The sequence below is a fragment of the Podarcis melisellensis genome (assembly GCF_964234715.1).
Source record: "Podarcis melisellensis genome assembly, chromosome: 8".
Classification (NCBI taxonomy): Eukaryota; Metazoa; Chordata; class Lepidosauria; order Squamata; family Lacertidae; genus Podarcis; species Podarcis melisellensis.
Window position 1 is genome coordinate 59,330,736 of NC_138540.1, and position 144,179 is coordinate 59,474,914.

The window sequence follows — 144,179 nt, forward strand, 5'->3', positions numbered from 1 at the left end:
CGTTAAGACCAACTGAATTCAATGGGGCTTACTCCCAACTAAATGTGCATAGGGATTGCAGCCTTGATGGCTGTTTCTGCCATCCCCGTTATCACTCCCCTGCAACATAACTTTGTTCCAACTCTCTGACTCCAGATTTTATTATATACTTACCTGTGACCTTTACTTACTCTTAGCCATCCAGGGGTCTCCTGCTCTAATAAATTACTCCACTCATTCCTCCTTATTGCTCCTACATATGGCCTAAAATACTCTCCCAGTTTTTCTCAATGCAGTGCAAATCAGGTCACCCCGGGAGTCATTTCACCTTCACACTCTCCGTCTGGGCAATTTCTTGCTGAATAAAGGCACAATCTATCCCTTTGCCCTTCCTGCAGGGCCTGTCCTACTGTTAGGCAGAATGAGGTGGCAACATGTTTTGGTCTGCCCCTGACTGCCAGACAGCTTGCCTGCCTGGCTCAATAGGGGAAGGGCCACACCTCTAACATCTCTGTAGAGGACTGAGAGAGACCCTTGTCTCAAATCCTGGAGGGTAGCTCCAATATTGAGCTTGATGAACCAATGGTCCGATTCTGTATAAGGCAGCTTCCTAGATTCCTGCTCCTTTGCTCCACATATGAGCTGCTTTCCCAGAAACTGGAAAACTGGAGCGTGCCTGTACTTGGACCTGGACACTTACTGGAATGCTTCACAGAAAACCATCCACACACACCCCAACCCTGCCTAGGAAAAGACACTTCAAGAAACAATTGATGCTGCTTTTTATTTATTGAAACAATTGGTGCCTAATTTTATTTATTGAGACAATTGAGGCTTAATTTTATTTATTGAAACAATTGGTGCTTAATTTTATTTATTGATGTAAGATTGCATATAACCCTCTCCCTTTCTATTTGCAAAAGTCCCAGGGTGACTGTCAAATGGAAGATAAAACAATTACAAATACCATAGAAATCCATACGGATAAACCAAAGAAACAGTAAAAATAGATCTGTAGGAGAAGCAGCGTAATCAATACAACCACCAGCTAGATGATGTACCGGGAAGCCTGGACAGATAAGATACATTCACTGGGCATCAGAAAGGCATTAGGTTCAGTGCCAGGTGAGCCACCCTGGGGAGGGCACTCCATTGCATGTGGTGTGTGTGCCACAAATTAGAAGCCCCTTCCCTTGGCACCACTTGCCTAACTTCAGGAAGCTTGAAAAAGGCTCTCTAAAGGCAAGTGTAACATACAGACTGGATTCAGCAGCCTAGTCTTGAGGTTACCACTGTAAGCATGACCAAGACCATGGGCTTGAGCAGCATTTCCCAAGCTGCTGCCCTCCAGGTGTTTTGGACTACAGCTCCCATCAGCTGTGACAACCAGGGTGATGGGAATTGTAGTCCAAAACATCGGGAGGGTTTCAGCTTGGGGAAGGCTGCATATGAGGTCTCTGAAGTTGTCCCTCCACACTGCAGTCTGGAATGTGTGAGTTGACCTGTTAGGTTTGGTGGAGATGGTCTTAGCTTTGTGGGTGAGCAAACTGAGATAGATGGGCTTTTGGTCTTTATGAGTTCTTAGCAGTGGCAGCTGGTACCCGCTGGACTGAGCAGGGCTGCCAGGAAGTCACTGGGGCCTGGGCAGTTGTTTGGTTTTCTCTCTATCCCCTTCCCTTCCAAAGACACCATGGACACTTAATTACAGTAACGGGACCCCTGACCATTAGGTCCAGTCATGACCGACTCTGGGGTTGTGACGCTCATCTCGGTTTATTGGCCGGGGGAGCCGGCGTACAGCTTCCGGGTCATGTGGCCAGCATGACTAAGCCGCTTCTGGCGAACCAGAGCAGCGCACGGAAACACCGTTTACCTTCCTGCTGGAGCAGTACCTATTTATCTACTTGCGCTTTGACGTGCTTTCAAACTGCTAGGTTGGCAGGAGCAGGGACCAAGCAACTGGAGCTCACCCCGTTGCGGGGATTCGAACCGCTGACCTTCTGATCGGCAAGTCCTAGGCACTGTGGTTTAACCCACAGTGCCACCTGTGTGCTGTTGTACAAATACTTAGCACCTTAAAAACTCAACAAATTATTATGACATAAGCTTTCTTGGGCTACAGGTCGTTTCTCAGATGCACCATTCTCGCTAATCCATGAAATCTGACATAATTATACATTTGGTAATAATCATTTTGCTTCTGCTGTAAGCCATAGTTAGTTGGCTACCCCTTTGAGTGAAAGTGTACCACAGTAATATACCTCATACCATACAAGGAGACTGTGGCAGAGGGGAGGAATTTTAAATTGGGCCTCTAGATCTTCCAGTGGGCTGGCTTTTTTAAAAAAATGTTAAAAGTAAAGACTTTTCTAATTGGCTTACCGAGAAGGAAAATGTGTAGACATGATTAGGAATTATGAACCTTGGAAATAAATTAGCCTTCTACCTGTAGATCTTCTGGTGGGCTCCATTTTTTTTAAGGTCTAAAAGCAACCAATCTCACCTTTCTCCTCCATCCTATTGGCTTTTCCTTTTGTTCCTCCAGGCCTACTAAACTGGGTCAGCATATTTTCCTCATGAACCACATCCCATGTGTATTCTTACCTGCTTGCCTTTCCTGTCAATCTCCCTCTCTTCCCTCTGGAGACTAGTTTTCCACCAGTTGAGCCTTGGACCTGTCACACGTGCAGAACACCACCTTGGGGTACCCTTCATTGCACTGGCCAGCCCTTCAAGACTCCAGCTCCCAAAGGGAGGCCCTTTCCTCTGCCCAGGATAACATATTCTGCTTTTGACATCTGCTGCAACCCTCCGGGAAGCCTGACACAAGAGGGAACCGTGGTTGTTGTTTTAACCTGCCTGGAGAGAATCTTAAACAGGCACCCTTTGGATGTGGACCATGCACAAAAAAGTTTGGAGGCTTAGAGAAGCTGAGCCCCTGCTGCTGATACTTCCTTGCATGCCCCGGCACAGGGAGGGGGCCACCGAGCTGCTACCCTGAGGATTTTGGAAGGAGCTTCTCACCTTCGTTTTCCTAGAGCGAGGGCTTTAGAAGATACTCCGGATTTTTCACAGCCTGCTTAGTGGTTTCAGATGATGCTCAGTGCTGGAGCTTATAAGGCGATTAAACTCCTTGATTTATTTAATTCCACTTTGGAGTTTTAGTCAGGGAGATGAGCAACCAATTGCATGTGTCGACATAGGTGCAAATGTGCAAGAGCTGAAGCAAATGGGATACATTCCCAGCGGAGGCAGCGGCTGTTGTATTAGCATTTAGTGTTTTAGAGAACCAGGGAGTGTTGTTCAGAGACTCACAAGGACAGCCTCTGGCTTACTTGCATAACACTCAGGGCAGCGGTGATAGCTCCTGGGCTGCTGCTACCTCCTTAAAAGCTTATGCTTTTGGTCAGTCTGGTGAATAAGCAGTCTCCAGATCTGCCTTCATCTATCAGGTGCCCTCCAGATGTTTTAGCCAACAACCCCTATCAGTCTCAAAAAGCAGAGCTGTGCTCCCATTACCCCCAGCATCATATGGCCACACTGCCTAGAGTTGTAGTCCAAAATTTCCAGAAGGCACCAGGCTGGCAATGGGTGCTCTAGACAATCAGGTGGGGGAAGCATGAAAAAAGCATGTTCTTTTAGTAAAGGGACCCCGACCATTAGGTCCAGTCATTTCTGACTCTGGGGTTGCAGCGCTCATCTCGCTTTATTGGCTGAGGGAGCCGGCGTACAGCTTCCGGGTCATGTGGCTAGCATGACTAAGCCGCTTCTGGCGAACCAGAGCAGCGCACAGAAATGTCATTTACCTTCCTGCCAGAGCGGTACCTATTTATCTACTTGCACTTTGACGTGCTTTTGAACTGCTAGGTTGGCAGGAGCTGAGCAACAGGAGCTCACCCCGTTGAGGGGATTCGAACCGCCAACCTTCTGATCGGCAAGTCCTAGGCTCTGTGATTTAACCCACAGCGCCATCCGTGTCCCAAGTTCTTTGTAGGTGTCTTTAAAACCAGAAATGACTAACAGGTATACAGCAGTTCTGCAGGGCAGTAACTTATTCAGAGGCAGGCAGATTTCAGGTTTGCCAGATCAGCCAAAATGAGTGGGGTGCAGAAGACATATGGCAGAGTGCCTCTGAGCCTGTTCTGAGCCTAGGAAATCCACAAGGATCAGAAGGAAGGAGCAATGGTCAGTGGGGTTAATAAGACTTGGCAGCTTCTCTATCACATCTTCAACATATCTGTCAACTATCCTGGGGAAACCAGGACATCCCATTTTTGTGTGTGCAAGAGCACAACAGCCATTTCGGGCAGCATCATCTTGCCCCAAGACCTTGCACCCCAAACTCTTTTTCCTGGGGCTGCAACCTCACACAGTGTCCCAAAACATGCACTTTCAGGTGCTGTTCTCTCGTGTCAGAGCATGCCCCTGAAAAAGCACTTTTATTCAGGGCTGCAATCTCACGAGGGTCATGTGACTCACCTGGGAGCATGGTCCAGAAGACATGCATCCCAGTTTTTGGCCTGGACATGTTGGAGAGCGTGCTTTCAGAAAGAAATGCTAATACCAAAATCAGAGGCGACTCCTCCATGCATTCTGAGACTTAAGATCTGGCATTGCAAATAGGGGCCTTGCCGTGAACTTCAGCAGATAGATGGATAGGTCTGTGAAAGAACCTGGTGAAGGCAATCATATAGCTCTGCTCCTCAGTCCTCATGCAAAGAACCACCTGCCTTTTCCTTGATCAGGCCCTTGCAGTTAATTTCCTTAATTTGCCCCCTCCCCCCCCCAAAAAGCTGGCAAGTGCCCACAAGGCTAAATAACTGTTTCCACACAGAGGAGAAAGACAGGCAGGAAGGAAAGGCTTCCAAATTAGTGAAAATGGAGAGGGAGAGGATGCCTGGAGCTGATGGACTCACTTTTACTAATAAGGCCACTTGATAGAATTGAGCAAAATTCTCCCTTTTGACTTTGACCTTTAACTCTCACTGGCTAATTAGTCTCCAAGATGACAAAACCTGATGAGGCGCGTTGCCTCCGTGGTCTTGCTCTGAGACAGCTCTTTGACAAATGTTGAAGCTAGACGGCACTGAAGGAAACAGGCAGAATGCCCCCTTGAGGTCTTGCCTGCCCCTCGCTCTTCTCTTGATAGAAACAGAAATGCATTTCATTCACCCAGATTACTTTGGCTAATGCCGAGGTGGCCATTTTGTTCTCCCTCCTCCTTTGTGACTACTTTGGTTCCTTATTGCACGATCCCAAATTGTACTACTTCAGATATAAGCTAGCAGGCAAACGTTTTTTTTTGTGGGGTGCTGGTGGCATCCTTTGTTCTCCTCACCAGTCCTCTGCTCATTGCTCCAGCTTCTATCACCTCAGATGGGTCTTACTGTCCACATTGAACATGGTCGGGTTTCTGAGCCTTTGAAAACCAGGACAGAAAGCTTATCCAAGCACAAAGTCATTTAAAATAAAAATTAGATGCACTTTGTTTTTCTGAAGAAATAGCTTTTTCATCTGTAGATTTATCTTATTTCCTGATGGGTGGCAAAATAGTGACTCCAGACCACATCTTGATTGAGATACCTTGTGAGTCCTGAAGTGAACACATTTGTTCCTTGACTTTGGTGTGCTTTCCTCCTTCTGAACCCCTGGAAAATGCCAAAATCTGCATGAAATTGCTCTCCAAACAAGCCAGGGAAGGAAATCTGTAGCTATCAGGCTTCTTGGATGGAAAGCACAGCATCCGTCAGCAGAGGAATGAAGGGAAGCAAAAGCAATCATGGCCTTTGTCAGCTCCAGCTTGCTAAAATGATGTTGCTTTGCGGCGTGTGATGGCTTGTTGGGATTGCTAGTGGAACTGTATGAGATTGCGTCGGAGTGAGTTTGCACAGAGCAGTAATGGAGCTGCGGAGGAGAGAGGAGAAGAACAAAAAGTACAGCAGGCGCAAGTTCCGAGAACACAGACCTTCTCCTGGGTTGCCTCTGATGTTAGGGCTGCAAAAGGAAAGCCACTGTGTGGCGCAATATAAGGGTAACCCGAGTTCAAGTCTCACCTCAGCCCTTAGATTCTGAAGCAAGTGTCGTGTTATGGTGAGCATACTTTGAAAGCAGCATGCTTGGAACATTCACTTCCAGTTTGAAGAAAGAGAAGTTGTTTCGGGTGAGAAGAGTTGAACGACGAGTACATGGCAACCTTGCCTTCTTTCCTCTGCTCTGCAGCAGAGGCTGGAAAAAGGGTGGGGAGAGGGATCCCCTGACCGGAAGTTCTCTGGGCAGCACCTCCCACAGACCAGGCAGTGCATTGATCTAGGGTTAGGCTTAGGGCTTCCTGAATTGGCAAGTTGGTTCCCACATCAAAAAAGATCCTGAAGGGATTTACAAGGTACAGTAATAAAAATATTCAAAACATAGAATAAAAACAACCAATCACTGGTTGCCCAAATGCCCAGGCAAATAGAAGCATCTATGCCTGGCATCAGAATGATGACAAAGTTGGCTCCCTGAGGACAGCACCCCACAGACAGGCAGCATCCCTACAACAGAGAAGGCTTGCTCTCTCATCACCACCCTAGAAGAACCTCAGATGCAGATTTCAAGAGTCCAGGCAGGTTCATATAGGAGAGCTGCATCGGCTTTTAATTGGGCCCAGAAATGCATTTGCAGACACAATCATTCATGTTTTGCACTAGCTGTAGTTTCCAAATCAACTTCAAGGGCAGTCCCAGGTACAAAGCATTTCAGTAGTCTAACCTGGAGGCGTAGACAGTGCAGCGGCGTAGCGTGGGTTGTCAGCACCCGGGGCAAGGCAAGTAATTTGCACCCCCTAACCCGGGGCAAGGCAAGTAATTTGCGCCCCCTAACCTGGGGCAAGGCAAGTAATTTGTGCCCCCTAACCCGGGGCAAGGCAAGTAATTTGCGCCCCCTAACCTGGGGCAAGGCAAGTAATTTGCGCCCCCTAACCCGGGGCAAGGCAAGTAATTTGCGCCCCCTAACCTGGGGCAAGGCAAGTAATTTGTGCCCCCTAACCCGGGGCAAGGCAAGTAATTTGTGCCCCCTAACCCGGGGCAAGGCAAGTAATTTGCGCCCCCTAACCTGGGGCAAGGCAAGTAATTTGCGCCCCCTAACCCCTAACCTGCCACCGCTGCCAGCTTCTTCTTGCTGCTGCCTGGGCTGGGGTATTTACAGTAAGGTAGCCATGGCGGCGGCGGTGGGTCCGTGTCAGGTGATCTGAGGCGAGCTGCCGCTGGCGCTGCCGCCCAAACGACGCCGCTTGCCTGGAGGAGGAGGAGGGCAGAGAGGCGAGGAAAATGCAACATGGCCCAGCAGCTGCAGCGGCGGGGCTGTGAGGAGGGGCTGCCTGGCACGCCCTCCATGGCCCTGATGCGCGGGGACCACGGCGAGCGCTGAGAGCCGCTGCCTGCCGGACGCCTTCAGCCTGGACGCGTGCACAGCTCGCTACAGCCTGCGCCCGAGGCTATTCGGCGACTCTGGAGGCGTCGAGCACCCCCCCCAGATGTTGCGCCCAGTGTGGCCGGCCCCCCCTGCACCCCCACGCTACGCCACTGAGACAGTGCAAGCCAGGTGGAGATTCAGCCCAGTGAGCCAAATCTTCTCTGCTGTGGCATGGAAGCGAGAGAGCTTCTTCCAGTCTTTCTTGTGCTGCCTGGGCAAGTGATGTTTGCCACTGTTCTTGGAGGGTCTCCTACCGTCTCCTACCTCTGAACCGCCCACAGAAACAGAGTAGGTGACCAGGCAGAGGGGGCTGCTCATAATTTCTCTCCATGCAGCACCAGGGTCCCAATCCTTCCTTCTGCAGTGCCTAGAAAGGGTGAGCAAGAGAGAGGAGGAAGATGCAGTGGCTGCATTCACTTGTTGCCACCTTTTCCCTCCTCTCCCCGCAGCAGAACTCAGAGGCAAAGGCTCCATTGGTCTTAACAAAACGTATTTGGCCTTCAGACTGGATAAGATAACCCTGAGCAAATTTCTCTGAGGGCACCTCTAGCTGGCCCGTTTATTGAGCATTCATCCTGATTTGTTTGTGGGGGGTTATGCCATTCTTCCCCATGCTTGTCCCTATCACTTTCCTTATCACAAAATGTCCAGTCTTTTGAAGAAGCAAGTTTCTGTCACAAGACCTCCCAATCAGCCATAATTGCACAGCCTGAATCTGCTGCTATGTGACTGAATCCTTCTTGAAAATAGCTGCGATCTAGGAGTGCCCTCAGTCCAATTTTTTGGTTGGTAAAATGAGAAGGATTGTGATTTGCATATTACCAAAACATCAATATAGGTGCCCTACTGTGATATTGAAGCTGATTATCCAAATATGCAATTTCCCCATTTCATTTTCAAGATGTTGCCATTGGCTGATTAGATGGGCAAACTATATATAATTCAAAAGGAAAAGGCTATATTTAACATTTTCATCCTTGTTACAGCGAGGGCTACTCTAGGCGGTTGCAGCTGCATGACTTGAAAAGTTTAAAGGACATGTGGAATTGCCACATCCATGTCCAAGTTGGGTTTGAGGAATTCCCTTTTAAAAGTGGAATTTAAAAACAACAAAATTTCTCTCTTGTCCAGTTTTTGTTCTGATTATAAAAGCTCTTGGAAAGAGGGGCAGAAGGAGGGTATGACTATGCCACTGGGGGTGGGGGAGGGAGAGAGGGAGGAGGATTTAGCTCCCCTTCCCATTACTCAGACCCAAACCTCTTCCCTCCAGTGTGCTTGGAGCAGCTTCTGTGTTAAGCTACCAAGCCTAATCAGACCTCAATGCACCAGAAGCAAACACGCCTCTGAAAATAAATACCTCCCCGTTAATATTGGCTTTGTGGTTTAACCAGCTAATGCACAATCTGCCCATTAAAGCTATTGGCCCTATGACTGGTATCCAGGAGTTCTTTGAAGACAAAAGACAGCCAAGGGGATCAAGCTGTACCTTTAAATGGGACCTGCTGCAGAGCATAATTATGTATTGCATTTTTTTTTAATGTATACAGTGGTACCTCAGGTTACAAACACCTCAGGTTACAAACACTTTGGGTTACAGACTCCACTAACCCAGAAGTAGTACCTCAGGTTAAGAACTTTACCTCAGGATGAGAACAGAAATTGCGTGTGGCGGCATGGTGGCAGCGGGAGGCCCCATTAGCTAAAGTGGTACCTCAGGTTAAGAACGGTTTCAGGTTAAGAACGGACCTCTGGAACAAATTAAGTTGGTAACCCGAGGTACCACTGTACAGGGAGATAAAGCAGGGTTATTCACTTTTGAAGGTCCAGAACAGGAGGCTTCTTATTTATGAGAAGGCCAACACACAACTACTTAGGAAAATGAAAGTACAGTAATCTTAAGAACAAGCTAGAAGGTGGTGTCTTAGCTCCAACCTATAATAAATGGACACATTGCTACAGTTGCTATGCCTGCCTTTGTACCAGCCACAAACACCAATGGCATTTAGTTCCCACCCCTGAAGGTTCCAAGAAAGGAATGCAGACTTGGGAGGGAAAAGTTCCCTGCCCTTGGTTTCAACAGTTATTGTCTGAAAGCGAAAAAGCAGAATGGAATTTTAACTGCTCTGGTAATAGGGGAGGTGCAATGTCTCAAGCACCAGCCAGTCAGGGCTGTGCACAGCCAGCCAGGCAGCTGCTGCAGCAAACTAGCAAAATGGGTTTCCCTAAACTCAACCATCAGGGAGATGAGGTACGCATGAGAATAAAGTGGGAATTACATTTCTGCTCAATTCCTGTGTTTCTGTACACACCAGATAATATTTTGCATGTTAAAAATGCCATACATAGGAATAATACTGCTTTATCTTTAAGAATAAAAGATGCGTGCTAATAATCTTACAGCATTCACTGCTAGAATAGGACACAGCCTCTGCGTTGCTTAGCAACCCTCATTATGAGCGGGGGGGGGGGGGAGAGCGCCACAGTCTGTCTACACCCGCCATTAAAAATGGACAAGTGCTGCACACTCTTGTAATATTCCCATGATTCAGTGGGCCTAAATTTTGCCATTCGTTTTGCCTCCAATTCCATTCACTGAGGCCTCACTGGAGCAAGGTTGCCAAATGACCGGGTAAAATTGATCTGGCTTGCTCTTGAGCTATAGAAATAGCTAGATTTGTGGGAAGCAGAAGGCAAAGTTTGTTTTGTTGCCTGGAGATAAACACTTTGTCCTGCTAATGTTGCAGCTCACTCTGTCATTAACAGCAGAGGAGCAAGGAGCCAGCATAAAAGTTGGCAACCCTAAAGTGGAAGTACATAAGCGTAAAATTATTCCGGTGAAATTTCCTTTGCCCTTTTAGGAGTGCTTGCTCTCATAGAATCATAGAATTGTAGAGTTGGAAGGGACCCCCAAGGCTCATCTAGTCCAGCCCCCTGCAATGCAGGTATCACAGCTAATGCAGGAATCACAGATGCCCATCCACCCTCTCCTTTAAAGTTTCCAATGAAGGACAGCCCACCACCTTCTGAGGGAGTCCATTCCACTGGCAAACTGCTCTTGCCACCGGAAAGTTCTTCCTGATGTTTAGTCGGAATCTCCTTTCTTGCAACTTGAAGCCATTGCTTCAGATCCTGCCCTCCAGAGCAGGAGAAAACAAGCTTACTCCTTCTTCTTCTTTTTTTTTAAAATATATTTTTATTAAACAATTTCAACAAAACAAATTATCAATCCACAATGTCAATTACATTATTCTCCCCTTTTTATCCCCCTCCCCTCCCTCCCCTCCCTCCCCCTCCCTCCCAAGACTTCCCTCAGCTCCCTTCTCTGATTTCTTTGTGCTTATTTTTCTCTGCATGTTAAAAATTGTACATGTCATTACCTTATCTGTCATATATTCTACTAACAAATTTGTGGGTGTTTATTCAAAACCTGCCAAGGAGTCCAAGTCGATTTGTTGTTTTTTAAAATAATTTGTAAAAAGTTCCCAATCTTCTTTGAAGTCATGATTGTCCTTCTCATGTAGTTTATGTGTCAATTTGGCCAATTCCGCATAGCACATCAGTTTTCTTGCCACTGTTCTTTCATTGGGGTTTCCTTGTTCTTCCATCCTTGTGCTAACAAGACTCTTGCTGCTGTTGTTGCATACATAAATAAGTTCTTTATTTTTCTTGGCAGGTCTTGTCCCACAATCCCTAACAAAAATGCTTCCTCTTTTTTTTTACAAATGTCATTTTAAACATTTCCCCCCCAATTCATTATATATCATTTCCCAATTTTTAAAAACATCTCTACATTCCCACCACATATGATAAAAAGTACCTTTTTTCCTTTACATTTCCAGCATATATTTGACCTGGTCTTTTATATTTTTGCTATTTGTACTGGTGTAAGCTTACTCCATCTTCCATGTGACAGCCCTTGAGATATTTGGAGATGGCTATCATATCTTGTCTCATTCTCCTCTTATCCAGGCGAAGCATAGTCACCTCCCTCAACCATTCCTCTTAAGGCTTGGTTTCCAGACCATTGATCATCTTGGTTGCCCTCCTCTTCATCCCTTGCAACTTGTTGATATCCTTGCTAAATAGTGGTGTCAGGAACAGGACAGGTGATCTGTAAAAGCATCCTTTTCTTGTTGCTGTAAGCTCTGTTCCACCTGAGGCTGCCCACCCACCCTGTAAGTGATCACATCTGTAAGTGGAAGCTATCAACTGGTTCCCCAATAAACTTTTGATGAGCACAGGAAAGAACATCATTCAGAGTTCTTTGCCACATGTTGGGAGATGCCAGCACTCTTGCTCCTAAATCTGTGGTGCTGATAACATGGTGAATCTCTCACCTCTTCCTTTCTTCCTGCCTCCCTTCCCTCTCCCTCTCCCTCCCCAATCTCCCCACTTTCTCCCAGTTCCTATAGTGTTCAAACAGGGACTTTGATCTCTCCTAGAAAGTCCCTAGCTCACTAGGGCTTGGTGATTTACTTGGGTGCTGACTTATTAAAATAGATGAAGGTTGTGCTTTGATCTTCCTCCATCTTCCCTAGACTCCCCCCCCCCCCCGCAGCCAGCCACACTCCCACTGTGAGACTACTGGCAAAGGAAGCCTCCCTTCTCTGGGAGGCAAGGGCAAATATTTTTGCTGTGACACTTAGGGCGAACAGACCCTGTTATTGGCAGATGCTTTCAATGCAAGTGATTGAGGCAGGGTGAGGTGGGCAGTAGTGGTTCAGTGGTGTGTGGAAAGAACTCTGCATGTGCTCAGAGGAACACTCATTTTATCTTCTAGGACTGACGTTCTTTACAACTAGGGGCTGGGTTCAGCTAAGCCAGCATGCTAGCAGAAGCCAACTCAAGGGCGACAGGGCTTCTTCCATCTTCTCCCACTGTGTCCTCCTCCGCCTCCCCCAGATCTGCTCTGGAGGGTGGAGAGAAGCCCTGGACCAGTAGGGGGTAGGAAAGAGAGGGGAGATTGTTCTGTCTCACAAGCAGAAATGCTTCTGCTGATGCAATGATCATCGGAAGAGTGTGACATTGCATCCCTCCCTAGAATGGGATGAAGGTGCAGAATTCAGAGGTGTGAGAGTCTCGGCTTTCTTTGTTTCAAAGCAAGTTTCTAGTCCTCATGGCTATGAAGTGAAATCTTTAAAATGGGGGTTAGGGAAGTGGGCAGAGTCAATTTTCATTTGCTCAGGGGCAGAGCTCCAGTGGCAGGCATGATTCTTGCTTCCTCCCCTTGACTTAGCCTAGCCTCTACCAACTGGAGGCTGTCCAGATGTTTGGATCACAGCCAGCCCCAGCCAGCACAGCCATGCCCACTGGTGCTGACAGAAGCTGTGGTCTGAAACATCTGGAGGGGACCATGTGGGTGGAGGCTGATTTCGCAGAATACATTATATAAACTATGCAAATATCTGCACACACACATATGTAGGTTTAATTGCAACCCTTAGATAGTCTGTGGATTTTCTTGGTGTAGAATTTGGGATTAATTAGGCACAGAATTTTCAGGTTTTTTTATTTTATAATATACCCTGTCCTGTCCACTGCAGTGAAAGGAAGAGGATGTTTTTCTTTAAAAGCAGAAGGTGAAAATTAAATTAAAAGAAAAGCAGAAACAGGTTTGAAATGTGTGTGTGTGTGTGTGTGTGTGTGTAAAGGAAGGACCTGTGGTGAGGAACATCGCTTTGAGGACTGGAACAACTTGTTAGAACTTTAAATACGACACACGTCTGGATTTGCTAAAATATGAATAATTAACCGGAACCCCTGTGGGCTGCGCACTTCATGTATTAGCGGCCAAGTGTGATCCTGCCGGGAGTGACCCCCTGCCTGGCTCGTCTGATTAATCTCTGCTGCTGCCGCCGCCTTTGTACAGACTGTGCCATGAAAGAGGCTGGCGCTCTCCGCCAACGCTGGCGGGGCCCAAATCTGCCGTAAACGCCAGACAAAAGTGGCGGCAGAAGCTGCCTTCAAAGGGGGCCAAGGGCTCTTTCTTTGCTTTAGCTTTGAGCAACAATAAAATAAAATAAAATCGTTAATCAGCCACTGAGTGCAGCGGGGAGCCTGGATGGGTTTTGAGGCAGAACAAGAGGCTCCGCTGCAGTGGGAAGTCTAGACTGCTGCTCTGAGGCTTTGGCTGAGTGGGGGTGACAGTTTCCCAAAGGCTTGGATGAAGGGAGCATGGCAGGATCATTGTGGCCTGAGGGACACCCAGGGGTCTCCCCCCAGTCCTGCTGCAGTGTGTGGCTCTCAAAGAGATGTTGCAATGTTTTAAAGCATCAGCAGCAGCAATAAGAACAACAACAAAAACTCCTACAAAATCTGTTTGACCAAAGAGCAAGACCCTGCTAGACCTGTTTGACCAGAGATCAAGATCCTGCTAGACCTGTTTGACCAGAGAAGACTAGGACAGAGAAGTCTGCCTGTGAGTGCTGCAGGTAACCATGGTTCTCTCATACCACTTTCATTTGCATTATCCCTACCCAAGAAAAGCATCTTCCTTGTGCCCTGCCAGCCATACTGGAGCTGAGCCAAGGCAGGATGGGAACTGATCAGGTGAACAAGGAGACCAAAAAACTGCTGGCTGGTGGAGACAAACTGTGAGATCTCTTGAGTGTGAAGTTTCTCCACCCTCCTGTGCTGGAGAAGAAAAGTAGGGCGGGAGAAGGCCTGAGGGAATGTTGCCATGAGCAGACACCACGTTCTGATGTCCACTGAAATGAATTGCCTTGATAGCCAGGAGAAGGCAAATTGTCCAAGTTACAGATGATTAACAGCTGGAAGGTCGTAATTTCCGTTTCCTGTAGAAAAGGCTGTGAGGTGCTTTGCAGAGTGTGACTTGGCAAGCCGGCTGCTCATTATCCCTGTGTGACAGTGTGTTGCGGCGGTTTCTGTTTCTGGGCTACACACGGCTGTCGTTGCCTTGACCGTGCTGCCCTCAACCTGCCTCTGAGCTGTGCAGGGAGCAGCAAGGAACACAGAGGGTGTGTGATGGCATGTGCAGAAGAAAAATTGAAGTGAAGTGTCATCAATATGTATCTCTGTCTCTCTGTTCCACCTGAATCAGGAGAGGCAGCTGAGGTGTTAGACCACAGTGGCTTGGAGGCAGTGATGGGCTGGGTGTGGGCCAGTAAATGGAAGCTGAATCCTGAAAAGAGAAAGGTGTCACATGTTCTGAGTTCTCATGTCAGGGAAGTGGGCAGACAGCCTGTTATGGAAGGGATCATACCCTCCTGGGGTGCTCCTGGATTCAATGCTGTCGCAGAAGCTCAGGTGGTCTTGGTAGCCTATCTCTGGTTCCAGCTGCCTTGCCAGCTATTGCTCCGTTCGGACAGAATTGTCTTGGCCACTGTGCCCATACTTTGGCAACTTCCAGACTGTGGATGTCATGCAATTGTTTTTTTGTAGTAAGGAAAGTGATGGGAAAATGCACTGGGAAGTGTTGAGTAATCATTTGAGGGAATGTGTAACAAATCAGGATGAACATTCAGTATACAGGTTGGAAGTGACCTCTGTGTCTTGCAAACTGCTGTTTTCATACCACACAAACCCCCCCCCCATCTCCTTGAGCTTTTGATGGGTATCTCAAGCAAACACACCTCTCAGGAAACCATCTCCTAACAGCCATTGACAAGACAATCAGCTGATTATCTGGACTATTAACCAGCAATCTGCCTAACAAAGGAATGGTTGGCCATAGCAATATACGGTACTTAATCCAGAGGGATTGCCACATGGCTTTCCCCACAAATAGCCAGTATAGATGTATCCCCCATCCAGCTATTCTGCTACAAGTGGAGGTTATTTATGCCTCCTCACACACTGCCCAAGTTCTACTTCAGGGCCACTTCAGGGCTCTGTGAGAATGTACTCCAATGTGTAAACTCTGAATATGGGATCCATACTGCGGAAAAATTCGGCACACTCATGAGCATACATGCACACATGCACACGAATGGCAATCCTGCCTGAAGATCAACTTCAGAGGCTCTGCCTTTTGCCCCCCCCCATTAAGAGAGAGGTGATTGGACCCAGCACTTCCATTTTGGTTTAGATGATTATATTAAGGAAGCTGCTGGTTTGCAGATTATAGACTTTTAGACTGTTAGATTTGGGAGTCTTGTGTAAGCTGGTTGATTAGCCATTACAGTTTTTATCCACTGTAGTTATTGCTCTTGGTCTCCAATATCTGAAGTTGGTGTTTTAGATTGTGTTTTACTGAAGTTGTGGTTTTATTATATTTATGCAATGCAAGCTGACTTGAGAGGATGTGAATTTTGTCTTTTAAGAAGAGAATAACCCTCCACCTTAATATAAATAAAGATTCAAACGGCAGGTGAGAGGTGTCTGTCTTGCATGAACCAAGGCCCATCTATCTTAAGGATGCCTCTGATGTGCAGAGAAAAGGACCTGTCCAGGGGGAGAGTTCCACCTTGGTCTTCTCTGTGACATGCTAGATTTCTCAAAGCAAGGATTCTACTTCTGCCCTCCCCATCATCTGTAGACTGAAAATGACCTGTCCAGGAACAGTTTTACCACCTTTGTGTAGTTTATGTGACTTGTTGTTGAAAATATTCTAGGGTTGAGGGCTGCCTCTATTTAAGCTCTCAGTTGAGACCCCCCACCCTGCACCAGGCAAATCCTTCAGTTAGACTAGATCAGGCATAGGCAAACTCAGCCCTCCAGAAGTTTTGGGACTACAATTCCCATCATCCCTGACCATTGGTCCTGTTAACTAGGGATGATGAGTGTCCGAGTTTGCCTATGCCTGGACTAGATGACCCTCATGGTCCCTTCCAACTCTGCAATACTATAATTCCCCACACCTCTTTTTCTTCAACACCCTGAAGATCCTGATATTATTTACAGCACTATGGAGCTGGCAATGCCTCCTTGTGCTGATAGACGGCTTTTCTGCAGACATCTAAGGAGCAGTGTGCCCTGCTGTGTGCAGGTGGGGGCCCTGAGAACTCTGCTTTCCTTTAACCATGGAGAAGCCTGCCCTGGGATACTCAAAGGTCAGGGCCCTGCAGTTGGAAGCATCTCTACATTAAGGAGACTGCCTGTTGCCTGTTTGACAGTTGCCTTTGTTCCACGGAAAAAAGGGAGAGCACACAAATAACAGACAACAGGGTGGCTCATGCCTGCCATGTGTTGCCCCTCCTTCCTCTCTCCTTTGATGGACCCTGTTGCAGGAGGCCTTCTTGACCCCAAAATGGAGATGATAGAGGGAGAGGCAGAACACGGTGTTAACTCAACAGAGCAAGGGAAGTTTGGAAAGAATCGCTTCTGCTTATTAGCTCAATTACCCTACTGGGCTTTTATTGTCTGCTCTGCTTGGTGGCTGCTGTGTTTTGGAGGAGGTTTGGCTGGAGAGGCTCTGGATCTGCTGCCTACAAAGCCTTTCAGGAGTCTGTTTTGGATGGATACATTGGCTGACTATATATGCGGGTGAGCTGCTCACCCAAACAGTTCAGCAGCGCTGTGAGCCTCGCAAGCAGTGGGGATGGCCGCTCTCAACTCTGTCAGCCGGCAGCATTGTGCCAGGCTGACCCTCCATCGTGGAAGCCCAATGGGCAGGTTTCTCTCCATGCTACATCTCCAAGGAGGAAGTGGGTGTATTTTCTAGCACATTTCTTTCCCTTGTCTGTGCCACAGTTCTGAAAGATGTGCAAACTCTGTGGGGTCCAACACCAACTGATTTGTGTGGGGTTGCTGTTTGCTTTGCCACTGTGCTGTGGTTCCCTTCTCCCTTTCCTGGTGTTTTTTTGTCATGCATGATGCTAGAAGTTTATAAAATTATATATAGCATGGAGAAAGAGGGTAGAGAAAAGACGTCGCTCCTTCTCACTAGTGAACATCAAATAAAGCTGAATGTTGGAAGGCACAAAAACAAGTCCTCCTTCACATGGTCTTTACATGAATCTCTTTAAAAGAGGATTAGACAAATTCAAGGAGAACTATCAATGGCTACTAGCTTTGACAGCTATGCCCTGACACTATGGTTGGGGGAAGCAATGCTTCTGAACACCAGCTACTGGAAGCTGCCTGAGGGCAGAGTGCTCTTGTGCTCGGATCTGTTTGCAGGTTCGCACAGGCATCTGGATGACCACTGTGAGAACAGTGAATTCATATGTTTTTATGCAAACGTAGGACCTGAATTACCATTAGAGGCTTTGCACAGAGTGTACCCCATCCACCCTGACATGAATCTATGAACACAGTTTTTAAAAACCCTGATGGTAGGTATCAATTGTTCAGTAAGATGCAACTGATGCCCTGTGGGGAAAAAAGTGGTCTGCTGTTGAATGCTGCAGAGAACTTGAATACCTTAAAACAGGAAACAGCTGGTTGTTTGTTTGTTTTAAAAAGGTGATTAAACCCATGGCCTCCCCTGCTGAAGGGTCTGTCTATCTTTGAGAACTTTCAGGCCAGATTCACAACCCATGTGGGACAATGAGGAAGCTGATCTAAGGTGATGTAATGTGGCAAGAAGTTGTCTGAAATTGCGTGAGTCAGGCTTGAATCCCTCTAGCAGGCAAAGCTCTCTGGGTACCAGGGAAAGGCTACAGGTAAGCGGATGGCAAAGGGCATTCTTTTCCTACCTGGACAGATGGTTTCTTCCAACTTCTCCCTCCCTCACGTGTGTCTCTCTGTGTGCCACCCACAAACATTTGGACTCCTGTCATTTTGTTCCGTTAACATTCCTGCTTTTTCTGAACATTTTTTTGCTGATTTATGTGCATTCACAGGCAAATGCCTCACTGGATTATTATCCTCACAGCAAATGCAAGTGAGCTGGTGCCTGCATGCAGAAAGTGCTCTGGCACTACTGAGGCCAAGCTTATTAAACCCACTAGTAAATTTTGCTACCATATATTATGCCTAAATAGGTGTATTTTCTATGAATGAGCACAGGCCCCCTGTATCTGTGCATTAAAACACACACACAAACACCCTAATCTGTTTCTGCATCCCTCTGTGCTGTCTCTGCTTTCCTCTGTAATTCTGGTTCTGAGCTGCTCAGTATAAGACAAAGTTCTGGTTTCCCCACTCACTATACCAAGGAATCTAAAAATGGTTATCACTCCCCCCCCTTTGACCAAAGTGGATGAAATATACAGGCAAGTTTGCTCCTTCAGAGTGGATTAATCTTGCCAAACTGCGGACAAATAGGTACAGGGGCTTTCTGAGGGGGAAGTGAAAGGGATTAGCTTTCCTCCACAATCTTGTCATGACTCTGGTCCAGCAGCAATCAAGATTGCAGAGGCTGCAGAGGCTCCATCTGAGGAGCCAGACAAGGCACCAGGCCAAGTCAAGGGCTCTGAGCATGCTGGTGGAGTTTGTGCCTTGAGTACCTCAAAATGATTATGAGGTGCTACGTATTTTTGCTTGTGCATTTTAAAACTTTGCAGCTGCACACTAACTTCCCTTTGCAGTGCTTGTCTCTTCCGATGTGCCTTAAGCATGAGAAGCAACACGCTCCCTTCCTGACCAATTTTGGAAATGGATAAAGTTGCACCGTATCGAGGAAAAACATCTCAGGTTTTCCTTCTCCCTTTAATGTTCTTATTTAATGAGTTAATTTTTCAGCAGTGGCTATTTTGCACACATTTTTGTAGCGATGCTTTGATCTCCAAGCTCTGTAGTGCTCTTCCAACTTTGGGTAATCAAAAGACGTGCTTCTGTCAAAGGCTTCTTGACAGGAGCCAAGACCCCCATGAGGGATCTTTGATCCATTTCCCCCACTGGTGAAGCAACCTGTCAGGGCTGGTAGAAGGTCACCATCTTTGATCTTCTCCATCCGCTAAGTCAGCTGCTGCTACCTCCACCGACTCCCCTTTCCTGAGGACAGGAAAGTTCTTTTCCTTGCCACAATGATGCCACATTACCCTAAATTCTCTCTCCCTTCTCCAGTCATTGAAAACTGTTCGCATCACTTCACAAGCTATTGACAAAAGCATCTTCAACCCATCCACTCTTCTTCCCCACAATGAATAAAGCGAAAAGCTGAAATGCTTTCCTTCCCAGAGGATGATAGAAAGATAGTCTAAATGGTAAATGATGGTTGTAGGTTCTAAAAAAAGAAAGAAAAAGCAATGGTACATTCTGCAGTGCTTTCTAAATTAATTTTCCTGGGAATAATAGGAAACTTTTAGGGGGGTATGGGACGCGGGTGGCACTGTGGGTTAAACCACAGAGCCTAGGACTTGTCAATCAGAAGGTTGGCAGTTTGAATCCCCACGATGTGGTAAGCTCCCATTGCTCGGTCCCTGCTCCTGCCAACCTAGCAGTTTGAAAGCACGTCAAAGTGCAAGTAGATAAATAGGTACCACTCTGGCGGGAAGGTAAATGGCATTTCCGTGCGCTGCTCTGGTTCGCCAGAAGCGGCTTAGTCATGCTGGCCGCATGATCCGGAAGCTGTACGGCGGCTCCCTCGGCCAATAAAGCGAGATGAGCGCCGCAACCCCAGAGTCGTCCGCGGCTGGACCTAATGGTCAGGGGTCCCTTTACCTTTACCTTAGGCGGGGTATAAAGTTTTTCCCCAATCAAAATTCAGCATAAGGAAAGCTGTATTCAGAATCTCATATTCCATCCATGGAGGGTGTCTTCAGTCTTTTGCAAAGAGGGTGCCATAAATCCCCCTCATTTTTGTCACTGCCTTGTTCTCTCTTAATTTCATTAAATTTTGAAGCTCCGAGAGCTATCCCCAAATCCACTTCCACACTTGGAGCCATTTTCATTCTGCAATTTATGGCAGTCCAGAAACCTTTAATAGCACTAAAAACCTGAAGCTGAGGAACACACAGGTGGGTAGGGGCTGTTGCTGGAAGTGAGTGATTTATGATAGTTCACAGAGAATATTGCAGGTCAGGCTCTAACTGGTTTATAACAACCCTCCAGTGCTGCCCAGAAGTGTTAGAGCCCCTGTTGCAGGCTGGGGCTTAGGCTGAAGCTGAAAGAGTAAGCTAAAACAACCCTGAGGTGTTATCCACTGCTTTTATTGCAGCTTGGGTTGAGAGAACAGCATACTACAGTTCTGCAGGATAGTTTGCTATTATACTCCTATGCAGACCAGGCAGCTATACGGAGAGAACGTGTTGTACAGCAGCTCTGCAAGGTAGTCTACTGTTAATATTATAAGTCAGAAGTGAGGTTAAGTCTGGCCAAAAAAAAATTAAAATTAACCCCCCCCCCATACTTAAAATGCCCTCTTGGGCTCCTAGGCAAAATTATGCATACAGAAGACTCATGGTTTCAGGCCGACTGGCTGCACATTTAAGTGTTCAAAAACTAACTAAAACAAAATTACCCACGAAGTAAGATTTCAGTTAGAAGAAGTTAGAACAGCCGCCATTGCTACCCCCCCCCCATTCACTCAACCACAGGCTCAGGTAAAGCACATGCAGCAGAGTTATGCTGCAAAAATTTATTGCAGCGCTCCAGTATTGTAGTCTAATTTTCCTTTGGTCATGGAGCTGGAGCCGAAACCACTCATGTGCAGAAGGGAAACATCCACGGACTTGGGCTCACCCTGAGGTGTGCAGAGCGCCACAAATCTACCCCTCCCCCCAACACTACAATAACTCAATGGCACAGAATGTTGAGGGGAGGGGGAGTTGATAACCAGGTGTGTGTGTGTGAAGAATAAAGTGAAGCAGCTGGAACAGGGACAAAGGGATAAAGGACAGAAAGGACCATCTCTTTGCCTGGATAGGGCACTTCCTAGTTCTCACCGGGAAGCTATTTTAAAATGAATAAGTGTGATCTCCAGTCCATGCAGATGCTCCTATGCACATACAGCATTATGGGGCCCTTTTGGTGCATGCAGCCAAATCTGATGACCGGATCACCCAGGGAAGCTCCTGCCGTAATAAATGTGTTAATCTCGGAGCGTCACAAGACTCTTTGTTGTGGGAATATGAGACTCAAAAAGCTGAATCACTGGCAGGGGTATTTTGCTCCTTTGCTTACCTGAATGGGGGTCTTTAGACAGAAGAGGGCACTTTAATCTCAAAGATTTAGCATCTTGAAGGGAAGACAGGAAATTAAGAATATGAACAAAGTAAAAATAGGAAGTGTTGAATATTCTGAAATATAGACATGATCTAACTTTAGCTAGGCAGAGTGTGGTACTACTGAATGGAAGGTTTAAGGTTCTGTCCTTGCGGGACGACAGCAAAGCTTGTTGGGTGGTGAAGATAAAGAGAAAAGGTGGACTAATATGAAGGCAGCAAAATCTGTATCTGCCGCTTTATCCTTAAGCCACCTCCCTCCCTCATCCATTCTTCACATCCCACCCCATTCCTCTGCAACAGCTTTGTTTATCTTATTCATTTATGTTTATTTGTTGCATTTATATCCCACCTTTTTCTCCAAGAAGCTCAAGGTGGGACACATGGTTCTTCCCCTTCCTCATTTAATCCCCACGACAACCCTGTGACGTAGATCAGACTGAGAGGCAGTGACTGGCACACAAGGTCACCTAGTGAGCTTACAAAAAGATGGAAGAGTTCTGGAGAGTTCAAAAACTCGCTCACTATTTCATGCATTTTGATTCATCCTAAAAAATATATTTATTTAAGCATGGATTTTTTGGATTCCTTCCCCCTTCAACAAACATGCCTTCCTTTAGCAGACATTTCCCCCCCCCTGTCCAGGAAGACTCCTTTCTGGAGTAACACAGGTAAAAAAACTGAAGATAGTGTTAGATGGGAAGGGGTGGATTGCAAAACAGTGAGGTTAACCCTGCTGTTCTGCAGGTTGAGGCAGCAGCTGTCTCAGTCAACTGGTTTTGCGTGACAACAAAATGTTCATTATTTAATTTATTCTGGTTTGAGTTTTGCTTCTGAAAAGAGGCACTGTGAGCTGAGTGATAAAGCCATTTGTTTGGCATGCAAAAGATTCCAGGTTCAATCCCCAGCAATCCCTGGTAGGTCAGGGGAAAAATAAGTTGGCAGAGCACTGGGGTGATATCCACCACAGCTCTGATGGCAATGCAAATTGACATCTTAAAACAACAACTAAAAACTGAATATATCACAATGAAGCCATGCTTGAGAAGCATTTCAGTCCCAGCATAGCTCCTCAGGGGATGTGAAAGCATATCAGGCCACCATCTGGCTTAAGCTAAGCTGGTCTGGGTCTGGCTGGTGCCTGGAAGCACATGCATGATGGCTTGGGTTCTGTGCTGGAAGAAAATAAACCAAATAAATAAAAGTCAGCCTTGTAAAATCCTAAGATACTGTATATGTGCTATCATCCACACCCAGGGCAAACTTTTTTCTTTTAATCTCGACTTGGCACACCTCTGAGGTAAAGTGTTGGTATAAACTGCTGCTGATATTATCAGTGTTTTCATAAAATATTTTCTTGTGGAACTTCTTGGGAGATTCAGCCCCTGTGAGGGGCTTACGGCACCTAGGAAATAAATGGGCCTCTCTAAATCTCTTTTGTCATCATGGTGGTCTTTGGCTGAAATGCTTCAAAGCTTTGTTCTCACCTTTACAAAAGGAAAATGAAGTTCTCTTTCCAACGGCTTTCAAGTTCTACCTAGTCCTGGGCCAAGGTTAAAGTAAAGGAAGAACAGCCCTGGGGTTTTCACATTGTACAAAGTGAGGAGGAGGAGCCTGCACAAACTTAACTAAATGGGTTTGAGGGAAGGGAAGATGTGAATAAAAGACAGACATTCAGGAAGGAAGGAACAGGAAAATCACAGAGAGAGAGAGATAAAGATGGACCTGCAGAACAGCTGAAGAACAAACTGGTTGTGCCAAACAGGCATAAATAATCCCCAAAGGATTCTGCTGGGGGTTGCAGTGCAGAGGAACCAAGAGACAATACAGTGGTACCTCAGGTTACATACGCTTCAGGTTACAAACTCCGCTAACCCAGAAATAGTACCTTGGGTTAAGAACTTTGCTTCAGGATGAGAACAGAAATCGTGCTCCAGCGGCGCGGCAGCAGCAGCAGCAGCAGCAGGCCCCATTAGCTAAAGTGGTGCTTCAGGTTAAGAACAGTTTCAGGTTAAGAACGGAACTCCGGAATGAATTAAGTACTTAACTCGAGGTACCACTGTAGAAGGGTCAACCAGGCATTTCAATTTTGAGGGAAAAAAGAGAGTGTAGATTTGCATAAATTTTACATATGCTAATTCATAAGGACAGACGCAAATCTATAACTTAAATAGAAGGCAATGCATCTCACCCTAGTGGGGAAGACCATGTCCCAGTGATGTGCTCGTCTGCCAGCTCAAGCTGCTGCTGTCCAGGTGCTGAATGCAGATAGGCAACTCCGAGGTAACCTCCCGCTCTCCCTTCTTAGGACTCCTTATGTTTAAACCAGACATGGACTGGGCAGATGATTAAATAGAGGATGCTTCCAAATGGAGAACTGCCTTTGATGAAGTAGGGCACATGGCCACTCTCTGACTGGGCTCATCATGTGGTGAGTCTGCTCATGCTGCCTGGCAGTGCCAGTCTTGGGGCAGAGAGAGAGTCTGGTGGGAATTTCAACCCATTGAGCAGAGTTGATGCCCTTGCCCGTCATTCTTTGCCAGTGTCACCCCATGGAACTCTTCTCCCCCACTATGCCAGACATCTTGCCAGCCCTCTGCCACGCCTTCTCTTTGCCAACCTGCTGGCAGGACGGCAAGTTAAGTGAGGCTTGTGTTGGGCCCTTAATAAGATGTGATTCACTCGTTGAGCTTAATTAGCAATTCAGCTAACGGTTTGTAATTCAGGCACGACCCTGATTGCATCCGAATGCTACTTTATTTCTTCGCTGCTGTTCGCATTCTGAGCACTAATTATGCTTCTCTGGCTGCTAATTGCTTTCCAGCCTTCCACTGCTGCCTCTTTCCAGTAACATTTATTTTTCATGCCTCTGTGTTTAAAGGTATGAGGGGGGAGGATGAGGGCATCCGGGTGGAGCTGAGCTCAAGCCAAGTTGAAAGGAAGACGGGGAGGACCTCCGACTGGTTCCCCGCTCTCCACTCCTCCCCTGCTCTGTTTCCAAACTTCAAATGCGTCAGAGGAGGGGTGTGTGTGTCAAACAATGCTCCTCTCTGCTTCCTTCAGGCCAGCTGTCAAGGAATTGTTGTCATTAATGCTGCTTGGAAAAATCCTGTTGTTCAAATAATAAAATACAGTGGTACCTCGGTTTAAGAACAGCCCTGCTTACGAACTATTCAGTTTACAAACTCCACAAAACTGGAAGTAGTTTCCCCGTTTGTGAACTTTACCTTGGTCCAAGAACGGAATCTGAACAGTGGAAGGGCACCGGTGGCAGGAGGCCTCATTAGGGAAAGCACGCCTTGGTTTAAGAACGGTTTCGGTTAAAGAACGGACTTCCGGAACAGATTATGTTCGTAAACTGAGGTACCACTGTATTACAATGTTACCTACCTGAAAAGTGACTGTTGGGTAATCAGAAATGTCGAAGGTGCCTTCACCTCCTGTTCGGATTAGATTTATTACATATTCTTGCCACTTTTCATTCAAATGAATCTCAAAGCAGCTTACAAACAAAATAACAACAACAAGGTAGAACTTAATAGACCATCACAAACACAGCATAACTCTTATAGAATAATTAACAAATCATCCGTGAAACAATTGCAACACTGTCAACAAAGCTGCAACTAAAAAAATAAGCTACCGTAAACATCACAATTAAGGCAATTATATGATTAATAAATCAATACAGCATTTATAATCTATAAAAGAAAATTAACAAAGAAAATAGCAACCAAAAATAAGACAAACTAAGCACTCTGCTGCCTCAACTGGGGGAAGTGAGGTCATAGTTTCTTTCCTGCACTACTGAACTACTACAAAAAACACCTCCGCTGATGCTCCCAATTGGGTAGGATGACCCTGTTAGGGCTGCAGTTCCTCAGCTGCTCCTTTGTCCCTGGTACACCCCGAAGCAACTTTAAAGCAAGAAACAACAACCAAGTACATCCCAGGTTTATAAACAAAAACCAAATGGCTGAAAGTCCTTCACTCCTTTGCTCTCCACTTTAGTACCATGGGGATAGCAACACCTCCGTCCTTGCAGGGATGTTGTAAGGATTGCAACAAGCAAATGCATGTGAATCATGTTGAGGGCCTGAAAGCACCACATCAAAGCAAGCATTAGTATTGATATTAGCAATACTGCAATACATTTTTCAGGGTTCTGGGGTGAAATAGGGCCAGGGGCTGTAAAAGGTAAAGGTAAAGGTACCCCTGCCCGTACGGGCCAGTCTTGACAGACTCTGGGGTTGTGCGCCCATCTCACTTAAGAGGCCAGGGGCCAGCGCTGTCCGGAGACACTTCCGGGTCACATGGCCAGTGTGACATCGCTGCTCTGGCGAGCCAGAGCTGCACACGGAAACGCCGTTTACCTTCCCGCTGGTAAGCGGTCCCTATTTATCTACTTGCACCGGGAGGTGCTTTCGAACTGCTAGGTTGGCAGGCGCTGGGACCGAGCAGCGGGAGCGCACCCCGCAGCAGGGATTCGAACCGCCGACCTTTCGATTGGCAAGTCCTAGGCGCTGAGGCTTTAACCCACAGCACCACCTGTGTCCCGCCAGGGGCTGAGCCCTGGCTAAAACAAAGTCTCATTTGGGGCAGTTAGAGTAGGATTCTTTGCTTTGAAACTGAAGCAGTCAAGTTTATCCCCCTTTCTACCCATTTCCTGTGAAGAAGTGGACATGGACAGATGGCAGAAAATGCTTTTCCATTGCATAGCAACAGATTGGAAAATATAATTACTGTGTGGCGTAAGGGCTGTAACAGCTGTGACCCCCCCTGCAAAAAAATCCAGTGTGTAGATTGCAGGAAGCAAGAGGACACAAAACATATAATTCAGCCTGAACTGAAGGGAGAATTGAAAACAGCCAGGGGGGCGGCTGTGTATTGATTCTCCTTGATCAGCCTGTAGGTTGTGCATAACAGGAGAAAACGAGGGCAGCTGGTTCCCTGACATAGATTATCATATTTGAAAAGACTGTGATTGACTGTGGGACTAGTCTTGCAATATTGCTATCAGGGATCATTCTTCTGAGAATGGTTGGATCCCAGACTAAACTAGCTGAACTGAGGCCTCACTTAAATCCATGAGACTTAAGCTGAGTCGTGACTAAATTGATCATTGATTTCAATGGGATTTAAGTTCAGCTAATTTAGGGCTCATCATTTAGTGCCGAGATCTGTAGTCACAGGTCTGTGATTTCCAGATGTGGGTCTGGGCAGTTTTCCTTTTGTCCCTTTGCTTTCCCTGGAAAAACTTGATGTTTACTGCTGAATCAGAACAAATGTTTATCGGGTTTCCCTCAGATAGATATTTGTTCTGATTCAGTGGGTAAACAGTGGGTTTTCCTGGGGAATGTGGCAGGACCCAAAAAATACAAACAAAAACCTGCTCAGAGTTGTGCCTGGAAATCATGGAGCTGTGCCTACAAATCACAGCATGGACAGAAGTATGGGTGCTCTTCTGTCCCAGGGCAACACTGAGCTGGAGTGAAGTGTTCTTTGTTTTATTATATTGCATTTTCTCCGCAGAGCACAAGGTGACATACATAGTTCTCTCCTTCCTCATCTAATCAGCACAAAGTTAGGTTGAGAGGCAGTGACTGCTCCGAGGTCACTCAGGGAGCTTCATCACTGAGTGAAGATTCGAACCCTGATCTCCCAGGTCCTAGTCTGAGTTTGGAGCCGTTACACCACCCTGACTCAATAGCAGCACATGTGCGAAGCAAGTTTCTTCCAGCTGTTCCTCCTCTGGCAGTTGGATTTTAATTTAACCATGAACCAATTAACAGCTTCAGGCCCAGTGAAGACACACCGTACGCTGTTGGAGGTGGGGGGACAGGGGAAGCTGCCTGATATTGTCAGATCATTAATAGTGTGATGTCATAGAAGTCATAGACTTGCATGAACATCCATCCAGACTTGAGGATCATCCAGTCCAACTCCCTGCAATGCAGGAATATGCAGCTAGCCTGCAACCTTGGTGTTCAGCACCAAACTCCAACCAACTGAGCTATCAAGGTCTACACAGGAGATGGAGAACCTGTGGTCCTCCAGATGTTGCTGGACTACAACGCCCATCATCCTTGAGCATTGACCATGTGGGCTGAGACTGGTGGAATTTAGGAGTCCAGCACCAGCTGGAGGGCCACAGGTTCCTTGTTTCTGGTCAACACTGACTGGCTCTTCAGGGTTTTAGAACCTGGGATGTTCTGCTTGCAGAGCATCCTGCTTGGCTGCTGCTGGCATTTCTTTCTGTATGCATGGAAGCTGGGAGGATAAAGATGTATGCTCCAGGTGGCTCCAAGATTCATCTGTGCCAAGCAGAGCATGAAATCACCAGTTTGCTCAAGACAATTAAGTCCTGATCTGATCAAAAGGTCCATCATCCAATAGCTCCCTCTGAAAATGGCCCAGTCTCCTCCTCTTCATTTTGATCCATTTAGCTTCCCATAGTTAGTGGGATATGCACTCGCGGGGCTGCTCTCCAAACACCTTCTTCCTAGTTGATCAGGAAGAAGATTCATATCGGAAAGAAGGAGAGAGAGAGAGAGAAAGAAAGAAGGGGGAAAAATTGAGCAGGAGAAGCAAGCCCACCCAAGCCAATTATAATGCTGTAAAAAGAGCCAACCAGCGAGAGAAGCCCCAGGAAGCCAGCAGTCCCTATTGATCCTTCAAATCTCCCATCTTCAAACAGGGAGAGAGGTGTAATGGTCGGAGCAGGGACCGCTGGTGCTTCAAAACCAAAATTAGCATTGTAAACTCTCTCTCGCTTTTCAGCTTCAAAGATCTGCAATTCAAAACGTGGGAAGTGGAAGCTTGTTAAATGGAGGCAAACTTCAAGAGAATCCCTGGTTGAAACACTTCTCTTTTTTTTTTTTAAAAAAAAATGTTCCCAGAATAATTATATCTGATTTTACTTTTGTGGTAGCTTTCTCTGTTGTTCCTCTTTGACATATCTGCGCCATTTAATGGGGCATAGTGTTTTACAAGCAGTATTACTTTCATGCTTGCGACGCTCCTCTGAGGTAGACCGCTCTTGAGGGCTCATCCACACTTACCTTTTGCTCAGCACTTTCTAGGCATAGGTTTGTGGTTTAAAGTGCTGTGTCTGTCTTCTTCTTCTTCTTCTTCTTCTTCTTCCTCCTCCTCCTCCTCTTCCTCTTCCTCTTCCTCTTCCTCTTCTTCCCTCAGTGCTTTCCTTTCAAACACCCACTCTTTAATATTAAATTGGAACAAACTGCAACTCAGGTTTTCCACATATTGCTGATTGCTCAAATTCAGCTAACTTTGTTTTATATTTGGTTTCATTTATCTGTGGAAGGTGTTGCACACAATTCCTTTCCCCACAATTTTTTTTTCTTTACAACAATCCTTTGAGGTAGGTGCGGTGGAGAGAGGTTGTAATTGGCTCAAGGTGACAGATGGAAATGCGAATATGACATCTATGTGTGCAGCAAGATCAAATGTGGGAGAGGCTTCCTGATGTAGAATAGGATGTCCCTTTTTCGTCATAGAAATGTTGGAGGGCATGGAATGGGCCTATGCTGTAGGGGTGCAGGAAGCCAGATTCAGCTCTGGGGCTGCCTGTTGGCTACTCTAGTTCCACACCCAGATGCATCAGCGGTGCTTTTGGTGACACAGAGAAGACAGAAAGAGCTGACTTTGTGTTGGAACCTAAGAAGACTCCTGCTGGTCAAAGGCCCATCTAGCCCAGCATTCTCCTTCCAACACTGGCCGACCATTCACCTATGGGAAGCATGCAAGCAGGACCTGAGCACACCAGCACACTTCCCACTTGTGAATCCCAGTAACTGTCATTCAGAGACATAATGCCCCCAACACTGGAAATGGTACACAACCATTGAAAGCCTCATTCCCCATGATTGTGTCTGAAACCATTCAAGCTGAAGGCCATCTGTGCCCAGGGACCCGCTCCTCATCAATTGCCTATAATTATTGCCATATATTATGTTGTTGTTCCCTAAGCTGGTGCCCTTGAGATGTTCTGGGTGGTGACTCCCATCAGCCCCAAGATCAAGCAGCAGTGCTGTCTGGGCCTGATGGAGTTTGTGGTCCATCTGAAGGGAACAGCCTGGGTAGGGCTGGTCTATTTCTTTAAAGAGGAGGATGCAGTTAAATGCAGGTGGCTACAGGAGGCATGTTGAGCCACAAGCCCAATGCTGATGCCCGCGAGAGATGTTGTTGCTTCCCTGCCCCTGCTACCCTCTTCAAAGGGAAGGACTGATTCATCAGCTGCCTCCCTCAGATGTCTCATCTGTGTCTCTGCAGGTGGAGGGAGCAGTAATGAAAGTGACAGGATTTTATTGGGCAGGTAATTGATTCAAGGTGGCCGCCGTGGTGCCAGGTCTACCTCACCTGTGCAAATCATGTAAAGAGGGGATCATCTGGGCCAAGAACACATGGTGTGTGTGTGTGTGTGTGTGTGTACAGTGCGCCAGGTGCTCTCCGCGCTGAAAACACAGCTTCTGAATGTGCAAATATTTTAGTTGGCAACTTGGTAGCGGCTCCCTCGGGAATGTCATGATGAAGGGTGTGATGTATGCAGTGGAGAGAATTGGATTCCACATGCCACCCGAATTATTACGGCTGGGAAAACCCTCCAGAAAACCCGTGATCACAATTAATTATGTCACATTTAGTCTGTTAGGGATTTACTGGCTGTGCATAATTTACTCCAACCTGCTTCAATACACAGGGTTGCCAACTTTTCAGCAGACCACTGCAGCTGTGCCTTTAGTAGCAGTTTGATCTACTCATCAAGCTGGTCAGTTGGCTGGGTCCTCTGGCAAAAGTAAATCCCCATAGACATTCTCTATGCTGCATCTCAAATTTCAGTGGTGCCCTGCATGACTCCAAAATCCAGAGCCCCCGCCTCTCACCCTCCAGTGGACTTCATCATTGCGGCACCTGCTGTGGTGCCCCAGAAGCTCCATGCCCTGTGTGACTGAACCAGTTGGGCTCCCCTAGGTCCACTTTTGACAGCCAACAGGCGAGTGCAGCAGCCACAGCGCCGCCACCACTTTGCTCTGTCTTTTGCTTCTCTGGCCCTTGTCTGGAACAAATCCCTCCCCCCCAACCCTGGTCCTCTTTCCCCCTTTACGATCTGAGCAATCAATAACCCGTCTTTCCAGTGCGCTCCCTCGCCAGCTTAAGAGGCCCATAATCGCTACTTTGTTCACACACGGTGGCATCTCCTGCTAAAGGGGGAGCCAATTCGTTATTGCCTTATCTTTTTGTCTAGCAGAGAAGCCAAAAGGGTCACACTCCCGAGCAGCTACAAAACAGCTGGAATAAATCATTAGGAAAGAAGAGAAAACAGACAAACATCTTAAGTGGATTGTGAATAAGGTTGCCAACTGACTAGGGGGAAAAAAACCAACTTGATCCAGACTGCTCTTGTGTCTTTATTTATTTATTTATTTATTTAGAGGCATGTGCTTTATTGCACTCCCCCATTTCATCATGCAATTCCATGGCAGAGCACAGTACAATTAAAATACAAAAGCAGTATGTTTTAACATCTACTGGGTGTGCAGAAATCTGCATGGGAAGCTACTAACAGTATGGAGATAAGCACCAGTGCTACACTAGAATGCCAGCACTAGAACTGGCAGACATCCAAGGTAGCTGAATGTTGGAGGATTTGGGACAGATGAAAGTATTTCTTATTCTAGCACATAGGTAAACTATGGAACTCGCTTCCACCAGAAGCAGTGATGGCTACCAGCCTGGATGGCTTTAAAAGCAATTGGCTCAATTCATGGAGGAGAAGGCTATCAATGGCTACTAGCCATGGCTGGAGGCACCAATGCTTCTGGATTCCAGTTTCTGGAAGCCACAGGAGGGGAGAAGGCTCTTGTGCTCGGATTCTGCTTGCTGGTTTCCCACAGGCATCTGGTTGGCCACTGTGAGAACAGGATGCTGGACTAGATGAGCCACTGGCCTGAACCAGCAGGCTCTGTGTGATTAATAGCAGGATGTGTCAGAGAACCAAAAACTTGGCAACCCTAGGTGCGCAGCTGCATCAGTCCAGAGAAGACTCAGGACTCAGTTGCCCATCCCAGTCAGGTTAGCTGATGGGATCATGGCCTTCTGTCTCCCCCTGCTCCTGCCCTCTCCCTATAAGAAGGCAGAAACTGAGCAGGCCCAGCTTTTTGCGCCGCTTTGGGCTTCGGTCACATACCAGCAAATTCAGGTTGTGCATTGAAAGGTGTCGCAGGGGCCTTGCACAACAAACCAGCTTCCCCAATACATCAGACATTTTTTTGCAATAAGGTAAGCAGCAAGGGAAAAGTCCTGGGAAGTTTGGGATACGACTTGCTTTGCTTTGCTGCAATTGCCATCTAACCTCCCCACAAATGAAACAGAATGAATGCTCATTAAACAACCAGCTTCATCTTCTTTCCCTGCAAACAAAGCAGGATTCTCAGGAAACAGATGGTCTGGAAGCATCCCTGATCTCCATATCAGGAATAGCTTTACCTCCTTGATTTGGGTCCACTGGGAAGGGCAAGGAGAACAAAAGCCCTTTGCCATGGTTCGGTTTGGCTTGCAAACCAAGCCCTCTGCCCTAGGAGAAGCCCTGTTCTCTTAATCTCAGGTCTGCAGTGTTTGGGTTTTTCTTTAATAAATAGAGATAGCGGGCCTCAGCCCTGCCTGGAGATGAATATAGGTGCTTCCACACCACAGCTTATTGTGGATTCAGTTCTGCTCTTGCATGGAAGTTTTGCATGCCACCACCATCAACATTCAATCCCATGTCCCCACTTTTAGACTGGATTTACTGTTTCCATGGAAAATCCATTAAGTAAAAAAGCCCAGAGAAACAGTAAATTCAGACTAAACGGTGGGGGGTAGGGGTGGGCATGGAACAGCATTTTGATGAGCATTGTGTGGATGCTGCTGAGTCCACAATCAATTGTGGCGTGGAAGCAGCGCTGAGCACTTAGCACCGAAAACAAAGCACCGAAAAGGAGGCATGAGGGAGAAAATTGATTCCGTTTGCATTTACAGGCGAATCGATCAAATCTGCGCTTTCTGAAACAATTTGAGCCAAAACGCAGCTATCCTTCAAAATTCCAAATTTTGTGATGTGTGTCTCCAACCAAAGAACATGCACAAAAATGCATATATTCGGGGAAAGTGTGTATGAAAATTAATATATTACTGAAAAGAACATACAGAATTACATTATATTAGGGGAAGCTGACTGCAAAAATGTGTACATTAGTCAAAGGTGCATATAGAAATGTGTGTAACGGGAGAAATTCACACTAGGATGCTGATGAATTTTCATGTGAATTAATTTGTGTGTGTGTGTAAATTGCTGCAAGATGTGAACTGGATTTAAGACTGGAAAAATGAGAAGCCGAGCGAACAGAAATGGACATATGCTTCCATCCCTACTAAAAACAGAGGCCTGTTAAGACACGTTTTTCTGGGGGGAGGAGATGCACTCTGTCCAGGCTGAAAGATTCAAGAGATATGCTCCCTGTGGGGGTTACTGAGTGTGCCAGGGGCATGCATGGGAGGAAGGGAGGGAGGCTGCCTGCCATTTGGATTTTCCATGGCAGGCAGTAATAATATTGCAAGGCAGGATCCGCGAGGCTTGCCAGAGTGTGATCCTTGGTGGGGAGCAGTTTGTAACTACAGTCAAGAGCAGGTACTTAACCTTCTTTGGGTCGGCTGATCTCATCAAGGGGTTCAGAGGCCTCTTACAGTGCTTCTAGCTCCACATTTTTTCATGTGTTTTCAGACAAGATGTCCTCTGATGGCCCCTTACCCTCTCTTTTTCCAAATAAGGCCAACAAGCGTGGGGTTTGAGGTGGCCAGACCCTGACACCAGCCTTCTTTCATGTACAAAGCAGGGCAAGAGGAGGTGTCCAGTTGTGTGTGGGTGAGGGGCCATGGCCTCTTTCTCCCCTTACCCCTTTATGGTCTGTTGCTCTAAACTGTTTTCTCCCAGAAGTGCAGGGAAGTAATGGCAGGAGGAGCAGGGAATGGCTCAGGTCGCTTCCCCTCTGCACTTCTTTGGATTTGCAACACCCACCCTCCTCTGTCCTGTCTCTTTCCAGCTAGCTTCTTCCCACAAGGCCCTAGGCCATGAGCTTACACAGCTTTGAAAGAGGTTTAGACAAATTCATGAGACCCATTGCTCAATTTCATTAAAAAAACAACAGCTGACATCTAGCCTACTTTCCAAGGAATTCAAGGCCACTAACAAATCAAAATGCCCAAAGAATTAGACTATTCTATGGTAGCTGTCTCCCCATCCTACCCAAAGGATTTTTCTTGTTCTCTTGTAGGATTCTGCTTCTTCAAAGTAACATTTCATGCTCTCCATTCTGGTGAGCAATGAGGAATTTCCATGAGTTGTCAGTTTCCTTGAAAAAGAGACAGCGCTGGAGACGATTGTGTTTCTCCAACAGCTGCTTATTTACTAGTGTGCAGGTACAGTGGGTGGGAAGCCTAACAGTCACGTGGGTTTGGACATTGGTCCTAAAGCAGCAGCAGCCTTCCCTGCACCCCCACCCTGGGAAGCACCCAAGGGTGCTGTCTCTTCCTCTGTGTCCACCCTACCGATGGACGAGGGGGAAAGATGTGGATTGGGAGAGACAGGCACAGTGAAAGGGAAAAGTTGCAGGGCTGAAAGAGGAGTGAGCTTCTGGGAGACCCAGTTCCACATCTGGCAGAACCTTGCAGTGATTTCCCCATGCAGGCCATTGAATTGCAGTGGTTAACACAGTTTTTCTTTAATGAACATGGGAAGCTCCCTGCTTGCCTGGGGGAGTTTGTAATGAGGAAGGGATCGCATTCAACCTGCAGGTGTATTGTTCCTCCAGACCAAATGACTCCTCTCAAATATTACTTTCCAAATATGTTTGTTTTTGCAGATAATTAAACTGCAATTACCTTACAAATAACGCTAACGAAGCAATTAGACAGAGTGAGGGGGAGAAGGAGAGCAGGCAGGCAGGAGACTTGCTCTTAGCTTTTGCAGTAAATGCCTTGTTTGGGCACATTCAGGTGTTCAGTTCTTCTAAAGCTTTGGAAACAACACAACCCTCAGGGTTTAAGCACTTTGGCGGTTCTGGCAAAATTGTTTACTGGGTTCTTCTTCATTCCTGAGCCCTAACAGGGGACCTACACTTCATTTCTGTAAACAGGGAATTCCATCCACGATAATTAAACATTTATGTAAGTATGGGGAAGGAGTTTCCCACTCCCATATCCCTGATTTTAAGCTTGTTACATGACTAATTATAAGGCTACGTCAGCTGAATCTCATTCTGACATTATAATGAAAAATTTGGCAGCGGGGAGCAGGTTCTATAATATATAGTTAGGAAATGGTTCAGTTAACTGATTTGAAATTTGGCAGTGGAAGAGAAGTAGGTTTGAGGACAGTCCATGCTATGATTGGGGTAGAAAGTGTTGGATGAGTTCAATGTTTGGTGAGAGACTCTGGCATGTGGACAAGTGCTGTGTGTGTTTTCTTCATAGATTCTGCTGGGGTGGTTTTTCCTGGAAAGAGGCATCTGTTTGTGCTGTCTGTTGTTTTTAGGTCAGTGGGAATATCTAGTAAGTTCTTCTACCATGAGTTCTTATTAAAAAGCTATTGTCCTGGTCATTGTAAGTCAATGGACTTGCTTATTCCTCTGTTACTAGACAAGAATTCCAGCCAATCTTAGCCACAGGAAATTTAGACAGCTAGAGTTCTTATTAAAAAGCCATTGTCCTGGTCATTGTAAGTCAATGGACTTGATTATTCCTCTGTTGCTAGACAAGACTTCCGGCCAATCTTAGCCACAGGAAATTTAGACAGCTAGACTGTTGCTAGGCAAGATTCTCACAGAGCAGGCATTAACCTTGAAGAGTTTACAGTTGAGGTAGAAGGTAGGTGTGGAAGAAAACAGGAGGAAGAAATCAGAAGAAATAAGTAAAACAGTGTATGAGTCATGGGCGGAGGGGGAATACATCTGAGTTGTATAGTGGCTGGATTTCAGACAGGCAGTTTTTGAAAAATGGGGGGGGGTAAAGTGGGAAGGAAGATTCATGGGGGCACCGTGTGGCTGTGTGCTTTATCTGCTGAGTGCCCTCTTTTCCACTGTAACCTTTGAAGGCTAGGCTTGCCAATTGACCTGATAAGCTCAGCTAGGCCTGTTTCTACAACTTTACCACCCATACAATGCACATGTCAAGAAAAAAAATAAGCCCCACTGAGTAGAGTAATAGAAATGTAGAGTTAGAAGGGACCCAAAAGGTCATCGAATTCAACCCCCTGCAATGCAGGAATCACTGCTAAAGTAAACATGCATATGCTTGCAGCTTAATTTAATATGGCACATGCTTTCAAGCATTACAGTTCATTTCATCAGACATGATCCTGAGCTGCATATATATATAGTTGGCAGGGATTTCAAATGGTTAGGTCAGCAGGAAATGAAATGCAAAAAAGTTCAGATGGTGATAATTACCTTATTAGCAGTGGGCATTGACAAAACCAGTTTCTGATGCTAAGAAGTACATCCTGGCATTGGTGAGCTAATTGATACATGTACTTTGATTTTCATTTGATTTAATATTTGCATTCAGTTTTTCCAACCACAATGCTGAGCTCAAAGTGACTCAGAATCATAACAATAGCATTAACATTTTACTAAAATTGAAATTGCTGCAATTGGGAACCCCCCCCCACAATAGCATATTAAAAGGCAAAAACATACAAATTGAACAATGAACTCCATTCAATACGAACTTGTAATGATTAAAAACATCAGAAAGAGCTGCTCAGCACCAGGGCTGTGGCCCACTTGACCTCCTCTTTTTGCGAAGGGGCTTCATCACCCAGTGTACCAGCATCAACAAATGCCCAGACAGCAAGTTCCCTCATAGCATTTAATGTTGACTTCCTTTTTCACCCTCAAAGAGAGAAACTGATCACTTCTATGTTGTTTTAGGAGGAGCAAGGCAACAGGTTCCATCAAAGACCCACATTGTCTATGGTCTTTCCCCCGTGTGTTATATTTAAGATCACTCTTTCCCACAGTCCCTTTGGAGGAGTGCCCTGTGCTCTCTCCCCATTGGGGGATCAAGTCCTTTACCCCTTCCCCTCCGTTCACGCCAATTCAATCCACACATGGCAGCACTGAAGCTCTCGTTGAATTGCAATTCAGTGGTTTCAGATTGCAGTCTACGTTTGAAGCTCTTTTGTTCCATTATGGCCACCTTAAGGTCAGTTACAGAATGTCCTGGAAAGGTGAAATATTCTCTCTCTGGGTTTTGGATATTGGTATTTTTCATCATGTCAGGTCTGTGTCCATTTATTCTGTCTTGAAAGGAGATGTAGTCATGCCACAAACAATACTAAAACTTGTTATCCTGTCTTTCATTTAGCCTCTGTTTAGTCTTGTGGCTAAAGTGGCTGCTGTGATGATCTTCTCCACATCCAAATTGACTGCAATTCCACTGCTCCAGTCTCCGTGCGTTCAGGCCTGTGACATTTGCAGCAGCCTGTATTTCAATTCTGGCCAAAGAGACACCTGCTGGAGGGACCCTGATGACTTGCGGAGCCCTGAATCCACGCGGACATCTTTACTGCTGAAACCAAAGCCTCATTTTTCACGAATAATTATCCTAGGGGACGTGACTCTAATCTCATTGCCCTTGTGTTTGCTCAAGGAATCTCCAATGAGCTCAGCCTTTGTCTTGTGACTAATGAACACACCAAATCAAATTAGAAGCAAGACTAATTGTCTGGAAATGCACTGGGGTTTGTAGGGCTCCTGGAATGAGTTGCAGAAAGGGTGAAGGACCTTCCAAAAGGATCCTTCCTGTTCCTTTTGTGAAAGAGGCACCAGCTGCCCTTGGCCGACTTGCAGTTGCCTTCATAATAAGTTGCAGGATGGATTGCTGTCAACAACTAAATTTGCTTCTGCAGAGTGCTGTGTCCCTGATTGATCCAGTCTTGGTACCTGGTCAGACAGCTATTCTGCTGACTTTGAAAGCACCTTGGCTTGGCAATCACGGTGTATCTGGAAATGCCAGGGATTGAATTTGGAACCTTCTGCATACGAACCATGGAGGTGTGGCTCAACTAGATTGGCTACAGCTTCAGTCAACGGTACCTAAAGAGCGAAAGAGGAACTGAAAAAGATGGCAGGCAAACACGAATGACAAATTACATTTGCTGAGGATCATATGACTGTTTTGTGGTACACCACCACCACCACCCCACTCCGCCAGCTGCATACAGAGGTAGAAACTCACTTTCAAGAAACCTCGTTTTCCTTTTGTGGCTTCTGCTTTAAGGTGATGCCTGTACTAAAGTTATGAATTAGAAGCCAGTTGGTCTCTGCTTTTTAACCATTAGCCCACGCCTGTGGCATAAATGATAGAGCAGTAGAGTTAGTTGAATGCCGCCAAGCTGTACTGAAAAGCATGAAGTGCAAAGCATCTAATCATCAGCAGGTGGAGCTCTTGCTTCACAGTAAAGACTATGTGTTTGGTGTGTGTTTTTCTTTCCTAGTCAGGACTCTGTAAAATTATGTATGGGAGGGAGGGGAAACCGCAACACTTGCCCACATATGCTATTTAGTTCACTCCCAACAAAGTATACTACTCAAATAGAGAGTGCGTTAGACAAAGGAGAACTTTGCACCAGGAGGGAGTTTGGAAAAACAGTGAGTGAGGAAAATGGGAGGATGGGAGACTTCTATTATTTTATTTTGTAATATTGCCCATTAACCATGTCATCTGAGCAGTTGACAAAAAAAATTAAAGTAATAAAATATGAAACAATCAAATAGCTTAGAACTATATCAATACAAAAATCCACATAAACCCAATATAAATAGCATAAAATAATTATTAAACAGCACTGGGACTTAGCCAATAATAATTTGACTAAAATACAATGAAGCATAGTTTTAAAATTCCTGGTGGAACAAAGGTCTCCTTGACTGAGAATGCCAAACCAAGAGTGTATCTGGCCACATGGCATGTTGGGTCCCTCTCACAGTTGCTGGGACAGCCATGAAATTGGGAGCTGCTCTAGGATTGATGGCTATGGAATATGTTGAAACACCCAAGAACAGCCAGATCAGAAATTCTCTCCACCACTCCTGAGATCATCTCCATCATGGAATCATAGAATTGTAGCGTTGGAAAGGAAACCGAGGGTCATCTAATCCAACCCCTTTGCAGTGCACGAATCGCAACTAAAGAATCCCTGATAAATGGCCACTCAGCAAAAAATAAGAAACCATTCCCTCCTCTTGGAGGTAATCAGGGTGGCCCTCACCCAGGAATCAATGAATCTTATCAACTTTGGTATCTCAGTTTCTGATCTTAAAGCCACATTTCTGCAGCCATTTGCATTGAAAAAACAAAAAATGCTCACAAAAATTCGGCAGCGATTTAGTGTGGATTTCTCTTTGCGAACACATTTTTATTTGCCATTTGGACTAATACACACATTTATGCAAGCATTTCCCCCTAATATTTTCCTGTATTGCTTTCTCTACAGTGTGAAGTTTCTCACACCTTCCCCCCCCCATAACGTATGCAATTCTGCATGCAATCCTGTTTGGAGAACTGCATTGCAAAATTCGGAGAAATGTGAAGTTCAAAGGATTCCTCTGTTTTGGTTCACATATTGGTTTGGGAAATGTGAATTAGGTAGTTTCTCATTAAAATTCAAATGAAGTTGAATTTCTCCCCCATCCCATCTCTCCCCCTTGTATTACTCCAAGGTGGCAAAGGAGGAAATGTGTATCTTTTAAATCACTGGTCTTCAACTGTTGGGTTATGTACTTACCAAACTGGATTATATCAGAAGCAGTAACGACTGTCCTTTGGTGGCTGACAGAGAGACAGTGTAGGAGAGGAAGAGGCACGGTGATGGATCTCATAGACAAACAGATATAGAAAATGCTGACAAACCGTCACTTGTGTAAAATAACTAACTAACTTGGGCTCCTTTGTTTCCTGGGCCTGGAAAGGTTGATTGCCAGCGTTATCCACGGCAAGTCTTTTAGATGGGTAGAAATAACATGAAATAATGCAGGGGAGCTGACTATCACAATGAAAGACGTTAAACAACCTGCTGCAGAACGACCACAGCAGGGGTTTCTGGAAATCAGAACCTTAAAATGCTTCACAGCACCAGGCTATGCAATAGATTTGAGCCTTTATTGCTCTACTCTTGTCTAAGTGTCTGACAACAAAGTAAGCAAGAGGCACTTAGATCACAACTTGACAACCAACAAGCTAAGGTCCTGCAATGCTCCTACATCACAGCTACATAGCAGCTCAGGTTTAGCAACATTCATCTTCATTTGCCTGCTGCAAATGTGTTGAAGCCTCAGAAAGAGCTGCTGCCACTTTGATCTGGCTGCTCTGATTCTGCCAGCTGAGCAGGACTAAGTCAGGATGGCAGAACAAGATAAGGGACGGCAACCTGAGAATCTGCCGTTTCCTGCACACAGTGGGAGAGTTGGCTGGTGGGAGACAGACATCCTTCTTGGCCAAGCCCCTTGAACAGATCAAATAGCATTACTGGCCTCAACAAGCTGTGTCTTGCAGCTTGACCTAGCAGGGGTGTTCTTCCACTGACACTTGTCCCTTGCTTGATTGTTCTCCCTGTGGAGAGAATACAGAAACTGTCAAAGGCAGGTGATGGGTGAATAGCTATTGTCAATGTTGGGGTGTGCATGTGGGCTGTCATTCCACCCTGGGGTTCCCTCAGGGGCCTAGTGAGGCTGAACTCAGTGGAAAGCTTCTCTCCATGGCTTGATAATTAGACTAGCTGAATTGGCTGTGCCATTTAGTCAAAACTCCCCCCCCCCATGAATGAGGAGAAAAGTTTTGAACTGGATTCTTGTAAGAACATTTTGAATCATCTCTGTTCCACTGTCCCATTTTGAGGAATAGATTTACAAATGACCCCCCTTTCAGCTTTTTCAGGCCACGAGTGTGTCAAGGGGAACAGAAAGCTCACAGCTCAGCGGGCCTTTCCACGTGCGGCTTCTTTGCTATGGCTTGTGCTGGCCTAAGTTCTGAGGTAATTTCATGTGTCAAGATTTTGACTGTGTAACAATGGCCCATTTTCAGACTTGTCCACTTATTTATTTACATTTACACCCCACCTTTTACCTCAAGGAGCTCAAGGCAACGCACAACGCTTCCCTTCTCCTTTTCCCCCATGCAACAACTCTGTGAGGTTAGCCTGAGGGGCAGTGACTGGCTCAAGGTCAACCAGTGAGCTTCATAGCTGAGTGGGGATTTGAACCCAGGTCTCCTAGAGTCTAGTCTGACACTCTAGCCACTCTAGGGACCGATGTGAATTACGTTCGTAGCTAAAGTTGTCTACCAGAGTGGTGTGGAAAATCCTTCTGTGCACCCCATGCCCCTCATTTTGAAGGAAATATGTCCAAAAATGTTCAGTGTCAAGACCTTTCTTGTAATCTATATTGTGCAGAAACACATTGGCAATTTCTGTTTCCCTGTGAGAGAACAAGTGAGGTCCAATTCTTTCTTGGCTTCAGTGCAGAGACTCAACTTCTCTCTCTCTCTCTCTCTCTCTCTCTACTCCACTCTCCCCACCCCTCCAGTATCTCTATAGCAACTACTGCCTTCACTTGAGCCTGCTCGTCTTCCACATGGTGCACACAGAACTCAATAGACAGAAGGATTCCTCTCCGCTCTGTACTTAACATCCCTTGGGGAATAAACTCCAATATGTGTGGTCTCTGGCTTATCCGGCATTAGAGATGATACAGCTGAATGAAAGCTACACAAAGGAGGGACAGGCCTGAACTATGGAGGCTGTTGATTTTCATAAGCAAACTAGGGAGCAGTGGTGGACTTGGGGGTCTCTAACTTCAGTGACGCCCTCTGTGCCCCCTGCCTCTTGTGCTCCATTCTAAATCATGGCTGCTGTGTCCTCCTGCAGCACGCCTGATACTCTGTGACCAGTGTGACCGAACCGGTCATGCTCCCCTAAACCCGTCTCTGTAGGGAGACACTTTCTCTATCACCATTGTCCTATGCAATTTGGATTCCTCTCTAGGAAAGTCCAAGGTGCTCTTTCCAGTTCTGGAATCTGGCCACACCTTCTCCCATAAAGATCTACTTTTAGAGTGCCTGAGAAGAACTTCCTCCTTCAGAGGAGACCACTCACTGTGCTTTGTATGCCACTGCTGTGTGTGTGTCTTCTCTGACAGATGGTGATTCTCCTGCAACTTGTGTGTCAGGGAGTGACTGCAGAATCCAAAATCACCCTGCCCCCAGTGAAGGTCATTGGGAACGAGGCAAGGTCAGAACAGTGACTCATACACAGAAGCAGTGGGCAGACTCCTTGGGGAGTGGCTAGTTCTGTAGCAGAGGTGGGGAAACCTTGGCCTTATTATATGCTCCAGCCCATTCTCTCCTGTTCCTTATTTCTCTCTTGCAGTGATTAACTGTTAACAAGTGGGGTAAGAGAGGCTGGCAGGTTGGCTTACATGTGAGGCCCAACCCCAGAGCACAACAATTGGAGTGCTGTGGCACCCATGATCTGGTCCATTCACACCCAACACTGATTATTTATCCCTAGTGAGCCTGATGGGAAAGGGTTGAGGCCAGGTCAGGGAATCATTCAGAGACACAGCAGGCCTCCTCCCTTGTGGGTCCTTGGCAGTTCTCTCTGTCAGCTTTCTGAGAGGGGTCAAAAACAAGCAAGCTGGAAGAATCCACTGGCTCTGTTTGGGCCAATTGTCACCTACACACACACACACACACACACACACACACACACACACACACAGAGATATGGCAAGCCCAGGCCTCCTAATCGTGTAACTCAGCAGTGTCCCTCCTCTGATTGTGTTTGTTTCTAACGCACACCTCCCAATCTTCAGTCCTTGGAGCTCTTTACTAAATTGAATCGATTTCCTTTGAGCAGCGAGCTGAGTTTTATTTAAGGGCAATTAGGCAGGAGGGGAGAGGCGGCTTCAGCTTGATGACACGATCCCTGCCGACTCCTGGGGGAAGGTGGAGGGTCAAAGCAGGTGTAAAGAGGGAGATCTGCATACACTGGCATTTTAAAGCAAAAACGAAGCCCCAGGGACACATTTTTGTGCGCGCTGATTTTTATTGGAGCAGAAATGCCCAGGTAGGGTGGGGTGGGGGGAGGGTTTTTAACCTGCTCCCTTTGCACCACTTTTCAGATCTAAATCATCCCCCAAGGATCCTATGAGCACCCACAGTGTCCACAAAATAGATTGCATGTTACAGAAACCTCTGTTTTTCCATTGGGTTGGGGGACTATTGGCACCATTGGGGGTACTTTAAATTGTGAAAATTTCATGGAGATGTGGGGGCAGTTTAGATAGGGGGAAAGAGTAGCTCCTCTTGTTCTCCCAGGGCCACTGCTCTGATCAGATCTGCAGTCCCCCACCCCACAGCTGTTTTGAAATAAACTTGAAAGCCTTGGGGGAACAACTCATGGATCTTCCACATCTCATCTGGTTTGGTCGAGAGAGAGGAGGCAGCTTATTTTAAACTAGGGCTGGGCAGACTTAAGGTTTTTGTTACTTAAAATAACAAAAAAAACTGGAAACTGGCAGCTAGTGCAAATCCCACAACATGGTGTCCTATGACGACCCCAAACTTTTGCAGCCCCAAAATAGAAACCAACCAACCAACCAACCAACCAACCAACCAATTAATCAATTACAGTAATTTGCATACCACCCTTCCTCCAAAGATCTCAAGGCAGTCCACAAAATAAAAACACAAAATACATAATAAAAACAAGAACAAACCAAACGAAAGAAATAACTCCACTCCCACTAAACACAGACACAGCATTAAAAGCAAGGCTCCATATGACTGCCTCAACAGCACCATGAACACAAATCTTCATGAATGCACAATTCAAAGAAAGCCTGTAGGGCCCCCAAGTTTCTACTGAGGCTCTTCAGTTTCCTTCCTGCCCTCCTCTCCACCAGGGCTGGTATTTATAAACCTTTTCTCCAGGGTGTCTCACCTCTCAGTTTTTTGAACTGGCTGTGAGTATCTCCAGTGCATGTACACACACACACACACACACACACACGTGTACGAGAAGCTTGGTCTTTCCAAAGCAAGATTTGTCCAGTGCCAGAAAGGCAAACCGAGAGAGAGGTCAGAGAGAGGCCCTCTGAAGTTCCACAAGGATGTTTGATGGACAGCTGACATTCCAATCTGCCCTCACTGGCCTCCTTGTCCAGCTTGTCTCCACACCAGAGCAGAAGGGTCGAGGTCAGTGCAGGAGGTGATGCTTGCCCAGAACCTTTGTGTCTGTGGGGGATGGCAGATACATGGAATGATGGGAGAACAGACTCGAGTTTGGTAAAGAGACGGTGGCACATTTGAACTGCATCTGCCCATGCAAAATTGAGGCATGCCACACGTTGCTGCTGACTTCATGTGGTTTTTAATACTCATTGCTTTTAAGGAACATTTTGGTAGGATTGAATTAAATCCTAGCATCTTTGGGGGAAATTTTCAGACTGAAAATTGGAAACTATTTGGCACAGCCCTTCGGACATCACTTGCCTGGAAACAAAGCCAGGAACAAGGTGATGGGACTGTGACTATTTCACTCTGTGAAATAGTGAAATGCAGTTACTGACTTACACTTGCATGCATTCAAGGGTTAACTTGAGCTCAGGTTGCCAGTGAGGGGTGGTGGGGGTGGTGGAACTTAACAGGTTTCCTGCAGCATTTTGTTTTCTCCCTCCCATTCTCCCTCTCCCTCTCTCTCTCTCTCTCTCTCTCTCTCTCTCTCTCTCTCTCTCTCTCTCTCTCTCTCTCTCTCTGCTTTCTATAACAAGGAAGGAGACACGTGGCTATGGCTCCCAACAGCAAGAAAAACCAAGTGAACTGAATCTCCCCCAAGGGGAGGTTTTAAAGCATGCATCTTTGCTAACCTAAAGACTGCATGATGCTTTTGGTAAGGAAACAAAGTTGTTTTTCTTTTTAAGTCATTTGGAAGCTTTTTTCATTTTCACTTTACAGTACTGCCAATGGATGGCAACTTGTTTGCTGTTACTTCTTGAAGCTCTTTAAGTAAAACATTCACTTATTTGCAAAGCTAAGTGTGTGATTTATTTTAGCTGAAGTATTTTCATGGGGAATGTTTGTTTAAAGTTGGATTAGGGCAGATGTAAATCTAGCAAAGTTTTAATGTGCCTGGGGTAATCACCATTGTGCTAACTCTGCTAAGAAGAATCTCTTTTCCAAACCTCTCTCTGCAACACACTCTGTGCTTTCCTGAACATTGTAGTTGAATTTCTATGGCATTTTGCCTGCATTTAGTTTAATCCAAGGTTTACCAGGGTTTGGCCCTAGAAGTACTTTTCAGTGCCAAGTTGCATTCCTGGGATGCAGGGTGAGAATGAGAAAATGAAATAAAACAGAAACCTCTTTCAGGGAGGAATAAAACTTTTGGGAAATTGAAGGACAGGGTTTGGCACATTACTAATCTGAATGGTGGAAGGAGAGACTGGTATAGGGGGAGCCCGACTAGCAGGCTGTGATCTCCTTGTGAGCTGCCCAGAACCATCTAGCTGACCCAGCAGGACTCTTCTTCTGAATGGTGTGTGTATGTGTGGAAAGGGGAAGCTGGTAAGGACTGGACCAATCCCTCCACAGCCCCTTTCCTACCTCTTTTCTGCTTGAGCTTTGCACATATTAGAAGACAGGTGGAGACATCTGTCTTTCTGCAAGATGCTGATGAGTTTGATCTCTTCCTTACAAGGTCTCCCCTGCCTGCCTGCCTTTGTGTGCGCACAAACAGCCTTTCTCAAGGATTCTGGGAGTGATGAAGAAGAATGCAGGCCTGGGAGGTGTGTGGGATGAGAGTGGGGACACATACAGCTGACAGTTCCTTTTATCGCCCCCGTTAAATGACTGTTTCACTAACTGATGTTTAATTATCTCGCAGAGGCTTGTTAATGGGATTTTGGTGGCCTTGAGTTGCTTGCAATTCAAAGGCTTCTAAATGTGTGATTATCACTCTTGTATGAGGCATAAAAAGCAGCTGCCTCTCTTTGCTGCTGTTGCCACAGTCACAAAAATGGTTGTTGTTTTGAGGGGCCTAGCTGTAACTTACAATTGCTAGAGATGAGCTGAGGATTCGGGGTGGTTTCTTTCCCCATTAGGGGTGAAGAATAACCTGCAAAGGAAACAAGCACAGTTGTGTGTCACCTAGAAATCAGTCCCATGGTTGCAAGCTTTGCCTAAATATACATACTTCCAACATTTTGCAGATGAACAGTCTTTTTAACACTCTTCCTTCTCTCCCCTCGCCCCCCACTTTCACTAAGGTAAGCTGCTGAAAGCTCATTTCTCTCTTTCTGTTCTACATGTAGGGTCGTCACCTTTTCATTGGCTCTTGCTGTTGTGTCTTGGTCATATGGTATGGCAACAGCAAAATGTCACATTGCTGGCTCCATACTGCAGATCAAGTCTCTATTAAGGCACAGCTACAAGGGCAAAGAGAAAAGTTGGCCACCTTGGCTGTAGGCATTCCTGCTGTCCTTTGCAAGAGCCTGTTGTGCTTTTGAATTGGGGGGTGTCAGTACACGGAAAGACTGGAGAAGCATCCTTATACAGTGGTACCTCAGGTTACAGACGCTTCAGGTTACGGACTCCGCTAACCCAGAAATAGTACCTTGGATTAAGAACTTTGCTTCAGGATGAGAACAGAAATCGTGCGGTGGTGGTGCGGTGACAGCAGGAGGCCCCATTAGCTAAAGTGGTGCTTCAGGTTAAGAACAGTTTCAGGTTAAGAACGGACCTCCAGAACGAATTAAGTTCTTAACCCAAGGTACCACTGTATTTTCCCTTTGCTAACCCCAAGGAAGGAAAACTAGGCCATTAAAAATAAAAAGCTCCCCTGAATGGCAAAATAGGGACAGGGACAGAGAATTGTGACTCCCCTGGGTCAATAGGGATGAGAACACGGGCAGTTGAAATTCTGTCCATCATTGGGTGACTGACTGCTCACCTTGGGGTGTAAGACCATAAGAAGAGCCTGCTGGATCAGGCCCATGGCCCATCTCGTCCAGCATCCTGTTCTCACAGTGGCCAACCAGGTGACTGTGGAAAACTGATAAGGAAGACTTAAGCACATCAGCATTCTTCCCTCCTGTGGTTTCCAGCAAGCAGTGCTCGGGAACATGATTGCCTCTGATCATGGAAGCAGAACATAGCCATTGTGGCTAGCAGAAACTGATAGCCTTATCCTTCATGAATTTGTCCAATCCTCTTTTAAAGTCATCCAAGCTGGTGGCTATCATTGCCTCCTGTGGGAGTGAGTTCCATAGTTAAAGTAGGAATGGATTTAGACACTAGGAGAGGATATATTGTTTAGTTATTATCTATCCTTGCTCACGTTAGTGAGATCAGCAGAGTAGTATCCTTTGCAGCTTAAACTTGGAAGCTAAGCCAAGGTTGATTTAACCTTCTAGAAACAATAATCCAGGATGCTTTAAGGCAGACTGAATTTTCCTGGTATTGCAATCACACACACATTGTTTTGGGAAGAAATAAAAGGAGTATTTAATTACATAATCTAGATCTTGAAGCAGCAATTACAGTAGCAAAATAAAGGCAGGTTTATAGGTAATATCTAAGTTACAAAAGTACAAAATCTAAGTTCAAAAATGGTGTCTGAGCTACAGAGCTCAGACATGCATGTATGGCCAGCTTCGAAGCATGATGAAGAAAGAAAAAGGGAGCAGGTGATGATGGGAAAGGTCAGCTTCCAGTCAGAGTAGACAAGCTTGGCTTTGATGGACCTATAAGTTGGCTCCCTTTGTTCTTTACTTAAGCAGACCAAAACACCCAGGTCTCTGCCAGTGAGCTAATCATCTAAATTTGGCCGTGGAAGGAACAGGAGAGAAAGGAAGGACCTGATCCATGCTGTGTCATGGCATGCATGGAAGCCTTGACTAGCTGGTATGTGGGGATACCCAGAGGCCTCTAACTGTAAGGTCTGTCTCAGTGGAGAGGCCTTCAGAATGTGGCAGAAGCCATGGAATTTTTGCTCTCCTGTCAAAATGTGACCCAGATTTTAAAAAGCAGGTGTAGGCGCAAAGAACAAGGTGCGCTCCAAGCAAGAGGCAGGCAGTGGTAGCAATGTTAGCCTTGCCCTCCAGGGGGCACCATGCTGGGGATTACCCCGGCTAAGAGTGTCAGGTTCCCACTAGGGGACACTGCCATGCAAACACAGAAGTGGTCTGTTTGATAATGCTGTTTTGAACACTGCAGAATATTAGGATGCAACAGTTGGCCTTTTCCTTACCCCCCCCCACTTCCTTTTGCCACTTATCCTCTGAAGTTTCCTTTCACAAACTGAAACACTGTCAAAACCACTGTCTTTGTGAGCTGGTTTCTCTCCCAGGGGATCCCCCTCCCTTTGAAGAGGCTTCTCTGCTGATTTAACAGTAATTCTTTGTTTGCATTTTTTCCTGAACTGCTCAACCGAGGCTCTCCAAACATTTTGCTGATGTTAATTAAGCCTCATGGCACCCCACTCTGTGAGGCCAGGTAAGGCTGACTGCCACAGGGGGCATGGATTCTCAAGGATACTTGGAGTGCTGGGCCGGGGACAAATCTTAGAAGGAGAGCCTTGTGGCATCTTGAGCTTCAGCGGCTTTGGCCCATGTCAAGAGTCCACCCTCACTTGGAGCAAGGAGAACAGCATCATTATCATAATCGTTGTTGTTAGTGTTGCATGATTTCCCCTTTTTGAAATGGTTGTGTGGTCTAAGACTTCAAGGCAGCCTTACAATATACCGTATTTTTTGCCCTATAGGACACACCGGCCCATAGGATGCACCTAATTTTTTTTGGGGGGGGGAATAAAGGGGAAAAAATTATTCCCCCCCCCAGGCACGGGGCTGGGGCGGGGGAAGCCCGAGCTTCCCCTGACCCCAGCCCCCAGAACAGACAGCTCTCCGCAAGCTGTGGGAGCCCAGAGCTGGGCTCCCACAGCTTGCGGAGAGCTGCGTGAAGCTAAGCCTGGGCGTGCTGCGCCTCCCCTCTGTCCCCCAGCTTGTGGGGCTGGCGGCGGGGAGAAGCACGCTTCTCCCCGCCGCCAGCCTCCAAACCAGGTCCAGGGACAGTGGGATGGCGCGCTGCATTCGCCCCATTGGAGGCACACACATTTCCCCTTCATTTTTGGAGGGGAAAAAGTGCGTCCTATTGGGCAAAAAACACGGTATTCTTATACCAACCCCATTCTCTAAGTGGCAAGAGAGCCAGAAAATCAAAAAATTGGAAGGGACCACGACCAGGAGTTTTTGCACAGGGTTCAGGTTTTTGGAATGAAGGACAATGGAGACTGTGGTGTCCTTAGAATATATGGTTTTATTTACACATAAATACAACCTGAGCATAGGATGAAGGGGTCCAAAGCATGAATGTTTCAACTGATCTTGCCCCTCTATTAGGTTTTCGGGGAAGCCCCTGGCCATAGCTTTTTGTGTTGATGCAGACAGATTTTGCTCAGTACAAATGACGAAACAATGCTTTTCCTGTATATGAAGAAAAAGAACACCTTTGTGGGGCATTAGAACAATTCTTGCAGGCATTGTCTCCTATCCTATCTATGTGAAACATATGTTTGTGGTTTTTTGTCAAGGTAAAAAGTAAAGGTAAAGGACCCCTGCGCTCCTCTTTGTGTGTGTGTGTTTGTGTTTGTGGTTACCCCTTGATGAGGGAAAGGTATTTTGCATACGCTCAAAATCACCCTTTTCTTCACAGTTCCTGAAGGGCTTCCTAGCTGAGACCTAGCATTGAAATTAGGTTCTGGGGCTAAGCCCTGGCGGTGCTGACCCCAATGAAGCTCTGCTCTGCCCCAGTGCCAGAGACAGTGCTATGAGGAGGCACCCTGGTTTTTTCATGCAGGGACTTTAATGCTGCAGTGGGGATGGAGGAAGTGAAGGGGACCAGAGGGAGGGAGGGAGGTGGCAATTGGCTTTGTGTTGCCTGTGGAATGTGCCCACCAGACTGTTCACTGTCAGGGCACAATTGTCTGAGAAACGCTTGAAATCTCCACTTAATAAGCCAGCAATCTGCCAAAGTAATTAGTATTTACATGTTAGCCTGGTGTATTCTATGAATAGTTAATGGGCCGGGTGCCCATCAAGAGACCCCCTCAGAGCCTCCACAATGCTGACACAAACATATGAATATTCATGCTGTGGGAACCCGAGTGCTTGAGCAGAGAAGGAGATTGACAGGTGTCAGTCTCTCTCCACTGGGGCATGGAGGTTGGCACAAGGGACTTTGCCCAGGGTTATTTTAGGTGTGTTTGGATTGACCCAGAGCACTATCCATAAAACCCTCAGCCTGACGTGCAAATGTTGATGTGGAGTGTCTGATGGATGGTGCCTCACCAGGGCTGGGCTTGGACCATTCTTCTGTACATCAGAAATAGGTGATATTTTCTGATGTCCAGATGGAGCTCCAGAGCAGGGTTTTCAAGAGGAGGCATGCAAACTAAGCTTCAAATCCCCATTGGGTCATGACGCTGACTGGGTGGCCTTGAGCTAGTCACCAAAGCTCAGCCTAACCTTCCCCACAGGGTTGTTGTATGGATAAAAATGGTGAAGAGCAATTTGGAGGAAAGGTAGGATAGAAAAGTAATAGGAAGGAAGGAAGGAGGGAAGGAAAAGCTCTTTCTGATGTCTCTGAGTATCCCAGGCAAAGTGGGAATGATGTTGGGACAGCTGGTTCACTTGCCAAGGGAATGGCAAAGCTCTCTGTTCTAGTCTCTCATTGAGTGTGGAGTAGTAATGTGAAGAAAAGGGTGCCTCTGAGTGGAAATGTTTGGGGTCTAAGCTCAGGTGCACCCTGACTCCAATTGGGCCTTGGAGCCCCCTGTTTCTAGCATCTCACACAGGCAGGAAAGAGCCCATTTCCCATCAGACCCCGGCCCTTCAGCTGTGGGGCTCCTGGTCTGAGAATTATAGGGAGGGTCTGACCATGAGGAAACAGGTGGGGCCCATGACCTCTGTGGGTGGATCTGGTGGCCCTCTTTCCCCACGCTTTCCTGCTCCTTTTCTTTCTGTCCTGGAGAGTATTTGAAGCCTGACATCCAGGAAATAAATGGGAAATTACAGGCCTATCGACTGCTTCTGAGATGGAGCAGACAGCTCCTTTATTAAAGCAAAGCCGGCTGATGGATTCCTTGGCTTTGCACTGGGGGCCTGCTGCTTGCTGCCCTTGTGGACCTGATGGGACGTGCGCAACACCTTGCACCCTCCCCTTTCCCCATTTGCAGATGGAATTATTGTCCATTGATTTCCTGGCTCTCGTTTTTAATGGGCATTGATGCTTCAGGCCACAGGATAGTGGGTTGTGTACTGGTGTGTGAGGGGCTGTTTCTGCTCCCAGCACCTCCAAGTTGCAGGAAGCTGAGAGGTTTCAGTTGCTCAGGTTTAGGAGGTGACACATGTCCCTGGGTACAGAAGCTGGGGCAGCCTTCTTCAGCCATGGATTGTTTCAACTGGGGAGGACAGCAGATCTAGAAGCTTTATACCAGACAGTGCCACTAGATTGGTTCACTTGTACCAGCTGATTCCTAGGACCAGGAGGATTCTGGGATGTCTTGCTAGTGTGGTAACTCAGAACCAAAAGGCTCCTGGGTAGACAGTCTCACTACACCTGCCACAGGGAGGCAGGCTGAGTAATAGGGAAGGGGGCTGATGCCCAGGTAGAAGGGAGTTAGAAGTCACAGTGGGTGATGCAGCATGGGGCAGAACCTCACCTAAGCCATGGGCTCACTAGGTGATAAGGGGCACTCTTCTCCCTGGTGATAATAATGCTATCCTGCTTTGGAGGGTATTTTTAAAATAACTGAGAAATTGTGAGCACTGGGCTTTGCAAACTTGAAATGCTCTCTATCAGTGGTTCCCAATTATCTAAGTACTGCGGGCCCCAGTTTTTCAAAGGCCAAGCCATGAACCCCCTACTTTTGAAATTGCTGATATCTCTATAGTAGTTTTTGTTATGTGAATGGTACCAAGGATTCCCTAGGTGGTTTACGTGAACCCCCTGGGGTCCACAGACCACCAGTTGGGGACCACTGCTCTATATCATGGGTGGGAAGCCTCCCATCGACCTCCATTTCCCATCGTTCCTGACCAAGGACCATTCTGCCTGGGGCTGATGGGAGTTGGAGTCCAACAACATCTAGAAGGCTGCAGGCTTCTCACATCTGCAAATTCTGATGGTAGATATTTTACAGCTGTTTTCTGGGTGTGCTCTTCTGTGAATACCAACTCTTTAGAACCGGCATTTGACATCCAACAACTTTTTGCACAGCGCTCGGTATTTGGCTTTGTTTGACAAGTGACATACAGTGATATCTGACATGCAGCAATGAAAATCTGATGGTATCTGACAGCAAGCTGAGATGCTTTGCATTATTTTCATATATTTGGCGAGCAAAACATTAAAAAAAGATAGCAAATCCCAACATCAGTCTATAAATTTTGAAATTCCCTATGTCTCAGAGGTTTTTGAAATTTTAATTTCATCTCTGATAGGAGCAGCTGAGCATCACCTTTTCAACCACTCCTTAGGCCAGTTTAAGGACTAGCAGCGTGCTCTGTTATGCAGCTCTTCCCCTTGTATTGTGTAGAAGACAGGTTTCAAGAGGCACCTTGTCTTGAGGCACATCTTGGATTCCCACTGCCCAGGTTGCACCTCTTCCTTGTGATTGTCTGCCCCTCCCAACTGTGGGTGAGTTATCTGAGCTGGATCAATGTTGTTGTGAGGAACAAGAGGTTCATTGATCCTCAAGAATAATCCCCCCCTTAGAATGCAGCCAATTAAGTCCGTCTAATTAAAACAAACGGCCTAGTATGTTTCAATCTGAACAGCTCCCCTGAGAAGGTCAATGACATCCGGAAAATGACTGTGGGTTATTTGGAAGGGTGGGGTGGAGTGGAGGCAGCACAGATATTTGTCTCTGCATGAGCCGAATTGGAAGGGCTGTGTGTTCACATGAAAAAGAGCTGAGCTGTCTGTTTATCTTGAGTCTAGGGGGTGAATCTGGGTGAAGATTCTCAAAAGATTCTCTGATAACCTGGTGTCCTCCAGACATTTTGGACTGTAAGTCCCAGCAGCCCCCACAAACTACAACAAAATTCAGTCCTGAAACCACTCAACCTTGCAGCGAGCCCTGAGGACTTGGACTGAGAGGGATTTGTGAGTAATTCCATGATGAATAATTTGGAGTGTGTGAGAACTCTTTGGTACAAAAGGATCCCTGGAAGATCTCAAATATTCCCCCTTCACATTTTTTTTGTGCCCATTCAGTTCTCTTTGCCGACCCCCTGTGTCAGTAGCTTCAGTGTCATTTTAAAAACTTTGTTGTTTACCATGGGTGTGTGTTAAACAAGATCCTAGACAATCAGGGATGACCAGCATGTTTTTGTCACATTGTCAATCTATTGTGCCTCTGTAATGATGTCACTGGGGGCTAATGGAACCCTTGTAAAATTGCCCCCTTTTTGAACTGGGTGGCGGGGGTGTGGAGAGACCTTCAGCCCATTTCCCTTCCAACCCAAAAACCATTTTGCTCAAGTCCAAGGAAAGATATCTGTATGCAAACCATGTGCTGTAGAGAGGAACCAATGTTGTGAACCTCAACACACATGGGAGTGAGAATAATGTTTATCTGTGCTACATTGTATTCAAAGGGGTGTGAATATGAATGCATCAGCCATAGGAACATAAGAAGAGCCCTGTTGGATCAGACCAGCATCCTGCCTTTACACTGGCCAACCAGAGGCCTATGGGAAACACACAAGTAGACTCTGAGCCCCAGAACACTCTCCCCTCCTTCAGTTTCCTGCAGCTGGTTTACAGAAGCATTATTCCCTCTGACCATGTAGGCAGGGCATAGCCATCATGGCTAGTAGCCATAGAATCATAGCCGTCATAAGACCATAGAATCATAGATTTTGAAGGTGCCCCATGAGTCATCTAGTCCAACCTTCTGCAGTGCAGGAATCTCAGCTGAAGCATCCATGGCAGATGGCCATCCAACGTCTGCTTAAAAACCTTCAATGAAGGAGAGTCCACAACTTCCTAAGGGAGTCTGTTCCTCTGTCACTGTCTCCATGAGTATCCCCAGAATGTGGGCAGGACACACTTTGCTGCCTCAGACTGAGGACAAGATGGCGGCCTCACCTGAATGCAACCAGAGTAGTTGTTGACTCATAATTCAACGCTGGCAAGGAGACAGCATCATCTACTGCACCTGAGGGCGCCATTCTAGTTTCGGGCAGCAGGGCAGGCTATAAGGTGTACACAGTCCTGTTCCCAACACCCCACTGCTCCTGCCTGCCTCCCAGCATCTCCCTCCTGAAGCCTCCTCCTCACTCTGTCTAATGGTAGAGCCAGCCCTGAATGGGGGAGAGCAGGCACAGATCAAAGTGCAGAGATCTCTTTAGTTCTTTTGTTGGGGTGGTGTTTTCATTGCCCACCCTTGCAGCCTACCCAGGAACTTAAGCTGAGATTTCCTGGCAATGGGTCAAGGCATAACCCTCCCACCTCAAATTTCTGAAGCATGTCCCTTCCTCCACAAACAGCCCAAAGGTAGGTGTTCCACTTCTCTGTCACAGAAAGCTTTGGTAAGCACTGATGTTCTCATGTTTATTTAAGATATTTGGCAAGTTTCAGCAGACATATTCAACAATGCACTGAATTCCTACTCGATACCCCTCCTTTCCACTCTAGCAACAGCTCACCAATTAAATATCCATCAACAGTGAGGAAAACAAACTTGCAGAGCTGTTAATGTGCCACATTAAAAAGTTAATAATACCATCCAGCACCTGCGGCAAGCCGCACGAATTAAGAGCAACGACAATGTAATCCAGCAAATAGAAGAGTCGTGTAATTAACACTCATAAAATGACCGAGCAACGGCTCTTTGGTGTGCCTGTGTATACAAACATGCAGGTACACAGGAACTTCAAAAAAACCAGACCAAGAAGCAGCTGTGTGGGGTTTAATAACATCTCAGCTGCACTGAGGGGGTGGACAATTCTTCTCATCTTCATATTGTGCTCTCTCCTGGAAATGGATTTCAGAATACCCTGAGAAGCAAATAAGGCAGGGACATATGTTAGATCTATTGTGTCTCTGATTAGGAAGGTGCGCGCCACATTTAGAGCAGAGTATTTGTGGAGGTGATGGTTCAAGAGGCCACCAACTAAGATTCTGACAACACCCCCAACCTGGTGCCTTCCAGATGTTTTCCCTTTGAAACCCCTTATTATTTGCCTACTAGTCAATGCCAGGCTAATCATCATCTCCAGTTGGAAAGATGCTTCATTTATCATTTGGGAAAGATGAGAAACTTACACACCACCTCAAAGTCCTCAGGGATGTTGCCAAGCCAGAAGACTTTGCTGCATATAGGGAGGGGCCGTAGATCAGTGGCAGAGCATCTGCCTTATATGTAGAAGGTCCCAAAATTTTTTATCACGTGTGGTGGACTTGCAGTAAGGTAAAAGCTTACTGGGAAATGATATATAATGAGATAAAGAAAATGTTTAAAAATACATTTGTGAAAAAACCAGAGGCATTTCTGTTAGGTATAGTAGGGAATGAGATCCCAAAGAGAGATATAAAACTGTTTATGTATGCGATAACAGCAGCAAGAACTCTTTTAGTCCAAAAATGGAAGCAACGGGAAATTCCATCGCTAGAAGAGTGGCAGACGAAGGTGATGGATTATGCAGAATTGGCAAGGCTGACTGGGAAAATCCAAAACCAGCGTGATCAAGCTTTCCAAAAAGACTGGAGTAAATTTGTACAATATCTGAAGGACAATTGTAAACAATTAACAACACTAGCAGGGTTGTTGTAAGGAAACTTGCAATGTTGAGGATTTGTACCTTTTTATATTTATTTAAAAATTTGTGATTAACAGAAAGAGTGAAACGTAAATGGGAAAATGTATAAATGCTATGAAGTAATAATGAATTATGGAAACCATGAGACGAGAGGGAGGGAAGTCGAAGCTCGATTGAGCAAATATGTAATGAATATAATAAGGATTTGTTTAAATGTGATAAAATGGAAACTTTATATATATATATATATATATATATATATATATATATATATATATATATATATATATATGTAAAAGTAAAGGGACCCCTGACCATTAGGTCCAGTCGTGGCCAACTCTGGGGTTGCGGCGCTCATCTCGCTTTATTGGCCGAGGGATCCGGTGTACAGGGATCCGGGTCATGTGGCCAGCATGACTAAGCCGCTTCTGACGAACCAGAGCATCACACGGAAACGCCGTTTACCTTCCTGCCAGAGCGGTACCTATTTATCTACTTCCACTTTGACGTGCTTTCGAACTGCTAGGTTGGCAGGAGCAGGGACCGAGCAACGGGAGCTCACCTCGTTGCGGGGATTCGAACTGCCGACCTTCTGATTGGCAAGTCCTAGGCTCTGTGGTTTAACCCACAGCGCCACCCGCGCCCCATATATATATATATATATATATATATATATATATATATATATATGCAGAAGGTCCCAAGTTCCGTCCTCAATGGCATCTCCTGGTAGGCTAGGAGAGAACCTTGCCTGAAGCCCTGGAGAACCACTGCAGTCAGTGGAGACAGTATTGTGCTTGGGGGACTGATGGTTTTGACTCCTTATGGGAAGCTTCTTTTGTTCCTTCCTGTACAACATCTCAGACCTTTAATTTTGCCTAAAAGTGAGTTTATTGGAGAGGCATGTAATTTCTTTTTGATGTCCTTGTCCACTTGGCTTCTCTCCTTGGCCTCAACAGACTTTCATCCTCCTGTTGTTTTCTGTATAATTTTCCTTTGTCCTTGTCATCTTGCCCTTGCCTCTGACCTGCTTTTCTTTTGTTCACTGCCTTGATCTTTTCTTTGATCTTCCTTTTCAAATGGCTCATTCAGCGACTTGATGTATGTCAACTGCTGTTCATGTTTTTGTACCTGTTTTTCACTTAATCTTTTTTTTTTAAAAAAAAGACAAATAAAAAAGAAGTCCTGAGTAGAGGTCGACTTCAGCATGCAAGTCACAGCAATCTGTGGCTCACAGAGGTGCAGTTGTCAATTGCCTCCACCCCTATTTTGCACCTGGCTGGCTGCCTCTTCCCTCAACCATAGTTTTGCAGAGTTTTGCATCAGGTCTGGTTAGCAGAGCATGGAGTTGTAGTAAAGACAACATAGTTTACTCATTTATTTTCAGCCAGGGAGGCTTACAGCCTTAAAAAAGAAGAAGAAAAAGGCACAAAGGGAAAAAGGTACAGGGAGGGAAGAGGAGAGCAAGCAAACTCAGACATCCATCCCTAATGCTATCTAGTTCTTTTAATAGGCTTTGGTGGGCCTGCAAGAAATAACCTGTGATCCAGCTAGTAGTTGTTGCCCAAGCATGTTGGGATGGGGGCACAGAGGGAGACCTTTAGAGGCCCAGGTGGCATCTGCTGGCTTCTTGTCAGGCCAGTGTGACAGTTAATGTCCACAGGGGACCAGCGAATGCCATAACCTCCAGAGCAGAGGGTTCTCCTCCTCCTTTCTAACAGAGGACTTGAAACTAAGGGCCTGGTGAGGGAGGACCCCACCCTCCAGCACTGTTGGAAACAGCAGGAGTGAGTGGTCCAGTCAGCATAGAGAGTGGTGAACGTTGATGTAAGTTGTAGTTCAACCATACCTGGATGGCCATGAGACCATCACAATCCTGCCTCAAAACCTCCTGTCATTCAGGAAAAGAGGGCAGGTCCCAGGGGCACCTCTAGATTAATGTCAATCCATCTAATATTTATTTGGCACCTTGTAGACCTAACAAATGTATTGCCACATTAGCTTTTATGGCTGATAGCTCACATTGTCAAATTCATGAAGTGTTCTTCTTGGATATAAAAATATACCCAGTGAATATAGGGGAAAAGGTTAAGGAAATTCAAGTTGCCCCATTTCAAAAGGTGGAAACGTTTTGCAGAGAAATGTCTCAGACATTCTTTCCAGCTCCTATTGTCGCTTTTGTGCTCCTGATCCCACTATTGTTTCTCTTTGCCTGTGTGTGGGTGTGCAGGCATGTGTGCACATATATATCTGCAAATCAAGGCCAATGTTTCACGCACCTGAAGAAGCTGCCTCCAGTGCATAAATGTTTCTGCCACAATAGGAACAAAGGAAGCTGCCTTATACAGAGGTAGACCAATCCTCCATCAAGCTCAGTATTATCCATTCTGACTGGCAGTGGCTCTCCAGGGTTTCAGGCAAGGTTCTCTCCCAGGCCCAAGAGGGATTGAACCCGGGACCTTCTGCATGCAAAGCAAATGCTCTACCACTGAACTATGGCCCTTCCCACAAATGTGTCCAGTCTGTAAGCCACAAAACCCTTTGTGGGTTTTGCTGCAACAGGCCCACGCCTCTAGGATTAGCCACATGCCAAAATTGCTGCCTCCAAGAAACTGAAAGTATTCCGAGGATTTTTTCTCCATCCTTCCTTTGGGCAAGAAGCCACTAAACTCACCAGCTGTCATTTCGGTCTCCCTGTCCCTCTTCCGTCCCTGTTCTGCCCCCTCTTTTCCCTACCTTGTATTGATTTGATGTATTAAGCCTTTCAATTATTTTGCTGTTTGAAGCCCAAGTCAATAAACTCTAAAGCTATCCAGCGGGATGACCTTTTCCAGGGGCCTTTGCCTTCAGTGGAAGAAAACTGCATTTCTATTGACCAGTGTGCAGCCTTCAAATATCATTCTGCGACCTGTCTCCCTGGCTTGTGAAATATTTGCCCTAAAGGGGGAGGGAAGCAAAGGGTTGCTACCCGCCAGCCCTTTCCTCCCCACTTGAGCCACAGAAATAAAATTGCCACCTTTTATTCCAACAGAGCACCTCTTCTTGAGGCCAGACAGTCTCTTGGCTGTGTGAGAATGGGAGAACAATATCAGTCTACCTTACTGGGTAAGACAGGATGGGGAACAAGAAGTCATGGGGGCCAAATATACCTCTAATCAGCTTTGTGGGGGCCCTCACTAGGCCACACCCTTCCTTGGGCCACACCCCTCACTGGCCCCTTCTTTGTTGCACAACGCCTCAAGCACTTCTGTTTGGCTGAGATGAGCCATTGATCTGTCTGTGATGAGGCCTTTTGTTGCCGGGATGGATGGAGGTCTGAATATGTGTGGAAAACTGAGTTTTGTGTGACTGAAATGTGACTCCCTACTGATTCTTCCACCACATTCAAAGTCTTGCCGAGCTTATGCAGGCACTTGTTTAACTGTGGGGTGGAGTGGGGGCATGGATAGGTGAGTATACCAGCTCCTGGGCTGGTATTCTCCACTGCCCCATTCCAGGTGCATGCCCAGAGAAGGAGGAGTTTGGGGATATGATGGTTCTAAAGCCTTCCCTGACCCACCCTCATATCACCTGGGGTGATGTCACCATATTTCAAGGCAATATGTGGAGAGCCAGTGTGGTGTAGTGGTTAAGAGCGGCAGTCTCTAATCTGGGGAACCGGGTTCGCGTCTCCGCTCCTCCACATGCAGCTGCTGGGTGACCTTGGGCCAGTCACACTTCTGTGAAGTCTCTCAGCCCCACTCACCTCACATAGTGTTTGTTGTGGGGGAGGAAGGGAAAGGAGAATGTTAGCCGCTTTGAGACTCCTTAAAGGGAGTGAAAGGCGGGATATCAAATCCAAACTCTTCTTCTTCAAATCTATCAAATCTGCATTTTCCGAAACAACTGAAATACAGCTGAAAATGGGAACTGAAATACAGACATTCTTCAAAATTCACACTTACCCAAATTTTGTGGTGCGCTTCTCCAGCCAACCAATGTTTCCAAAAGTGCATATATTACAGAAAAGTGTGCCTAAAAGTTAATATACACCAGGCACATTTAAAAATTGAGTATCACAAAAAGGGGCAGAAATATGCAGAACTGAATTTAAGTTTGGAAAAAATGAGAAAACAGAGAGAAGTGAAATGGACCGATCCTTCCATCCCCATGTGATGTTCTGATGTAGACAATATGCAAACAGTATTTTGCAAATATTAGAGTTATTATGACAAACTAGTGTGTGACAGTATGTATTGTGTTAGGTGTGTAGGTAATTCCATTATGTGAATTGGGGTAATTGGATGGGTGCAAGAGAGAGTGTGATTGGAAGCCTGGAAGTGAATGGTGATTGGATGAGAGTTTTGAAAGGGAGTTTGAACACTGATGGGGGTGGCAGGTGGATGTGGATGTGGGAGAGGGTGTTTGGAGGGTTGTGGCAGGGTTAGTGAGACTGAGTAGGGTCAGCTTTGTTCTTGGTTATGGTTTAGGGATAAATGGTGAGGGAGGAATTAGCTTAGGTCAGTGGTTTTCAACCAGTGTGCCATGGCACCCTGGGGTACCTTGAATTATGGTCAGGGGTGCTGTGGGCAACACTGGCCTCTGTCCCTTTTTCCTTCCCTCCTTCCTCTTATGCTGCCTGACGTCTCTGCCTCCCAAAGGCTTGTGCAGCTTTTTTTTTGCAGTGGACCTGGCCACAACCTTCCTCTAGGAGAATGGTTTGGATTTGATATCCCACTTTATCACTACCCTAAGGAGTCTCAAAGCGGCTAACATTCTCCTTTCCCTTCCTCCCCCACAACAAACACTCTGTGAGGTGAGAGACTTCAGAGAAGTGTGACTGGCCCAAGGTCACCCAGCAGCTGCATGTGGAGGAGCGGGGAACCGAACCCAGTTCACCAGATTATGAGACTACCGCTCTTAACCACTACACCACACTGGCTCTCATGGTGCCTCTGGGGCTGGCCAGGGGGTGCTGGTTGCCAGGAACTGAGGTGACCACGATGTAAGCAAGCAAGTGGATGAGGTAACCCAGCCAGCCAGTTCACCAGCCCTTGCTGTTGGCAATGGACAGACCAGTGGGAGCCTGGGCAGGCAGGCAGGCAGGTGCTGCACTGGCATTTATTTTGCTTGCTGTGTGCAAGGCCTGCCTGGGAGCTGGGTCTCCAGTGCTGAAGGGGAGCCTTTCCACCATGCAGGCCCAGTGGTGCCTGCTACCGCCACTGCTGCCTGCAAAGGTAAGGTGCTAGCCTAACGTTCACCTTTGGCCAGCCTCCATTGATCCACTAAGGCTGGGGGTATCCTCTCCCCAGGCCCTTGTGGGGCTGTGGGAGGAGGCACCTCTCTTTGGGGGGGGGTGCCATTCAGACCAGGGGCGGCAGCAGCGGCTGCCCAGAGGACTCCCAAGGAGAGGAGATAGGAGAGGAGGCTGAGGAAACCCTCCACAAAGGTGTTTGGAAAAGGGTGAGAAGCTGCCAGTACATAACTGAAAGTACATGCTTCTCTGCACTGAATTATCATAAAACCTTTCATTCCTTTTGTTACCAATGAAATCCCCAGCTCCTCACGGGACACTGTGGAACGACACTTTTGTTTGATCTAGTCTTGTTGTATGGCATTACTTTAAACCTTGATTCAAATGAATTGAATTATTCCCTGTACTTTGGAGAGGGGCTGGGTTGGAAATAACTGTTATTGTTGTTTTCTTAATTTTGTTATACTTGAAAATCAATAGTTTTTTAAGAATAAAATTTAAAAAATGTTGCCTTGTACACATGTGCCACTAGACTAGCTATGCTAGAGGTGGGAATCATTCAGCTACTTGGTATCTGCAGTGGCAGCAGACAGAGAGAGTTTAAAAGACCAAGTGGCAACCGAGATGAGGGCTGCACACCCTAGAGCAGCCTTTCTCAAGCTGTGGGTCCCCAGATGTTGTTGAACTACAACTCCCATCACCCCTAGCCAGCAAAGTCCAAAGCTCAGGGATGATGGGAGTTGTAGTCCAACAACATCTGGGGACCCACAGCTTGAGAACCACTGCCTTAGAGAAAGAGATAAGTTGTTACACAGAAGCTGAGATGGATCTGAGGGTGGTGCCAGAGAACCACATAGCTGAGGGGGACAGTGGGTGTGACACCCTATTTTTCAATCAGGGAAAGAGTGGGCCACACTGTCCTAATGGTATTATAGGAAGCATGATATTATTATCTATTAATTACATTTTTATCCCAACTTTCCTCCAAGAAGTTCAAGGTGGCATACAATCTTCTCCTTGCTCTCCATTTTATCCTAATCCCTGTGAGGTAGGTTAGTCTGAGACAGTGACTGGCCCCAAGGTTACTCATGGATGAATGGGGATTTGAATCCAGGCCTCCCACATGCTAGTCCAACACTCTTGCACTCTGACTAATAGCTTTTATTAATAGCTGCACAACAGGCAGAAATTCATCTGGCATGGCTTCTCTTGGCATTAGGATGTGCTGAGGGGAAATGCTTTAATCAGATGAACCCTCCAGATGATTGGCGACAATGCACCATTATGATTGCTGGATGTTGGGGGCAGACAATGGGGAATAGCAACTGCATCTTGTGACCTTCCCAGAAGCATCCTGGCTGGATCCTGCTGGACCAGATGGGTCCTTGGTCTGATGTAGCCCAGCAATTCTTCTAATTTATATTATATTATTTATTAAACTTATATCTCACACTTTCCTCCAAATACAATTAAAATGGCTAGAAAGCAGCTCGAAACAATCTTCTAAAAACAGTTAAAAACCCCTAAAAGCAACCTCTCAAACTAATAATTTCAGGAATGCCAGGGACAGAACTTTCAACCATCAAATGCCTGGGTAAATGGGAATAATATTAAATTTCTCCTAAAAGATAATAGTGAGGAGACAGTCATTTTTCTGCGACATTACTCACTGGTATGGAGCATTTTCACCTCTTCTCTTTTTCTGCTTCCTCTGGCAGCCATTTTGTACTGGTACCCATAGCCCCTTTACAGGAATCAAACAGCCATGTGGGGATGATGAAGCAATTAATTTTGTTCAAATTGTAATGCAAAACTACCTAATTCACACTTTCCAAATAGATAAGGGAACTGAAACACAACTGCCTTTTGAAATGCAAATTTCTCTGAATAGCGAATGCATATGCTAGTGAAAATGATGTACAAAACTGCATTGTGTTAGGGAAAGCTACTTGCAAAATGCACATGAATTTCCAGACTTAATAAAAGAGAAAAATCTGTCCATGTCTAATAGTTTCCCAAAAGTTTCATCTGCACATCAGATGATCTTGAAATGATATTCAGCAAAAATATGAACATTCACAGGCTATGTGGTGAATATTTGACAAGGGAATAATTTGCAAGATGTTGTTGCTGTTGTTGTTGTTGTTGTTGCTGCTGCTGCTGCTGCTGCTGTTGTTATTATTATTATTATTATTATTATTATTGATTTTCCCATAATATAGTAAAATTGCAACTACAGAAGATACAAATCAAATAAGTAAAATATGAAGTCCTCTCAGAAAAGTAATTTTTGGCCCTTGGCATCCACAGAGCACAATAGCTCCTCCCAGCTCTCACCTGGGATTCTTCCTTTCTCCTCCCAGCCTCTCATCCTGGGATACCAACATTTCCCTGTCTCTCACCCAGGGTCCTCAATCAACTCTCTATCTCCCCTATGAGTTTACAATCTCTGGACCCTAATAAAGGCCCAGACATAGGATTGCAAAGAAATAAGAGAAAGGAGAAAAACAAAAAATGGATCCACTTTGTCAATTTTTGACAAAAGCTGAAGTCCAGTTTCACAGTCCTCCTGTTTTGCAAACAGCTTCTGCTTTTTGCTTTTGGGTCACCAAGGACTGAGAAAGGAGAAGGGGGGGAAGGGAGGGACAGAGCTCATGCTGAAGTCACTGTCAGACTCCTGAAGATGCCCAGATGCTCCTGCATGTCACTATCGATCGCCCTGTCCCCGACAGTTTGCTCCAGTGGAATCTCAGTCCCACATCACTAATTAGGGGAGACAGGCCTGTTTTTTCATTGCCAGTTCAGTTTATTGGCGCCATCAATTGTGGAAGGCCGCAGATGGGGAACGGCAGGAGAAGAGGGCTCTGCATGGGTCCCATCAGCACAGTCAATTTGCATCCCAGCTCTGCCAATGGGATGCTAGAAAGCGACCACAGCAGTGGCCCCAAGAGACTCTGAGCCACCTTTGGCTGAGAGGACGGTCTGTTGATTGTGGTTTTTACCAAATGTGAATGACTTTGTTAAGAGGAGAGAGGTCACTTGGGCAGTTCACAAAGGGAACAGTAAGGACGGCCCTACCATTAGGCCGAGGGAGGAAACCACCTCAGGGGATTATTCCTCCTGAAACCCCCAGCCATTGCCTCTCCTGGTCCCTCTAATCTGTCCCAAGGCCTCACTCACATGTGGCAGAGGGTGCTGCCCTGAATCCAACTGCTAGTTTAGTTGGCTTCAGTATGTGCAGCGGGGAGGGACTGCCATTTTGCCTTTCATCTCTGGCAGCAAATTGTCTTGCGCCAGCCTTGAAGGTGAAGTTACTGGTGGATGCACCATGGTAACAGAGGAAGGAGAGATTGGCAGGATAAGACTATCAATGGCAGCTTGCCATTGTGCCTGTGTTCTACCTTCAGTATCAGAGGCAGTATGTCTCTGTACACCCGTTGCTGGGGAACAAAAGCGAGGAGAGGGCTGTTTTGATCATGTCATGCTTTCAGGTTTTCCAGAGGCACATCTGGCTGTCCATTATGAGAACCGGATGCTGGACCTGATGCAGGAGCCAGTCTCTTCTTATGTTCCTAGGAAAGGGCAAAATCCCTGCCTTTTGGCACTCAGAAGGGGCAGTGGAGGTGGGGTCGCCTTGTGCAAGTTCACAGCTGCTTGAACTGATGGATGGATGAATGGGTGCTAATGTCAGCAGCTGCTCCCATAGCAGAGCAATACTTTCAGCAAACATCTACTTGCACAGCACTGAAGCACCCCCAATTCCTTACTCCCATGCCACGAAGGCAGGGGTGCTCCTGCCCTCTCTTTTGGGCGCAGGTTTGGCATAGAGAATTGCCTCAGATGCCCCCACTGGCTAACACTCCCATCAGAGCTCTGGACATCAATTGGGCACTCCTGAGGGACACCCTCTTTTTTCCTCTCCAAATGCAATTTTGTGAGTGCTCAGGCACCCAGGGCCCCAGAGAGTTGGCACCCATGGTGGGTGCTATGTATAAAGCGGCAGACATTCTGGACTCACAGCTGTCCATGGAGGCGCAGGTCAATTCTGTGTCCAGGGTAGCTGTTTATCAGCTCCATCTGGTACGCAGGCTGAGACCCTACCTGCCCGCAGACTGTCTCGCCAGAGTGGTGCATGCTCTAGTTATCTCTCGTTTGGACTACTGCAATGCACTCTATGTGGGGCTACCTTTGAAGGTGACCCGGAAACTACAACTAATCCAGAATGCGGCAGCTAGACTGGTGACTGGGAGCGGCCTCCGAGACCATATAACACCGGTCTTGAAAGACCGACACTGGATCCCAGTACATTTCCGAGCACAATTCAAAGTGTTAGTGCTGACCTTTAAAGCCCTAAACAGCCTTGGTCCAGTATACCTGAAGGAGCGTCTCCACCTCCATTGTTCTGCCCGGGCACTGAGGTCCAGCGCCGAGGGCCTTCTGGCGGTTCCCTCGCTGCGAGAAGCCATGTTACAGGGAACTAGGTAGAGGGCCTTCTCGGAAGTGGCCCTGTGGAATGCCCTCCCACCAGATGTCAAAGAGAAAAATAACTACCAAACTTTTAGAAGACATCTGAAGGCAGCCCTGTTTAGGGAAGCTTTTAATGTTTATTAGGTTACTGTATTTTAGTGTTTTGTTGGAAGCCTCCCAGTGCAGCTGGGGAAACCCAGCCAGATGGGCAGGGTATAAATAATAAATTATTATTATTATTCTCTGCAAAATATTGACATTGTTTCTCCCTTTCTAACACACCCAAATAAACCCACCAAGCAAGGTCTTAGGCAAACAAGACCCGACGAGGCACTGTTTTGAATGTTAGGACTTGGTGGCTGTAATTTTCACTTGTGGGTGGGTGGCAGGAGTGCCAACTTGGCCCTGCAAGTGTGGGTGCCTGGGGGCATGGGTGCCATGCAGCGTGCACGGCCCTGGCACTGAAATCTGTGGGTGCCCGGCCCCTGCATGGGGAATTTTGAGAGTGCTCAGGCACCCAGGGCCCCAGGGAGTTGGCACCCATGGTGGGTGCTTTGTATAAAGTGGCAGACATGCACTCTGGGATTGCAGAGAAACAAAGAACACTCATTTCTGCTCTGATGCCAGGCGAACAGCTCTAGGAATCAATCAGTTAAAGCAAGAAACAAAAACACCAGATACTGATGCACCACAAAATGCAACTCCCTGCCCCATCTCATTACTTTGTTGTTTGTGATGGAGTGTCCTGTTTTGCAAGTGGCCCAGAGCTACAATCACACACACACACACACAGAGAGAGAGAGAGAGAGAGAGAGAGAGAGAGAGAGAGAGAGAGAGAGAGAGAGAAAATGGTGGAGGTGTGTATGTCTGGCTAGAAGCAGCCACTTGCTACTGCTTTCAGCTGGCCTCTCTGTGCTGTTGCTTACCTTTCCATTTGTGCCATTGCCAAGCCTACCATGTGACGGGTGCTTCAATTGGGTTGCCAGTAGCAGTTTGTTAGAAGCTTCATTCCCCCTGCCCATGGGTTATGCTCTTGCATTGATGGGAGAGTGAGATAAATACATTTTTGTCTTTCTGCATTAACTCAGCAAAAAAGAAAGCCGATGATTCAACCTTTAACCTCCAACCAGTTTTCTAGAGTGAAAAACTTACCCAGGGCACACTTTTCATTATGCAGGTTACACACAAGTAGACCTACAGGGTAGTCCTCCATTGTGAAGTTTACACACAAGTAGACCTACAAGGCAGCCCCAAATTGCCACCTGTATGACACCGCCAAATTTCAGCCTCAATGTTGTCATTCTGGAAATGAAAAACCACATGTGACATAAAATACCCCAGAATTGCGTTGGATTTTGCCAGTGGGGTGTTTATTACCCCAGCCCAAGTTAGTGGATTGGGATACTAATACTTCATCATTTTTCCATAGAAAAATGGTCAGGGAAAGGTCAAGAAACTGTGTGTGGTGTGTAAATAGACAGAACACAGATCTGATGGACTGCATTTGGGTTGCTGAGTGTGTGAGTGAACATAGTTGGAGAAAAAGTAAATTAAAATGAAGAGATTTTAGCCTGTAGGGTTTCAGTACAACTAGACTTTATTGAGTTATACTCACTATGCACACAGGAGGGGCACCAGGTTGGGGAAAGCTGACATTCTCTGACTCTGTCTTCATCATTACAAACTGGTGTAATCTGGCTATGAAACATGATGGACTGTATTGTGAGATGGTGAATGCACTCAGATTCCCTGTGGTTTCCTTTCCCTCCAGTTCCCAGAATTTATTCCCAGGAAACAGGGGACCAGTGGAAGAGATAAATTAGAATTATTTTTAATAAAATGGAGATCATTTTTAATCACGTTTAAGTTATTTTTCTTTAGCCAGCTTGCATGGTGTAGATGTCCCTGAAAAATGGGGGACTTACATCTCTTGCCGCACAGAAATTAATTCCGACCTGTCAGCCGTGGTGTTTAATGTAGATAATAACTATTAGTTCTATGCCAGACAGTCTACTCCATTCCATAGCTCTCCCCCCTCCCACTGCAGCCGCCACAGTCTGCTAACCCTCTACCAGGAACTAAAATTCTTCAGAGGTAGAAATGATTGGGTCTCTGTGTGTGGCAATGATGATGCATGGAAAGTACATTGTTATATATTATAAATGAAACAGATTTCCACTCCCTAATCTGTAACAAAAATTCTTGGAATCCTGGCCCTTTGACCTGGAAGTACTTGCCTTCTAATCCTCTCTCTCTCTCTCTCTCTCTCTCTCTCTCTCTCTCTCTCTCTCTCTCTCTCTCTCTCTCTCTCTCTCTCTCTCTCTCCTCTCTCTCCCTCTCTCTCTCTCCCCCCCTCTCTCTCTGTGTGTGTGTGTGTGTGTGAAAAAGGGAAGTGACTGGTTACTTCCAAAGCAGGGGTGTTTCACACTGGTGAGGAAGCTAAATTTTAAAGGCAGTTCTATTCTCCCGCCCTAAGTATTCCAGAATGGTGCTAAGGGCCTCTTGGCACTGAACCCAGTATTCTTTGATGGGACAATGCCCTTCTGCAGAGCATGAAGAGAGGCAATGGAGTTCAGATGCTGACAGATAAGGGCCCAGATGCAAGCAATCTCTCTCCCCTCCTGCAAAACTCCTTTCTGGCTTTCTGTGTTCCAACCTGTGGGAGCTGCTGTGAGCACATGGCTCAGCATTGTAATAGAGTCATTACAGAGCTGATAGAATTCCGAAGCATGGATGGCCTGAGGTGGAAGGAGCTGGAGCATGAAACAGCAGCTCCTCCAGCTGCCTTGCCTGTATTCTTTGGGGACCTAGCATTTGTGACAGCAAAAAAATGGGCAGCGGCAATAGCAGTGCAGGGGTGTGTGTGTGCTGCACCAACCCCACTATCCAGTGTGCAGACTGCAACTTTCAGAAACAAATGGATGGTATCCATCTGAAATGGGTTGGGAACACATTCCCATCCAAAAGCAATCTCTTTTCACTTTTTCTATCTATCCTGGTCCAGTCAGTTCAGGGAGTAGACTGAGTCAATAGAGCTGGGGATTACTAAGGAGTTGATGGTTCCATTGATGGAAGGACAAGTTGCTGGACCTGGAAGGTAGGAACCCCCCCCCCCCAAGGCCTAAGGGTGACACATGTGACTGCCTCCTCCCAGGCTTTGAAATTGGGCAAGTGTGCACTCCTGAACAAGAAATAGAGAAATGCATATATAATAGGAGAAAGTGCATACAAAAATGCATTATATGCCAGAAAATTTCTTGCAAGAAGTGTTGTGTGAGGAGCAAACTTGCATAAAAAAACATGTATGTGCAATAGGGGAAATGTGCACTGCCTTTGAAAAATATATATATTGTAAACTGTTATGGAAATGTGACAAACTGAATTTAAACTTGGAAAAATGAGAGACTAAAATTGACATATTTGCCCATCCCTTTTTGAGGCAGATGCACATAGAGCAAGTCAGAAAATGAGGAAAGCAATCAAACAGAGGCATGCTAGCAATTTAAATAGGAATACAATTTTGCAAGATCTTTTGCATTCCTGATGAAAAGCTAAAGGCTGCAGTTCAGCTGGCAGACAATTTTTTTTTGTTAAAGCTCAGTGTGTCTTACCAGTTGAACTTTTGCACCCAGAAGGAAGGACCACTTATTCCCAGGAAACAATGCATAACATTGCAGCCATTTTGATTCTAGTAAACTGGGTGTTGTGCCCTGTACTGCTGCTGTTTGGTATGGGTACCAACACATCTGCTTTTCTAGACTGTCCTTGTGGGCAGAGATATGGGACTTGTCATGATGAGTTCCAGCACTTCAGGATTTACCACTGTGCCCCTGAGATTCTGAAGGGAGCCATGTGGAACCAGCAGATCAAAAGGGTGCATATTTAGAGATTGGAATTGAGGAGCCAGGACCATGGACAGCTCCCGCATGGCAAAGTCTAGTTTTGATCAACATATTCTGCACCATTTCTTTCTAGGGTAAAGAGGGACTTATCGTATAAACAGGAGCTTTTTACAAGTTGAGCGTATGCAGTCAGAAATAGGAGCTTACTCTCAAGAAAGTATACATAAGTATTTCAATTATGGTAATCCTTGTAAATTAGGTATTATGCAGTGTATTGAGGCCCCCTTCATAACGGAGCCACATGGCTGGGCTGGCTGCATTTTTGGACTCATGACTCGGTGGGCCTGTAGTTATGAGCTTCTGTACTTCAAAATTTACTACTATATCACTGGTAGAACTGCTGCAGCTCAATGGGCCAATGAGCTTTTTACAGATTTTTATGCAGGAGTGACACAGCCAGCCAGAACATACTTCTTCCCCTCTCCTCCAAAACCAATATTTTTCCGAGTGCCACCACTGACAATTCAGAAAACACTTTCAGGCATTCAGACCTGAAACCAAATTTGGAGCTGCAATGACAGTTGAGACCTATTTGCGAGATCTGAAAGGCCTTTCCCGGCATACGCTGAGAGCTATGATAGTCCTTGGAGGTGCTTCAAGGCTGCCCTTTGCCAGAATGTCGTTTTTCACTTCCTAACAATGCACAATAAAACAGTTCCAGAGTTTACAGGTAAAAAAAATATAAAAATCTGTGGAGGGCTGTGTAAAATGCTTTGCCATTAATTTCCAGTTACACAGCAGCAAGCGTAATTCAAGCCAGCCCGACAGCTCAGGAGCACCAAAGTTGTACTAGTCAGAGAGGGATGAAGCTGGAAGTTTGGCTCCTGAGAGGAACAAGGCTTCCCAAAGGGGTTCAAGCTGTCTCCCAGCTTTGGTATATACTAAGCAACCAAGTGGGCTTTATGAAGTGAGAGATGACACTCAGGTAGAGTCATGTCAATAGCCTAAGCCATTGACATGTTCCACAAATCAGCCACAGCTGCAACAGTTGTTATCCAACTCCATATTCTGCCTCTGAAAATGGAGGTTCCATAGCCATAATGATAATCAGATATAGAGAGCATTGGGATGCTCAGGATTCAAGGGACTCCAAAATCAACAAACCTGGAGAGGCTCTGAGAGTTCAATTTTGTACAGCTTGCCTCTGAATACTGAATGGCTGTGCAAGGGGAGAGGAGAAGGGGGGAATTCATATTTGTTACAAAGGAGCAAGTGTAATGGATTACATGGCAGTTGATGAACTATAAGCATGCTTTTTTGTCATCTTTGAATCTGGAAAAATTGTTTCATACTTTGAAACAAATGATTGAATTATTAGGATCAATTTTAGTCAGGGTTTTGAAAAAGAAGAAAGCAAACCAAGCTATGGATTGCTGCAATGCTAAGTTTGATTTGAGGAGGCCCTTGGTTAAGATGAAAGGAACCTGGGAGCCTTTCTTTGAATTAAGGAGAGGATATTGTTGCAGGTTGGGGGAGGGGTCAATCTGCATGATGCTCTGAGTCCCTTCCATTTTTGGGTGTTTCTGTATCTGTGTGTGTGGGTAGGATATATGAGAGCAAGCTTGCCAATCCAGTCCCTTTGTATGGTGTCCAACAGTACCCAAATGTAGACCAAAACCTGTTACTCCATCTCATGCACTGTCATGTCAGATTGGCTAATGGTGTGGTCCGCCATCTTGATTCAAAATGGTATCCAATGAACATAGACCAGTGGTTCCCAAATGGTGGTTCATGGACTCCAGGGAAAGCAGGAATCATAGGTAAAGAATCCCTGTCAGATGGTCATTCAACCTCTCTTTCTTTTTTAATTTCTTACATGATATTCTAATTTGAATTCCATAGAATTCTATAGATTTCAAATTATACATATTCTGCACAGATATGCCTGAATGAAGCTTCTGTATCACTGGTGGTCTGTGGACCACAGTTTGGGAACCCCTTTACTAGAGCAAAATATGAATGTGCATAATAACCGACCATTGTGTACATTCACCAAGCTTCATGGAGAATGTGCATATAAACCTTCCACGAAGAGGGACTTGAGTATATTTCCAGGTCAATATAAATAATATACAAATTTGCTAGTATCTGCCTCCTCTTTCATGAAGGAAACCACTCCTGGAAAGATTAGCTTTGGTAATGACAAGACAAGACTGTTTTGGGAAAAAGCAAGTTGTCAAGACTGTTTTGGGAAAAAGCAAGTTGCTTTTCAGAGCAGGCTTCTACAACCTGGTGTACTCCAGATGTTTTAGACTACTGAAACTCAGTCTGGTGAGGGTTGTTGTTCATGACCACTGGAAGGTACCAGTGGCTGTTTTAGAGGAAAGTTGGAAAACATGAAGATGGCTAACGATTTTAGAAAAAGAAAAAGATAATGCATGGAGAGCCACTCTGTGGTAAGATGCTTACTCTCCTGTTTCACAGCTAGACCAAGAGAGGGTCATATTTATTAATGACCAGTGAGAGGAGATAATTTCCATCCCATTTACAGTGGCTCTAGCACTCCCGGGCATGGCCTGCTGAACATGCCAGACAGATGGTTTTTCACGCAGGTCTGTGAAGAAATGCCAGCTTGGCTCCAAGGCCTTTGGAGAGTTGCCGGGCAGCATTGGAGGGGAGAGAAACCCTTCATCAGCGGGTAATATGACAGACTGACAGGAGGCTGAGTCTGACCCGAATTGCCAAAGAGAGAAAAGGCCATAAATATGAAGTTAATGGGGCCTGAAAATCTCCACCGTTTCCTCGATGAATTTCCCTGACAAGAGACTTAAGAGCCAGATATTAGTTAAGTCAGCTCAGAAATGTCCCATTAGACGGAAGGGGCTCGATCCAATGCTGAGGAGGTGAGTGAAGGTATCCACTTCTGGAACGCAAAATCACAGATTTGCATAAAATTAGCATATGCTAATTTGCATGTATGCTAATTTAGAAATAATTACAAATATTTATTCCCCCAAAGTTTTATTATTTTTTTATTGACTCAAACGGTAAACCTAAAAACAAATGAACAAATTCTTTGCTATAGTAAATATGGCATACAAATGGGGTCAAAGGTAAGTAGAAGATGGCATTACAGATAGGGGAATTACTGTGCATAGACTGTCTAGAAATCTGTATGACCATCAGGAGGTTGGACCAGAGATGGATTTAGAGTAGTGCAACTGGTTCAGGTACACTGGACATGGAGCCTTGGGGGGAGCTGCAGGGAATGCCTCAACTATTATTTAGAACAGAGTGTGAGAAGCAAGGGGGCACTGAATTTTGGCATTGCGCAGGGCACTGCTGTAATTTGAGTCCCCAAGGTCCACCACTGGTCAGAACCTTTGATTGTCATATTAATAAAAGTCAAACAGTGGAACCAGATTGTCAAACACCTTAGGTTTGGCATGACCTTAAGCTAAGCACCTGTGGTGTGTAAACCTTCTATTAAAGCCAGGTGCCAAATGCCCCTATACTAGTTGTTAACAGAGAAGTCCGAAGGCATTTACCAGCCTCCTGCCACTGTATTTCTGGTTGCTACGAGGAGAAATATAGCAAGATTTTTGTGCAGCAATTTAGGGCCAGTGAAAAATAGAGGGGGCGGAGCGAAGGAGGTGGGTTTTGAAACTGTTTGGCTCGTAATTCGGGAAATATGAATGAAAATGGAGCTTGATATGGGCAATATCACCACATGTGGCGACAGGAGCCCCAATTGTTGCAGCCTCTCCAGTGGCTGGATGAGAATGGTAAGTTCACAAAGCTCAGTCTTACTGGGGTTAAGGACCACCAGTGAAGCATCCTCATCCTCATTATTATTTTATTTTGTTCATTTATACCCCACATTTTCTCCAGAACCACGACTGAAGGCAGCTCACAAAAATTTTAAAAGACATGGATAAAATACAGATAGCTAAAATATATATAATAGTAAGTAAACTGTAATAGAACTAAAATAATATGAAAAACAACCACAAATCTATTAAAATGCAAAGAGTAAATATACAGCACTATCAAAAACCCTTTCCTTAAAAGCGGAAGTAAGACTACCTGCTGGCGGAAGGACAGCGAGAAGGGAGCCAATCTAACTTTTCTAGGAAGTTTGGATTACTGTAACATACACTGTGTGGGGTTGCCTTTGGAAAGTGCTCAGAAATTCCAACTGGATCACAGAGCTGCAGCAGTATTTTTGGATGGGGCTGCTTATAGGAAGCACACAACTCCCTTGTTACAGCAGCTCTACCAGCTATGATCTGTTTCTGGGCTCAGTTCAAAGTGCTGGTTATGACATATAAAGCCCTATATGGCTTAAGCTATCTGAAAGTCCCCATTCCCACATAAAAACATTCCCTGGTGCTGGTCGGTGCTGTGATGCTTTTATTGTAATGATTGATATGTTTTAATAGATCACACACACACACACACACACACACACACACACACACACACACTGAGTCTATTAATGTTTATTTTTTAAATGATTGCTTCCTCCTGCCCACCCCCGGTGTTTTTAGCTATTTCTCTTTTAGCTGTAAGCCATGTTTAGTCTCTTGTCATGGAAAAAGGGGGGATATAAATAAATATAATAATAACTATGCAGTAAAAATAATACTAGTAATAGGGAGTTCCAAAGCTTGGAAGCAAGAAGGCCTATTCCTACATCCCCACCAAGTGTGCCTGTGAGTGTGATGGTACTCCTTGAAAGATTCCATCCATGTTGTGTCCGAAAAATTTTACACATCCCTTGGGAAGACAGGCAAACTAATGCCAGTGTACTGGAAGAAGCAAAGATCACCAGTGTCGAAGCAATGATCTTCAACATCAACTTCACTGGACTGGTCATGTTGTGTGGATGTCTGATTATCGTCTTCCAGAGCAACTACTCTATTCTGAACTTAAAAATGGAAAGCATAATGCTGGTGGTCAACAAAAGCGGCTTAAAGACTCTCTCAAGGCAAATCTTTAAAAATGTAGTATAAACACTGACAACTGGGAAACACTGGCCTGAGAGTGCTCCAATTGGAGAACAGCCTTTACTAAAGGTGTCATGGGCTTTGAAGATGCTCAAACTCAGGATGAAAGGGAGAAATGTGCTAAGAGGAAAGCACGTTTGGCAAACCCTCATCATGATCAACTTCCACCCAGAAACCTATGTCCCTACTGTGGAAGGATGTGTGGATCCAGAATTGGCCTCCACAGTCACTTATGGACTCACTGTTAAAACTGTGTTCATGGAAGACAATCTTACTTGGCTATGAGTGATCGCCAGAGAAGAAAGAGACTAAGAAAAGGGCCACACCAGATGATCTCAGAGCCCAGGCTAGTTCACTTTCGGGAAATGGCCTTTCAGATAGCCTGGGCTTAAGCTGAATAGGGAATTTATAGGTCATAACCACCACTTTGAACTTTTCCCTGAAACAGACTGGTAGCTGATGGGGCTGTTGTCCCAAGGGAGCCATATGCTTTCTAAAAGCTATATCACCTCCCTATATTTTTAAGGATGCCTCATGATCTGTGACTGAAATGGATTTAAAGAGTGCAGTTGTCCATAAGGAGAGCCAAGTGAAATCCGAGGAGTCTTCCAACTCGGTTTCTGAAACAGTCCATAAACTTGGAAATTGCCAAATTTATTGTCCAACAGTGTGTGGTGTATTTCTGAAACTAGCCCTTTCCTACATGTGCTGTACTGAAGGCATCCAGTTTCAAATGCAGACCGAGGCTTATGAAAGTTCTTCGTTCAGCTGATTTGGTGGGCAAAACTGTGGAACTGGAACATCAGAAGCCAGCACTTCTCCAGTTCTGGGAGAGAGAGTTGCTCTGGGGATAGAGACTTGTTGTGTTCAAGCAATCACCAGGTTGAGTCGTTCCCACCTCTTCCCATTTGCAGAAATTGATTATGGTGCTCTGGTTTAGAGAACCCTGGGTTATTTAAATAGGGGTGTAGAGGGGAGGGCGAAGGAGCCAGAGCCCTCTGCCATCTCCCCTATGTCTGTAGTGTGGTGGTGAGGAAAGGATTTCCCAGGTCATGGAACATCTGTGTGGAAAGAAGGCCAAAGCGAAGAGCTTGCAATCTGGGAGATTTAGGAGAGTATTTCATTGCAATCCAAAGCACATAAGAATAGTTTTTGATTACAGGCTGCAACTGGTGAAGTTGACCAGCTTCCCAGTATAACCTTAGATTAGGGATTCCTAGACTGCCTTCTCTTGATTTCTTGTAAATAATTTGCCTGCCTCCTCTCACACATTCCCTTCGATTGCAGAAGACCTCAATGTATCACTGTTAACATTGCGAGCGAAAAATTTGCATAAATTCCCTTATTTTGCATAACACACCCTACATTTTGCTTTGCATGGGAATAGGCAAGACATGGAACTGCCTTTCCCCCAGTCATTGGAAATCTGCCTGTGCACTTCCTTTTGTTTTTCACATGCAAGCTGAACTACTGTACTCAGGAAGCTGAGTTCCGTACTGCTGTACAATATCCTGCAGGTTTTCTGTGCTGCTGCAGAATTATTGGTTGCAGAATGCACTGATGTTATCCACAGAACATGGGGACCAGATGGCCATTCTAGATTTAAGTTCCACACCATATTAATCTGCCTGCCTGCCTGACTTCAGAACACATTCCCAGTTCCCCAAAGGCACAGGGATCAATTCGCAGCTTGGTCTCAAGGGAAGGGAACTTTGCTGGCTTTTCTGCATTTCTCCGCTGAGCCATGTGTATCCTGAATCCTTCGCTCCAATGATCCTGAAAATGGAAGGAGTTACAGTGGCAAGCATAGTTTCCATGCCAACAGGACCAGGCTGCATGACACAGGCTGTTTTGCTAGGGACGCTTCAGTCAGGTTTTACATTTCATATGTGTGTAAATTGAACGGGAAATTTAGGGCCGGCCCTACCATAAGATAGGAGACAGCTGCCTCCGGTGGTAGATATTACGTGCCATTCAAGGGCAGCAAATTGCCAGTTATTGGATTATTTTTATTTCCATGGTGTCACCTTTTCGATTTCCCCTCAGGCTGGTTCTAGAAGAAGTTAGACTGATTAAAATGTACGTTTGATTTCAAAACAGTTCCCTTAACACCACACTTTTTCTCCTCCAACAACAGTGCTTGAAAGTGATGTCTTCCAGATGAAAATACATTATTAGCACCATTTGTGAAAGCAACCACAATGGTTATGGAGGGGTGGCAGGATTTCTCTTCATCAGGGGCCAGCCCTTGAAGTTGATTTCATTGGACCCATTTCCAGATGTGCTAGGATCAGTTGATTGATGGCAGAGTCATGACAGGACAGTAAGAAACACTCCTTCACACACTGCGTAATTCCTTATGAAATTCTCCACCAAGTAAGATATGATCTTAGATGGCCTAAAAAAGGACACATCCATGGAGATGTTAACCCATGAGAGGTCAAATGGAACCTCCAAGTTCAGAGGCAGTATATCTATAATTGAGTGTTGGATACTAGAAACAAAGATCAGTGGGTGGACTTTATTCCCAGTATTTGTGCCTTTCTTGTTAGTGAGAACTTGAGGAAACAGCATGTGGGACTTAGAATGGGGGCACCTGCCTCATTTTCACAACTTAGGCTCCCCCACCTTTTGCCCTGCCAACATCTGATCTAAAGTAGAGAAGCATTCTGCAGCAGGTATGCTAGTAAAGAGTCATACAGCTGGAGAAGACTTCCAAGCCTAGTCACAAAAACACAACGGAGGGAAAGCACAAACAGGCTATGCCTTTAGATTGCCCACCAGCTGGGCCATGCTGGCTTGGTTTTGTTCTGCTGTAAACCAGTATCATGAAACCTTTGGCCCTTCAGATGTCATCATCCCTGAACTTGCTGGCTGGAGCTGGTGGGAGCTGGAGTCCCATCAGCTCCAGAACATCGTCCCTGCTGTAAATGGCTGTGGACATCAACCATGATATAGCAATAAACAAAGAAAATAGACTCATCTAGCCATAATATGGACAGTTCGAAGTCTTAAGGGGCAAAGTTCCTTTGGTGGGCCCCTTCCTATGTGGTGGACCTCTTTATGATTGTTTTGTGTAGAGGCTAATTTCTAGCATTGTAGAGTAGCTGTTTTTCTCTTCAACTGCATGGAGCTGCAGAGCTAATGAGAGGCAGACACCTGCTGGCTACCATTTTGTTTCCCCCATAATTTATTGGAGATTGCTGGACAGGGCCCCTAGCAGTTGCCCAAGGATTCCAACACCAGTCCTGCTAACACCAGTCCTGAACTGTGACTGACTACCTCTGCAAATTGGTCAACCTTCTCTGCATGCTACTTTTTCAGTCAAACACCGAAAAAACATCTTACATCTAAAGATGCAGTAGTGTATGAATTGAAGAAGCATCTATTGAAATGCATGTCTCATACCAGTATATCTGGCCTGGAATATGGGACTGACCACAGCTCCCTTTTGAGCAGGCATAGGCAAACTCGGCCCTCCAGATGTTTTGGGACTACAGCTCCCATCATCCCAAGCTAACAGCACCAGTGGTCAGGGATGATGGGAATTGTAGTCCCAAAACATCTGGAGGGCTGAGTTTGCCTATGCCTGCCTTTGAGAGTATGCTTAGTGAAAAATATGCACTTTGTCATGTGTGAAACAGCCCCAAGGATGTACCTTAAGATGGAAAGAGCCTTAGGAGGAATCAGCTCATTCATGCTTCAAGAACACATCTGGAGATGATCACTGGAGGTCAGGACCAAGATTGGCAGTGGGAAAGTGTGTGAAGGAATGTGGATGTCGCTGTTGTCATGCTTGCAAGCAATGCCTTTGTCTCCTGTTCATTTCCCCCCTCTTTTCATGCAGCAGCTACAACGGAACTGGCAGGAAGGACCACATTTTTCAATTATTGTGATTCCTTTTTATAAGGTGCCAAGAGGATGGTTGGCAAGTAGAGTTCCTCCTGACATGGAAGCTCGTATACACACTCAGCGGCATCAAACCAAGGAAATTAACAATAGAATACCGTTCCCTCCACTACTACAACTTGCAGAGAAACTGAACTGTGTCCACCCTGCAGGGCTGTCATGCTGTGCCAGGAGATAGAAGGTTTCTAACTTGGCAGATTTAACTGAGAGCTTCTCCTTAGAGGAATTTCAAAGGAAACTTAAATAATTTTGGCAGTTTCTCTGATGTGGTCCCAGACATCCCTTTTGTTTTGGGGGGAGTGTCACTGCATTTCGCCTAAAGCAAAAATGGAAACCACAAGTGGTGGAACCTTTTCACCAGACAGGACAATAGGAGTGGGGAAACTGTGGCTGTATACACACTGTCCCTTTAGAGCATATTCGAAGACCATCTGCCCCCTCAAAGAATTAAGGGCATTGTAGTTAGTTAAGGGTTGATGGGAATGGTAACTGTGAGGAGTTGTGCTGGTCCTGTGGGTTTCCGTGAGGCAAGGTCTGAGTCCAGTCCGAGGTCGAGGGAGCAGTATTGAGGCCGTCCATCAAAGCTGAAGCTAGGTCCAAAGCAGGGAGTTGGGAGAGGTCAGGAGATCTGCAGGGCAGGGTGCAGGCAGGAACTGGCTACCAACAACGTTACTCCCGCAACTTGGGACTGGGGCTGGCTGGCTTTTATCTGCCCCGAGGCATAGGGCGGCCTTGGTCCACAGGTGACTTGCCTCTCCTGGCCTGGAGGTGAGCCCTCCTCCTGCAGGAACTTAGTTCCCTCCGCCTCTCTGTCCTGAGCCTCTGCAGCTCAGGAGAGGCTGGAGGGTTACTGGACCCAGAGGCAACCTCAGCTTTCCCTGACGGGGCTGAGAGTGGAACACCTGCAGGCAATGGGTCCTCCATCACCTCAGGAGCCTGAGCAGACTCAGCTGGTGTCTGCACCTGAGGATCCAGCACAGGTGGGGACCCTTCAGGCTCATGCCCCAGCCCTGGCTCAGCTGGTTCTGGAGGTGGGGAATCCTGTGCAGGCTGGGATTCCTCAGGTTCAGCTTCCAAGTCCGAATCCCAGGCCATCACAGGAGTAAACTACAGTACCCACAATTCTTTGAGGGAAATAATGTTCTTTGAATGTGCTTTAAAGGCATGGTGTGTGAATTGTAGCCACCAGATGATGTTGGACTACAGCTCTGATTTATCCTGAACCCCTGGCTACACAGGCTGGGCAGTTGGAGTCCAATATACCTGGAGGGCAGCTTTATAGGGCAGATGGGACTTGGTGGGCTCTTTGTGACACCTGCTGGGCTGATAGGTGCAGTTCTGCACTTTGGCCATGTGCAGTGATGGCGTTATAGCACAGCAGAAATCAGGCTTGCAGTTTCTCCTGTGTGCAAGCTGCAGTGGGGATATGATGGAAGGATTAAGGGATGAGCTTTCGTGTGCATGCACACTTCTTCAGATACACCCTGAATATGTGAATATTCTTCAGATATGTGTGTATCTGAAGAAGTGTGCATGCACACGAAAGCTCATACCAAGAACTAACTTAGTTGGTCTTTAAGGTGCTACTGGAAGGATTTTTTTTTTCTTTTGACTATGGCAGACCAACACGGCTACCTATCTGTAACTGGGATTAAGGGATGGGGGAAGAGTCTGATTGCTGTTGCCCTACAGCTTGGTTTGAGGACCCCCCCACTTCAGAGGTACATTTTGATAAGTAGCGAAATTTCCTCTGTGTGCATGTTGCAGTTTCCAAGCATTATTAACTTCTTGTATCTGCCCCTCAGTTTGTATGAGAACAGTTGGTGCTTTCAACAACAACAAAAAAGAACCCTCCCCACCTGACAGAGACGGAGGCACTAATTTCCACATGTCTCCTCCTCAATCGAGATTATCTGCCCCCATCAATAGGAGCCCCTGGGGGAAAGAAATGGCTGTTTAAAAGCAATTCAAAGGAGCCCAAAGTAATTTATGGGAAATTAGGGTTTTGTCGCCGTCGGAGCATGGCAGGTTCCTCCCCTCGCTGTCTCGTTTTCCTGAGACTGGAGCCATAATAGGCAGCTCATGCCTCGCTCTGGAGGTGTCTCGCAAGGTGATATTTTAAACAAATCTCTCCTGGAGTCCGATAAGAAGAATCATTAATCCCTGATGAACAGGGCTGCGATTAAAGGCAGGAGAAAAGGAGAGGGACCAGGTTGGAGGGAGGGGTGGTGAAGGGGAGGAACTGACTCCTTTTGTTCAAGCTCAACGGAGCTAGAAAACAATTTTAATGAAAAATTTAAATAGACACCATCCATCCGCTGGTCGGCTGCCTGATTTGATTGTGGGTTTTATTGGGTTTGATTAGGGCTTCTGTGCTGGGAGGGGGGCAGCCTAACATGTCTGCACATCTTCCTAGCTACAACTAGAGCCCTCCCATTTACTCTGCTTTGTCAGGTTAAACAATAAACACATTAATATATCTTTAAAGCACATTCGAAGCACATTCTTTCCCTCAGAGCATTCTGGACCTTGTAGTTTGTTAATGGTTGTAACTCTGTGAGGGGTAAACTACAGTGCCCAGAATTCTTTGAGGGAAAGAATGTGCTTTGGATGTGCTTTAAAGGTTTAATGTGTACACAGAACTGTGGTGTTCCATTCACATCTAGAGTAAGGCAGGAATGCCTTTGGATAGCCTTGGACTCCCCCACCCTCTGCCTAACCTACCACATAGGATTGTTGTGAAAATAGAACAGGGAGTGGAAAACCAGGTATGCTACCTTGTGCTTCCTTGGAAGACAGGTGTGTGTGAAGGGGGATCTAAATATAATGGATAAATAAAACAAGCTCCTCAAATTTGGCGGAGACATCACCGATTAGCACACATCTTCATGAGGCTATCTTTGCACTCTCCCCCTTAGAATTTAAGAGGAATCTGCATTATTAAGAAAACCTGGTGCCACATGCTCACACATACTGACTACAAAACACTGTGGGCTATGAAAAAGGAGAACAAGCAGCCTTTTCTGGAGAGAGTTTAAGGATAGGGAACAGAGATGTAGACTCACTGAGCACAATCCAGTGGGAACTTCTCTTCTAGTCTCGGTGAAATGAACAGGAGCTGTGAAAAAAGAATTCTGTTTGTATCATGTTTGGGAAGCAGGAAGTCATCGTTTTGGCCCCTTATTAAAAGGAATCACAGTAATTGAGAAGTGTCGTCCCTTAAAGCTACTGCATGAAGCTGGAAACCCTCAGTTTCTCTTTAGGCTTATGAGTTATTTAACAGCATTGCCATTACATTTTTATCTCACCTTTCTTCCAACATGGAGCATAAGGAGGCATTTGTGTGGTTCCTAGGAGCTTCAGCAAGCTGGTGCTGACCTCCCATGGCTTCAGGTTAGGATCCAGCATGTGGTATTTTCCAAGAAGCTCCAGGATACCTTTGGGTTGTGGGTAACATCATGTGTACTTGGCTTCAAACACCAGCAATGGGCTTGTGCTGGAGCTGGAGTAGGTGGTAACATGTGTACAGCCTGAGCCAGACCATTGCTCCATCTACCGTATTTTTCGCTCCATAGGACGCACCGCCCCATAGGACGCACCTAGTTTTTTTGGGGGGGAAATAAAGAATCCCCCCCCCCAGGCACGGGGCTGGCGCGGGGGAAGCCCGAGCTGCTCCCGACCCCAGCCCCTAGAACAGCCTGCTATCCACAAGCCTAGGGAGCAGTGCTGGTCTCCCCAGGCTTGCGGAGAGCTGCGCAAAGCCCGGGCGCACTCTTCAGTGCGCCCCAGGCTTCAGAATGCACTGACCCCTCTCGCTCTCCAGGCTTCAGCGAAAGCCTGTATTTGCCCCATAGGACGCACACACATTTCCCCTTCATTTTTGGAGGGGGAAAAGTGCGTCCTATAGGGCGAAAAATACAGTAGTTCTCTATCTGGCCCTGTGAGCTCTCTCCAGGCCACACCCACCCTCCACAGGCCACACCCCTCACAGGCCCTGCTTTGCATTACAAGCATTTTTGCCTAGTGGGAGTATGTCCTTGAACTCTTCCTTGTCTGAATAGAGGACAGAGTAGCAACTGGCTGACTTTTCAAATGTGAAACTTACACTTGTTACTCCACCCACTTTTTGTTTCTGGCCCCACCCGCCACTTGCATTTGACTTGTGGAGAGTTGCCCAGAAGGGAGTTTGGTCCCCAGGCTGAAAAAGTCCCCCACCAAGAGCTGGCCTGCCCAAAAGGCAGATGAGATGGCTGCCTCAGGCGGCATGCCCAGGAAATAGCAAAGCCCCACTGCCTGGCGGGAGACCCCTCTCCTCTGTCCGGAGGTGGGGGAGAGATTCCACAAGGGTTTCTCCTTGAGTTTTCCCCCCACAGCCCATTGCTGAGGTGACAGCAGGACATTTCAGCTCAGGTCCCCAAACACCTTGGGTTGCCCCTATCCCCCATCCCCATGATCTACATGAGTTTTAAAGAGAGGGTCTTTCCCAGCCCTATCAGCCATTGCCAAAGATTGAACCTAAGGACCTTCTGCATGCAATGCATATGTTCTGCTACTGAGCTACCACCCTGACTTTAGAGTTTTGAAACAAATGGAGTCTTTTCTTTAATCAGTCAGCACTCTCTCAATGATTTTATGGTTTTCAACATACCAGATGCTAAATACCAGCAAGAACCTCTGGAATCTTGCTAGTGCTTTGCACAGAGTGAGGGTGATGCCCAACCTTTGTAACAAGGCAATAGCTCAATATTGTCTACACTGATTGGCAGCAGTTCTCCAGTATTTCAGCCGGGGTGTGTGTGTTCCCAGTCCTTCCTGGAGATGCTGGGGATTGAACCTTGGACGTCTTGTATGCAAAACAGATGTTTCACCACTGAGCTACAGCCCTTCCCCACTCCACCTGTTGTGCTAAGAATGCCCCCTTAACCTCTGGTTTTCTTCTCTTGCTCCTCCCCTGCTGAAACAGTCTGCTGCTCTTATCAACGTTCTTTTAATTCCCCTCAAAACACCTACAGATGTTTCGCGCACAAAGGGCCTTCTAAATTCACCTTGAATTTCACATTCAGGCAAGCAGAGATGTATGAAGATCTCCTGCCAAATTCCATGAAGGTTATCTTTTAAACTTCCTGCAGAGGACCTACAAAGAGGAGGCTGACTTTTACCAGTCTGGGGTAATTTTCTACTTAGCCTAGAATTGCCTCCTCCGGCTGTCTGTGGTTCTCCAGGGTCTCAGGGTGAGACAGGTCTTTCCTGACACCTGGCTACTATGTAAACTCTTTTTAACCAGAGGTGCCGGAGACTGAACCTAAGTGCATGAGCTCTGCAACTGAGCCATGCTCTCCCCCCGTGTTATGCCAGCACAGCACCCTCCCAGTTGGCTTCTGTAGGTCACATCCGGTGATTTCAGAGTTAAAAGGGGCTGCGATGGCAAATGGATTTGCCACCGAGCACTGTGGAGTCAACGGTTGTTTTCTCCTTCCTTCCTGGTCCTGAATGTCCCTGCTTTGCGCCAGGCCCTTTGGCACCCATTCCCCTCTATTCTGTCCCAGCAAACTGCTCGGCGTTTTAAGGTTGTGTGCGTGTGGATGTGTGTGCCGCTTTGATTTGTGCTTTGTGAATCACACGCGTGCAGCCCAGAGTTGTGACAGAGGCTGTGTTTAATCTCTCACTCTTCACAAAGGGAGCGGGGATAGGAGGCGATTAGTGGGATGAGAGCTTCTTTTTGAAAGTCAGAAGCGCTGGGTCTTGGCGAGAGAATTAATGAAGCCGTTGAATTATGGATGGACTTTGAGAAAGTAAACACATCCAGAGCAGGTTGGGACTGGCAATGTAGCGTAGCTTGGTGTTCCATCGTCTGGACCTCTCTTTCTCTCCGCTGCCTTCATCCTCTTTCATATTAAGCTTCTTGTAGCTTAGCAATGCAGCTTAGAGCACAGGGGAGGGCATGTTTTATTCCAGGAAGATGAGGAAAGGAAAATCCATATAGAAATGATTTGAGGTTACAATTGCATTCACTCTTTTTCAATTCAGCCTACATCTGGAAATCTGAGAGAGAGACTGTGTTGTTGTTGTTTTGTCTGCTTATTCCTAATCAGAACTTCACAAAATGTTCACCGATGCACTTTTAGGGGAGAAAACAGCGCCCCACCCAATTTATATATTGTAGAGAGATGGAGGTTGGTTCGTCCGGATCACATACCCTCCAAGTGTCTTGATTTTCCAGGGAAGGTCACAAAATTACATAAGCCGTTCTGGTTTCTGATCCCAGAATGGCTCGCTTTTCCTTTTTCCTACACTCCACATCTCGTAGAACAATTAGAAGCAGTGTGTGGGTGTAAAAACGGAGTCCCGTTTATCCTAAAAATAAGATACCCACACCAAATGGAGGAAATGTTGAAGCTGGCATACAAAGCCCTTCCTATAATTTCGAAGGGAAAGGTAACCAATCCACTTCAAATTCTTCAGTTGCAAGGCTTCTGCAGCCAGCCGTTTTTGGGGGAACAAGGGAGCAGAGTTGGTTCCTTTATCTGTAGAAGGTGTTGCACACTATCCCTTCCTTTGCACATTTTTTCTTTACAACAACCCTGTGAGGTAGGTGAGGTAGAGAGGTTGTCATTGGGTCAAGGTGACCGATGTAGATGAGTATATGATGTCTTATGTGTTTGGGAGATCAAACGCCAGAGAAGCTTCCTGATATAGAATAGAATGTTCCTATTTTCACTGGAGAAATGTTGGAGGGTATGTGATCAGGGATGTCCAACACACTAGCCAAGGGCTACATGCGGCCCTCAATGACTTTTTGGCAGCCCTCACACTGCCTTTCCAAAGCCAGGTAAGCAAGGCGCTTGGCTTTGGGAAGGAGGCATGAGGGCTCTGATATGGTCCCAGAGTCCTCCATCGTCTTCCTCAAAGCCTAGTTAGCACTTTTCCAGCTTTGGGAAGAAGTTGGGAGGATTCTAGGACCTTGTCAGACGCATGCAGAGCCTTGTCAGAGCCTTGTGTCTCTTTCCCAAAACCTGGCACCTCACTTATCTGGCTTGGGAAAGGCAGCATGAGGGCTGGGAGTGGGTGGAAACAACCCACTCCTTGCTCCTCTGCAACAAGGCAGCGTGTGGCCTGGTTGCTGGTTCCATGTTGTAGGACTCTTGTGGCTCACTTGGTATGAAAAGTTGGACAATCCCTCGAGGACTCCCCCCCCCCCCAATGACTCTGCTTGTAAAAAGAGGTCAAACCAACTGGAGAAGTTTAACCAGGCAGATTTCCTACTTTTATGGAAATTATCTGGGTGGTGGCTCTTCTCAGTGATGACCATGGACTGTTTTGGAAGGGTTATCTTTTTGCCAACCCTAAGAAATGTACCAATCTGGGTGATTGGAGGGTGTGTGGAGTTATGAATGAGAGGTAGGAGGAGGAGGCTGTAGTGGATCTAGATTCCAGGAACTGGACATTGAGACAGTGGGAACTGCTTTACTGCTAAGTATTGACTTGGGTAGGGAAATGGTCCAGACTAGGTTTTGAGTGCTCACTGGAAGGACAGATAGTGAAGCTGAGACTCCAATACTTTGGCCACCTCATGAGAAGAGAAGACTCCCTGGAAAAGACCCTGATGTTGGGAAAGATGGAGAGCACAAGGAGAAGGGGACGACAGAGGATGAGATGGTTGGACAGTGTTCTCGAAGCTACCAGCATAAGTTTGACCAAACTGCGGGAGGCAGTGGAAGACAGAATTGCCTGGTGTGCTCTGGTCCATGGGGTCATGAAGAGTCGGACAAGACTAAATGACTAAACAACAACAACAACAACAACAGGTTTTGAATGATGACTTTTGTTAAGTTATTTTAGTTTGCCCTTGCGCCTAACTCTTCAAATGCTTTTAGAAGTATCCCCTCTCCTCTACAATATAATCACAATAACTCTTCAGATGGCTGTTATATACAAACCTTATTATGGCATGGTGTGGAAAAGGCAGATAGAGAGAAGCTGTCTTCTTTGTCTCTTAATGCCAGAACTTGGGGGCATTCCACGAAGCCGAATGTTGGAAGATTCTGTGTAAACAAAGCGAGGCACTTGTAGTTGAAATGTGGAATTAGCTACCATGGGATGCAATCATGGCCACCAACTTGGACAGGGAGATTAGGCAAATGAGTAGAGACTATAGGCCATCAATGGCTACTCCCCAGGATGGCTATGTTCCCCCACCACTGTCAGAGGCAATATGCCTCTGAATCCCAGTTGCTGAGAACGACAAGTGGGGAGAGAGCTATAATAATAATAATAATAATAATTTATTATTTGTACCCCGCCCATCTGGCTGGGTCTCCCCAGCCACTCTGGGCGGCTTCCAACAAAGATGAAAGATACACTAAAATGTCACATATTAAAAACTTCCCTGAACAGGGCTGCCTTCAGATGTCTTCTAAATGTCAGGTAGATGTTTATCGCTTTGACATCTGATGGGAGGGCGTTCCACAGGGCGGGCGCCACTACCGAGAAGGCCCTCTGCCTGGTTCCCTGTAACTTGGCCTCTCGCAGTGAGGGAACCGCCAGAAGACCCTCGGAGCTGGACCTCAGTGTCCGGGCAGAACGATGGGGGAGGAGACGCTCCTTCAGGTATACTGGACCAAGGCCGTTTAGGGCTTTAAAGGTCAGCACCAACACTTTGAATTGTGCTCGGAAACGTACTGGGAGCCAATGTAGGTCTATGGTACTTTTGTCCCACTTGTGGACTTCTCAGAGGTGCATCTGGTTGGCCACTGTGACAAAAGGATGCCTGACTAGATAAGTCTCATCCAGCAGCAAGGCTCTTCTTATGCAACGTTTAGTAGAACCGAATTTTGTTTTGTTCTGACTCTGCCTAAACCCTTATTGTTCACCCTACACCTAATTGCAGTCCCCCACTATCCAGTACAGAGAAGTGGTTGGTCCAGCCAAGATTAAAGGTCTGCTGGGAGTGGAGACAGTCAGGGAATAAGGATGCTCACTTGATGGCTGTGGTGAGGATTGAGAGGGGGGGAGGTGGCTCAGCAGGCTTGCATGCCTCCCGTCCTCTCTTGGTGCAGGCTTCAGCCCCTGCTGTGGCTGCAGGCAGCTCATCCGAGCATCTCAGCTTTCAGGAATGTGAACTGAATGGGTGATGTGAACGCCATCACTTTCAATGACTACCTCACAGGCCTGTTTTGAAGATGTGTGACATAACCGTAAGCCATTTGTGCACTGAAAAGCGTGATAGAATTACTTAATGTCTGCCCTTCTGACCCCAATAAACCACTGCTGAGGTGCTGATTTAAAACGAATGGCACAATATATCTTAACTTAAATATATCCAGCTCCATTTTCAGTTTCTTGGGCCTTTCATCGCTATCCATTTTCATTGTTGTGTTTGGTGTACAAATGCAGGACGCTGCCTTACATTAAGTCAGACAATTGGTCCATGCACCTCAGCATTTTCCACACTGACTGGCAGCAGTACTCCTCCAGGGGTCTTTCTCAGTCCCATTTGGAAATGCCTGGGACCGTCTGCATACAAAGCAGATGCTCTACCACTGAACTAAGGCATTTTCCTGAAGTCATTGAGCCTTGTAGCCTGTTACTGGTGGCAGCTGATGATGCTGGAAGGAACTATCAGCGAGTCACGTCTCTGGCGCCTGGGGGATGGGCTGGATCTTGTGGGTAAGAGAGCTTGAAGGGAAATATCATGCCTTAGCTATTCATTAGCCTATGGAAACTCCATTCCAGGTGTGCAGGCCCCATTCTTGGTGAGCTCCTTGGGATATTCTGCCCAGGTGTCAACATGTAACTGAAGGTCTTGCTTAGAGTCCCCCAGGGGACCTTTTAGATTCAGGAATACAGATGGAGGTGAGCTGGAATGGATGGACTTTATTCAGGGGCAATTATTCTGAAGTTTCTTAATCTTTCAGAGTGCCCAAGCACTTCTTTCTCCACAAATATTTAGGTGAGTTCTGAGAGGAGAAAAGCAGGTCTTCTCCTGAGAGCTGAGGGATATGTGAGGAGTTGGTTTGTCCACTGAACCAGCTTTGCTACCTCAGAACTAGGAATGGAAGAAGGGAGTGATTTCCATCTTGACCTGTATTCATCACAATAAGTGCTGTTTCCATTCTGCTGCAGTTTGGTTTCTTCCAAGCACTATATTATTCATATTGCTGGTTGCAAATTAACATGTCATATATCTATTTATGTAACTTATGTTCATTTCAATATAAAGGAACCAATAATAATAATAATAATAATAATAATAATAATAATAATAGTAACAACAACAACAACAACAACATGTTGTTTGCAGATTTAAAAATGTGAGTGAATGACAGGAGTATTCTCTTGACTGATTTCCAATTCTAACTGTAGACAAACATGAGGACTACAACAATTTCCACTTCCTTTTGTGTTCTCATCATCATTGCCTGACATTCCTCTTCAGGACTAATGTTTTTCCCACCTGAGTTTTTCCCCATTTCTACAGTTCCCCTGTCTGCTGCTACCTCTGCCTCTTGTGCCTTGCCTTGGAGACAGCAAAGTGAGCATGAGGGTTCCCCCTACAGTGGTGTCAGGAAAGTCCAATTACATTTTAATTAAAGCCTCAAATTAAGACCACAGATTTTCAGAACGGAGCTGTCAGTTCCCAAATAAAACTATGCTTGGCTTAAAGAGAAATGGCTGTTTCTGGCTCTCTCAGAGCAGAGCCAGAACCACCAGAGATGTTAACTAAGGGAATATAACAGTGCAGGGATCCAATTAAAAGCAACAGATGACTCTACATGGGTGTTTGCAACTTTATGCCATCATAACTGGTTTCAATTTAACAGGGACTAATCTGCCTTCTCTTTCCCAAATGCCTATGAATACTGGATGTGAGAAATCAAGATCATTGGGAGAAACAATAAAAGATACCCATAAACAAAAGGTCTTTTTCTCACATGAAAGAAAAGGATTAAATGGAGCTGGTGGGAGGCTGATGAGATAGGGAGACCTGGTGGAACACATTCTACCTGTCTCATTTGGGGATGGTAGAGCGTGATAACTGGGTCTCCAAAAGGCCTTTGAGCAAGCACCTCTTAATCTGTACATTATTCCTTTTCTTCCACAGGACTAACAAAAAGTGACTATTTTATGGTGTCCTACCTCTTCTCCAAGGAGCTTTAGGTGTTATCAACATCCTCATTTTACCCACATAATGACACTGCAAGTACATTAGGCTGAAACAGAGTGAGCGGCCCAAGGTGAGGTTCATGCCTGAGTGGGGATTTGAACCCTGGTCTCTGAGGATAGGGCCTTTTTCTGCCAGAACATCCCAGAGCACAGTTCCAGCACCTTTTTTTGCACTGCTTTGTCCATGAAGTTTCTCAGCAAGCAAAGGTAGTCCCTCACTGGTGAGGTGCACAGGATGGTGGCTGAAGTGGCCTAAGTGGGTGGGGGGGGGGCAAGTGGTGAGCAGCGAGCTTACTGTGATTTTGGTTTCAAGAGGGTGGTCCCGTCGTCTGAGTTGGCAAATGAGGCAGTGAGTTCTAGCACCTTTTTCCCTAGAAAGAAAATGGCACTGTCTCCGGCCATTGCCTCTCCAAATTCTTACATGTCCAATTTTCACAATGGTCCAATTTTCCAGTGGTCACCAATTGTTTTGGGCTCATTTGCAAACCGGAGAAGCTGTTGTGGACACAACACACACACACACACACACACACACACACTGAAACCAAGCACATATCTCAGCCTACATAGCAGGTAGAGAGGATTGTGGGACAAAGTGCTGCTGCAGGTGCCGGAGAAGGCCTCTGTGGTCACTTGTGTGCCTGCAGGCACCCCACTGGCTAGCTGAATGTGTGTGGGGCTGGGCATCAGGGCCGCCGGTGGAATGGTGGTAGGTGGGAGTGTATTGTGTTACGTATTCAGTGGTCTGTGTTTGCCTGAGCTTGAGTTTGGACTAAGGATTCTTAGCCCCCGTGTTCTGATTTGATACATGATATCCAAATCACAGACCATTTCAGGATTTGGGCCTCTGCCATTGGCCCTTACGATTTGCAGCTTGGAAGTTTAGGCAGCCAATCATGTTGGGAGTGGGAGTGGCCCAGGCCTTCAGAAATGTTTATAAGCAGTTGCTTTGCCCCTGTTGTCCAGTTCTGTTAGTGCAATAAAGGTTCTTGCTGTTATCACTGTGTCTTGCCTTGTGGAAACCCACCTACACTTCATATTGCACGGGGGCAGAAGTGGTGAGGGGGGGGGGACCTGAGCTGATGGGGACAGTTTACAGATGCTGACAAATGGGACGGCTCAGCACCCACCTGTGAGAGGGCAAGGCCAGAGTATGTTGCTCTCTTTGTTAATGCGATTTTCGGTGTGTAATTTGCTTTTGTAGCTTCTTGTGGATCAAAGGTATTTATTTCACACACAACACATCAAACATTCATTGAAAACCCTGATCTCCATGTCGGCTTGGAACATGCGGAGCTGGTGGTGGAACTTGGAAATCCCCAGAGTGGATTTCACGGGTGCTTGTCGTACAGTAGTTGCTCTTCCCAGCCTCCTGCTCCAGGCTGTTTGCTCTGCATACGCAGCTCCATCTGAAGCAGCACCAGGATGTTCTGTTCCAGTTTCCTGGCCTCAATGCTCCCCCCTCTGCCAAAGGCTTTATGGTTCAGCACTTAAGAGATCCCAACAAACAAAACACAGAGGGATAGTATTTTTTATAGCTGTCAAGCAAGGGGTAGGCATATCCTCTAGGCTTTTCTCCAGTTAAAGAGATTACTGATGCTTACATGAGCATTGATGGCTGGTGGCTACTAGCTCTTGTTTCTCACCTGACTGAGTCAGTTTGGCAGGCTGGAATGTATCTAGCGATGGAGTTATTTTTTGGGCTGACTAGTCTCAGGGTGACATTATAAATCCTGACTTTCTTCGTTATCTAACACCTCAGTATTTAGAGTGATTAAAATCAGCATTTGTTTTCATGTAGGACAGAAAAAGTTACTCTTAGAAAAACCATATCTTCTCTGACTGGCTTTTTAAAACCTGTCCCTTGCTGTCTTTGTGGCTCAATTTCCTCACCAAAAAACCCCCTAAGAGTGGGACTGCACTCAAGAGATTCTGCTATTACAGGGTACATTTTTTGTTTCTTCTTTTTTATTATCTGTCAGCATTATCCTGAGAGCAAAGTAGGTTGGCTGCGTACCTCTATGCCCTAAGTTATGGTTATAAAATGGACATTTACATTTAGAACCTTGTAATTAACCCAAGTATGAATCTAGTCTGCCCATGGCATAGGGAGCCATTTTCCTTTCTTGTAAAATTCTGAGTTAATTTGACCTCCAGATTTGAATGTTCTACACTTCCCTATTCTTTAAAAAATACATTCTGATAAACAGATGCTTTCATTTTATAGGAGAAACTGAGGTACCTCCAAATGCCTAGAAGACAACAGTAAGGAAATTACAAAGACTCGTTCTGAGTAACTGCAAAGTAATTACTACCTTTTAAATATGCTGTTTTATTTGAAGAGGAAAACATCTGAAAGTACAAAGGTAGGAAGCTGGTGAAAAACAACAAACTTGGTTTCCCTGAGGTTCTCCATGAAATGGTTCTCTGCAAATGCTCAGAGGCACTCTATTTTAATTAAAACTTCATGTTTTGATGCACACATTAAGTCCTGCCATTAGAACTGAATGTAATCATGAGGAGCAAAATACCTGTAACTTTGCCAGCTGTGTTGCTGATCAATTTTCTCCTCAACATTAAAATACACAGTAAAAATGCTCACGGTATGATGTGCATGGGATTTATGGAGTGTTAATGGAGGGGTAGTACCTCTGGTAGGGGACATGCCATGTTCCTTCTGGCATAGTTGTAGAGGGAAGTGAGGGGCAGATGGGGCTCATCAACCTGGGAAGGTAGCCCATCTAGGAAAAGGAAAACTCTGAACCTAAACCTCTGCTGTGGCTATATTCATTCATGATAAAGGCTTTGGGAGTAAATCCCAAGGAAAAATCCATACCCACTGCCTTGTGGGACATCTTCAGGAGAAGAAAGGTCTAGGAAATAAACACTATACAAATCTGGAGTCCTTAAGACAGTTGCATGGCATCTTGCTTGCCTCCTTCTGGCATCTCCTGCGGCCAAGCTGGTGCCAAATGCTTTGGTCTGCTTTTCTGTGGACTACATCAGCGATGCTGAGAGGAGGTCTTGTCGTCTGGGCAGCCCAGGACCTCCATACACATTGCCCAGGCTTGAGCCCCAGAGAGGTCGCTTTGGTGCTGCTAACGCAGCAAAAACAACGCCGGAGGCAGTAGTTATGAGTTATCAGTCTCTGCAGTCACAGCAGGTGCTGTCATTCTCCAGTGGTTTGACTTCACCCCCTGAGGTGCACTCCATTGTCTCGAGACAGATGGATGCCAACAATGATATCAATGTGTGTGTATTTGTGTATTTGCATCTAGAATTCGCATATTGCACTTCTGTGCAGAGACACATTTTGTATCTCACCATGGGCTTCCCTGGGTGAGTGCCTGGAACCTCTGGAATCTCAGACCTCTGAGAGACTGGGGTGGCCTGCAACAATATCATGTTTCTTCTAGTACTATATGTCTTGGGAGAGATTGTTCTTGCATTTCAAAAATGCCACGGCAAGGCCAAAAATTTATTATGTCTGATTGTAGGAAGTTTTTTGGACACAGAGTTTCCTTCAACATTTCCGTTTCAAATTGCCTGCTTGTTTCTTTACATACCATTAGTATTATTATTGTTATGGGTGACGGTATTTTGAAAGACCTCCTGCATTATTTACATGTTTCCAAATGGGCTGCAAAGGCACTTTATATAATTACTGCTTCTCAGGCACTCTATCGTGTAGAGTACAAACAGCAACACCTTAATTAACTTCTTTTGGCGAGAAAACTCATTCATGTTCCCTGCCATCAGAGAACAACGTGTTTTGGAATTTGATCTTGAGAAGGAGATGACAGCTAGGGACACGGTAGTGTTTGTTGACATTCTCCAGGTTCTCTAAAGATGCACAAAAAGGGTAGCCATGACATGAACATGACCCGACATGGATGGCTCCATAGTTACATGGATCTCTGTACTTCTAGGGATTAAAACACCTTGCACAATGACTTCCGTACCTTGATGAGGTCCAAGACTGCTGAATGCCTCCTTTTCTAGCTGTGCTTTATTTTTCCAGAATGGAGATAGGCTTTTTTCCTCAAACAGAGTTGAAGGGAATTTGAAAGAAGGATCACAGCGCATCCCACTTTTGCTTCCAGTCAACAGTTTTAAAAAATGACAATAAAAAAACCTGCCAATTCTGTTTGCCTGCTGATGAGAGTTGTCACGACACTGCTGAAGTGTGGCAGAAACTTAACTTCCCTGGTTCAGCTCCTCTTCACCACAAGCCCATTACCAACTCCCCTGATGTTTGGGCTCAACTCATAATAGGCTCCACCTGTTGCGATTCTTGAGTGTCCTCCCCATTGCTGCCCTGCCCCCTCTTCCATCTCCCCGCCCATTTCCAATGCATGGCAGCAGGGATGTGGAAGAATCCTATGGGGAGTTTCAATTAGGCCTTAAAGCAGGCAGGCATGGGAATGACACGTAAGAAAGGTGTAAGAAATCCATCCATCCAAGACGGATGTGACCAAACAGCACTACGGTTTGAAAGACATATTCCAGCTGTGCAAAAGCAGGTGTGGAACTTGAGGGGAAACAGTGTAGCCTGAGAAAAGTTTCCAAGGTTGAAGTAGAGAGTCTTGGAGCAGCACTACATTCAGCCCCTGGGTCTGAGGTTCTCCACCCCTGCCTTAATGGCACAGGCACAGTACTCAAGGCTGCCAGAAACCACGTGGGTGGGGGGATGTAGCCCAAGCTTTCACTGAGATGGCCACCCTGTGTTTGAACTGCACGACTTTGCTCGCAAGGCTGAATGCTCCTCCAGAAAGAAATATTCTGTCCACATAAATACTAAACGTTGTGCAGGCAGGGTCCGCGGCCTCACCTAGTTTTCAATAGGTAAAAATATTTTCTTCTGGAGGTATTTACCTGTATTGATGTTGCTGAAATTCACAACCACCAGCTCAGATTTGAACTTGGCCAACTCAGAATATGTTCTTTTCAGGCTCACAGTGCTTGACCGCATTTCTGATTGAGTGGCATGTAACTCCCAGAGTTTTTGGCTCAGAATTTAAATTGAGCTGTCCCTCTCCTCCTTAGTGCCTTGAGTCTTGCAGTGACAGCACCCTCCACACTCGGGGGATTTAGTTCAAGCATCCTAAAAATTACACATTCCTGAAGTTTCCTATCCCTATCCTGGGTTCAGCAGTACATCAGGGACAAGACTCTGGGGTGGTGGTGCTGGTGCTGGTAAGGATTCAGGTGCCCTAGACCAGTGTTTCCCAACCGGTGTTCCGCGGCACACGAGTGTGCCGTGAGACGTTGCCTCGTGTGCCGCGAGATGCCTGGAGGGAGGCGGGCGAGTCGGGCGGCGAGAGGCGGGGCGGCGGCGGCGAGGAGAGGCCGCGCCTCCTGCTGCTGCCTGGTGCTCCTCCTCGCAGCCGGCAGCGCTGCCTGGGCGCCTCCGCGCGACTCTGCCTCGCTGGGTTTGGTCTCCCAGCAGAGACGGGTCACACGCGCCCCTCCCTCCCTCCCTCAGCCTGCGCGGAGGGAGAGCCAGAGAGAGGCATCGCTCCTGCGCGGCGGGAGAGGGAGCAGCCGGAGCGATGCCCCAAACGAACGCATGGGACCGGAGGGGAAATCCTCTCCGAGGCGGATTGAGCGCAGCTGAGAGAAGCCTTTCGAGGAGCTGCCGTGTCCCCTGGAAACCCCCTTCCCAGCTCTGCCTCAGCCGCCGCCGCCTCAGTTGCCGCCGTCCCTCAGTCCCTCGCTCTGCTGCCTCCTCCCACCCCCAAAGCTTGGAGGTTCCCCAGCAAGGGGGAGGGAAAAAACTTTCACTTTTGTGCGTCCCTCCCGGCGTGACGCTGCACGCTGACGTCACGGGGCGGGGCTTTAATGGTGGTGTGCCGCGAGATTTTTTTTCAGTAAACAGGTGTGCCGTTGCCCAAAAACGTTTGGGAAACACTGCCCTAGAAAACTACATTTTCCAGCAGGTCACTGTTATCCATCAGCTGTGGTCCTGCATTCTCTGGGAAGGTCAGCGGATCTCTGGATCGGTGGTCTCAACATCCCCAACATTGCCACAACTTCTCAGTGCTGCAGTGGGGAGTGCACCTCACTGTGCCCCATCCCTGTGAATGCAATGCTGCCACCACTGTGAGATCACTGCTGCTGCTCCAGCCCCCTTCATGAATCCCCACTATTATCATCCCTGATCCTGGGAGAGCCTTTTGCTTGAAATCCCAGGGAGCCACTTTCAGTCGGTGTAGATAATCTCATTGTGTGGTATATTGCTCATGGTTTCTAGCAGCCCAGGACACTGTCCTCTTAGGTCCAATGGAGGCCTAAACCAAAGCCTCTCTGCTTCCCGTGAGTCTTCCACGGTCTCCTTGCCATGTACATGTGGGTGCTGAAGAGAAGAGGTCACAAACAGAGGGTCTGTCTGGGATGCTGACAGACCTATTCTGCTCCATGAATTTCTCCAGTCCTTTTTTAAAGTCACCAGAACTAATGGCCACCACCAGCACCACATCTTGTGGCAGTGAACCCCATAAACCAATTACGCATTGTGTGATGTATTTCCTTGGTCCTGAATTAGCCCACTGCTAGTCAGTTTCATTGGGTGAGCCTGAGTTCCAGTACTGAGAGAGATATTTCTCCCTCTGTGGTGACTGACCATAGTATAATCTTCCTCCATTACTCTTCCCAAATGATGATGTCCAGTCTGATGATGTCCGGTGCTAGAACAGAGCTGATAGCTGGCCTCTGCTGGATTCATAATCTATCTTTCTACTGGATTATAAACTAGCTGCTAGCACAATGGAAAATGATTTCCTCTGTATAAAATGATCCTCCACCTCCACCTCCTCCTCTTGATTTGTCAGGGATAGATGCCTCTGCGTGTTGTTGTCTGTAGGATGTGAGGATACCTGCTTGTTTTCCTAGCCTGGCAGCCACATATATCCCTCACAAGACACAGGTGACACCTTGACACTGACAAGTCCATCTGTCACCCATTTGCCAACAGTCAGCCGCCACCACCACAGGACTCATCTGTCAAGCAGCTCCAGTACTGATATGATGCGTCTGCAAGGCCACAACTGCCTGTCAGTGGACTGACTTCTCTAGAACATCGCCGCCTTAACCCTGCCTCATTGTGACAGCTTGAAGCCTCAGGCTGGACTCTCAAGTGCAGTCAGAGGTGATGCTGCTTCAAGGCAGACGATCCTCAAGGTGAAAGGGGTCTCATTGTAACAGGAATATGGCCAGTGAAAACAATCCAGAGATAGTTTTGAAGACATGTGCATCCTTGTGTTTCAAGCAGCATTCACACTCCAGATCCCTGTTACTATTTCTAAGGGTAGCTTGATACTAGGACTTTTATGTTGTTGGAACTATGGTTTTTCTTCATATGTGCACCTCTTACTGTTTTTCATTTATTTTCTTTCTTTTTAAAAAATGCTCAGATAAACACTTTCATATCTTAATATGGTTCAGATATCCTAGTGTTGCACCAGCACTTTGGGGGGAGGGGAGAAGTTGAAAGTAAATGGAGAAAAGAATCACACACTTTATTAGATGTGATCCTAAACTGATTTCTCTTATACTGTTGGAATATTCTGTTAATATAAGCAAATATAAAAGGTGCGCACACAAAATGAAATATTATCCTATGTACTTTATTACTATTATATTATGATTATTACTATTCTCATTATTTTTTCTGTTTTGCATCTCCTCCTACTGTTTTTAATTTCGATTATTGACAGTGCAAATGTAAACGTCAATGCTTTTGGAAGGCAACAGTTGACTTTCAAGCATCTTAAGAAGGCCAGATTAAAAATAACCCATAAAACTAAGTTTTATATCATAAATCACTTTTAAAATGAAAGCCTTTAAAGAGTTTAGGGACACCACTCTGGAGCCTCTGATCATACTGAAATTAAGTTTGCTCTTTAATACTAACTCTCTCCGATAAACCATTTTAACGCATTAACATTTCAGTCATCCAAGTAACATTCATAATACAAGCACTCACTGAAATGCGAAAGTTCAGCTAGCAGACCCCCAAGATTGGCAGCATTTAGGCAATTATCATTCTGTTTTTCAATTCTGAAGATGAGATGTTCACATTTTTACCCAGTGGGGAATTTGAGCTGCACTTTACCACCTCCTAAAATGCAGTTCTTTTAAGCTAATATTATTCAAAAGGCAGTTGGCGGCCCTTAGCCTATTTGTTTGATTGTGCTGGAGCATGACACTGATTTTTGCCTAGAGCAAAAACATGAAACGAAATTTGGTGAGAATGTCCAAGGGATTTCAAGGGAAGCACCAAGAGTGTAGAGAAGACCAGGGCTGTTCGTAGTGGGATTTGAAATAAAAGCCCTGAAGCTGGATCAGGCCCAGCCCAGCATTATGTTTCCAAGGTGACCAGTCAGATGACTCTGGTAATTCCCCAAGCAAAAGAAGAGGGCAACAGCCACCTGCCAACATCCCAGAGTTGCTATCAAGTTTTGCCTGAAGGAAGCTGAGGCACATTTTGAAATAAAAAAGCCTATTTAAGAGATTGCATAAACAAACAATTTATTTCCATGTGCTTTTATTTTAATTCCTGCCTTTAATGTTGTTTACGCCTTTTTAACTGTTGTTATATCAGTCTTTTTTATCAGTCTGGAAAAGTCCATTTATTATTTTGAGTGTTGCTTTATAACAAAAGCTGTTTAGAAGTGTCGTAAGATTTATAGTATAAGTGAAATAAACAAATGCAGCTCATTCTCAACCTTTATGGAAAATTAACCTGAGCATGTTTAAAGCCTGAATTTGTGAAATTCAGCCTTTGCTAACCTGGTACCCTCCAGATGTTTTGGAGCATAACTCCCATCAGTCCTTGCCAGCCCAAAGCTGTATGCCAAAGTTGGCAAATGCTGGATTGTAACAGTATTTGCACATGTTCCTCCATGTGCCTCTTCCCTTCTTCACCGCCACTTTTAAAACTTAGCTTGGGAACGTCTTGGAGAACAACCTGCCTTATGTTGCTCTGTAATATTACTAGTTATATAAAGACTACCACTATTATTATTTTTTCAAATAGTGTACTATCAAATACCAGAACTGAATATCAAATGCCACACCAAAATTTCATATTTGGTTCATATTTTGACAAATATTTGAATATCTAGTGAACATTTCATAGCAACAGTCACTGAGGAGAAATTTCTGAGCTCAGATTCATTGACCATTGACATCATAGGCACTACAAATCACACATTCATGTTTTTGGGTCAAATCTGACCTTCTCCATATGACCGACAACCTTCTCCAGCAATTAGTTTGGCTAAAATGACAAGTTTAAGGGGTGGAGAGAAAGAAGATAATTAATATCTGAGGGAGGTCAAGAACCCTGAATGTGTGTGTGCCACCACTACAGCTAGCATCACATTTTATGTGTGTGACTCCTCATAAATTTTTATCCTGTCAGTAAAGTCTCCTGTTTTAAATGGTATTTAGATTTTATATCCCACATTTTACAATTAATAAAAAGCGCAATGGCTTTGGGGGCACCACAGATAATGAGGGGAGACTGGGAGAACTGCCAGAAATAGAAACTCCCTCTTCTTCTTCTCCTCAGCCCACTCCCCTAACTAGGCCTCAAATAACTGTGAGGTGAAGGAGAACTTTCATGGCTGTCAAAGATGGAGTGGAGGATGGAGTAATAGGGCACAGGGCATCCAAGAACTTGAGCAATGAAAAAAGTCCTTAGGAGAAATAGGAGCAACATGACTGTTTGGTGTTTCCCCCTTTCCATTCCTACAAGCTGCATATCTGAGGAGACCAAACAGATGTTGTTTTCTTCACACAGGCTCTAATTTACAGTAGTAACCAGGAAATAGGATGAAAAAATGGGGGAAGAAAAGTGTTTACACAAAGGATTTTGTGTCATTTGCTCAGCCAACTGTTGCAGCCAGTGCTTTCTCACCATGCAATTTTTGTTTTCCTTTTAGAATGAATTAAAACCTCACCCTGTGCATTCATCATTTTCACTGAATACTGGATGGGGAGGATAGCCACTTTCAGGGAAATCCCAACCTGAATTGGGCCAGAATCTAAATTTCTACTCAAAAACCAAAGACTCCAATGATCCCTCTAGTCCAGAAGTGTAGCCAGCCAGATGCCTCTGACATGCCTGCAAACAGGTTGTGAATGTACACCCCCCCAAACTAGCAAAATAAACCCACAAAAACACCACCAGTCTTTAGGGGTCCAGAGAAATTTGGGGAATTGTTTTCTAAAAGGAAAAGAAAAACATAGAATTAATTAGCTGAACTCTACTTATCAAGAAAGTTGCAGTGGAATACGAGAAGCCAACTGTCGCTGGATCAGGTCAAAGGCTCATCTAGTCCATCTGGTGGTGACCAACCAAATCCTAATAGAAAGCCCACAAGTAGGACTTGAAGGCAACAATACTGTCCCCATTTGGGATTTCCAGCAATTAATATTCAGAAGCACACTGCCTCCAACAGTGGAGGGAGAAGATAGCCTTCATGGTTAGTAACCATTTATTCCCCATGAATTTGTCTCATCCTCTTTTGAAGTCTTTCAAACACAGTGTTTCTAGTATTCCCCCCCCCCAAAAAAAAATTCTAACAGCAAAGCAGTTGATTGTAAGAAGCTGGTATATCTGAAAAAGGTCTAAGATATTATTTTGCATGCCTTGTGTTTTTGTTTGTGGCAAACACACCTGAAACCTATTCAAATATTTGCAGTAAATGGAAGCGTTTCGGTGATTGGGAGCATTTGAATAACATTTTTATAATTGTTGGTCATAGAAACACATCGGACTGAGATGCATAATTAAAATGGAATAGCTTAAAAATGGTGGACTTAGCGATGATTCTCTACAAAAAGCAATTCAGACACAAAGAGAAATGGCAACATATTTTGAAGGTTATGTTGGATATTAACCTGCTTTGTGCAAAAAATTAATTTTGTTCTTCAAGGCACTACAGCAACTGCGGTCTTAGCACAGGAATTTTTCTAAATCTCATTGAATTGATTAGCCATTATGATAATGAAGTCAACATCCATTAGTGAAGCCATAAAAAGAGGACTGTAAACTATTGATCACATAACATATATAAGGAATTCCTTGAATTATTGGAGGAAAACATTCGTATTGAGGTAATTTCTAGGATAAAAAAGGCAAAGTATTATTCCTTACCATTTGATTGCACTCCACATGTTTCTCACTGTAGGCAAATGTGCCAGATTATCAGGCAAGTCCATTCTGATACTGGAAATGTTTTGAGTGAGGAAAGTTTTGTAGAGTTCATTGAAACAAAACAGAAAACAAGAAGCACTTTAGCGGACGAAATCATGAACAAATTAAAACAAGATAGAACAAATATTAAAAATGCCTGAGGCCAAGGATACGGCAATGGGGCAAATACGTCTGCTGTGCACAAAGGTGCTAAAGCCCTTATAATAAAACAAAATGAATTTGGCAATGTCTATTATTTTACTACAATTGTTGATTTTTAACATGGCTTAGGGGCACATTTCATATCATTTGCCCAGTCATCAAGATATCCTTCTTGCAGTTCCTAAGTCCGTGGGCAGCAGATTTATTTGGCTGGGCACAGAGGGCACCTGGTTACATTCTTCACTGCTGTTTACATTATGACAATTATTTCTAAATTTGTTTCTAAACACGTACGCGGGCACACACACATTTTTAAAATGAAAATTAATGTTTCCTTTTGTCCTGTTTTTGGCAGTGTGTGAGTGGTCACTCTCCTTGGCTGTGAAGTCATAAATGTCATAGTGTGAAATGAGAATATGAAAATGATTCTTCTGTTCATGTACAGAATGCCTTTGCTGCAGAACCCTGCACTCAGCATCAAGTTCCAGGCATCTGGGATTAGGAGGGAAGGGTTTCTCAGTTTGAGGTTGCAACTTGCAGGCCAGCCTGAGCCCTAGTGCCTCTGTCTTTAGGAAGAAGGCCCTGCCTAACTTGTGACCTGCCAGGCTGACAGCAACCCATCAATCAAACATGTCATCCTTATCAAGAGTTTCACAAACCTCCTCCTGTTGCTGGTGCAAAATCATTGGAGAGGAAAGCAGGCTGCTAGGAACTCTGTGTTTGTAAGACTGGCTCATGAGTTTTTCTGCTTCCCTCTTCAATATGTTTTCTTTTCTTTTTATGTAATGCTTTTCAGATTGTAGGTTTGCAGGCAGAAATTTTCTTGTTTTTAATCTGTGAACAGCACTTAGTAAATTTCAAGCACTAACATAATATTTTTAGAAGCACCAGTAATGGCTGGTGGGATGCATTTTGCTTGGTAAACACTGCTAAGTAGAAGAACACCTCCCCCCCTCCCTCCCCCCCTCTCTCACACACAACAACTCTGTTTATCCAAATGTTCTGGCATGTACTTTGATGTCTCTGTGAACAACCCTTTATTTCTTTATCCAATTTCTGAGTGCGCCAATATTTTAGATCCCACTCCGTTACGCTCTGGCAATTTGGATAAAAAAGGTGGCACTATGTACGGTTGCCAACTTTCCACCCCCTGCCTTGCCTGGTTCATGTGCCTTTAAAACAGCTTGGCATGCAGATAGTTATCAGAAATTTAAAGTGGGAAACTCTTTGCTGTTTCATCCTCAGGCTGTTAGGAAAGGTACAGGAGCAGAACCAGTAAAACAGCAGGCAACTCTTCCACCACTGGGCCTTGAATGCTCTCTTAGGTATATTGAATGAAAATGTGGCAGAAGCTGTTGCTCTTGATTACAGGGTCATGTGTGCTTACATGGTTGCTATGAAGATGAGATTCCAAGCCATCCCAACTCATTGTGAAGGTTCTATTGATGCTCTTTGACTGCCTGGACTACGTTGGAAAGGCATTTTGCCTCCATTTCAGTGATCTTTGACAGTGACTTACCACTCCTACCATTCCGATTCATGGAATATTTATTTGATTCTTACTAATTTGTGACTCCATGCACATATTATATGTCTTCTGTTTATGAATTTTGAAGCAGTATAGTGTTATAAAAATATTGTCAGTATATTATTAGCCGCCATGTTGCTTGTTGTTGTTGTTCAGAGTGTTCTGTTTTGCAACACAGGATATTTTCTTTGGTGGTCTACATTACTGGCAGACAGAGCCGTCTTTCCCATAGGGCTTAGTGGTGCGTCGTGCCAGGGCGCCAGCCTCTCAGGGGCACCCCAGCGAGTGGGGGAGCTGTGCGGCTTTGCTGGTGGCCTCCCCTTTCCCTGCACGCCCGCCAGCTGTGCCCCGCCAACCATATGACTGGCAGGCATGCAGCATACCTCCCAAGCTTCCGCAGGAGGAGAGTGATCCCTGCAGAGGCTTAGGATGGAAGCTGCACCCCGCCAACCATATGGCTGGCAGGTGCACAGCTTCCCTCCCAAGCCTGTGCGAGGATCGCTCTCCCGCAGCAGCATGGGGGAGAGTTGCGCCCCCCAATGGCTGGCAGTCCGTAGCTCTCCCCCACTATTCATGGTAATTTTGGGGCACTGGGAGGATATTTGCACCCTGGCATCTGCTGAAGACGGCCCTGCTGGCAAAAGCACCTTTGGGCGATTATTGCTATTGCCAAGTTTCCTGCTGCTTGGCTGCCTGTGACTGTCCTGGTCCACTATTGCCACATCTGAGAAGGAGAAACAGTTTGAAATGAGTGCTGATCACCCGGCCCCAAAGACGTCTGGTGGAAATAGACCACTGGGAATTGAATCATGGAAGCCAGTTATGAGCATTTGAGAGCATGGTCCAGGTGGGCACAAGAAACTCATCCCGATCCAGAAATGAAAGGTCATGGAGAGCAAAGCAAGAAGGGGTTGAAAGGTTCTGGTCTTGCTCCAAACCTCAGCTTAAGCACCCACAGAGGTCAGCTGTGGGTGAGATGGAAAGGCAAGGCAGATGAAACAGAGGAAGGCATCAACTGCTATTGTTCTGCTTGCATCATTAAAGCTTTCAGAAGGGAACCACGCTGTGCTAACAGGACTGGAATTTCCCATTAGTCAAACTAGCAGCCGTGAACATTAATAAGGTGCATGTTTAACAAAATATCTCTCCCCCTCCTTCTCCCCCTTCGCCCCTCCTCATTCTAAGGAACAGGTTGCAATTAAACCCCTGCTCTTTAAATGCAAGCTCAGAGAGAGGAAAAATTGGTATAAAATATGAAAAGGCCCGGCTCCTCTCTAATATTCACCGTAATGAGATAAACTTAATTGAACATTTTACAATGTCATCCTCATTTCCCTTTTTAATTAGGTCCTTCTTCCAGAACAACATTAGACCATATGATTGCGAGCCGTTCGTTATGGAAAGCGCCACAAACGAAAATTAGCAAGGGGTTAAGAAGGCACCAAAGGGATGCTCCGCCAGAGCTTTTAGAAACCCATTAGAAGCGGAGTGCTGGGAAAGGGGAAGAGGCGAGGCTAAAGCTCAGCCAGGTGCTTTGGCTATGCCTTCCCCCAGCCAGGCCTTTCCTCTGATCCAGACCTGCGGGTCTCTATCAGGTCAGCACTGCAATCACAGGGCTAGGGAGGGCTGGGTGGATTTCAAAGGGGTTTGAAATGATGATGCCAGGAGGGACTGGCAATGAGGGGGGCATGATGAATATCTGCAGATTATTACCTCCTAAAGTGAACCCCACCTATTTGCTGCTGTAAGCTTGTGTCCTAAAATTAAGTTTTGTGCCTGTTTTAGCCAGAGCTGCATGTATGTATTTGTGTGTGTGTGGTGGGAAAACAGTGGCTCAATCGTGCAAGCTGTCACACAATGAAGCCAAGTGCATATGTTCTGCACAGTGGGGGTTCACATCTTTGCACACAATTCCGCTAATGGCGCAGATGCTGTCAAGGCTGCTGGGTGACAAACATCCCTGTGCCTTTGAGGGCCAGGCTGCACATCACATGCTAATGTGCATGACGGCAACCGAAAAGTCCCCCTTTCCAATATTTAAGTAGGAAAAACGTCAACAGGAAGGGGAGTTTGGGATCATGGATGTAGCAAAAGATGGGGGAAACTCAACCCTTTTGACACCTATTTCTCCAAACATTCCCCAAGCAGCTTTTCTGTCTCCCCTTCATGTAGGGTTGCCAGTGTGTCTCCCCCTCCAGAAAAGGAAAAGACTTTGGGGAGGGGGCTGTTAGGAATGGAGAAATGCCAGGCATGGAAATGGTGAAGCACCCCTCCCCTTCACTGCTCCTGTGATCCCAACTGTCACCGAAATAATAATAATAATAATAATAATAATAATAATAATAATAATAATAATAATAATAAGTTGGCCTCAAGCTGTATTTTTATTTTATATCTTTTTATTTTCAAAGATCTTTATACAGTGGTACCTCGGGTTAAGTACTTAATTCATTCTGGAGGTCCGTTCTTAACCTGAAACTATTCTTAACCTGAAGCACCACTTTAGCTAATGGGGCCTCCTGCTGCTGCCGCGCCACCGGAGCACGATTTCTGTTCTCATCCTGAAGCAAAGTTCTTAACCTGAGGTACTATTTCTGGGTTAGTGGAGTCTGTAACCTGAAGTGTATGTAACCTGAGGTACCACTGTACAGAAAAAAAATCATGGCATTAACATTATAAAATCAACAATAAAATTGCACCCATAAAACAAAAACAGAAGGAGAAGAAGAAGAGTTTGGATTTGATATCACGCTTTATCACTACCCTAAGGAGTCTCAAAGCAGCTAACAATCTCCTTTTCCCTTTCTCCCCCACAACAAACACTCTGTGAGGTGAGTGAGGCTGAGAGACTTCAGAGAAGTGTGTCTAGCTCAAGGTCACCCAGCAGCTGCATGTGGAGGAGCAGGGACACGAACCTGGTTCACCAGATTACGAGTCCACCGCTCTTAACCACTACACCACACTGGTTCCCTGAAGACATCACAAATCAGTAGAGATCAGATGAATACATTCACATAGCTGGATCAGCCCTCAGGGAAAGCCTGAGTGATGTGTAGTGGCTTATTGTGTGTTGTCTACTTCCTCTGCTAAGATCCACAGGTTCAGTTTCTTTTGAAAAAGAGCACTGGAGGCCAATCAGTGACTCCATTTAAACAAATATGCAGAGCAGAAAGAGAACAGGCATTACTACAAGGCAGCAGATTTGCCACCCCACATCAGACCACCCAAGAGATGCCCATGTCCTCAAGGGGCCTCCAGCCTACTCATGTCCAGTGTACCTGAACAATGAGAGATTCAGGACATGCAGAAAGGAAGCAATTATTCACACAGCACAGCATACTGTTTAACTGTGGAATTCACTCCCAGCACAAGAGGTGGTGATAGCCACCAATTATAGACAGCTTTATAAGGTGATTCGACACCATCACAGTGGAGAAGACTATCGCTGGCTACTAGTCATAGTGATGATGGCTATTGCTTTCTCAAGGATTGGGATTGCATGTCTCTGAATGCCAGTTGCTAGGGGAGAACAGTGTGTAAATGCTATTGCCTTCAGGTCCTGAGCTAACAGGCAGCCAACAGGTAGTTAAGAAACCAGCTGTAAAGCCTGGGTTGGGAGAAAACAGATCTGCTTCTCGGAAGGAAAATGTCTGGCTGGTTTGTTTTTGAGTTGACATTAGTTTGGAGAGCAACAGCAAACCACAAAGTGATTAGTCCAACATTTCATTTCCTACAGTGGTCGACCATATCCATGTGGGAAGCCCACAAGGAGGACAGGAGGGCAAAGGCCTTCCTTGTTGTTATTCCCTATCCAAGTTGGTAGCCCTCACTGCCTCCTGTGGGAGCAAGTACCAAAGTTCAGCTACGTGCTTCATGAAGAAGTCCTTTCTTTTATCTTCCAAAATTCAGCTTTATTGGATGGCCACAAGTTCTAGCATTAAGAGGGAGAAAGAAAATTGTTTCTCTGTCCACTTTCTCAATAGCATGCATAAATTTACAAACTATCATATCGTCTCTTACTCATCTTTTCTCTAAAAATCCCAAGCACTGGAACCTTTCTCCACAGAAGAGTCAATCCGCCCCCTTGATAATTTTGCTCACCCTTTCTGAACCCTCCTTTCTGAGGGGAGGCGACCAGAACTATACACAGTATTCCAAATGCAGCCACACCATAACTGCATTGCGATATTGACAATTTTATTTTAAATTCCTTTCTAATGATACCTAGCATGGAATTTGCTTTTTTCATCCCTACTGCACACTGGGTCAACATCTTCACTGAGCTATCAGCTACGACCCACTTTCTGCACCTCTCCATTGGGAGAAGTGACCATTTAGCTCAGAGCTTTCCAAACTGTGTGTTGTGACACGTTAGTGTGTCGGCTGCAGTGTGCAGGTGTGTGACGCGAATGCTCCCCGCGCTCCTCTGGGGCCTGGAAAGCGGTTAGTTTAATCTCCAGTTTGCCATTAAAACTGAATGACTGTGCTGTGAAATGATGCACAGGTATGTCACCAACATGAGAAGTTGGGAAAGCTCTGATTTCATCCTACTCTCTACTTCCTGCTACTTCACCAATTCCTGATCCATAAGAGAACCTCTTGCTGCTAATGCTGTGAGCCCTTCTGTCGTATGCTCAGCCTGCATGTATGTGTAAATAAAGCCAGTTATCAGCACCATCATCCCCAGTGACCTTCATTCAAAGGAAACCAAACACAAGGTCTCACTGCTCAGAAATAAGGGTGTGTGGGAGCCCAGTAGCAGAGCCCACATACAGCATCTGGAAGTTCATTGGTTTAATCTCTGGCAGCATCTCTGGGAAATACTAGGAAAGATCCCTGGAAAGTTCTTGCCAGTCAGTGCAGACAATAATGGGCTACATGGACAAACGATCTGACTTGGTATAAGGCAACTTTCTGTGATAAAATATATCACCCCAATATATTGCAAGTTTAAAGGTCTGCTTTAAAGTTTATTTCAATAGCCCAAGCATATGGAATATTCTTTGTGGAGTTATGGAATAATGGAATATAGTTACACACGATAAGGAATATGGCTATTTGGAATATCAGATATTTCAATAGCCCAAGAATGTTGACTATTTTTTACTGTCAATAATTCAAGAAGGTGGCTGCCCCTTTTTGCCCAACCCTCCGGGCTGGCAGAGTTTTTACAATTCACCAGGCAGAAGTAATAGAGGAGGCTATGGAAACCCTTCAGGGCAGGGTTGTTTGATTTAATAAGACCCTTTTGGCACAGGAGCCCTGATCTGCAGTGGAAAACAAGAGTTGGGGACCTGCAGTTTCCTTGTTCTGGGCTCCCAAACAAGCTCCCAGAGCTAGTCCTATGCGGACCCTTCCAAAATTGATGGATGCCTTTAGCTTTTGGCCGACGTTGCTGTACATTTAATTTTATGCTCCTATGCATTAGTCTTAATGACAGTCAGTGTAGTAGGTTAGGATTCTGGTGTGTGTGTGTAGATTTATTGCCATGAGCCCCCTTCGGTGCCCAAATTTTTATAAGAGGGAATACCGGTATTTAGGGAATCTTGAGGCTCCTGGGGGGATCCTCTTCCCTGATCCCCTTTCAACTTAGAGCAAAGAAATTCATTGAGATTAATTCAGCTCTTGCCCTACCTCTCCATCAGTGACTGATGGAACTTCCCACCCTCCAGAGCCTTGGAATCAAGAATTAATCTCGTTTAGTAACGTAAACAACCTAATAAAACTCTGAAAAAAAGGGAGAAAGATGAGCTAACACTTTGATTTAATGACCTTGTCATTAGGGATTCATTAGATATTCATAGCGATAGCACAATGGAGCTGGCACAGTTTCGTAGGCAAACATTCAGACTTGGAGGACTTTGGGGGTTCATTGGCATGCGGCATGCATGGCATCCTCCATGGCACCTTGGTGGGGCAGCAGAAAGACAAGCATGCTTTTCCTTGGCTTTGGAGCGCCAGCCTCTGCCAACCTGGGGCCCTCCAGATGTCGTTGGATGGCCACTCCCATCAGCCCCAGCCAGCACAATGCTGTGGGGGAGTTGTAGCCCAACATCTTGAGGGCACCCAGTTGGTGAAGGCTGGCCTATACTGTACTGATGATAGGGAAAGAGTTTATTCGCGGTGAAGACAGACAGCACTCCTCAGCCTGCTTTAAAACAGGGCTCTTCTTTGATTGATCTTTTCATGCATCTTTCAAATTAATATGTATTATTATTGTTTTCTTTTTTGAGTTTATGTAGATTTAAAAATAAAAATATAAAAAAATATTTATTTAAAGGTGTGCCCCCCACTTCTTCCTTCGTTCCTTCCTTTCTTATTTTTATATACAGTGATACCTCGGGTTACAGACACTTCAGGTTACAGATGCTTCGGGTTACAAACTCCACTAACCAGGAAGTGGTTGCTCCAGGTTAAGAACTTTGCCTCAGGATAAGAACGGAAATCGCACTCAAGCACTGCAGCGGCAACAGGAGGCCCCATTAGCAAAAGCACACCTCAGGTTAAGAACCATTTCAGGTTAAGAATTAAGTTCTTAATCCGAGGTGCCACTGTACTTTTCTTTTCTCCATTACTAACAGGTTCATAATATTCTAACAGATGGATTAATGATACTAATTTATACGACTTTTTAAATTTAGCAATATCTTTCTTTCTCTCCATTTATTTTTGACTTTTTGATTAGCAAGGCACTCTCATAACACAATGATGAGATAATGCTGTTATACTTGTGATGATATGGAAGTGTATTTCCGAGCTTTAAAATACAACAAAAGAAAACAAGGCTCTTCCAGTACATTTGATGGGCCTGGTGTACAAAAAACGGTAAAGTCAGATGGTACCATTGCTTGACCAGTTTGCCACTGCAGACTGCAGACAAGGCCACTTTGGATGCTGGTGGGAGACAGTTTAGAGAGTTTGGGAGTGGGTGGTAATTGGCGTTTGAGATGGAAAAAGTATTTGTATGATAGGGAATTCAGAAATACCCAGCTCAGGACTGTACATCTTTGGCAGAGTTGTATGATGTTACAGGGGATTCTGTGGGTAGTGCCAGAGCCCTACATAGCTTAGGGGGATGGTGGAATGTCAATATTCTCTTGACGCCAGTGCCACTGTAGCTTACCTAGATGGTGCTGATGTGAGCCAGAACACTGGTGAGCTCAGGGGTGCACTGGTGGAGTCAATCCTTGCTGCTGCTTTGCTGCAACCCATACCACACTGCCCATATCAAACTGCCTGCTTTGGATCCTGGGGCTGTGAAAACCTTTGTTTAATTTGAAGGTACAGTGGTACCTTGGGTTACAGACGCTTCAGGTTACAGACACTTTAGGTTACAGACTCCGCTAACCCAGAAATTGTACCTCGGGCTAGGAACTTTGTTTCAGGATGAGAACAGTAATTGCGCAGCAGTGGTGTGGCAGCAGCGGGAGGCCCCATTAGCTAAAGTGGTGCTTCAGGTTAAGAACAGAGCTCCAGAACGAATTAAGTACTTAACCTGAGTATCTCTGTCTTGCTTCCACAGTGATTGGCACAGGGCCACCTTGAGCTTGTAATGAGAGTGACTAGTGTTAATTCATGGCAAACCTTGTGATTATGTATATTCTCTTCCTTTAACCTTTGCATTCCCCAGGAGCTACTGCTGGGGGCAGACTGTGCACTAAACGAAACAACCCAAATCTTGTTTGCACCCAATTCTAGCACAGAGAACGCAACACACAAGAGAGAGGCGCTGTCATTTTAGTCAAAGCAAATATCCCTCTCTAATGGAAAACTTTTGGTGCTTGATTTCAGTCACTGTTGCTGCTTTCCTTAACTGCTGTTTCTAACTATACTTGTACATTTTGTACTGTGAATGAACGCAGAGTTCCTTAACAGGTTCTCAGTCTGGGAATAGATCTTTGAGAACTTCTGAAAGAAGGCCAACAGCTTTCAGTTACAACGCCCAGAACCAAGTAGCAGACAACTTCTTAAAAACAAAAGGATAGACAAGATGGAATATTCTAAGACAATATACAGCTTTAAAATACAGCCCCAGACCTCCTTGAACTTCGGGCATCTGCTCCAGGCTGGAGCATAGGCTGTAGAAGTCCTTTCGCTGTTTTCACATCAGACTAGAGAAGGATGTCATGAATCCCAAGGAGACATTGTGGAGGGGCAGGTTGAGTTCTGTTAGGACCACTGGGACCATAGACCGAGCACGCACACAGGTCCAGCTGGTCACAGCCTTCCCCATTATGGTGAGATTACTGCGTTTCTCTTGAAATTATAGTTTGCACCTATATCTATAAATTAGCACATATGCATTTTTAAAATGCAAATAAGTGTCCTCTTTTATACTTTCTCTTGAAGGTAGATTTTCTCACTCTTGGCCAAGCACACAGCCTGATTGCCCAGCTGATGGGGGAAAAACAGATGTGAGTTTCAAGATTAGCTATGGAAAAATGACGACCATCTTGACCACTTGATCCCAGTTGCCCTACTGCTATTATGCAGATTATGTGGGTCTTACATGTTCCAAATAAAACTGTACTGTGGTGGTATCATTAGTCTGTTGTCTTTCTGGTTTAAACAAGAAATAAAGTCATACCAGGCTGCATAAAAGGAATGTGGCTGATTATGCTGTGAACTGCCCCGAGATCTACAGATGAAAGGTGGTATACAAAATTAATAAACAACAACAACAACAGTTATTATTACTGGCCAGGTGCCTTATGAGCAAGCTGTCTGTCTAGCAACTCCTCCTCCTCTACATTCATGAAACAGGAATAATAATATGCTTTACATGTAGGGACTGTGTTTCTCCAACTCCATCCATCTTCTTCAAAGTCTGGTGGGTTGAGAACAGGACTAAGGGGAAAGCTGTCTCTAAGTTGTGAGTTCAAAGCAAAGAGGAAACCTGAAAGTTTTCTTAGGTTCAAGGAGTATCCTCTGACTCTCTGACCTGGTCATTTTAATAGATTTAGGGATTATCCAAAATTTCTCTTCTCCCACTGCTCTCCCTGCCCCCACCTTTAGAACTCACCCAGATTGCCATTTATTCTGATCTATCCATAAGCAGTGGATTTTCTTTGGGAAAGGAGTGGAACAAGGTGAAAACCACCTGCACCTGTGTCTAGACAGCATGGGTTAAGCTGAAAATACCATACATTTAAAGCATGTCCCCCACCCACCCTGGAAACCTGGGAACTGTAGTTCCCCACCACAGAACTATACTTCCCACCACCTTTAGCAAACTACAGTTCCCAGGATTCTGAGGTGGGAATGGGATGTGCTTTAAATGTATATGTTGTGTGAAGTGGCAATTCCCATCTTGGCCATTTTCTAGGTTATGGTGCATGGAGGACTGAAGTCTTCTGGTTGTTCCAGCATCTCCCATTTGAGCAATGAAACTTCAGGAAGGTATATGTGTCTGTGTAGCCTTTAGGGCAGGTTTTGCTTGCTTAGCACAGTTGCAAAGGGGTTCATAATCCAATGACCTGGATGGGTGAGGGAGTTCCCCCCTCTTTCCCCCCCAATCCTAATTTTTTTGAGAGATGCTAGAACACCTTCGCTGCACATGCTAATTTGCTTTGTATGGGGAATTTTTATTTTGGAGGGAGGAGCATTCAGTATATTACAATACAACGCGGTTGTTTTTTTTTTACACAGTTTAATATCACTTAAAACTAAGTGAGCAGAAGAGTTAAGAATAGATATAATAGGTCTGAGTTAAGAGACAGGAAGTCTGTTAAGCAAAACATTAGAATAATCAACAGAAGATAGAATGTGGGTCTGAATAAAGGCTTTGGTAGAATCAGAAGATAAGAGAGCATGAATTTTAGAAATACTACAAACAGGCAGACCTAAGCTACATCAGTAATGGGAACTGAGAAAGATCAAAGATAACACCCAAGCCCTTAACTTGCTGAGAAGACTGAAGAGTTATGCTGCTATTTGAGAGTCAAAGAGAAGGTGAAAGAGGGATTTTTTTTGGGAGGGAGGGGGAGGGAATATATAATCAATCCTGTCTTCTACATATTGAGTTTGAGATAACAATCTTGACATCCAAGCAGAACTAGCTGCAAGACAATTGGAAATATTAGTAAGCGGGGGAGAGAAAGAGAGAGCAGGAAAGATAGAACTGGATTTCATCAGTCCAACAGACGAAAAGCCAAAATCAGATGGGCAAGAGGAAGAGTACACAGAATGAAGGAAATGAGAGAAGGAAACTGAGGGCATCTACCTTTGGAAGGATGCTAGGACTGAAACAAAAAGGAGACAATGCCAAACCCTGGGAAGGAAACGAACACAAGAATGAGACCAGCCATATCAAAAGCTGAATGAAGATAAGTGAGGCTATGAACAAATGAGCTCCTCTCAGCATAAAGGATGGGCATGGGGAACATCAGGCCTGGGGCCAAATACAGCCATCCAGGACTCCTTGTCCTGACCATTGAACTCTGACTGGAATGCACCCTTGAACTGTGACGATGATGCTTGCTTGTCTGGCTGGAGGTGTGTGTGTGCATCTGTGTACAAACCCCTAGCTCAGTCAGTAAATCATAAATCTCTTAATCCCAGGGACATTGGTTAGAGACCCTCGGGGTTCCCTTCTAAGTCTACAGTTCTGTGATTTTATGACTTCTGTGTGGTTGGGATGTAGTCTACTGTAAAAGTCACATTGATTACTCCTCCCACTTTTGGCTCTGGCCCTACCCATCACGGGCATGTGCCCCCTGTCCCAAAGGTTGCTCATTAGGGAATGCAGCCCTTGGGCTGAAAAACCTTCCCCACCCTTGACACAGAAGTTCATTGGAGGTTTTGCACAGAGCAGGCTCAGTACCATGACGTAGAGGTAGAAAAACAGGTTTAGAAATTGCTAATAAGGGAATTAGATGGGAAATGAATGGCAGCACTGGGAAGGGTCTAGACTTTCAGGGCACTTTCAGAATGAATGAAAGAAGAGAAATAGTACAATAGTTGAAGCAAAAGTGTGGGAGGTCCAGAGAAAGGTTTTTTTTGTTTTTTAAAAGTGTGATGATGCCATGCCTTCTGAAGCAAGAAGGAACCAATAAGAGAAGAGAAGGAAATAATATGAATGTTGGCTGTTTGTTGTGCATTGATTCTGATTTGTTTGTGGAGAGGTTAGACAACATTCCATCAAGCAATTGTTATCCTATACCTTACAGTGCATATCTATATGGCATATTTCCTTGTTGGAAAAAGACCGCTTCTTTTTTGGAGGGCGGGGAGTGAGGTTGTTGCACATGAGTACTAATGCATTTTAATTGTGCAACCAGAATTTGCTGGCATGTGATTGAATCCCACCCCAAATAGCAATTAGTCCTCTAGTGGGATGGGAGGAGATGCAGAAGGCACCTGGTAATAATGAAGAATGCATGATTTATTGATAAAATATTGAGAGAAGAAAATTGCTTATCAAAAAATAAAGCTGAGGAGTAGGTTGAAAGCATGAATTTATAATGAAGTTATTCCACCTTTTTTTTTAGTTTATTAGAGAATGATGGGAGGTTGGGGAGCTGCAGTTTTTGGTGCCAGCCATGAAATCTCAAAACATGATGTTTCAGCCACAGGTTGCCTCTTTTATTGGAATATATCTGGAAGAACTTTGTCTCTTGAGGAGATTAGGAATGGATCCTTCTTCTTATCAATGAGTATTCCTTAACATAAGAGCATCTTAAGACTTCTGACATGTGTTTCATGTGGGCATAAGTAATGCACCAGTTAGTTTGTGCAGCGTGATGCAGTGCGCGTGCACACACACAAAAGTTGGAAGCCCTGTTGGACCCAGCATAGACCAGGAGATCCCAGAACAGTGTCATGTGTCAGCCAGTCAACTTGAGCTATGAAGGTGTTCATCTGCTGTTGTTTGTAAGGAATCCCTCAACAGCAGATGAAGCAGTCAGTTTCTAATAATTGTAAGTGCTCAGTAGCCTGGCTTGCTTAGTCTAATTGGGCTCTGTATAGGTTTATTGTGCATGTTTATGTCTAATACTTGCTGTGCAACCTATACAACCCACAGTCTTCACCCTTCACACACTTATTGTCCCCAAATTCACAAAGAGAAGCTCCCCCTGGCACCCTTTCCCTCCAAGCATGTATACAAATATAACCGCAAACACAGATGACTTTGAAAAATGACTAGATCAATTCATGGAGGACAGTTCTATTCAGGGGCAATTGGCCATCATGATTAAGGACTGAACATTCATGCACTTCCAATTAGCCAATGATTTGGGCATAAACACACCACCCTCACTCTGATGCCTTTGAGCTTCTGAGTGGCATCAGTCTGGTCACTGTTGGGGAAACATTGTTGATGTGCCTACTTTATCTATGTGTCATCCCTGTTGTGTATGCCACTTTGTGAGGCAATGGTCCTAAATGACAGCCCATATGTCTAGCAGATAAACAAATAATGGCTTATCTACACTTACCTTTCCTCTACTCTTTCCAGGCATGGTCTGTGATTTAATGCTCTGTGTCCGAGTGCCCTTTCTTTTCTCTGGCAGTCCATGGAAAACATTTGCTCCACTGAGCATTGAAGAGCGGGTTTTTGTGAGGAAATATCTCAGGCAAAAACAAAACAAATACCAATGCCTGGACATGAAGCTTTTAAGCAGAGACCTGGGCCTGGAAAGAACAGGGCAAAATATAAGTGTGGATAAGTCCCCTGTGGTGACAGCAGGAACAGAGGGAACAAAGGGAGCTACCACCTTCTAGAGGTGGTTGCCATGTTGGCTGTTGTAGCAAAAAATCAGGAGTCTTCTGATGCCTTTTTTCCCATCTACTCCCTCTCCTTTCTACATCCATGTCTCCCTCTCACCTTCTCTCTCTGCCAGCTCAGGCCAACACTTCATGCATCTGAGAAAGTGGGCTCTAGTCCATCCATGCAATCTCCTTTCTCAATAAATCTGTTAGCTTTTAAGATGCCATAACAAGTCTCCCTGTTGCTTCCCCATGAGTCAGTCCACATCTAGGTTGAAAGCAATATTAGTAGGTGGTTGAATAGTCTGGCTGCTTGACTAAGTCAAGTGTTTTGTCTGTGCATTATGCGTTAATAAGGGAGTTGAATAGGAGAGGTTTGCTGTGAGCCTTTTCCACTCTCACCAACCAGTCATCTTATGGCAATGGACACAAGAACACAAGAAGAACCTGCTTTCTTGTCCAGCATCCTCTTCTCATGGTGGCCAACCAGATGCAGGTGGGAAACCCTCAAACAGTTCCTTCCTGTCCAGAATCCAGATTCTAACAGAGGATTGCTAGTCCCACAGGCTCACAACTGGAGCATGAAACGATGCTTTCTACAAATCTGTGGTGTGACCACACTTGAAATGCCATGTGCACTTCTGGTCACAGCACATCAAAAATGATATTGTGGAGCTGGAAAATGTTCAGAAAAGAGCAACCAAAGTGATCAAGGTTGGAGCAACTCTATGGGGAAAGGTTACATTATTATTATTATTATTATTATTATTATTATTATTATTATTATTATACTGCCCTATACCTGGGGGTCTCAGGGAGTTCACATAATAAAATCAAGATATAAAACCACAAAATACCTAATAAAAATAAAAACAACAACCCAATAGCCCCCCCAACACATTTTAAAAGGACATAGGATGTAAACTGGATCGACCAAAGGCCTGGTTAAAAAGGAACGTTTTTGCCTGGCGCCTAAAGGTGTATAATGAAGGCGCCAGGTGAACATCCCTGGGAAGAGCATTCCACAGATGGGGAGCCACTGCAGAGAAGGCCCGTTCTCGTGTTGCCACCCTCCGAACATTTAGGGCTTTTTAGTTTAGAGAAAAGGCAAGTAAGAGATGCTATAATGGAAGCTTATGAAATTATGCATGTCATGAAGAGAGTGGATGGAGAAAAGTTTTTTCTCCTCTCATAACACTGGAACTGATGGACATCCAATGAAGGTGAGTGTTGGAAGATTCAGGACATATGACAGAAAGTACTTTGCCATGCAGCACATAGTTAAATGATAGAATTCACTCCCACTTTAGGTAGTGATGGCTAGCAATTTGGATGGCTAGCAATTCATGGATGTCAGGCTTGGGGGATTCTTTCCTCCCTCAGCAGCATCAAGGATCAAAGAAGTTCATATTTATGGTTTTATTTAGTTCTCGTGGCGCAAGACAAGAATCCAGTCCTTAACTCCATCATGACGCTGCTCACTCTGCGCTCCTCCTCTTCTTTCCCCAGCAACAGCCTGTGGCCCTATGAGTGGCCTCAGGAGTCAAATGTCTTTGAGCCCTTTGCTCTTGAATTCTAAGTGAGCTTTGAGTATGCAGAGATGGTGGCGCTTCTATTCTTTCCACAGGTGTCTCTGCTGGCAGCTCTCCCACTTCCCCTCCTTCTCCTAACACCTCATAACTTGGAAGCTCTGGGTTCTGCTGCAATTCATATTTTTTTAAATAAATTTTTGTAAGTTTTTTTAAACATATTATTTCCAACAGTAATTAAACATACTTTTACATCGTATGCCATTTTTTTACTTCCATCAATCACATCTGAAAATTTTCCAATCTATTCACTTAATATACATTTACATTCGCTATTACATTTAAGTCTCATATCTAATATGTCTATTCTTTCTCTACTTTGCAATATTTCATATGCTTCTTCTTACAAAACATCTTGTAGTCCTACTAGCGTAATTTGTTGATTACAGTTGCTCTTCAAATAGTTCGTATGTTTCTTCCAATCTTCTGTGAATCTCTGGTCCCTCAGGTTTCGGATCCTTCCGGGTTCTGCTGCAATTCAAGCCTGTCTCCCTCTTCTTTTGAAACTACTGGAGAAGGGGGGCGGCGACCCTTCTCTGAGGGAAGCAAAGGAAGAGGAGGGGGCAATTCCCAGCCTTCCCCTTCAGTCCAGTTCCTGACATCAGATGATAAACAGAGGCATATCTAGGCTACCTTGTGCCCTTGGCACGGAGCTTCCAGAGCAGCCCGTTCGCCTTGCCGGGCAGGGCAGCAGACAGGCAACCTGGAGAGGATGTGGATATGTGGGCAGCTCCTAGACTCTCTGAGCCAGAGTAGAGAGGCATGATTTTTGCTTCTCCCCTAGGCTTGCACCCTTGGTGGACGCCAACCTAACCAGCCTCCAGGTACGCCCCTGATGATAATGGCTATCAATGGTTACTAGTCATGATGGCTATTTTCTGCCTCCACTGCCTCACAGCATCTCTCTGAATACAGTGGTACCTTGGGTTAAGAACTTAATTTGTTCTGGAGGTCCGTTCTTAACCTGAAACTGTTTTTAACCTGAGGGACCACTTTAGCTAATGGGCCTCCCACTGCCGCCGCACAATTTCTCTTCTCACCCTGAAGCAAACACGAGGTACTATTTCTGGGCTAGTGGAGTCTGTAACCTGAAGTGTCTGTAACCCGAGGTACCACTGTACAAGTTGCTGGGAATCGCAGGTGGGGAGAGTGCTGTGGCACTCAGGTCCTGCTTGTGTGCTTCATCCTGGGGCATCTGGTTGGCCACTGTGAGAACAGGATGCTGGACTCGATGGCTCCTTGGCCTGATCCAGCAGGCTCTTCTTATGCTTTTATATTCACGAAAACAGCTGCCTTGCCGCAGTTGTAGATCCTGCCCCCCTCACCCCAGTTTTCAGTGGCAAGTTCAGACTTCAAACTTATGCTCTCAATGCAAAGATCTGGCATCTTTTATTAAGTGAAATGCTGAGAAAATGAATTTTTCACTTACCGCAGGGTGCTGGCAAGGTGATGATCAATAAATAAAATCTAAAGAACTTTAATTACTCCAAATTGTAGCCCACTTTTAATTACTTCACCTGAACCTTGCAATTGATTTTTAAACTTTCACCTCTGATTTTTAGATGGAGAAAGAAAGCTGGTTGCCTCTGCCAAGGCTGCAGCTGAAACGAGCTGAGCAATTGTTCTTCCCCTTTTAATAAAAGTGACTTGCAGCTTAATCCTATACTTGTCTACTCAAAAGTCAATCTCACTTACTTTCTGTTGGGACTTCTGGTTAGGGCTGGATGAATCAGCCTATTTCTCACCTGTGTCAATTTCAGTTGTCTTTAATCATAACTCCATCCTATTTCTGCATTAATCTTTTTTTAAAAAAAGAAGTTTGTGTATTTAAAATGTGTATTTAAAGAAACATTTACATGCATACATATTTACATACATATCACAAAATTAGTATTCTATCTTAATACTCACATTTCTAAGCACACATTATCTCCAAATGTGCATTTTGGTATGTTTTTAGACTTGAGCAGAGTAGCACGAAATCTGGAAAAGTGTTAAATGCAAAGGATAATTACATTCCAATCCATGTGCTATTCCAGGAGGTGTAAATTAAGCAAATTAAGTCAGTTTGCATTAAAAAAATGGAACAAACGAGGTTCTGCTTCCAGGTCAGCTTATATGTTGAAACAGGGAGATAAAAGCTGTTCTGGAGCCCGTCTAAGCCAAGGTGCAGAATACCCAAGACTGGGCCCCGAGGCAGAACATTTCACAAGAGCCTCTCCCCAGCATTAAAAATGATAATAGCATTAAAAATTAAGAATTTGCTGCCCTTTCATGACACCCGGAATCAGTTACCTGAGGCGGTTATCACCGCACTCAGTCTAATGATAGCCTGTTTTAAGTCTATTGTTTAGACTTAAATTTTGAAGCTTTTGAATTATTATTGTTAATTTTTCTTATCATTTTCTTTAATCCGCATTTAATTTTTCCTTCCAATTAAGCAGTGTATCAATTTTACTAAATAAACAATGAACAGTCCAGCCCTATCTATTTGCTTCTAAAAACACACAGAGGGAAGAAAGACATGATTTGCCTGCACTTGTTGTCAGTGCAGAGAGGGATCTGGTTGGCTGAAAACAGCAAGGAAATGTAGCCACTGGGTGAGGTTTCCCTGCCCTCAGTTGATCATATGAACTCAGTCTAATCAACTGGGTTTGAGAGCCTGTGGGGAACCCACAAGTGAGCAAAAGAGCCCTTTCTCTTACTGTGGTTTCCAGTAGCTGTTATTTCGAAGCCTTGCTGTCTTCAACTGTGGAGGCAGAGTGTAGCCATCATGGCTAGTAGCCATTGATAGCTTTATCCTTGCCCATAAATCTGCCCAATCCTCTTTGAAAGCCATCCAAGTTGGTGCCCCCACTGTCTCCTGTGGGAGTGAGTTCCATAGTTTAACTATGTGAAGAAGGACTGTCTCGAGTCTTCCAACATCCAGCTTCATCATATGTCCATGAGTTTTATTGTTACAAGAGAGGGAAGAAAACTTTTCTCTCTTCACTTTCTCAATGGCATGCATCTTTCGAACATTACATTTCCTCCATATCCTGGTCCTAAATGCTTCAAGTCCTTCGAAATGCATGTGAGAAGAGACACTCCTGAATGCAGGTCTCTCTCTCTGTGGGTGGCCAGTGGGTACGGCCTCCCCCTTTAATGTAAATTTCTCCCCACCTTTCCTGTCCAGACCCTTTTCTGATCACCAAATTCCCAGCAGCTGCCTGTCTCCTGTGGAGGATGATGTGTGCTGGGGACATGGGCTGCTGGACAAGGAAAACTTGCCGTCCCTTTCCTTGCGCTTCTCTCTGTGCTGTACATCGTGCTTGTAATTAATCATTCACCAGCCCTGGGAAACTTGGCATTGTTTAGAGGGAGTAATTATATCTCGCTCTCTTCTGCGGTGTCTGTCTCTCTCCCCTCCCTGTTCCAAGATGGCCTCTCCAGCAAGTGGAAAAGAAAAACTTTGACAAGTTGATCAATGGGGCCTGCAGCAGAGTCTGCTGGGGGAAGTAAGCTCTGCTTAAGTGGAGAGAGAGGTAATTAGAGCAGAGAAAGGGGATCAAGAGGAACATCTGGGCCAATGGAACACCAGGCCTGGTTCTGGGAAGGCTGCCTGACACCAGAGAAGGAAGAAAGGGGCTCTTTAGCCTCTCCAGTTTGCTGCACTCCCCCACCCATCATGTGAGTTCAAAGCAATATCCATAATTCAGAGGGCTCCTAACTCACTCCTCTACTTTACCAGCACACCATCCTCACAAGTCCCACACGGTATCAGGTATTTCATAGATGGAGCATGGATAGTTCCCTTTGTAAGAGGGAAACTTGAAGAGGTCTTTAGCGACGGGTTGTTGCTTGGTCACACCAGCTGTTTGGGGGCTGGATGGCAGGGTAGCAAAAACAGAGAAATCTTCCCTGGCTCAGATTTTGTGTAGCTCAAGAAGGTCACTTGATGCAAACACTACTGCGTTCCAGCAGCTCATCTCGTGCCCGGGGCTCTGTAACCTTTGCAGACATCTCTCCTTGCATGGTACAGTCTCCATTAACTGTGTGACAGGATGTCCTGCTCCAGTTGAAAAGGATAGAGGGCCCAGCCTTCCACAATCAGAATACCCCTCCATGTCCATTCTCAAGTTCTGTTTGGGGATACAAGGGGTGGTATTCCACTAAGCTTCCCTCAGAGGACATGATTAAGTTAGGTCCATTACTTTCAGGGGGGTCTCCTCTGAGTGAAACTTAGTTGAACACCACCCAAGGTCTCATTTGAGCTTTGGCCCTTTCGGAGGAACCTAGATATCACTGGCCTGGATGGTTTGCCTCTGGAACACATTGCCCAGAACACATTGCCCAGAACAGCCACTTGCTTCTCCTAGCCAGATGATGCCTGCTCAAGGTGCTGGTTGTTTGGGGAGAGTTCTTCAGGATCTTCTGGGCTCCCAGCTTTGCTAGAGCCAAACAGGCTGAGAAAGGAGCCTGCTTCAGAATCCTAGATAAAGGTAAAGGTACCCCTGACCATTAGGTCCAGTCGTGGATGACTCTGGGGTTGTGGCGCTCATCTCATTCTATAGGCCGAGGGAGCCAGTGTTTGTCCACAGACAGCTTCTGGGTCATGTGGCCAGCATGACTAAGCCACTTCTGGTGAACCAGAGCAGTGCACGGAAACACCATTTACCTTCCAGCTGGAGCGGTACCTATTTATCTACTTGCACTTGACGTGCTTTCGAACTGCTAGGTGGGCAGGAGCTGGGACCGAACATTGGGAGCTCACCCTGTCGTGGGGATTCGAACCGCCGACTTTCTGATCGGCGAGCCCTAGGCTCTGTGGTTTAGACCACAGCACAAAAAACGAAGCCTTGACAGGGACTCTACTTCTGTTGGTTGTGATTTTTCTTTCACGGAAGGAGGTTGAACAGCAACACATCAGGCTGCATGAGAAAATTCCTGGGGTTGTACAGGCGGGAAACAAATGCATCCTCCATGTGGAACGCGACTGGATAATTAGAGGCAAGAAGTCAAAAGTACAGTGGAGCATTCCCCATTTTGCCTCTACATAAGCTAGGAAGAGATGCAGGAAACGTATTCTTCCTTCCACTCCAGTGATGCTCTACAGCCTCAGACATCACTGTAGAGTCCCATGAAAGGGAGGCTTGTCATGGGTACATCCCTATCAGCTTCCACAGCCTGGCTTTCTTGCTTCCCTCTCACCCTCCCCTCTCTACTCCTCAGTCTTTCAGGCATGGTCCTTTGATGCTGTCAGCTATGTGACAGCTCCCATTTTCAAGCCTTCTCTTCTGCCTATAAATATATGTATTCTCTGCTCCGGTACCTGGAAACTGAAAGTTTTGACTGGTTCATCTCTGCTTGAATTACAATATATCAAAGGCGAGCAAAACTCTTGCGGAATACTGAAATCCAGTTGGAGTTGCCGGAGGGGCCGGCTCTCCCTTCCCGTCTTCAGTATGGCTGCTGAAGGGGCCCATGAGCATGATGGGAGCAGAGATCAAAGAGTACTGGGGAAGGGAAGGAGCTCCAGGCAGCTCTTCCGAGCAGCTCGCAGGTCAAAGTGAGAAGCATTTGCTGCAAGCATCAGGAGCCAAAGGCAAGGGAAAGCACTGCAAAAATTTGGGGTGGTGCCTGGATTTCAGAATGCGGAAAAGTTTTAAAATGTGCGATGATGATTTATTTCCTATTTCCATAAAAGTAATCTTACAGCCCACGCATAAGGCTACTTTGCAGATAGTGGCCGTGTCAGATTTCAGCTGGGGAGGGACAGGTGACACATACAGAGTTTGGATGGAGTGGGGACAAATTTCTCAGCAAAATTGGGGTGTGTGTCTTCCATTGCAAAAACTACAATGTATTTAAAAGAGTGTTTGTTGTAATTAGTCCCTAAAGACAAAATATTTATCATCAATGCAAAACAGGCTCAGCTGCCCATCTTCCTCCTTCCTTCCTTCCTTCCTTCCTTCCTTCCTTCCTTCCTTCCTTCCTTCCTCTCTCTCTCTCTCTCTCTCTCTCTCTCTCTCTCTCTCTCTCTCTCTCTCTCTCTTTCTTTTTCTTTCTTTCTTTCTTTCTTTCTTTCTTTCTTTCTTTCTTTCTTTCTTTCTTTCTTTCTTTCTTTCTTTCAAAAAAGAGGAACGTGTGAGTGGCCTGGGGTCAGTGTACAATGATTTGTGATGGCATATAGATCTGGTGAGTTGGTAAAGTACTCAAAATTGGGAACCCGTGGCTCTCCAAATATTGGTGAACTGACACTCCCATCATTCTTGAGCATTGGCAATGCTGGCTGGGGCTGATGGGAACTGGAGTCCAACGACAGCTGGAGAGCCAATGGTTAGTCGCCTGTGTGCTAGAGCCAACTACAAATTTCTGAGCTCCTTTGCAGCTCCAAGCTGTCTCTCTCCTAGCTTTCAGGCACTGTGACCACTTTATGAACCTTAATGCACTCATCTCTGTTGTTCAATCTCCTCCTCCTTATTGTTGCCTAAGGTGTACAGAGTTTGTGAGGAGTAGCTGGCTCTCCCTTACCTACAGACATTGTACTTTGACTATCTTCAGACATTCAGTTTTCCAACTCCTGGAAAATAGTGGGATCCAGCTTCTTTGGGTGTTCTACTTTCAAGAATCTCAGAAAAAGATGAGTCCTTGGGATCTGCTTTGTTGACTGAAGGTTGGAGTTGGAGCATGACAGGAATGGGGAACTTAACTGAGCTGGAGGCCCAGGAATAGCATCTCCTTGACAATCAAAATGACTTTTGCTCCTCAGATGGAAAATCTATATAGTACTCCCAAATAAATACTTCTGTTGATAATAAATCATGCTACTGCCTAAGCTTATGCATGTTTACTCAGATCAGAGATATGTCTCACTGTATTCAGTGGGGCTTACTCCCAGGTAAGGATGCATAGAATTGGAGCATATACAACAAGGACAAAAAGAAAGAAAGTTAGAAGACAGAAAAGTATTGTTCTTTTCTACTTACAAGGCCCAACTCTCATGCTTGGGATAATGGAGAAAAATTCTGGAAATTAGAGGAGTTCCCACAGGTGTCCTCTGATACGCCCACCTAATCTCTCTTCTCCTTGCCCCACTGTGGCAGCAGCAAGACCCCATATGTCTTAGTGACTTTGGAGGTTAGGATGCTCTTTTCCTTCACAGGCAATCAGAGAGAATTATGGCTAATAGCATGCAAATTACCTTCTGGCCTAAGGAACAGAGTACTTTAGCTGCCACCTTCTAGTTCTGCCATAACAGCCTGAAAGCTCCTGAAGAACCCTTGAGTTTCTTCTTTAAAATTCTTTTCTGTTAATTTCCTTTTCACCCAGGGTGCCTTGCTTGGCACATTTTACATTGAGGCTTTCATGTGGTTACAAAAAGGAAAACTGTCTCATCCTACTTCCATGAGAGGTAGGAAAATCCCTGTCTCTTTTTTAATATCTCAAACTTTTGTACCAAACTTTCCATGCTAGCTTCTGCTGACCATTTGCAGCGGGGAGAGGTGGCAGCCCTCCTGAGAAATCAGGTGCTACTTTCAAAAATTGGGGTGACTCCAATAATTTTCATAAATATTTGGAGTGGGTGGGAGTGCTTACTTGTTTCAAGTGACAAAGTGCCTGGGGTGGTGGTGGTTTCTTTGCTCTTAAAACACCCAGACCCTTGGACCTAGAAACACAGCCCTCTGGGACTTCTGATTCTTTTCCCAGGTCACATCCCTCCCCAGCTTTACTTTGCATCCTCCTTGAATGTTTTGGCTGTTTGGAATGTGTCCCTGAACTCTGATAATGCTTCTTGCTTACCTGGATGGGGGATAGAGAAGTGCATATGAGCAGGTGTAAAAACCAGTGTACTCTACAAAGGGAATATTCACATTTGTTTCTGTACCCACTTTTGCCTCTGGTCTTGCCTACCACTGGAATGTGGCCCCTGGGAGGTTGCCCAGGATAGAATGTGGCCCTCAGACAGAAAATTGTTCCACCCTGCCTTACATGTTTGCCACCCAGCACCCTTTGCCATCTCCAGCTGCATTTAATGTCTTCTAAAACTTGTATGATCCCCACACAGCTCTTTCTGCAGTGCAGTTTCCCAGGGCTGCTTCTGGGACCAAATTCACTTGGAACAAAATACATCTTGGAGGCTGCAGAGGGAGCTGGGCAGAAACTGTGCAAAGTTTAATAAGAATAATAATAAAGGAAATGCAGCTGGAGTGCTACAAAGAGGAATCTATTGCAACTTGTTTTTTAAAAAGAGCAAGGAAAACCACCTGGCCAACTCATCCCCTGAACTCCATCCTTGAATCCTCTGGAAAATTGCCATTTCAGTTCAAAAACAGCCAAAGTTCCCTTCACATTTTCATGGAGGTGGTGGAGGAGGCAGCAACACGAATGGTCTTTATACACAAATATAGAAGAAGAGCACAGATGAAGCAAGCAGGCTCTTAAAGCAGGTAACATAAACACAAATCTTGCATCGGACTTCCAAAGAGTCACAGCGTAGTCCTGAAACCTGCTTCTCATTCTGCTACAGTCATAGCTCCCTGTCTCTCCAATCTTGATCTGCACCACTTGCTGATAGACGTGACATTTCAAAGATCGGAGAGATGTTCCTAAACATTAAGGAACATTACATTCTTTTGTTGAGCCCTCAGTCACCTGTTTGTAGCCAGGTAGGCAAAAGTGGAGCGAGTGGCCCAGTCCCAAAATTCAAGACAGAAAAATGCAGGTGGCAGACTCATTTGGAATTAGGTTTATGAAGGGTTTGTATGTGTGTGTGTGTCGGAAATGAGCATTCAATTCAGCATTCTTTGACAGCAGGGGTAGCCAATGTGGTGCCCTCCAGATGTTGTCAAACTCCAACTCCCATCAGCCTAGCCAACCTGGCCAAAGGTCAGGGATGATGAGAGATGTAGTCCACAGCATCTGGAGGGCATGATCTTGGCTACCCCTGCTTTACAAGCTGAGACCAAACTATTTCAGTTCTAGTGTTATGCAGAGTGTGCAAAACATGGCTTGTGAATTTCTTTAGAGAGTAGACTTTACCTTTAATTGCAGAATATGAATATGAAAATAGAAAAGTTGTTTATTATAGAAGGGGATGACAGAGGACGAGATGGTTGGACAGTGTTCTCGAAGCTACTAACATGAGTTTGACCAAACTGCAGGAGGCAGTGGAAGACAGGAGTGCCTGGCGTGCTCTGGTCCATGGGGTCATGAAGGGCCGGACATGACTAAACGACTAAACGACAAGGTAATTTGGATCCAAAAGTTTCTAGTTCTAAACTGACAAACTAATCTAGAAAAGACAAAAGCAGACATGCTTGCTCCCTTGTTTTCAGAGGATAGATCCAAGTTGACCTCTCATATTGAGATTGGAGATAGAAGTGTATGGAGGAGGAAGTGGTAAACAGGATGCAACCTAAGACATTATCAGTCTAAACTTTTAACAGATAGGGAGAACAGCACAGAGTGTTCAGGGATGGTCTGGGAACCTGGAGATCCCTTGCTCTGTCTCTTTTAACCAAATGCAAACCCATTTCTGCAAGCCGAGTTGCACCCAAACTTCCAACACAAACATGCTTCAAAATTGGCACGTGGCTCATAATGGGCTCAGCAGCACCTTCCATTACACATACAAAGCTACTAGTGGCACTGCAAGGAGGCATGGCACTGGGACCTCCAGCATGCCCAAGCATGGAAGACCACTCCGAGCATCCAGATCGCCGGGAAACATAGCTTGCCAGGTTTCTCAGGAATCCCAGCAACTGGAACATTGCTGGAACCTAATGGAGCCCCTCGTGCTGGTCCTCTGTGCTCTTGCCGCTGCTAAATGCTGGGAAAAGGGAAGAGGTGGTTATGGGGGCAAGGAGGGCCTCAAACAAGAAGGTAACGGGGGAGCAGTTGAGTTCCCAGTGATATAGTTGGGGCCACTCTGAATTTAGGGTGGTGGTGTGTGCAGATGGCTATCCCTAGCCATGCTGTATGCTGGTTTTACATACATGGAATTCCATCTCAGCTTAGGAGCAGAGGAAGTTACCTTATACTGAGCCAGCACCATTGGCCCACCTAGCACTGTACACAGATTCTCCAGGGTTTGAAGCAGGAGGCTGGTGCTGAGCCCATTATGAGCCAAGCCCAAAAGGATTAATGGGTTGAAGTAACCCTCTCACAAGGAAAAGTTGAAACATCTGTGGCATTTTAGCACAGAGAAAGGGCAAGGAAGAGACGACACGCTGGAAGTTTATAAAACTATGCATGGCATGGGGAAAGTGGAGAGAGAAAAGTTTCCCCTCCCTCTCTCATAACACTAGAATTCGTGGAAACCCAATGAAGCTGAATGTTGGAAGATTCAGGACGTTCTTCACGCTGTGGAACTTGCTCCCATGGAAGGCAGTGATGGCCACTAACATGGATTGTTTGTTTGTTCATTTATATCCCTCCATTTCCTCATTAAATCCCCACAACAACTCTGTGAGGTAGGCTAGGCTGAGAGGCAGTGCTTGGCTTAAGTTCAACCAGTAAGCTTATGGCTGAGTGGGGATTTGAATCCCTAGTCCAACACTGTAACCACTACACCACACTCGCTCTAAAAGAGGAGTCAACAAATGGATGAAGGACAGGGCTATCGATGGCTACTAGCAACTATTGCTATGCACTGCCTCCATGGTCAGAGGCAGCAATGCTTCTGTAGATCAGTTGCTGGAAGCCATGAGAGAGAAGAGAGCTCTGGCACTCAAGTCCTGATTGTGTCTTCCCTGCAGGCATCTGGTTGGCCACTGCAAGATCAGGATGCTGGACTAGATGAGCCACTGGCCCAGCCCAGCTGGCTATTATTCTTATATTCTTGCTGGATGTGCTGGGGATTGGACCTGAGTCCCTTCTGCATACCAAGCATTCGCCCTGCTTCTGAACTACAGCTCCTTTTTCTCATTAAAAAGCAGCCATCCTTGCCTCGCACTTTTGCCCCCAACTGAACCAACCATCTGGTATTTTGTGTGTGTGTGTGGCTGTGTTTGTTTTGTTAACACAGAGAAAGTAGAATCAATAGGTTATTTTTCATTGCCTTTTCCAATGCAGTCAGGGAAGAGAACACTGATGCAAGAATGAAGAAAACGGTATTTGAGAATGCAGAGGTAATTCTGTTCAAACAATTGTTCTCTTCTTTTTGCTACACTCTTACAAGAATATAAACAAGATGCATTTTAAGCACCCCTCCCCCCCGACCATCCATCACCCAATTCCAGGTTTTCATTACAACTATTACACCCCTGTTGCATACATTATAAATTACAGTTTTAGTGATAAATTATGTACTTTTAAATGCTAGCCGTGGTCTCCCGTTGTTGTTAAAAACAATAATAGATTTGCTGGAAGTTGGGGAGGGGGAGTCATAGAATCCCAGGGAAATGAATATTTATGAGGCGGGTGCTGCTTTTTTTAAAAAAAAGGAAAAAGGGAAAAAGAAAAGGCAATTCTCTGCCAGGAATCTTGGGGGATTTATAAATGACTTCCTGTTAAAACGTTCTTTGCAGCTTGTCATGCTCAAAATGCCAAGCCATTAGGAATGGAGGCAGTGGGGTGTGGGGGTGGAAAAGGAATATGATTGACACCCCCACCCACCCAGCCACCCCCCTACCCACCTTGGTTGCTGCAGCAATGCTGGCTGCAGCTTGCCATACAAATCTGGTCCTTCTGGAAATGGCCGCTGTGACAGATTGTGCTCTCTCTGTGTGTCAGACATTCTTCCTCAGGGCTGGCCCAAAAGACATCTTTCAGCTTGAGACAAAGGACAAGATAGCCCCTGAGTCCCAGTTGCTGGGATGCACAGCTGGGAAGAGTATCATAGCACTCAGATCCTGCTTGCGGGCTTCTCAGGAGAGGCATCTGGTTGGCCACTGTGAGAGAAGAGGATGCTGGATTCGATGGGCCATTGGCCTGATCCAGCGGGCTCTTCTTATGTTCAACTCTGAGGCTAAGGAGGGGGAAGCTGAGTGTCAGGCAGATGTGGGTTGTCTGAGAGCAGACCAAGGTTGGTGGGGAAATGCCCCATTCATCTTAATGAGTGTCAGAATATATAATGCACAGTATCCAGTTCTGTGGATGTGGCTCATTGCTTCCTTGCCATGAAAGGATGGCCACTTTATTGGTCTACTGTTTCTTCTAGCAACACAATTCCCTCCTATTCCCTATGGAGGTTGGGTGAAGAGAGGGTCTTGCTCCTTGGCCCCTTCCCTCAGGCCCCTGCATCCCACCCTCCCTCTTGCAAGCCCATCTCACCTCCCTGCCCAGGTTTTTTTTTTGGGGGGGGGCATGTGTAAACTCTACTTATCTCCACAACAAGCCACCTAAAGTAGCCCAGGTTAGGCCTGGTTCAAGTGGCTTGCTGTGTGGGTAAGTAGACTGAAAGATCTTGTACTGCTCTTCATTTCACAGGTTTTTCCTTCCTGACAAAGAAGCTTTAGATCAGATTCCTAAGGAGGTGGGTTGGATCTTGACGATCTTCCAAGGAGCCTTCTGAAATCTGTTACCCCTTTGAATCGTGCCGTGCTCTTTTCTCTTCCAAGCCCTTCCCTGGGTCGGGAACAGATTCTGCTGGACAGCATCCACCTTAGATCTTGTTCTCCAGCATGCCATACATCACTATCCTTTTTGGGGAGTCTGACAGATGCTTTGTTAATGGGAGACGGTGCTGTTTTGCCTTTTGATGCTTCATTCATGCATTTGCTGGTGATTAGAGCATGAATTATTGCTGCAATTAGCTGGCAGCGCTGGCAAATCCTGGCAGCCAATGCAGACATGGCAGGCTGTGGAACATCATCCAAGAGAGGTTCCCCCCTCTAAGAGGACTAGACAGGTATCCATTTGGGTACACACCTCCTTCCTTGTCTTCTTCCTTCTTCCCTTCCTGCTCTGCCCCCCCCACTTTCCAGATGCCCTCCGATGCCCATTCTTTCCCCCACTTGTTCTCCTATCAGGGAAAAATGATTGCTCTATTTGTTCTGCCTAAAATTACTGTCAGTGTGAAGGATAGAAGCCCGTAACTGGGGCTTTGATCGCAAGCTGTTCTTTTTCTATCTCCTCACTGCCTTTGCCGGCGCTCTCTCATTGATCCCGAGGCCTCGGATTCATCAAACAGATTGAAAGAGTGACATTTCTAACATGGGGCTCAGAGCTCCAAAGGATGTGTAGCTAACAATTAAAGACTTTCTGGGTAAATTCAGAGTGGAGTCTGTGCAGCAGAGCAATGCCGGGAGAATGCTTGGAGATGCATTGCCTGAAATGGAACAAAGAGAGCGAGTCTTGACCCCTCTGATAGAGGCAGCTTCCTTTCGCAAGTGAGACTTAAATCTGTTTGCACTTAAAACCAGTCCATGCATGCAAAGGTAGAATTTGCCTTCAGTATCCCTTTCACTGTCTGCCCTGCATGAACAATGGATACAACTGTTGGGAGGCACACTTTCTAGTTCTGCGGTGGAAGAAAAAAAACTTTCATCCAACACAGCTTAAAGAACATCGGCTGTGTACACAAGTAGCTTTTGAAATGCATAGGGGTCATTTTTCCCACAGTGCACTGTTGTACACAGCAGTTTGCAATTGTACACACCTCCGCACAATTAACATAATCTGAAACGGCAGCTGATATTTGTGTTGTCTGTGCACCCAGGTGGAAATGCTTTCAGACTCCTACACAACGGTCTTCTCTATATTCCCTTCCCCTCAATTAGTGATTCCACAGACAGCCTAAGTTACTGCACTGCTTCCTGTTTCACCTATTGCATTCATAGACAAGTCAAACCTGGCAAGAGGGTAGTAGCCCAGTCCCTCGACATCAGTAGGTCTTCCCCAGTAGGAGGTGACCTGAGAAAATGCTCTCTGTGTACACAAATAGGCATCAAGCACTTGAGAAGCCCGTTCTTGGCACAAAAGGGATTATGACCTTTCAAGTAGAACGACATAGTGTTGGGATGGGGGTAACATGGATGCAGAAAGGTGTCTGCATCCAGCACTGAATGCACATTATCACATTGTGTGGACATGCCCGTAGTTTTGCTTAGGGTACCTACGTGAGGATTTTGATTGGGTGGGCCACAAAACCGTCTAATTAACAAACTTAAATAAATCTGCAGTTTAATTGAGTAGTAAAGATTTTGACTTTGGGCTGCAAGTCTGAGAACTTCCCCATATTCAAAACCTATACATTGAAAAAACAAAACAAAACCCATTTCGACTATCCTGAAGATTCAAAACGAGCATGTCAAGGGAAAAAACACCTTAACTGCCCCCCCCCAGCATGTTACTCTTCCTAGTGAAAGTCATTCTTTTTCTATGCATCCCCTGCATCCCCCCCATCATGTGAAACTTGAAGTAGCACAGTCTAGAGCTAGCCTAGGAAAAGATTTAGCTCTCGATTCTCCCAGCTGTATAAACTGGCCTCTATTGTCATACAAAGCCAGCCTGGCCTCTGGCTTCCCTCACACAAGGGAAAGCTCACACAGCCAAGGAATCTGTTTTCAATGCACACATTTGAGGGGGGAACTTTCACTGCCCATGTTGAGATGTGGAAAAGGCATCTTGTGCCTAACTGTTGCTTTATAGTTATACCCTGCGCATCTGGGGTTAAGAAGGGAGCCACTGGGCAATATCCAACATTAGTCACACTGGAGTCAAGCAATTTGGAAATAAATTTCATTGGTTTCAGTGGGTCTACTCTGAGGATGACGTAGTTGGATGCCATCCATTGTTTCCAATCAGATTTCAGCCTCTTTGCTTATTTTAAAAGCAATAGACATAACTTTTGTCGTATTTCAGCTAGACTGAGATCCTGGAAGGTCCTGGGCAAGGTTTGGGCAAACCAACTTGTATGTTGGCGTGGAAGACAGAGCCCTTCTCCCTTAGGCAGACTACAAAGGCTTTGAAGGAGGTGCTCCCCCTGCCTTGTGTAAGGAGAAATTGGAGCCCTTGAATAGAAGAAAACATCATTTTCTCTTGCCATGTGGCACAAAGCCAAGGAACCTGAAGGCTTGCAACCTATAGGGTCTATTTTCTGTGGTCAGAAGTAGTGAAAAGAACAAAAGAGGCTTATGGTTAGCTCTGTATTTTATGGTGCTATAAACCTGCAGACTGTGATCTTCCTTTCTTTCCCCCAACCCTATGAAAAAACAGCCTTTTGTTCAGTTTACCCCCTTCCTTCCCTTTTGCTTAGCTTGCAAAGTAGAAAATACGGTACATATTCCCACGCATTTATGAAAAATTGCACCCGTTTCTTTGCATCATTTATCTTCCCTTGCCTTTATCCTATATCCTTAAAAAGAATGCTTTGTTATTCTTTCCTCAAGATTCTCTTTGCAAGATGGGCACCTAAGATACTGGCAAAGTGGGCACATGCAGAAACTTGCTTTGGCCACACTACAAATAAAAGTGTCACTGGAAAAGTAGTCTTTATTCCATATTCATGTGGTTCAATTATGCATTGTAACCAGTGCTTTGAAAGTTGTTTTTTATTTTAAAGGAACTAGTTCTAGCTCTAGTTCATCCTGCCCCAAAAGGAACTAGTTACAGATTGTCATTTTACAAAAGAAACTTGTTCAAGTTCATATGAATGAACTTTTTAGCTTTTGTAAAAAGATCACCACCAGCAATTTCTTTCAGCACCCAGAATGCTGCAAGCTGCTGTGCTGAAGTATAGGGCCCAAAATCTGAGGCCACACACAAGTAATTAGATGACTAACAGACAGATTGCCAACAGGTGAAGCTTTCCCCACAATTGCATTTCTGCGGCTGTTAAAGGCACAAGACATCATTCACTTTGTTCCTATGCTTGTACTTCTTGCTGCAAGCTGGTCCTGTTGGAGGACAGTGAATCTCTTCAGTGAGGAAGATAAAGGAAATGCCTCACATTTCTTCATTCTGGTTGTTTAGCAACAGTAGTTAAGTAAATAAGTGAACTTAGCAACAGCAGCACCTCTGCATCTATCTAATAAGCCTTAGAACATTGCTTCCACATCTTGCTTTCTAACTTTCTTTATAGATGTTCAATTGATATATTTAAAATGAAAACTAAGAGTCCAAGGTGCTCAGGGAGTAGGGGGGAAAGAATGAATATGGAGATGAGATGAATTAGAAAATGTTTGAAGTTCTAACCCAAACTGAACTTATTTCACCATTACTGAACCTGGCTACTTTGGAAGCTACTCAGGTGTAGTTCAGATATTTTTGAACTGGTTCAGCAAACTTCATTCAGCTGAACTACGGTAGTTCATTTCAAGGACTGGCTATAAGAAGTAGCATGCAGAAGGTCCCAAGTTCTATCCCTAGCACCATCTTCAGGTAGGGATGGGAATGTCCTTTGCTTGAAACCCTGGAGAGCCACTGCTGCCAGTTTAGTGTAGACAATATTAAATTAGATGGACTTGGTTTGACTTGGTAGAAAACATCTCCTTGTGTCTAGCAGAGATTGGATGGACCTCTTTATCTCACCAAACAATAGAAAATACTCTCTGTGGTTTGACTTTGCAATGGAAAAGGGAAGAATCTATATTCATATAGTACACCCAATTCCTTCTTTATCACAGGTGTTACAAGGTTTAAAGGTGGGGAAAAATACATTTGAGAAGTTGATGTATAGCAGGATTATCTTAACATTAGTTGGTAAGTCTTAAATTTTAGCTCATTGCAATATCTCCAAAAGCAAAACTGGAAAGTACTTTAGAATATTTTTTTAAAAAATACAATAATTGGGAAAGTTTTGCAACTGTCTGCATGCATTTTATTTCTGCATCAGCAGGGTGTAGCTTGGCAAGATCAGCGCAGTTTTGTAAGCTGTGTGCAAGGGAGAAAGCAGCATTAAAGAATGAAATAAAGATCACAGCGCGAACAAATGCCATTGCTATCATGTCGGGAATTTGAAACCTCTGATATTCAAATTGCTATGAAATATACATGGCTGTACAGAAAAATACAGAGGACACTGGCTCTGTCAAATTATAAGCCATTACCAAATGGAGGTGGAGGGTATCCCTTCTGCATCTCTTTGGAATAGAGGTGTGCCCCAAGAGAAGTTAATTTAACCCTGTCATGGGGAGAGTGCCACTCTAATTAAGGTTTGCAAGGCGGCTCCACAGTTAGAGCGCAAACCGCAGTGACGGAAGATAATTAGGAGGTTGTGGAGCACGGCAGCTTGTCAAGTGGGACTTCCAGTCCCCTGTCTGAGCTCAAGGCTGTAATTTGAGGATACTGCATTGAACAAGGGGATCGCTGGCACACCTCCCCTTAAAATAGACACTGCCTGCCCCCAGGGTTGGGCTGGCAGTCTCTGCAGAGTTATTAAAAAAGAGCTTGGGAGGAGTTGGGCTCATGGGTGGATGAGCTGAGTGTTGTATTTCAAAGCAAAATTAAAGGCGATTCTTTATTTGCAACACTTTAATTATTGCGAGTTGCCTTGAGGGTTTGCTACATGTAGAACGGTGAGTAATGAATCAACATCTCATCTATACCAGTTCCCCACATTTAGTCTGTCACACAGTTTGACAAAATATTATTAATAGTTTATTCCAGTTTTTATTATAGAACGCATTGATTACAAGCTACCCATTTTCTTCCCTCTTATCTTCCCACAACCTACCAGGCTCTAAGGATGGGGGGAAGGGGGATTTAGTTTGATTCACATTTTAACGCTAACCTGCCTAATCTGTACTTGTTGAAATTTGCACTTTTCTGAATTTTGCAATGCAACTCTCCAGCCAAAAAAATTAACAAAAAATGCATATATAAATGGAAAATGTGTCCTATAACATCTATATCCATGAAAATTGCATGCAAAAATGCATTACTATATGTGACAAAAAGAAATCTTCACACAGGACACAGTTTCACTGTGGGATTTGGTGACGGAAGAGGTAGTGATGGCTTGGACACCTTTAAAAGGAAATGAGACTGGTCCATGAAGGACACGACTATCAGTGGTTACTGGTCATTATGATGGCTATGGTCTACCTCCTTTTATCGGAGGTAGTTCCCAAGGAACAACAGTGGGAGACGGCTCTTTCCCTTAGGTCCTGCTTGTGGACTTCCCAGAGGTATCTGGTTGGGCAGCTAGGAAGGACAGTGTCAGACTAGGTAGTGTTGGGATACTGCCAGGGAGATAAAGTCCATCATGACTCCACGTCGTCTCCGGACGTCCATCGATCTCCCGTAGACACACAGTATCAGCAATTAGCGACACGAGTTCCAGAAAATAGCCTTCCACATTACAGAACTGATGCACGCTCTATCAGCAGATAATGCACAGCGAAAGTTGCACTCAGGAGAGCATTATTTAGAAAGTTTATTCAGCGTTGGTCAGAACAAAGAAAAACATGACTGCCTGCTAGCGTGTTCTGGCACAGAGAGAAAACGAAAGCAATAGAAAACATAAACATCCTGTGAACAGGAAATACGCAGACTCTGTGACTCACATAGTCTGCTCCCTTTTAAGGTGGAACGGAAATATCCTAACAGGTAGGCCTCTCAACATGTCTGCAATGGAGAGCAAAGCCTGTCTCCAGTTTATACAGCTGATCACAACTTATGCATGGTTGGCTCACAGGATTTCAACCATACATGGTTGAAGGCTGGCTGGTTGAAATTCTATAAAATGCAAGCAAGGTGGAGGGCTTAAAAGCCATTATTGCCCTGGGTTTTCCCAGTGTAGAAATGTCTTTTCAGCTCTCTACCTTGCATATGTGGGGCAGGGAGATCCTCTCAGCACACTGGGTGGGATGCTCTCAGTTCCCAGATTTGAGTATACAAGTATTTGCATATCCCTGGAATGTACCCCCCACATAAGATGCAATCGTACTGTATATATTTTCAGATAGGTGCTGTGGGATATTTGATGTTCCCAGGCAGTTTTGATGGACTGTATAGCAGTGCTTGTCCCAATGGAAGCTTTCCTGCATTTTTAATAGCCCAGGAAAAATATATAGCCCCCCCCAATCCTTGGAACTTGAAGAGGTTTTTTAAAATAGCTATCCCCATTGGGAATGAGATTTCTGAAAAAGAACGTTCAGCTGTTAATGACAGCCTGATTTGTGCTCTCTCTGATTTCTTAAACATGGGGGATGTTGAAAAGGGGGAAAGGAAGAGGGAAGATCAAAGAGATATCAAGAGGGATAGAAGAAGGGGAAGAGGGAACCCAGTATCAGTGGATTCTGGAGAAGTATTTCTCTCAGGGGCGGCCCATCCAATTTCACTGCTTGAGGCGAAACGGGATAGTGCTGCCCTCTCGCCGAAGCATTGCTTAATGGAGTTGCATGGCTGCAGTGGCTTCCAATGAGAACTGCAAGATCTCACAAGAGTTCCATCGGGTCTCACAAGATCTTGCTGGAAGCCGCCACTGCAGCAACACCATCCTGGTGGTGGCACCTTTCAGTTTCTTCAGTTTGCCTGATTTCCCCCTTTCCCAGACTTCCAAGGTGTGCTATGGAAGGCTGGGCAGAGGGGCCTGTGTTGCAGCCCTGAGCAGAGAGCAGAGAAAATTCTCTGGAACAGTCAGAGATGATTGGACTTGTGCGGTCCACAAAAATATGGAGAGGCACAGCTTGGCCCCCTTCCCATTCTGCATAGGTATACAATATTCTATGTCTTCCTGTGCCTGAGCACATATGCCACATGCATGGAACTCTTACTGGTAGGTTGGGCCAACTATAGGATGGAAACTGCTCTTTCAAAAGGGAGCCAGTTTCCAGGGCATCATCCGTTTCCTTTCCCAAGACCATTGGCTGGAGAATGGACATATCATGTCTGAAAAAATGCCCTGGTCTTTCCTTTTTCTGGAGCAAAGGAAGAAGGTGGGCCAAGGTTCCCAGACAACCATAGGACCAATTTCCCAGCCACTAATAGCAAACACTTTGACCTATCACTGTGCCTGTTCTGTTCTTGTGGCTGTGTTCTAGCATCACCTCATGCCTTGCACCTGGCTATGCCTGACTATAGATCTATACCTTGCATATTAAATATTTTCTAGCAATAAATTAAGTATTTTCTAGTAATAAGTTTTTGAATGCCAACAGGCTGATGAGACTACCTTTCAACACCTTTCAATATATTTTAACAAGTGCAGAGTGCTCTCCTTTACCCTCTGAGTGGAGGTCAAAACTGTTGGGGCAGAGAAATAATAATAATAATAATAATAATTTCTACCCGGCACATCCTTACTCTGGGTGGCTTACAACAAAAAATACATTAAAATTTCCCTAAACAGGGCTGCCTTCAGATGTCTTCTAAATGTCATATTGTTGTTTATTTCTTTGACGTCTGATGGGAGGGCATTCCACAGCATGGGTGCCACTACCGAGAAGACCCTGGGCCTGCTTCCCTGTAACTTCACTTCTCACAGTGAGGGAACTGCCAGAAGGCCCTCAGCACTGGACCTCAGTGTCCAGGTTGAACGATGGGGGTGGAGAAGCTCCTTCAGGTATACTGGGCCAAGGCTGTTTAGGGCTTTAAAGGTCAGCAGCAACACTTTGAATTGTGCTTGGAAACGTACTGGGAGCCAATGTAGGTCTTTCAGGACCAGTGTTATACGGTCTCGGCAGTTGCTCCCAGTCACCACTCTGGTGAGACAGTCCGCAGGCAGGTAGGGGCTCAGCCTGCGTACCAGATGGAACTGGTAGACACACTTCTTTGCCAGCCTTAGCCTAAACTCTCTCCTGCATCGCCCTCCATCAGTCTCCCACTGTTACCCAGCAGATCTCTCTCTGCCTTGCTTTTCTTTTTCTGGGATGGAGCAGGGAGATTTTCCTGCAGAATAATCACTCTGCCTCTCCTTAAACCCAGAGCAGAAGTAAAACCCAATGAGGGGAGGAAAAACAATCCATTTTACAAGTCCCTGGGTTCAATGAACAAACCTGAAGCTGATCCGTAGCCCCCAGAAGGACTTTCAAAGTGCAGGACTCCGCTGGTAGTTGTGACAGGCCCTTGGTGGTGAAGTTGGGAAATGGGCCTGCTGCCCACCCTGCAGGCTTCTCCTGCCGCCGCCAGCCCTGTCCCCAGAACCCCCTCCTGTCTTAAAAGTTGTGCTTCATATTTCAGCTGCTGACAGAGCCTTAACTACAACAAGCCCTGGCAGGCAGTGGAATAATGGGAAGTCGGAAGCAGAGGCGAGACCACTGAAGGAATAAATTAACTCCTGGTACTTTGCGTCAGGCCACGATCCCTTCTTGACAAGGCAGGCCAAACGAGAGCAGGGGGAATTGTGTCAACGCCCAGCACTAAGTGAGTAATGGCAAGCACTTCATAACGGGCTTCCCAGGAAGGCCTGGGAGACGTGGAGACATATATATGGATCAATTCAGTCCTGCGCTGGACCCTCACAAAAACCACCCTTCCCATGGAACTTTGAGGGAAGCCTTGGCAATTTAACCACTTTGGGACTGGTCTCGATTTGCAGGGTTTGTGTGCCAGTTTCTGGAGGAAGGGGCTACATAGCCATATTGCTGTATTATTTTATTGTTTATATTAGGCTCTTTTTTGTATTTGCAAACAATAGCTGCCAGGTATAACAGGCACCTTGCTGATATATTTTTTAGTGTTTCTCCTGGATTATTTGGCAGCCACGGTACACTTACCCTGGGCTGAAATCCCTCACCATTTCCCGAAAACATTATCCCTCTGTGGAAATGAGGCTCCATTTTCTGTGGCTTTCTTTTGGGGGAGAGGATTTCTCTGAAATTTTGCAGAAAGGGCTTCTTCTTTCACTGATGCAAAGAGGTGTGGCTGGGCATGGGAACCTTGGGCCACACCCCTCCAGCCACACTTCCCAGAATATAACACAACATGGCATCACTCTCAAGGCATTTTAGGAAAAGAGACTGTTGGGAAGCTGCATCCAGAAAAAGTCTTGTAACAACTTGTAAGGTTAAGTAAGGTAAACAGTAACCCTCTCCCATGGATGGGGGAGATATTCCTTTCCCCTATGATTTAGGGGCTGGGGAAACCCAGCCAGATGGGTGGGGTATAAATAAATTGTTGTTGTTGTTATTATTAATTGGTTTTGCTTCACCCCAAGCCACCAATGATAACAATATTTGGTCCACCAGCAGTCCAAACAAATCATGGTCACCCCCCTCCCCATTATAGATTTATGATCTTTACTAGTTTGCTTTCCCCATAGCAAAGTTCCCTCTCTCCTGGCAACTTCACTCTGTAACATCCAGTTTCTTTTCCAGTGGATGCTTGTAGGAATGGCCAATGTATCTCAAGACAAAAACAAACCATACAGCCAGCAGGCTCCTGTGAGCCCAGGCTGTTTATCCATTCCACTCATCTGCTGATAATTTTGCCCCTCTGTGTTACGCCATGCCATGTTCCCCAATGGAGCAGAATTATTAGGCTTTGGAGGAGGCTGCCTGTTGTGTCTCTGCATGAATCCATTGTTGTGGGTGAGCTGCCTTCTAATTCAGGGGCAAGGAATCCTTTTCCAGCCCAAGGTTGGTGGGGTCAGAGGTAAGAGTGGATTCTTACCTTTGCACGGTAGGCAGTGTGCTAGCTATGCAAAAACCCATGGTTTCTACAAACACACCCACCCACCCACCCACACCCGCTCTAACTAGGCAAACAAGATTTATTATCACAGTCCAATAATACATTCCAGACAGGAAAATCACACACTTGAGGGGGCAGAGTAGGACTAGTGAGGGGTGTGGTATGGGAGAGTCCAAAGAACTGAATAGAGAGGCTTGGAGGACAATTTTTGGTCCTCTGTGCCCAAGACTCTTGACCCGTTTTCTAATCAGATAAATGACATGTGCAGGAGCTCTTCCCTGAGGCTGGGCATTTTCCCCCCAACTCCCCAATGACATCAGATCTTTTAATTTTATTCTACATGCATACATAGCATGTGGGGAAGTAGTGGCTATGCTGATGTTCCTTTTGATGCTTGATAGCTGCTGCCCCTCTCCTTCCTCAATGACCTTGTGAATGATACTCTGTCCGAGGACCTGGAATAAGATGAGCTTTGTGGTGTGTTTTTGTGTGTGATTTTGCCCAGGACCCTCTCCAAAGGGAACAAAATATTCTCCATGAAGAATTCTCAGCTCAGCCTTATGAGCAATTGGAAGTTTGAGAAATGCCTCTTTCGCTGCCTCGGGCCAGAGAGCAATGGAGAAGCAGCATTCGTTGCCGCTTTCTTCTTCCCAGGGCTTAATTCTACACCCCCCCCCCCGCCCAACGCACTGGATGATTTATTTCCTTTGTATGTAACTGGTGGTGGGGGGTGCATAATTTTTGTCAGCTTGTATCAGACTTTGATAAAGTGGATTACTCGTGTGCCTCATCAAATTCTCCTTTAAGTTTAATGACTTGTCTGTTGCAGAAATCTTTTCCAGGCAGAGATCTTCTGCCTTACACAGAAGATAAAGCCTAATTGTTGATTTCAGATGATGGAAATCTTTGGCTGAGATTACTCATGTTTTAAGCTCCATTTCCACCCAGATCCATCTGGAAACAAGGCAAGGCGGTAAGACCCCAGAGGCTAATAAGGAGCTTTAAACTAGCAGCCCAGGTAAACTCTGTTGGCTTATCTCTTTCTTCTGCCACTGGGGCAGGGGACTCAAAGAGAACCTCTTTTTCACCATATGCTTTTTCTTCTTATTGCGCTACTCACCAGTGGGCAAAGCCAATGCCAGGGCAGATGGGGAGGGGGCAGAAAGTGTTGAGATGTAGGACTGAGTGACTAAGCTTAGCCTGGTGACCTCAGATGTGGTGGAGGATACTTAAAGTGAGTTGAAGTAAGATTCAGCAGCCAGCCCAGTTGGCTTCTGCAACCATGGAATTGGGGGTGTGTGAGCGCCATCTTGATTTTCACTTCAGGCAGCAAAAGAGTCTTGGGCTGGCCCTGACCAGAGCAGCTAGTGTCAGGAACATGGTTCACAAGAATGCAGGGGGAGAGTGAGACTCAGAAACTGAGCTAAGTGAAAGAGGGACTGACTCTGCAGATGAGAGCTGGCTGACAGAGTCGAGATAGGGCAGTTTGACCCCCCATCTCGACTCTGTCAGCTCTCAAGAAGAGGAAGAGATGGAAAGCAGATAGAGCATTGCTAGGCAACCAGCAGATAAGTAGAGGTCTGAGACTGCGTCAAGTGAAAGTGGGGAGGGCGAAGGCCAGCCTCTCAGTCCCTGTTCTAAGAGACTGGATAAGATCAGAGGGCAACAGAAGGGCAAGAGGGGAAAGGCGGGAGTTTGGCATCCTTCTGTGGGAGGGGTGAAGATTCAGACTGATCAATATCATCAATGAGAGAAGCCATGCTCTGGATGTGTTTTGTTGTAAATACATGTACATAAGACTGCCAGACAGGCATTACTTCTTATCAGGACTTGCTTGCCTGACAGAGATCATTACAGCTAGCATGGAGGCACTGTGGCCTGTTATCTGATTCAGCTGTTTGTCAGGTGACCCAAAGGCCCAATGGAGTTATGGATCAGCTCAAAACATTTTGCTCCCTGAGGTGGAACAACATATGGTTTCCTCCTGCCCTACCACTCAAGTTGTACTGTACCCAAAACTGCACCACAAGCACCCCTATTTTGGAACTCCCTCCCCCTTGAAATCTGCTTATCAGAGACTGAAACCTGGCTCCTCATTCTGGCTTTTCGACAGTCATGCCATTGCCATTTGGATTAGTTTTAACTGCTGCTCCTACTGTATTTTTATTTTATTGTTGTATGATTGATGTGATTTTTTATGGAACTTAAGGGTTATGGCCAGCCCAGAGATCTTCGGATGTAGGGAGGTCTATAAATGGTTGAAATAAATAAATAAAGTCAGACAAATCCTTTTGGCAGCCACGGCAAAATACTTCCTGGCAGTAAAAGCACCATAAGAATACATTACATAATTAAGAAACTTGCTGCTCTCCCATGGCACTCAAAATTAGTTGCTTGAGGCAGCTGCCTAATGGTAGGGCTGGCCATGGTGGAATTTGAGCTGGCTCTTCCATTAGAGGAACTTCTTCGCAGAGTGATTATGTATGTTATTACATAGATGCTGCCTCAATCTCTTCTGCTCAGCCTCTTTTTTTTTACTGCTTATCTAGCCTTCTTGATCATAGTCCACTGCCTGCCTTCTGGAATATGCATTGACTGTACCTGTACCTGGACAGATTCCCATCTAGACAGAGCTGCATGCAATACACAGTTTTAGAAAGAATGGCCCCATTGTTCATATTAAAACATTGCCCCCCCTGACATATCATGCAATGGCATGGGTACTGGCCATAAAATGCCTGCTCTGGGGTGTGTGGCATCACACAAAGTAGCTGCCTCATCTAAAAGAGCAAAAAAAGAGACAAGGCCACAAAATGGTGTGGGTACATACTCTCCAACATTTCTCTGACGAAAAAAGGAACGTCTTATGCCTCATCATCAATGGGGGGAAAGGCACCTGCACCACCCACTGCCATGTTTGTTCACGGAGAGAAGTTCTTTGTGCCTCTCCTCTGTTCAGAATGGAAGGGAGGATGGACAGCCAATCCTGGCATCTAGTGATGTTTAAGGAGGCAAGTTCAATGCAGGAGTGGCTGCATTGGACCCGAATAGGAAGTGCAAGCAAGGTGTCATGCATTGTGGATTTTGGGGGAGAAATTTACTGAGACCTTTCATGGGTGCCATAGAAAATACTGAACAGCCCTGAACAAGTTTGGGGCAGAAGACCTGAAAGACTCGCCTTGTCCTGTACAGACCCATCAGGTCACTGAAGTCATCAGAGGAGGCCCTCCTGGTATTGTGGCACAGATTCTGGCTCTGCTCTTTAGTGACATGGGACAGGCCCTTGACCTGGCTGGGGCTGCTGGGAATTGTAGTCCAAAACATCTGGAGGGTAGAAAGTTCCTGAAGGCTGACTATTCCTGGAGCTCAACTACCTTTAGGCTTGGTCTAGTGAGGTTCCCAGAGGTCACTTTGCTGAGTCATAGGATGCTGCTGCTTGTTGGACTGCGCGCTCTCTCTCTCTCTGGGGAGCCATTTGATTCTTTTCCTTTGATGTCTCTCTTCTTCTCTGAATTGATTCCACTCATTATTTTATTTCCTCCCTCAACAGAATGAAAGGGTCAAAGGACAAAATATTTTATCAGCAATCTCAGAAAGCGGCCTAGTCGATTTTCTGTTGGCCCTCCCTTCCCCCAGCTGATCCTCATCAAAGGCTCCTTATCAGTTTCAGAGAGCTCAGAGGCATCTTCATGGAGAACCAGCTCTTGGTTGGCTGGTCAAATGTGCTCCCAAAGTCAGCAACATCCCCCCAACACTATTCCCTTGAGAATGTTGCGTTTTCTGAGCAGGGAGGCATTCCCTGCTGATAGAGCATTTTCCTTCCTCCTTCTTTTGTTCTGTTTTTATGCTCCAGGATCTGAAAGCACTTTGTCTCATTCAGCCTTCTCCAACCCATGGCCCTCCAGACATTTTGGACTGCGACAGGGATGGGGCAGCTTGGACCCAGGGGCCAAATGTGGTCATCTATGCCTCTCTGTCTGGCCTTTGGAACTCTTGCCACTGAAATTTGAAAGACCAAAGTCTGCCCCTGCCTACAACCACATCTCCACAAGCTGGGTGCAGCCTCTCAGATGCTAGAGGGCCTTGCCTATACACAGTGCCAGGCAGGTGCCCAGAATACCAGGCTCCTCCCTCCACCAGCTGCAACCATTCCACCTGAGCCACTCTCCATCCATACAGTCAATTTCCCACCCCAGGCCAGTCATCAGAGCAATTTGTAACTAGGAACTTTTGCTTGAGTTTGCTTATTTCTTTCTCTCAGTTTGTGTCATGCCATTTTAGATTGTAAGCCTGAGGGACTGCCTTTCTTTTAGTAATCTGGAAGCTGCTCGAGCAGCCTTTTTTTTGGCTGAAGAGTGAGATAATTATTCTTTAAATGAAATAAATAGGCAATTTTGCATCTATTTACCTGGCAGCAGCCATTCAGTCAGGCTATAACAGAAGAGGGAAGAAAATGGGTGCAGGGCTGCAGCCTCTACACCAGGCTGTTACAGAGAAGAACAAGGAGACCAGCAACCTTTGGTGCCTCCTCTCCTTGAACTTGTGCCTGAGTTTGCTGATTTCCTCATCCCTTTCCTTTTACATCATGACTTTTTAAAAAGAATGTAAGCTTGAGGACAGACACTCTCTTTTCTTTCTTTCTTTAGTGATCTGTAAGTGGTTCTGGAAGCCTTACAGTTGCATTAAAAATATAATAATCGCATAAATAACTAACTTGTGTTATTCTGAAACACAACTTTACTTAATGTAGAACTTTAGAAGAGGAAGTTGTCAGAAGCATCTAGACATAGGTGTCGGGGCCCTGGGTGCCCAAGCACCCACAAAATTCCTTATGAAGAGGCCGTGTACCCACAAATTTCAGTGCCAGGGCCCTGCACACTGCATGGCACCCACAGTCCTGGGCACTGATGGTCACAGGGCCAATCTGGTGCTCCTGAATACAGACCGTTTGGCTGACCACTACACTACTAACCAACTCTAAAGCAACGCTGACATTGATGGGATTTGTAGTCCAAGACATCTGGATGGCACCAGCTTGCAAGTGGTGTATTAGATTATATGTGTGAGAGATGCAAAAACAGTAAGGATCTCTGGAAGAAAAAATTGCCCGGAGAAATGCCATTGCTCCTGCCGAAAATCTGGCTTTCTTCCTTCAAAACTATGCAGGTGTGTGGCCCAGACAGGAACCTTAAAAGTTTCCTTCAAAGTTTCATAGCCATGGCAGGAAACTCTGTCAATTTAACATGCAGGTGCTGAACTGATGATCCAGTGATTTATCCAAAAGCTCAAGCATTTGCCAAACCGCTTCAGTGCAATCACCCACTGAAAACTGTCCTGTTTCCCCCCTCTTTGGTGTGTAAGGAAGTGGTTGTGAGAACTGGCTGTGAGTTTGGATGTCATATGAACAAAGCATTCTGTATAACCAAAAGCCTTCAATTCCGATTTAATCAATATTTCATTAAAATATAACCAGATAGATTTTGAGTAAACA

General features: G+C 45.6%; 2 long non-coding RNA genes across 2 annotated transcripts; one reads left to right on the forward strand and one right to left on the reverse strand.

Annotated features, from left to right (window-relative positions):
* Positions 1-13,077: 13,077 nt before the first annotated feature.
* On the forward strand, positions 13,078-24,745 carry LOC309376530. The gene is made up of 4 exons (XR_014171237.1): positions 13,078-14,586; positions 17,797-17,996; positions 23,749-23,871; positions 24,322-24,745. It is a non-coding gene; the product is annotated as an uncharacterized lncRNA (long non-coding RNA).
* A 29,763-nt stretch (positions 24,746-54,508) lies between these two features.
* On the reverse strand, positions 54,509-101,968 carry LOC309376503. Its single transcript, XR_014171223.1, has 4 exons — positions 101,523-101,968; positions 100,163-100,234; positions 89,294-89,369; positions 54,509-54,613 (listed from the first exon to the last, which is right to left on the reverse strand). It is a non-coding gene; the product is annotated as an uncharacterized lncRNA (long non-coding RNA).
* Between the last annotated feature and the right edge of the window lie 42,211 nt (positions 101,969-144,179).